The sequence below is a fragment of the Eumetopias jubatus genome, unplaced genomic scaffold (assembly GCF_037043125.1).
Source record: "Eumetopias jubatus isolate StellerSeaLion01/CBP00866 unplaced genomic scaffold, mEumJub1_p1.0 scaffold_1, whole genome shotgun sequence".
NCBI lineage: Eukaryota > Metazoa > Chordata > Mammalia > Carnivora > Otariidae > Eumetopias > Eumetopias jubatus.
The window spans coordinates 160,230,453-160,374,631 of NW_028274807.1; the positions used below are offsets into that span (position 1 = coordinate 160,230,453).

The 144,179-nt window shown below is 49.4% G+C and overlaps 1 protein-coding gene and 1 pseudogene across 1 annotated transcript; one reads left to right on the forward strand and one right to left on the reverse strand.

Annotated features, from left to right (window-relative positions):
- Positions 1-2,935: 2,935 nt before the first annotated feature.
- On the reverse strand, positions 2,936-112,010 carry MGLL (monoglyceride lipase). The gene is made up of 8 exons (XM_028101814.2): positions 111,904-112,010; positions 110,484-110,628; positions 70,047-70,153; positions 32,138-32,274; positions 30,698-30,808; positions 20,411-20,500; positions 6,680-6,895; positions 2,936-3,344 (listed from the first exon to the last, which is right to left on the reverse strand). The coding sequence occupies exons 2-8, from the start codon at positions 110,606-110,608 to the stop codon at positions 3,219-3,221; spliced, it is 912 nt and encodes a 303-aa protein (XP_027957615.1). The 5' UTR covers positions 110,609-110,628; positions 111,904-112,010; the 3' UTR covers positions 2,936-3,218.
- On the forward strand, positions 81,011-81,339 carry LOC114207783 (large ribosomal subunit protein eL43 pseudogene; annotated as a pseudogene).
- Positions 112,011-144,179: the final 32,169 nt, after the last annotated feature.

The window sequence follows — 144,179 nt, forward strand, 5'->3', positions numbered from 1 at the left end:
CCGCAGCAGGACAGCTGAGAAGGGCGGGCAGCCGAGGGGGAGCCGCCTGGGTGGGGCCACAAGGGTGGGGCAGCAACCATGGAGTCTAGAGCTGGGGCAGGCCCCAGCCAAGTCGGGAGGAGAGAGCACGCAGGCAGTCTACTCCGGGCACAAGTCCCCGAGAACGGAGGAGGGAAAATCCAGTCCCTACCCACAGGCTTGGGTCAGATGACTGGCTCAGCCCAGACAGCAATACTGGCCTGCAAGAGGGCCTGCTGTTCTCTGTACAGGGAGCGCTGCGGTCTCGGATCGGACAGACGGACAACACCACCGTGCAGAAAACACCCGGTTTATTAGGATTAACTGTGGCATACATGGTTCCTTTGATAGTTCTGAACTGATCATGAGTCCCCAGTAATGGTACACACAGAGGGATGCGGCTGAGCTGCAGAGACAGTAACTGGCAAACTGCTTAGAAGATCACGGTGACCCCAACGGGTTTATGTTAGTGATTGGTGAAAGAGAGAAAAGTAGCGTGGGACCTTGACACGGGTGCAGAGCAGAGCAGACGGGTTTTCCTGGCATCCTTCAGTGCTCTCAAGGCACGCCCCGGTGCCCCCCAGAAGCTGGGCGGGGTAACCAGTGACCACCCCCATCCCTGCAAAGGAGCAAACCCTCCCATTCCCGCTGCAGGGGGCATCTTTTCCTAGAGAGACTGTCAGGCATGAACCCCATGGTTTCTGTATGGACCAGCATGACTCCAGAGGAAGGTGATGCACCCACGCCAGTGCTTGGGCCTAGGGTCCCGATAGGTGCGCATCTCCTGGGTCCTTCCTCTCACCTTCTCGAGGCCGGGCCAGGTATGACTTCGCTTCCCTTCCAAACTCAGCTCCTCGTCGTGGTGAAAGCCTGACTCTGAAGCTCCCAGTGTCAGCACGGAGCCGTCCACACTGAGAATGAACTCAATTCGAGACTTGCACAGCTCCCCCAGGACAGGTGGGCCCATGGCCCTGGTGTGGCCCCAGGTGGGACTTCACACCAGCTGGTGTGTGCCTCCCACACCTGCTCCCATTCACAGCCAGTGTGGCCACGTCCCCGTCCCCTCCTATATTAGGAGTCAGTCCTGTTTCCAAATAATTCTTTTTTCTTTTTAGTATTGGCAATTTTTTAACCTTTAACCAGATATGTAAAGGTGACTGAATTTGTCTCTGTCAGAGCTTTCATATAAATAAATTCATGAATCCAAATGATTCCCGGTCAAACCATGTGCCTGATATTTAATTTGAGAAATGGCCGAGCCGGCGCATGCTCTGGGAGAGGCGGCGGGGGTGGGACGCGCAGCGACTTTGTGTGACCCGCGCTATCACAGCTCTGAGCGAGAATTCTGGGTTCAGGGGCGTCTCGAGGTTTGGGGGGTTTGTGGGTTTGTGGGTAGCATTTCTGCTTTTCCTCAGCTGAGGAGCAGAAACATTCACACAGTGGCACAGCTTGAATAGGCGGGGGCTGGCCTCCCTCGGTGCATTTTTTACATTTTTCTCATCCAAAGAGAAGCCAGAGAGGTGAGATGGGGCAGTGAAAGTCTCTCTCTGTGGCCATGGGCCCTGCCCGCCCCCGCCCCCACCAGAGGGCCAGGGGAACACAAACCTCAGCCCCCAGGCCTGCAGGACTTTCCGTTGGGGGCCGGGGTCTGCCCGCTGGAGGGTGACTAGCACTTGGCTACACCATGGTGTGGTCAGGGCCCCTGGAAGGCAAGCAGGGGGACCCCTTCTCTGGGGACCCAGAGCAAGCCCCAGAAGAACAGGGCGTGGGTGAAAGGCAGCAGTTCCCACTGCTGAAGGAACACGGGTGGGAGCCCCAACTCCCAGCCTCCAAAGTCAGAGGGCCTGGCAGGAGAGCGGCCGCCTCATCCCGGGCCTTGAGGCCCCTGGACTGCACCCCGCGGCCGAGCAGGTGCCCCCTCGTGGTTCCACCCCCTCCCAGGGTCATACGTGCACTAAGGAGCCTCCTGAGGTAACAACAGTCCTTTTTGAAGGTGCAAGTCCTCCGGCAGTGGGCGGTGATCCCCATTTATTGCTGGCGCTAAGTGAGGGCCCGGGGTGGGCAGGGTGGTGTTGGCCCCTGAGAAAGGCAGGCCAGGCGCTGCGGGGCCCTCTGCTGGGAAAGGCGGGCCCATGCGGCCATGGCCTCCGGGGCCTGCAGCCCTGGGCAGGGCCCCCGCGTCGGGACTCTCTCTTCTGCCACCAGAGGTAGCTGTGCTGCTGGCACGGAGGCTCCCAGGCAGCTACGGGCCCAGGCAGGGATAGGCCCGGCAGCGCCCACTGCCGCCGCTCGGGGCCCCACTTCCCGGGGCTGCACCCCAGCGCCTCAACCTTGGGCCCTGCGGCCAGCCTGTCCCCGTCTGTGCAGGGGCATCAGGCTCCAACGCCTTCAAGCCCCCCGTGGTCCCACCCACCCACCTAAATAGTCTCTGCTTTAGAAGATACATTATATACTAGACACTTCATCTTCAACACAGTTACCCTCTCATGGTGTCAGGTACTGTTAGTCACGCAAGGAAAGGCAGTCTCTGAATATATGTAAAGCACTCGGTGGGCAGCCTCAGGCTCCCTGGCAGCAAGGAGGGGGTTCCCGCCCAGTTCTCTTTCTGGGCCAAGCCTCCTCCTGTCCCAAAGCCCAGCTCCAGGCTGACCAGGAGCTGACATGGGTCACGGGTGGCTCCTCCTGCCAAGGAAGCCCCGGGCATTTTCTGGGCCTCGGAGGGCACGTGCGTCTGCCCTGGGGGAGCTGATACCTGCCACCTCGTCCCGCGGCCAGAGAAAGGCCACAGAGCGGGGCCAGTTGGGGAGGGTCCTGGGGTGGGGGCTGGCGGGGAGGGCAGGAGTGGAGACTCCTCCAATTATTGCAGTCAGATGTCTGAGGAACACCAGGATTTCCTGGGAACCTGCGGGGGGGGGGGGGTGGGAAGGGCAGGGCAGAGGCTTCGCTTGGTTTTAAGGACATTGGAGCACATTCCGTCCCCGGGAAACTACCTGTGGCCCTTCTCTGTTTTTACACACAGTGTCTACCCCTTACAGTAGACCCAGAAGCAGACAGCCTGGTATAGGACAAAATTGTGCTAGGGATTCCTCCAATTTGTGATTTCCTCCCCCCTCCCCCTGGCAAGCCACATGTGAGAAGCCAGGTTCCGCCCGTCCTCTGCCCACTTCCCCGACCGTGGGCCGGCCACAAAGCCGGTGCGCTCAGGGGGGGGACCCTGTTCCCGCCGCCCCTGTCCTTTGGGAGACCCACAGGTTTATTTCATGGAAGACAGAGTTGGTTACTTCAGGAAGCTCTTTGTGGAGAACATGGTAGGCACCTTCGTAAATCTGCAATCGGGAAAGACAGGAAGTCAGGGCCACAGGAGGGGACAGTGCAGGCAGGGGGCCGGGGGCAGCACGGCCAGTGCTCCAGGTGCGCCCCGTGCACTGAGGGCTCCCTTCTTTATGCTGCCATTGCCTTCTGATCAGATGATGGTTCAAATACATTTAAATGTCCCATCATGTTCTAGTGCTCCCTTTCTTAAATCAACTCACACCCTCCCTTGACTCTCTTTCTCTCTCTAGCTACAGACCCGTCTATGCCTCCATCTCTAAAGGGTGATTTCTACTCTCTGTCTACACATCCCCGCCTTCCATCTGGTGCTCAGCTTATTCCAACCTGACTTTCACTCCCACCAGCCTTAGCGAATGTTCTTGGCACGGGCTCCAGTGACCCTCACATCGCAGGAGTGAGGGAACACTGTTTGCTTTCATATGATTTAACTTCTCAGCTTCGTTCAAAAGTTGACCAGAGTTAACCTTCTAGAAACACTCTCCCCTTGTGGTTTGCACTGCGGCTTTCTACCCTCCTGGTTGTCTACCTGCCTCGGTAGCAGCCCCGTCTCAGTCTAGGCTTACCCATGGCCTCGCTGACCTCTGCAGGCTGGCGTGGCCCACAGGCGTGGCCGTGGCCCTCCTTCTCCCTCCCTGGAGTAATCTCATCTGGTCTCGTGGCTTGAAAACCATCCATGTGCTGGTGATTCAGGAGTTTCTATCTCCAGCCAGACCTCCCTCTGAACTCTAGATGTGTGTATCTGACTGACTGCCACTTCCAGTGGGGCTGCTAAGAGGCGCCTCCAAATTTCCTTTTTTTAATACTGTGGTAAGAAACATAGCGTAAAATTTGCCATCTTCATCATTTTTAAGTGTACAGTTCAGTAGTGTTAAGTATATTCATGTGGTTGTGCAATAAATCACTAGAAATTTTTCATCTTGCAAAACTGAAACTCTGGCCCCGTTAAATTCCCTCTCCTCATTCCCCACTGCCCTGGGCAATCACCGTTCTACTTTCTATTTCTACGGTTTTTTGACTACTTTAGATATTTCGCACAAGTGGAATCATACGGTACTTTTTCTTTTGCGATTGGATTATTTTGCGGAGCATAATGTCCCCAAGGTTCATCCATGTTGTGACGTGAGTCAGAATTTCATTCATTTCTAAGGCTGAACACTATTCCATTGTTGGTCTAGACCACATTTGATTTATCCACTCAACCACTGATGGACACCTGGGCTGCTTCCCCCTCTTGGCTGCTATGAATAAGCCTCTATGAACGTGGGTGTGTGAGTATCTGTAAGAGACCCTGCTTTCCTTTCTTTTTCTGAATTCTTTCTTTTCTTTTTTTCTCTTTCTTTTCTTTTATCTCTTTTCTTTCTTTCTTTCTTTCTCTTTCCTCCCTCCTCCTTCCTTCCTTCCTTCCTTCCTTCCTTCCTTCCTTCCTCTGGAGAGAGAGAAAGAGTGGGGGGGGCAGAGGGAGAGGGAGAGAATCTTAAGCAGACTCCACACTCAGCGCGGAGCCTGATGCAGGGCTCGATCTTACAACCCTGAGATCATGACCTGAGCTGAAATCAAGCGTCAGATGCTTAACTGACTGAGCCACCCAGACACCCTGGTCTTTTTTCAAATTTCTAATGGGACTCTCTAATAGGTAGCTCAAAATGGAATTCTCAATATTCCCTAGCTCTCTCTCCCAGTGTTCCCCATTTCAGAACACATGCCGCGAAGTCTACCACCCGGAGCTCGCCCTGGTCCCTCTATCACCGTCCCTCCCGGCTGGCCTCCGCCCTCCACTCCTGTCTCCATATGGCAGCTGTGAGGATGCCTGGAGAACTGAAGTCAGCACAGGCCGCTCTCCAGCTCCAGAGGCTCCTGCGGCCCCCATGGAACGGAGAGAAAACGTCCTGACTCTCCGGTGACACAGGCCACCACTCCCTTGACTGGCTCACAGCGCCCCCTGTTGGCTGCTTACACACACCGCGATCTCGCCAACCTGGGGTCTTTGGGCTCGTTCTCCCTTGGTCAGGAATGCTCTTCTGCCGTTCTCCCTGTGCACCGCATCTGAAGTAAGAGCTTCACCATTCCCTCTGATCACCCAGCCCACCCATGGCACGACCCCCTGCATCATCATCCTGGTCAGGTTTCTGTTTATTGCTCATCCTGCTGGGACACAGGCCGCATGGGAGAGTCGGACTTGGCCTGTCGGTTCCCCCGGCCTGGCACAGAGTAGGTGCCCATGAGTAGCTGAATTAATGATGAACTGAGTGGTCTTCCTGGAGGCAAGGCCAAGGTGGGCAGCGGGAGGCTCCCTCTCCGGCTGCAGTTCTGCCTGCCTTTTCACGCCCTCCGCCACTGACACCAGCCTGCTTTCCTTTCCCTTTTCTCCTTTCTCTTCATCCACGAATTTGCATCCGCTGGTTGGTGTGGGACGGGGTCTGCACTTCCTAATGGTACAAGGGGAGCACTTGATGGTTGGCAGGGATGCGAGCACCTTTGTCAGCAAGGTGCAGGGTGGAGAGGGCCGGGGGCTTGAGCAGAGGACCTGTGTTCGAATCCCAACCCCACCACTGAGTAGGTGTGCGCTCTGTGCAACTTGCCTGCTCTCCTTATAACCGAGCAGGAAATGGCCATGGACGTAGGGCCCCCACGTGTGGTTGCTCAGGCTGTGGCGGCAACGGTCAAAGACATGTCTGCTCAGGAAGGCGCCCCGGGACTGTGTCTGCCCAGCCAGCCACACAGGGCCACCTTCAGCTGTGTCGCTTGACGGGTACACAGCAGGTGCTCCTCCAGTGGGGGCTCTTCCCCATTCCACCAGACAGACAAAATGGGCACATCTTAAGCCCATGACTACATCTGCCATCGCGAAAGGCGCTCCGAGATGGTCCCTTGCAGTTTGTTGTGTCTGACACGGCCACAGGTGCCGTCCCCTCTGCGGGACATGCTCTTGAGTCCCTCGCAGACCAGATCCCACCAGGGCCCCCGCACCTTTTTGCTCAGAGCCCCTGGTGGCAGCAGCTGGGCTGCAGCTGTTGCTGCTGGTGCAGAAGGTCAACGTAGGGCGGCAGGCAGAACACACGCCCTTGACCCTTGGTCATGACAGAGCTGAAGACATGCCCTCGGGAGGCCTCTTTTGCTCAATGCCCGGCTGTGGGTGCTCTTCCTGACCTGACAACTTCTCAGTGTTCTCTCCTTCCTTTCAAGCTCGGTCACGAGAACGGTCAGCTAGTGGCTCACGCACTCCCTTAGAATTAACAAATGCCTGGGATTCCTGGTGCTTATTCCCCAGGGGGGCCCCACGGGGTGCCACCTTCCCCCTGCCTTGGGGGAGTGGGGGGCAGCTGCTCACCTTAAGTGTCTTGTCCTGGCTCTTGGCGGACTCCATGAGCAGGTAGGCTCCTTTGCTGTCACAAAGGCTATCGGCAGAGCCCTGGAGCAGCAGGAAGGGCAAGGTCAACTTGGGGAGGGCCCGCTCCACCCGCGCGATGGCGTTGAGCAGCTGGATGACGAAGCACACCTTCAGACCTGCCCGGCAGTTGAGCGGGTCCGAGTTATAAAGGTCCACCTGCAGGTAGAAGAGAGAGAGAGAGTTCCATCAATCTGTGGCTGGGGGGCAGGGGGCTCCCGTCCAGAGGCACAGACCTATTCCCTGGTAGTCTTCCTTCCGCTCGGGCCTGAGTGGCTGATTCCATTCGAGTGAGCTTGGTCTGGGGTGTGGGTGCCGAGAACGGACAGCATGGCTGGCCCTTCCAGAACCCGGACCTGCACAACTTCCGGTGCCTCCTCTTCCGGGCTCTACTGAGTTCCACATTCACACATGTGCCCACAGACAGCTCCAAAGCAGGCGTTTGTCGTTTAAAAGATGTGAGCAGCATCATATTGTTCGCTTTGATGATTTCACTCAGGAATAGCTTTGAAGATGTTTTGGTGTTAGTTTGTGTGGATTTTGTTTTCTTCCTTGACTTAGTGTCTGCCTGTTTGGAGTGGGTAAGGAGCCCACACGAACTGCTGGAAGGCCCAGGGCTGGCAGGAGGGGTCCTGAAGGCACACAGCAGGGCCTTGCCCCACGAACTTTAGGAGCAGCAAAGCTCACGGCAGGTCTGGGCTGCAGAGGTTGCCTGCCACCCTGACAAGGAGACTGTTGCCACCCTCGGGCATGTCTGCCCCCTCGTGGGATGTGCCTGGAGGCACGTCCTCCCTCCTAACCATCAGCCCACTGGACCTCTCCCTGACACTGTCCCTGTTCATGGCTCATAAGCCCACCCAGGCTGCCCTGGCAGCCTGTCTTGCTCTCTCTAGCCCAGATTAGTTTCTGCCTTGACTCCTCCTGCCTTTGAGGGGACAGTGAGCTGCCCGCTCACTATGGCCTGAGACGGGGCATCTGTCAGAATCTGGATAACAAGTTTCTAGAACTCTCTGAGGCTCATATGGGCAGGTGTGAGACCACAACGCCCCTTCACCCACTTTCCTCCTCCTTGCCAATGGGTTCTTTCTTAGGTAGTTGGAGAAGTGCCCTGTGGTGTCGGGACCAGGTGAGGGAGCAGAGGAGCCATGGGGACAAGGTATATGGGAACAGCTGTCTCATGAGGCCGCCAGAGTATCCACTGTGTTCTGACTCTGATTCTTCGAATGCAGGGCCTCCATCTCCCCTTCTTCACTACCCCCTACAGGGCCTGGGCCAGAATCCTAGATCCGTGCCAAGAGGAGACAGGCCGTCCTGGGTCAGCCCTGCCATCCCCAGATTCCTTCATGCTGGGGGACTGAGCATGGCAAACCAGACCATTCGAGAAAAGCCACACGAGAGGGATTCGCCACTCCCTGCGGCTGAGCTGGCGTGACTCCTGCAGGGCCGGACCATCTGTCTGGGGGCTGAGAGGTTGGGACTGGAGGGGGCAGTACGGGGGCAGCGCGTGGCCACAGCGGGAGATCACTCAGGGTCTGTGAGGAAACCTGCTTGGGGAGAGGACTATAGAGTCTACGAGAGAGCCCTGGGCTGGAAGTCTGTCGTAAACTGACTCTAACAGGAACAATGGCAACTGCAGCACCCATGACCCGACACATACTTTGTGCTCAGCATGGGGCCAGGGTGCCACATGCAGGATCTCATTTGGTAAAAAGAAATAAGGATAGCTAACATTTATTCTGAGTTCTCCTACAAGTTTGGCACTAAGTGCTCAACCTGTTTCACCTTCACGACCTTCATTAACATGCTGTATGAGGAGGAATGGCTCTCGTGATCCCTGTTTTGCAGAGGAAGAACCTGTCATTAGTTTCCCCAGTCTTATTCTCCCCTATAAAGCCCTGGGTGTTTAGTTGGGAATACCACCTCTCAGAATAAAGGACTACACTTCCCAGCCTCCCTTGCAGTGGTGTCATCATGTGACCAAATCCCAGCCAATAGGAAGCGAGCAGCAGTGCCAGGCGCACCCTCTGGTCAAGGTTTGTCATCCTGTTGCCCCTTTCCCTCCTCCCACCGGTGAGGGCAGAACACGGGTGGAGTAGCGAGAGAGGTGAGACCACACAGACGAGGGCTGCACCCTGGAAACATTGAGCAAAAAGATGGGTGCCGGGGCACCTGGGTGGCTCAGCCATTAAGCATCTGCCTTCAGCTTGGATCATGATCCCAAGATCCCGGGATCGAGCCCCGCATCGGGCTCTCTGCTCCGCAGGAAGCCTGCTTCTCCCTCTCCCACTCCCCCTGTTTGTGTTCCCCCTCTTGCTGTCTCTCTCTCTGTCAAATAAATAAATAAAATTTAAAAAAATAAAATTAAAAAAAAAAAGTTGGGTGCCACTGGCCATGAGAAGTCACTGTGCAGAGGAATAAGCCTCTCTCCTGTTAAACCCCCATTGTGTGGTCTGGTCCCAGCAGGATGGTGAGCCTGGGCTAACAGCGCTCCATGTGAAGCTGCAGGGCCCTGCTTGCCAGGAATGTGTGCTAATGAGAGCACAGGGCCAGAGCCCATTAAGTCCTGCCTGAAGCCACCTGACACCTTGCCCTGCTGACCCAGACCTACCCGGGCATGCGAGGGCCCTCCAGGAGTCTGCTCCTGGGTTTAATTGCTCTGACAGTCCAAGTGGCTCCCTGCCATGTCTTCCTGCTTCCTTTTTCCATGTCTTGATCACGTAGGCCCTGTTTACACAATGGTCTATTACGGGCTTGGGGAAGGAACCAGCAGATGTGTTGGGGAAAGGGCAGGCCCTGGTGTGAACCTGGGTGGAAGGCAAGGGGCAGAGGGAAACTGGGACCAGCAGGGAAAGGAGGGCCGTACCATGTGGGAAAACTGAGGCTCAGAGGGCCCAACCCTCCCTCCCCCCCCCCCAAGTAACCCTTCTGGCCTAATCATGGCAGACTTTGTTTTTTGAGAGCTTAAGATCTAAATCTGCCCAAAGTCCTTTTAGGGTAGGGATGTGTCCTGTCACCCCCAGGAAGGAGATGGACAGGGCTCTCCCTCCTAGCCAGGTCCAAGCCCCGATCACTGGTCAGCAGAACTAGCCCATTCAAAACCAGAGACCAAAGAGTCAGTCCCAACAGATGACTTACTGTATGATCCCATTTCCATGACATTCTTTAAATGACAAAATGAGAGAACAGGTTAGTGGTCGTCAGGGCTCGGGAGAGGTGAGATGGGAGGGAAGTGGATGTGGCCATAAAGGGCAACATGACAGATACTGTGGTCATGGGGATGTTCTGGGGCTTGACTGTATCAATGTCAGTATCCTGGTTGTGATACTGTCCTAGGGATTTGCAAGATGTCACCACGGGATCCCTCTGTATTATATTTTTTTATAAGTACATATGAATCATAATTATCTCCAAATAAAAAGTCTAATTAAAAACACATACCAAAGAGCCAGTCTTTGGTACTATCTTTCACACCCAGCTCCCTCCATTTTTTGGACCACAGCTGGTCCCTCCAGCTGAGAACAGTGTCTGCTGGCAACACACCAGCCAGAGGCTGATCTGAGTCCAGGCGACTGAATTCTTGCTCCAGCTGAATGACTTCTGGGGCACCTCCACTGGCTGAGACTTGAAGTCCTTTTTCTTGGGGTAGTCGACTGAACGATATGAGGAAGACCAGAGGAGTGAGGACCACCAGCCCTGACACCTCCTAGCTGTGTGATCTGGGCAAGGCTCTTCTCTTCTAGATTCAATTTGCCAATCTGTGAAATGGGATAATAGTGGAAGTGCCTCGGGAGATTCAGTGAAATGATAAAGCCCCAGTGCCAAGCCCAGGTCTGGTCCACAGTGGTGGTGATGATATGTGGGTGCATCTGAGCCCGATACTGGGAAGCAAGGGGAGGAGAGCCACTCTTTGCTAGAAGTAGAGTGGAGTCTGCTTCAGAGACCCCAACCCACATGGCCTCGGGTAAGGCCCTTCTCCTTCCTGGGCCTCAATTTCCCCGTGGAGGGGACATCAAAGATTCTCCTTGGGCTATAATCTCGTAAACTATGAGTATTTTCCTGGCCTCCTGTGTGTGTTTAGCGATCCTCTAGTACCTCACTGTTTTCTGAGGCTCTGAGGGCTGTCAGCAAAGTTGAACTTGTGCCAAGCGAGGGATGTGCCAACTGGGACTTCTGACTTCTGCCCCTGGTCCCTCTATGGAAAGAAAACTTTGCCCTAAAGCACAGTAAATATAGCTGCAACCCACAGCAGGGAGTTTTCTTAAACTTTTGGTTGAACAAAATATAGGCCCCACCCCTACAGTCAACTCTCTTGATGTATTTTTAGAAAACCAGTCTGTGATGAAAAGCAAAATTAATTTTTGATTTGAATTATATTAAAAATAACTCACATACTGAGCCCTTAACTCTGTCCCAGGTGCTATATTAAGTGCTTTACTTGTATTTGCTCATTGAAACTTCTCTGGAACCCTATGCAGGGACTAGTATTATTACCACTGTTCTATACGTGAGGAGCCCGAAGCTCAGAGGGGCGATGTGACTCACCCAAAGTTACACAGCAAGTAAGGGGCAGAGCCAGCATTAAGAACACAGGTCGTTGGGCTCCATATTAGCCTTCTTAACCACTCACCAGGCTATGCTCCCTGTCCAGAGAAGAGAAAGTAAAGGTGGGTCTTGTGCACTCAGATGGCCAGGAGCTGTGGAGGTGGCCCTCCCCAGAAAAGAAAGGGATGGATCCCTGGTGAGGACCAGAAACATCTGGGCCTGACAGATCGTGAAGTGACCTGGTGGGTCCCAGAGGTTGCTTTCCTTCACAAGCTGCTGAAGAGGATGGGGCACCCTCGGGGCCCAGACCCACAGGACATGGTCTCCCACTTCACAGAGAAATGTAGCCCTGCAGGCCTAATCTCCTGTGATTTCCCCTGAGTACCCATAGATGTGCCTACGGCTGGGGCTTTTTGGCCCTCCTTCCCTCGGAGCTCTCCCCGTCCCTCTGGAAGCCTCCCACGTCCACCTGTGCTTTAGAGCCCGTCCGTCCTGGGGTCCCCACCTCCTTCCTCCATTGTTTAGTCTCTGTTAATCCAGCTGTTCTCTTCACGGGAAAAATCAGATCACCTTCTCTGGCCTGCAGGGGAGGGGGGGGGGTGGCAACTCTATCCAAATGATCTTTGGGAAACCCTGGGGGAGCCTAAAATGGACTGGCAGGTCTTTGCAGAGGCAGTCCATTCATGCTCCATCTTTGTCTTGAACGGTGGGAGAGGCGATCTGTAGTGGTGAAAACGCCGTCATCCGTGCACCGGCTTCCCTCTCCCCCCTCCAGTGCTTCTCTGTCCGGCCTGACGCTCTTCGCCTCACTGATGTCTACTCGGCTTTCGGGCCTCCGGGCCGACTTCACCCCTTCAGGGAGGCCTTCCTCCCCAGGCTCTCAGGCTCGCGGCCCCCCACCAGCCCCACACAGGCCCCCCGACGGCGGTTAGGTGTTTGCGCGCCTTGCACTCAAGCCTCGCCGCCCCCCCCCCCCGCCCCCCGGGGCAGACACTGGGCGGCTGAACGCATGAGCAAGCCGACCTTCCTCCACCCGCCCGAGAAGCACCCTCTGGGCCCTGGGTGGCCCCTGGGAACCTCTGCAGCAGGCTCCCTGGCCCACAGCTGGCGGAGGGGCTGATCACAGCTGGAATGACACCAGGAGGCCTAGAGGAAAAGGTCCCTCTTTACTTCATCTCACGAGGAACGTCTGGGCATGACAGATGAACCCCCACCCTCCACAAAAGGTCAGCTCTCTGGAGCTGCTGGCGGTTGCTTTCCCTGGGGCTCGTGGGGCTGTGTTCTCATGACTGCCAGGCTTGTGGAATATTCTAAACGCAAATAAGAATTTACCATCAAAATTGGCCTGAATACGGAACATACTGAACATGGAAGACAGCCTCGCCTGGGGCCGCCAGTGCAAGCTTGCCTGTCCACGTGTCCTCTCCTGTGCCATCTTCTGTACCTACAGACTGCGGCTGCCCCTGACATTTCCAGTTTCCGGAATGCCCCTTCCCGTGTCCTTCCTCCTGTCTACTGGGGAGGCTCTGCTCCCTCTCGGGGGCCAGTTCAAGTGTTTCCTCCCATTGACCCATGCCCAGACACCACTGGGGAAGCTGGCACTTCTGTCCCCAAGGCTCTGGTATCTGTAAGGACAGATGTGGTAATGACAGCCCCCATCTCTGTGGTGTCTACACCGCACCGGGCTGCAGCCTGGCCCCCAAGGTGCCCGAGGACCAGTGACACTGAGTGTGGTTTCCAAGGTCATGTTGGGGCACAAAGAAAGAGACAGAGTCGGGGAGCTGGGTCTGGACTTAGGCTTTGTTGCTGCAAAGCTTATGCTCGCCCCACCGAGCCCGCAGCCTACCTCTTTGTCCTCTACCAGAACCACTGGTGTCTCTTTCTGTCCCTATGACCCTGGAAGACAGGGTGGCTCATCAGGTATTCCCAGCCTCTGGCTCAGGGCCTGGCCCGAAGCAGGGGTTCCATGAAAGTTTGCTGACCTGATGTGCCACCTGCAGGATGGCAGAGGGGAAATGAGGGTCTTGCCTAACTTGGCCCAAAGTCTCCCCAACTCGGTCAACTGAAGGCAAGCCCTGTTCACCAGGAGCCCCAAGGCTATGACTACCAGAGTAGGTGCCCAACTTTGGTGCTTGAAATTCTTGAGCTAGACAAGAACCATCAGAAATAAGGACACTGCAGTTCCCTTCTGGATATAAAAAGGATTAATCAGGATCAGCCTACGTGTATGAGTTACCACTTAATCAAGAGCATGTGAATTACTGAACATTCTTTCCCAAGAATTACTTTTTCTATTAAAGCTTAAACTCCTGGACATTCTGGTCTCTGCCTTTTGGAGCCATGAGCTGGGCTGGCACGTCATGACCCTGGGCACATGGGCGCAGGCGGTTTGCACAAACCCACAAGTCTCTGGGGCTTCTTTCTGGAGGGCTGAGGGTCTTCACAACCACAAGTGATGCAGACAGGCAACCCTGCTTGCTCCTTTGGAGTGGCATTCCCTGAATTGTGACCCCAGACTCACATACAGCTCCTGAGTGGTCACCAAAAGAAGGGGAAGAGCAGCCACCATATTCTCCACCCAGTCACACCACAGCCACCTCTTCAGAGGCCCGGGAACTGAATAAACAGTAAGGGGAACAGGAAAGCATTACAGGGATCTTACAGGACCACCTCCCTAACTGCTGGTCACAAAACAGCAAGATCACATGATCGCAAGTCTTCAAACCAAAATTTGGTGGCAACTAAGGAAATCAGAATATGGTCTAGATAGAGAATGGGGTAGGAAATTATTGTCACTTGTCCAAAGTGTGATAATGGATGGCATGGGGTTACATGTAATTATCCTCCTCTGGGTTCCTTCCTCTTGGGCAATACACGCTGAAGTATTCAGGAGTTTAGGATCCTGGTGTCTGCAACTTTATTTTGAAAAGGTTCAGCCAAAACAGTGTATCTACTTCATGACATTGGATTGGGCAATGACTTCTTGAATACGATATCAGAAGCATAGGCAACATAAGAAAAAGGTAGGTAAGCTGGACTACATCCAACCTTCTGTGCATCAAAGAACACTATCAACATAGTAGAAAGGCAAGCCACAGAATGGGAGAAAATACTTGCAAACCATATACTGATAAGGGGTTAATATCTAGAATATATAAAGAGCTCCAACAACTCAACAACAACAAAACACAAAAAGCCTAATTAAAAAAACAAAAAGGGCTTGAATAGACACTTCTCCAGGGAAGATACACAAATAGCTGATAAACACATGAAAAGATGCTCAGCATCATTAGTCATTAGAGAAATGCAAATCCCTTTGGGGCATAAACCCAAAAGTATCAAAAGCAGGGTCTCGGAAGAGATATTTGCACACCCATGTTCACAGCATCATTATTCACAGTAGCCAAGAGGTGGAAGCAATCTAGGTGTCCATCGGACATGCTCAGCTCAACGGCCCTTACAAAAGCAGTTCTGACACATGCTACAACATGGATGAGCCTTGAGGACATGGTGCCAAATGAAATGAGCCAGTCACAAACGGACACATACTATATGATCACACTCATATGAGGGCCCTAGAATAGTCCAATTCATAGTGACAGAAAATAGGATGGTGGCTGGCAGGGGCTGGAGAGGACGGGGAGCAGAGAGTTACCATTTACTCAGGACAGAGTTTCCGGTTGGGAAGATGAGAAAGTTCTGGAGACGATGGTGCATATGGCTGAACAACCCTGTGAATGTACTTCATGACCCTGAACTATACATTTAAAAATGGTTAAGACGCTAAATGTTATGTTCTGTGTATATTACCACAATAAAATTTAAAAGAGATAAAATAGATATCCATATTGATATTTTCATATTTAAGCACGGATTAAACAAGCATGGCAGAATATTTCCAATCGGTGCATCTCAGGGAAGAGCATAGGGGAGGGCATTGTACTACCATGATGACTTTTCTGTAGATTTGAAATTTTCCATAATTAAAGCTGGAGGAGGAAACTCCTTTCCCTACACTCCCGGTTTTCAGGTTGGCCAGTGGGAGCCAAACATCTCTTGGGTAGGCTTGGGGCAGAGAGACCCCTGTGGGCAGAGTCCGCTGTTTGGGGCTTGTGTCTGGCTGGGCCATTTATGCCAAGGCTTAGCAAGTCAGCTGCATCCAATCCTCACGAAAATGGGGGTCCAGATCTTAGCTCCCAGGTGGCTTTGAGGTGACGGAGGGTGTCTTGAGAGATCTTGGCCCAGATGGTATTCCCATGTAAACCCAGCCGAGCGCGCAGTTTCTTTCTTCTTGGATCACGTGAGGGTACTTGGGAGAGAAGCTACAGGGCAGGGAGAGCACCTCGTGGTCGTGGGTCTGGCTGGCAGCTGGGACTAGCCCTGACGGTCTCCCTACTGACTCAGTGGCTTGCCTGCTGCCTGCAGGAACCTGCCTCTCTCAGAGCTGGTGGCGGGAGGAGAGCTGTGAGCAGCAAACATGCGGGGGGGGGGGGCGGGGGGGGCGGGTCCACAGACACCTCTCATGCAAGGCACAGGACCAAGTTAGACCCATTCCTGTGCTCCCTGCTGGCCACTCCCATATGGAGACAGACATGCCAAGAGACATTCTAACGGCCCGTTATTTTTTTGTTTTTTAAGGTGTTAGTAAATTATTAGCTGCTTCAAATAGATAAGTCCTCTGCGGGGAATGTAAGCTAGGAATGATGGAGAGTCACTAAATAAAATCAGCAAACCAAACCGGGCATACTGGAAAGTTAATAACCGGTTCTCAGAGGGGATTTCTGTGGGAGGCTGTGTCCTGGGGACAGAGTGGGAGGCTGAGGCCTATCTTTAGCTGTGGTGACAATTAGTCAAAAGCCTCAGCGATGGCCGAGCTTTCCAAGTCCTGGCAGGAGCCTTCTGAGGGCCAGGGGCAGATACAGCCTCCCCGCAGTGGGGCTAGGAGCCATGTGGGCAAGAGGGGCAGGCGAGCCTCATCCTCAGCGCGGGGCACCTCTGAAGCGCTGGGTGGGGGTCTAGGGCGGCGCCCCCCTGGAGGAAGGAAAGGAAGAGAGCTGGCCACTGCTCACAGCAATGCGGGTGCCTGGATCTTGCCATATGGCCTCACCGGCAGGAGTGCCAGCAGCCAGGATGTGCTCAGAGGGCAGCCAGCGTATTTATAGAACACAGAGACGTGGTCCCAAAGACACACTGCCTCAATGTACACACAGCAGATGCCCGTCGTAGAGGATATGATCATAATCACAGCCCTGTCTTCCTCCCAGTCTCTACCCGGTTCACAGGCTGGCAATCAGAGAAAGCAGTGCCTTCTGTGCATGTGGAATTGGGTGGTTATCAGTGGTTTGAGGGTGTGAGGAGATCGTCAGCAACCTCCCCCCTTCGCCTCTTGCCCCAGTGTCCTTGGCCGGAGAACTATTTAGAACATCCAAGGCTTCTCAGAGTGGGAGGGATTCATCATATTGTGAAAACCCCACGGTTGAGGGTGGAATGGTGAATACGTCAGCACTCTAATGTTCTGACCAAGGATGCTAAATGTGTAGACAAACATAAAAAATGCCCGAGTGGCAACTTCTTTGTTCTCAGGATTTTAATGCCAAGGGCACTTGGCTCAGAGTAGAGAGATCTTGGCTCAAATCCTTACTTAGTAGCTGCGTGTCCTTGGGTAAGTGACTTGCCCTCCTCTGGGCCCACGCTCCACAAATGCAAATAGTGGTAGTAAGACTGACTTCCGGGAGCTGTGGCAGGACACAAGGGCTAGGGTGTGTGACTCGGAAGAAGGGTACGGCAGTGGTGCACTGGCTGGTGCTGGGACAATGTAAGGCATCTCGGCCTGTATTCCTGGAGGCTTCGCACGTGCTGGGAGAACGGGCCTCCATGGGCTGGTGGCCATGACGCCTGGGTGGGTTGTGAGAACACTTGCCACAGTAAAGCCCAAATGCAGGTCGGGCTTTTGACATTCGGATGACAGAGCTAGCCTGCTTCCCAGAGACAGACTTCCAGATCTTCCAAGAGCCTGAGGCCCCTTCCACCGGGTCCTGCTTTAGTGAGCTTGTTAGGCGAATGTCTCTTTTCTTTTGGGGGCTTTTATAGCTGCAGGCTTCCATGGGAAATATCTTAGCGAAAGATGGGCCTTAAGACACCCTGATGTTAGATCCGGGGAGGTGCCTTTTCTGAACACATTTTCCCCCTGGGCGTTGCTATTTTTAAGGCTCAGGCAGAATGTTCAAAGGACTCGGAGTCTCAGAGCTGCAACAAGCAAGGGGCTGATTCTCTCCGCGGAGGGATGGGAACTCTTGCTCCTTGTTTATTCCAACTGGAGTCCAGCCTTCCCTCCGAGTCTTCCCAGCAGGGAAATGGATTAGCATTTCTAAAGATTCACCCCTTTCGCCTGACCGCTCAGAAACCTGAGAATGCGGGTGCGCAGCGGAGGGGTGCGGGCTGGATGGAGGGGGGGGAGGGACAGGGAGGGGAAGAGCCTGCTCGCTCTATGTTCACACCAGACTCCTGTTTTCTGAAGGCCTTCAGTGGAATTTTCCATTATCTCAAGAATTAGATACAAGCTCTGAAATTTGCTCCTTTTAAACAAAGAGGGTTTGGAATCACGTCATTATCTTTTCTTCCCCCTTCCTTTTTGCCCAAGTACCTTCAGGTGTAAGATAAACGATTTGAATTTGCACCTGGACGTTTCATCTCAAAGATGTCAAAGGGAGTGCGCGCGCTCTCCCTCATTGTTGTGCTAGCACAGCTGAGGCAAAGGTAATTGGTCTTACTAGAGATTGCACATTCAAGCCAGAGCCATTATTCGGGACACCGGCAGGTGGAGAAGCCTCCGTCACAAAGTGAACCCCGCACACGGGCCACAGCCCACAGCCTCGGGCTGTGTGCACCTGCTCTTGTAAGGCAGGAAAAAAAGCTTAGTGATTGTCCATGGTAGCTAGGAGGAGGCAGCCAGGCCTGGCTTCTCAATCAGATGGATTCAGCTCTGGCCCTGAGGAGTTGTGCCCCTTGGACAACGTAAACCCCTACTTACCACTGAGTCCCAGTCTCCTCATCTGTGTAACGGGGTTAATGCCGACCTCATTCACACACATCAGGATTAGATCGAACAGCACTAGTTTGACTTCAGTGTTTCTGGGTCCTAAAGTGGTGCCTTTTCACTGTATAGATTGGCCTTTTGAAATGAAATTTTTTTTCTTTACTCAAATATTCTTTGATCCTGGGGGGTCAAATTTGGCCCCAAAATGTGGCTTTGGGAGGTATTGTAGATTTTAAAAGTGGATTAAAAGTTTCAATTGAATGTGGATGACTTGGGCAGATGGGACATCCCAGGGGGGCCCCCCACAGGCCCCGCCACCCCCTAGGGTCTCTTGCCAGTGTCATTTACAAACAGGTGGCCCTCAGTGGTCCAGGAGTCAGACCTCTGATCAAGACTTCTTCCCACACATTAAGGCCAATCCCCATTTAGTTGTCTACTCTCTAAGTGACTCGTTTTACAATGAAGTTACAACCTGAGTGCTCAGGTCCTGAGGAAACCCAGGAAAGCCACGGGAATACCAGAGCACCCCACTCCATTTTCCAGGAGCCCTGCGGAGCCAATGATTCTATGGTTTCCAATTCCTAAGGTAAGAGGGGAAACTGAGGCAGAAGAGTAGCAAAATGATTTGCTTAATCCTGAAGATAATTCTGGTATCTTCCAGAAGCCCAGGGTTGCCTCCTGTCCACTCGCCATGAGCCCACCGGGCTCCCTGCCCCCACAGAGAGAGCAGGTGGAGGAGCACACCCACCTAAGCTCTCAGGCTAGCCCCTGCAGCTCACGTGCAACATGGGGCTGCTGTGTGGCTGGATGAGCTCCCGGCACCTGTCCGGCCCCCAATCAAAGGCAGAGTGGAAGGTGCTGGACTTCAACTAGATGGGAATTGGGCCGGCTCACTGAGCAGTCTCTTAACAGACCAATCCAAATCTCTGGGGTTTTGGACTATACTCAGACACCTTATCTCAGGCACACGAGTTGACCTTGACCTCTTGTCCCTGCTGACCTTGGTGCCTGGTCCCAGAGGTGGTGACATTAACCAGATAGCAAAACCTCCTGGCTTCTCTCTCTCAAAGCCACCTTGCCTTTTCTGAGCTCCTTTCAGCTGGTTTAGTTCTTAGAGAAGGTAGCCCAGCTCTAAGGTAGCCCCACATCCAGGGGCTGTGATGGATTCTTGGCAGGGCAGTGGCTCTTAGGAGAAGGGGTTCACAAGGTGCCTTATGATCTGACCTCAGTTTACCCCTTGCCAGTCACCTGCTGCCCTGCTCTGCTGTGGCTGAACCGAACTATTGACTGTTCCACAAATGAGCTATCCTCCCTTCGTGCCAGGTCTTTATCAGCACAGTTACCTTTGCCGGGAACCCGCTTCCTCTGAAGCCCCTCCAGCTCTGGCACCAGCTTCCACCTCCCAAGCCATGGACATACGACTTTTGGCCTGGCCTGCATCCAATCTGCTACCATCATCCCAATTTGCCCCCCAGGAACTGCCCTTCTGTACGCTGAGCCCATGAGGTTGGATGGGGTCAACACCACTCCTTTTCCTGAACAATAAGTCAGGCCCGGACAGTCTGCCAGTAAGAATCAGCCCTGAGACATTTGTTGGCTTTTCAACAAACTGTCTTTCTGCTGGGGTTGCTTAGGTAAAGCTGCTGGTGACCATCCTTGCTTCCACTTTGGGAAAGATTGCCTGGGAATGAAGCCAAACCAGGGGATATGAGAGTTGGGGAGAGACACATGGTGAACAAGACTTTTGAGCCCCTGGATCCAGCCATGCCTGAAGCCTTTAGTTCCATCCACCAATAAATATCTCTTTTTGCTTGAATCACTTTGAGTTGGGTTTCTGTCACTTGCAGCCACAAGAAACCTGGCTGATTCACACAATTTCATCTGATTTGCTCCTTTGCATGTTCAGGGTACACCTGGGGCATCATAACCACCTGTCCCTTCCCACCCAATCCTGAAGCCACATGGCACCTCATGCATCTCCATGTCCCCATCACTTCATGCAGGGCCTCAGCGAAAGGGTGGGAGACAGCCATGGATGGAACTACCACTCAGTTTCCCACCGGCGCTGGTCCCCCCAGGTTTTCAGAAAGACTCACCTCCGTCTTATTCCGAGAGAGCATGCTGGAGTCAATTGGGCCCAGGGACATGTTTGGCAGGACAAGGTTGAGAACTTTCGCAGCAAAGACCTAGTGGGGAGGGGAAAACAGGGGGTGTGAGTTCGGTGGCATCCACGTCCAGCTCTGCCCACGGGACAGTTTACAATAAATTAAGAAAAGTGACGCCCAAGCTGAACATCAGCCAGGTTCGCCTCCCAAGGCTGAACAGCCTGGGACTCCCCCTGCTCTGATTCAGACAGCCTCTACTTAGTCTGGCTCGGATCTGTGCCGTGGGTGAGCCGGGTGGGAGGTGGGCCGCCGTGGCTGACGGCAGGAATGCCATGTCTATTTTTTGCCTGCTCCGGATCCTGTGTGGCCGCCCTCCCTGCAGTCCCTCATCGCTTGTGGTTTGGGATTCTTTGCAGGAGCTGCCCAGCTGAGTTCTTAGGCACAAGTCACTTCTCTGGGGTTCCTAAAAATACACAGCAGGAGCAGAATCACCCAGATCACCTGTGAAGTGGGGGAGCTCGGAAGACCCCAGAGGAGCCTGCTCTGATCGGAAAGAATCTGTGGATTGCCTTGGTTTCTCTTGGAGGGAAACAGAAATAGTCACCAGCCTGATCAGGAGATGTGTGGCAGAGGGAAAGAGACCTGATTTGATCCCTGGCTGTGCAGTCTGGCACACCTGGACACAGGATCTGAACATAGCGGAGCTTCTGTTTCCTTAGCTGCCAGTGGGGACTTTGGCACTCCCCCTGAGGGCCACTGTGTACAAAAGCTGGCACACAGTAGGTGCTTAATCCATGCTCCTTGAACTTGAGCCTGATGCGGGAACAAGCCTCGCCTCCACACCCCATCTCTCCGGCAGGATCTGGTGTTTGCCCAGGAGCCGTGTGAGCCTGGATCTCACACTTCTGCCTGCCGAGGGGGGCTGTTCTCATTTCTGCACTGTGCACAGACACTCAGGGGTGAAAGATGCTATTTTACGAGTGAGCTGTGACATGCTGAAATTAGAATCGCATGGAAGGTGGTGAGTGGTGAATTCTCGGTCTGTGTGGAAGGCGCACATCACAGAGCTGAGAGGTGATGTCCCCTCGGTACCCTCCGCGGGGGCGAGGGCACTAACATCTACTGAGTGACAATCTTTGGTGTGTTGCACACAGCTGTAGGTGCCCGGTCTTTTTATCTTGACACAGATGCCGTGAGGTGGGGGTTCATCCTCACTGAACAGACAAGGAAACAAGGCCCAGCCATGCACCCCGCAGCCAGCTGGGAATGGGGACAAGAGTCTGGGCGAGACTGCGCTTTCCTCTCATGCCACTGGCCTTGGTTACTCTCTCTCCGTATGAGTGTAAGTGGGGGCCTCCACTTTCCTGTGGATGACCACACACGGCGGTCACTGAGGCTCTCTGTGGAGACATTGCTGTACACCGCCCCGCCCCCCCAACCCACTTGACACTCAGAGCTATAAAACATCCTGTGTCCTCAGGCTGTACAAACAGGATGTCACCTCACACCACTGTCTCTCAGACAGGGAGATCAGGCCAGGGATCAGATCCATGCTTCAGGTAAGGATGGGAGCTCCCTGCCTCGAAGACCAGCCTCGCTCCCTGCACCCCATGCCCTGCGGTCCAAGCCAGCAAACCCCATGCACGTCAACTCGCTGCTGTTGACGTGCCAGGCACCACACCAAGCCCTGAGCTGACTTGTGACAGTCTAGCATAGAAATAGAAGGGAATCCAACTTGGAGCACTGGGGAAGGGCCTGGACTCGGCCACACAGTCTGCGGCCTCATGGGATGGACAGGACCTGTGGGGTGGGGTCAAGAGTCAAGGCGGGGTCGTGGGCCAGCCCCACAGACGAGCACAGGACCGGGACAGCTCAGAGTTCGGGGAGCTCTGACAAAGGAAAGGGTTTGGGTGTTTCCAAAGGTCTATGAACTCCAGGAATTGGAGGTTTCTCTGGGAACCTGAGTTGGGATCTGTGCTTTTAAAGGTTAAAGAAAAAGTTTAAATGAAGAGAAAATATAGCAGATGAGGAGCGCATTGCCACACATGGCAGGGAGGCAAAGCGCTGTGCCCCGTGGCCCCCATTGGGCTCTGACGGCATCGGGAGCGTGGCCTCTGTGGGACTTATTTCTTCCAGTGGGACTGGCCCAAGGGCGACATTGTTAGGGAAGAACTTAATGTGTAGCCCAAAGCTTGCACAACGGGCGTCTAGACCTCTCGCCGCCCTCAGCGACTCTTGCCACAGCTCCCTCACTGGGCCTAAGGGTGGACGGTTGACGATGTGTGGCCCTGCCACGCCTCGGAATCGCCAGACATGTTTGGCCTGTGTGGCCATCTGGTCTGGCCCAGTCTGCTTGAGGACACGGCTGTTTTTCTACCCTTCAGTTTCCTACCCATTCCCAGATTAGATGGCCTACAAGCTCCGCAGCCCTGCTGGCCTATAGCGAAGTGAAGGAGGGAGCCCACACAGCATCCATGCCAGCACCCTTAAGCCCACCACCTGATTGCTTGTTTGCCAACAATTTATGTTTGTGGCCATCACCTGATTCTGCGTGGCCCCAGCCCACAGGGGCCAGCCAGTGGTGAGGAGACAGACTTACCTTCATCTTTGAATCTATGCTCCTGCCATTGGTGTTTCTTAAACCAAAACATTTATGCCCCAAAGTGCGAAGACACCCATTTCCAGGAGAAGATGCTGACGGTTTAGGTTTGACAAGGACCAGAAAAGGCAGCGCGGTGGCTCTGGATTCACAGGGCTGAGGGAGGGGACCAGAGGGCCGGGAAGGACCCCACCGGCTGGAGAGGAGCACTGTCCTCTCTCTGAGAGAACACTTCACTTTCTCTTAACAGAGGAACTTTCTGCAGCTAAAGGAAGCTTTTAGGAAAAGAGTCTTGGAGGAAAAATAAAAGAGGAGGGCCATTTCTGGAGAAGTATTTCCTTTGTACAAAATGAACAATGCCCGGGGCGCCTGGGTGGTTCAGTCGGTTAAGCGTCTGCCTTCGGCTCAGGTCATGATCCCGGGGTCCTGGGATTGAGCCCCGGGTCAGGCTCCCTGCTTAGCGGGGGGGGGGGGGGGGTCTGCTTCTCCCTCTCCCTCTGCCCCTCCCTCTCCCCCCTTCATCACACTCGTGTTCTCTCTTGCTCTCTCTCTCAAATAAATAAATAAAGTCTTAAAAAAAACAAAACACAACAAAACAAACAAAAATCCCCAAATGAACAATGGCAGGGTCTGGTCTCTGGACCAGAGGAAGACGACACTCTTGTTGGAAACTTCTGGTCCTTCCATCCAGTTAGCACACTGGCGGTGGGCACGGCACCCCCACCCGGCCCTCCGCCTTCCGGATAGTCCGTGGCCTCCCTGCTCTAAGTGTGGTCCTTGGACCAGGAGCACCAGCAGCACCCGCAGCTCCTGGGGACTCTGGCCTATTGGATCTAGGGCTGCATTGTCACCGGACCCCAGGGCATTCTTGTGGGCTGTGAAGGTTGATGGGCGGCCATCACAAATGCCTCTTCCCAGGACCCACCTTGAAAGATTCTGATGGAATTAGTCTGAGGTGGGGCCCTGGCGTCAATAATTTTATTTTTTTTTAAGCTCCCTGGGTGATTCCAGTGTTCAGTCAGAGTAGAGAAAGTGCCCCTGTCCCATCCTGGTTTGGACAGGGTTGGGGTGGCACACAAATATCTCTGAAGGGCATGCTGTCCTTTTGAAGGAGCCATGATAAAAGCTGTTTGGACGGCCCTGACCCTCAGCCCTTTTTCTAAAGCTGCATGGTAAGTTTCACATCACATTTCTAACAAGACGCAATTGGGTAAAGGCAAATCTTTGGATGACAATAATGTAGCTTAAAAAAAAAAAAAGAATTAGTTGATTAGCCTCTTCCCCACAAAAAAATCCAAGAAGGTTGCAGGGGCAGGATGCTTGGAACAGTTGCAAAAGATACTCCCTTTCCCTGCTGTTCTTTCAGAGGTTGTTTATTCCATTAGCCTAAAGGCTAACGGGGGAGGAAAGGGTGAGGCAGGGCAAAATGAACTGAGCAGGGGCAGCGGGTTGATTGGTGTGATGCCGAGAGCCAGAAGGGCTGAGAAGGGGCATGAAGTAAGGAAGGGCCATGTAGTAAGGAAAGAGCGGGGCTGGAAAGGGCCTGACAGAGCCCACACCCTGAGGATCCGTTTTGTTCAGGCTCCCTGGAGGCTGCCGCTGCATCCCACCATGATCCCCCTGAGCCTCCACCACCAGCCGGCAGAGCCCCCCATCTACTTCCAAGGGGAAGGTGAGAGAAGTCTGCAGAGGTGCCAGGGAGGGGTGCTGCTAACCCATAAAGAAGTTGGAATCGAAGAGAATAACCTCGTTGCCAGTTCCCTCAGGCTCTTCGGATAATCCTGCAGGAGTGTGGAGAGAGCCTCGGGTTCAGCTCCGGGAACAGGCGACCCAGACAGCCCCCCTTGAGGTGCGATCCCCCACAAATCATGACCCCCTTAGGCTAAGTCAGGTTTGTGCCACCCAGTGGTGCTGACTCAGCAGGGACCCCAGGTCTTATCACCAGAGGATAATTTGGGGGCAAAGACCTACAGCTAATGGGCCCAAAGTTGCTAGCCCCCAGCCCCAGAAAGAGAAGACTGAAAGCCAGGCAAATTTGGATTCAAACTCTGGTTCTGAATCACCAAGAAGGTCTATGGTCCTCAGTTTCTTCATCTCTCAAATGGGGATAATGAAACAGACCTCGAAGGGTTGCTGGGGAGGTTACCTGAGACCTGGTTCCCAGAAAGCTCCTCCCTAACTGCCCTTCTGGCTTCTGGCCCCAAGAGAAACTCAAAAATACTCCTTGGCTGACTGAAGAGAGAGCACCTGCTGATGTTTTTCAGAGTGAAGGTTTCAGGAAAAGTGTGACCCGCAGCTTTGCAACAAACGTCACAGTCACAGCCAGAACCCCAAACTATTGCATCTCCCAAAAAGGACAACTCTCCCAGAAGTGAGGCCCACCTCCCGATGAGCAAGGGACTAGAGTGTGTCACCAGCCCTTGACATGCCCTTGGGGCATTCCTGGATGAAGTGCAGCGCCCATCACTTTAAATACTAGTGACTTACACAAATGCCTCTATTGATCCAAAAGGTTTTAATGGCTCCCTAAGATCATTTTTAAGCCTCTGCCACTGAAAGACTTGACATGAAGGAGGGAATTATAACTGCTATCTTCAAAAGTGGCTCCAGCAAGCTGACTTGTGCAAAAGAGGGCCAGAACGCCAGGCCTCCTGTGAGGGTGACATCCGTGCAAGGGTCAGCCCAGAATCTTTTTTTTAAAGATTTTATTTATTTATTTATTTATTTATTTATTTATTTATTTATTTATTTATTTGAGAGAGAGAATGAGAGAGAGAGAGCATGAGAGGAGGGAGGGTCAGAGGGAGAAGCAGACTCCCTGCTGAGCAGGGAGCCCGATGTGGGACTCGATCCCGGGACTCCAGGATCATGACCTGACCTGAAGGCAGTCGCTTAACCAACTGAGACACTCAGGCACCCTCAGCCCAGAATTTGTTGGTGGTGGAGGAACGCACCCTCAGGCCAGCTGAGACTAGAAAGTCCCTTGTGCCTTTCCCGTAAGCTGAGCTGGGGAGGAGGCAGCCGGTGCTCCCCGCTGTCTGCCCCATGCCTGACGCATCGCAGGGGCTCCCCAAAGATGTGTTGGAGAGATGACTCGTTCCTTGAATGCCAAGCGTCTAGAAGTCTGAACCCCCAGCTCCGACGGCGCAGGCACCTGTAGGACAGAGGTAACACTGCCCCCCCCCCCGCCCCCTCGCCCCAGGCTCATCACAGCGGCCAGATTCACAGGCCAGTTCAGGACGGTAGTTTAAGTCCTGGTCCCTGGGTCTAACTTTACAGCAAGTGTGAAAGAGTGGCCATTTCCCCTGCTGCCTCCTGTTTCCCCTCCGCCCCCAGCCCCCAGATTGTCCCCAGGGCCTTCTGGAGCCCAGTGACTACAAACAGATGAGAATGAGCTCAAGTCAAGCAAAGCTGACGGCAGGCATGCTTTGGGGTGAAAGGGAGCATCCTGCCTTGCTCGCCCGCCAGGGCTGGGGCACAAGCTGACCTTGAGCAAGACAATGGGCCTCATGTTCTCGTCTGTGAATTGGGAATGACTTTCTCTCCTTACTGGGTGGTGGCGGAAAGGAACTGAGACAGGGAGGGTCATGCACCGAGGGCCAGGTTGATGGGGAGTGGAAGCATCTGGAAGCTCTGGGCTGGCTCCTGCATCCCTGACCCTGGATCCCAGGGGACAACCTCCCGGCAAGGGGCAGAGAAGATCATTTAGTAGATTACCCTCCTGGCAGGCTGAGCCCCTGCCCTGACCCCAGGCACTGCCCAGGGGGAATTCGGGTGTTCCTCATCACCCCCGCCTGGAAAAGTGAGTGGCTCTGCAACCTGTCCCCAGTCCTGCATGCTAGCCCAGGGCAAGGCCAAGCGAGGACAGCCAAGTCTAACTCACACACCCTACTAGCTGGGCAGCCAAGGGTTTCGCCTCTGTTCCCTGGGAATGACTCTAGCCCTGCTGCCCGCAGGGTTTGGGACATGGAGATAATTCCCAGGAAATGGCCTCATAAGCAGCTGAGGCTCGTTCTGATACTGGATACTGTTTCCAAATCTCTCCTGCTGTCCCTTCCCTTGTGCAACCACATCCTAAACACAGTGTTTTGGGGGCCAGAAGCCTCTGTCCTCCTTGTCTGTTCTCCAGGCTAAATATACCCCAGCTTGTTGAAAAAAGAGTATAGAGGTAAGACCAGATGTGTGCAGGTCTGGCAGGGTGTGTGGGGGGCGGTGCGGTCTGGCCGGGGAATCGGTGTTCCCACATTCCAGGGGGTGGGGGCTGTCCCCTTCCACGTGCCTGTCTATACTCAAAGACTCGGGTGCCTCATTGCTGCCCACTTTGATGATTTGGGGAATCTCTCCAGCAGGAGTTTGTTGCCATGAAACAAACCATTGGCACAGTCCACGGGCTGAGCTCCGGGAGAGGAGGCACGAGGCCAAGACTCGGCTTTGCACTCTGTCGCTTGGCCCCGGGAAGTCCCCTCCTCCACCTCCACTCTCTCAGGTGGGGGTGGTCTCTGGGAAGCTGTCTCTCTCGGAGGTCTGTCACGGAGACCTCACCTAACCCAGGACCTATCCTGAAATATTCCTGTTAATCCTGATAGGATGAACTATTCCTGATAATCCTGAAGGAGCCGCAAGAGTAAAACAACCAAATTAAAGCCAAACCCACAAAAACGAACAAGCCAGTCAAAAGAACAAGGCCAGCGGAAAGCACAGAGAGGGGGTACTCTCATTTGTGTAAAACACAGGAACGAATGGAGCGCGCCCATGCGTCCCAGTGGATGGAGACTCGGGCCCCGCCTCCGCTGGGCAGAGAGACTGCCTGCTGTCTGTCCCCTCTTCATCTTTCAGAGTTTGAACACTGCGAATGTATTATTCTAACGATGTTTAAATTTTATACAAAGATTCTACGAGACACTTTTAGGAAGGCCGTCACGAGAAACTAGATGTGTGCAGGGTAATCAAGTCACCCGGGGGCAGGGAGGCAAATGAATCAGAGACTCTGTCAGTCAAACTCGCCCAAGACCCAGGGGCAGCAACAGATTTCATGGTGGGGAGGATGTGTCCTCAGGTCTGTGGGCAACAGGAAATCCAATCTGTCTTGGTTAAGAGGAGGAGACCAGCACCCCCAGGGACGGCTGGTTCCTGATTTGACAAGGTGATCTATTAGCGCAGGGCTCCGGGAGGTCACGCTGGCAGCCTCCCCTGCAAGTTCCACCTCTGCTAGTGACTCTGAGGGGGAGGCTTGTGGCCCTGCTCCGGGCCCTGCCACCATGACTCCCTTGTGCATTTTATCTGGAAAGTCCCACGGTCGCTGGCTGGTCTCTAATGGAGAACGCCCATGGCAGAAAATACCTATTTTCTTCTGTGGGGAAACATCCTAGATGGAGAGCGGACAGCCCCGGATTCAAATTAATCACCCAAGTTGTGTGATCCTGGCAAGTCATTCGCCCTGCGCAAGCCTCAGTGTTCCCATTCACAAAACAAGGGCACAGCCTCGCCCGAGGGCGGTAACACACAGGAAAGCTGGGCACATGCTTGGCGCTCACTGAACTGAGTAAATCTTCCTGAATCAGAGCACACTGGGTGCTGTGAGAATTCCCCTCTCCGCTGTGACCCTGGTCTTTCTTGTTCTACTTGGAAAAAAACCCTCGATTTGAGCAATTTGGCCTCATGCTATATAATCACAGTCATGATGGGAGCCGTCCAGGAGGTCGCCCATCCTCTTGCACATGTCAATGACCATGAAGTAGCCCGTCTGTGCATTACCTATGGTTCTGGAAATTACCTTCATTTCTTTCCATGGCATAGGCAAGGGTGACTTCTGCCTCCACTGCTGTCCTCCCACACAGCCCTGAAATTTACTAATGATAGTTGATTTCAACAAGTCAGGGGTGATTTGCCTTCAAATGGGGTAAAATTCAAAGAAGCTAGGCATCTCTATGCTTCTGCAAATTAAGTAAATCATTGTTCTCTGGTTAAACTATCAGGTACTTCCAGGTTTCTCTCTTGCTCAGCCTGTCTCCATTTCAAATTGGTGACATCTCTCTATCTAAAGGAAAGCCTCTCCACAGGACCTGCCCACCCATCTCTGGCTGTGGGCTGGAGGAAACACTTCGAAGACATTTTTATAAGGTTTCATTCCCTGTGCTGTGCTCCCCTATTTGGGTCCTTGGGAGAATACTGAAAGCATCAGAGCTAAGGCAATTATTTAAATGTCCTACCGTCATTTGATGGTGAGGCCAGGGAAAGGGGGGTGAGCCATGGGCTGATGGCTACCCAGTTCCCCATGGCCCCATGACCCCCACCTCACCCTTTGAGTCCTTTGAGAGTCCTGACAACTGGCTCAGACAGCAGCCCCACGTGGCATTGGCATAAGATTAACCTTTCCCTGGGGATCCATGCGGTTGGGATTCTCCACTTTCATTTGGTTATGTGCTCTCTTAAACCCCAGGCCCCTAAAGGATGAGTCCATAACATTCACAACCCACGTTCACAACAAGCAGTCCCGTGACGCCATGCTTTCATCTCCTTTCTCAGAGAGAAAGCACCTGTTCTGCTCCTAGGTAGTGCAGCTGACCCTTGAAGAATTCGAGGGCCAGGGGTGCCAGACCCCTGCCCAGCCGAAAACCATATAGAACGTCGACTCCTCCCCAAACCCAACTACTACCTACTGTTGACTGGAAACCTTACTGAGAACATAAACAGTTGGTTAACACATATTTTGTATGTTGTACGTATCACACATTATATTCTTGCGATAAAGTAAACTAAAGAAATACTGTTATTAAGAAAACCATAAGGAGGGGCGCCTGGGTGGCTCAGTCAGTTAAGTGTCTGCCTTCGGCTCAGGTCATTGATCCCAGGGTCCTGGGATCCAGCCCCCCATCGGGCTCCCTGCTCAGCGGGGAACCTGCTTCTCCCTCTCCCTCTGCCCCTCCCCCCTGCTTGTGCACACTCTCTCTGTGAAATAAATCTTAAAAAAAATAAAGAAAATCATAAGGAAGAGAAAATATATTTACAGCACCATGAAATCCATGTATAAGTAGGCTCATTGTAGTTCATACCTGTGTTGTTCCAAGGTCAACTGTATTTGTTAGCTCATTTGCCATGTCCAAGGAGCTCGAAGTTCCAGAGCCAAGGGAATGGACACACATGCCACTGCATACCAGTATAACCGGGACAACAAAATGATGGCTAAAACAAGGGGATGCATCCCTAGAGTCAGAGGGGAAAAGTGCTCTGGGCCAGAGCAGAGCTGCCGTGAGTTCGCCTCCATGTCACCGTTACAAATTGCCTGCAGTTCCACTCATTGGGCACTTTTGGCTCAAGCTGGCAAATATTCAATGAAAATCAGCCCAGGCCCTGAACACAGATTGTTAACAAAGGTTATTTTGCTGGATTCCTAACCCGTGTCACCTTTTCCCTGTTTAACTGTCACCAATAAAACAAGCACAGACAGGAAATGATTCTTTTTTCATCTCTAAGGAACAAAACACACCTGACTTTAGAAATTATGGAACCCCAGTGGCAACAATGTTTGATATTTGTCCAAACCTTCACACAGTAATGCATGAAAGTCCAAAAACAGACTTTGACCCTTTCGCCCAGACTCTAGCTATAAAAGGATGTCCTTGTGGACGCCCCAGGTCCCAGGCACTGCAGGACTCGCCCAGAACTGGAAGTCCGTTTACCTTGAAAGTTGTTGCAGACTCAGGACTGGCAAGAACCAAAGGCGAAATGAGGACCATGCCGGAGAAGTGGCTTGGCCTCTCCACGGCTGTGAGGATGGTGATGGCACCTCCCTGCAAAGCAAAAACAGGCCAGGGTTGCTGGGTGCTGGCTTCCGCCAGCACACATATTTCTAATAAGCACCATCAACGCACTCCTCTGAGCTGCAGGCCTGGCCTGGAGCCCCGGGGAGGTCTACCTTGGAATAGACACCATGAAATGTTGGATAAACTGGATCTGCAATTATTTTATTACACATGTTTTTTTTCTCTGGGTTTTCCAAGAGCAAACATTTCAGAGAGATATAAATAAGGTTCCTGCTTGTGGGCTGCAAGTTAAACAACACATTCCTACTTCATTTCAAGCCAAAAGCTGGCAGACCCCCAATGCATCCATTCCGTCAGCCTTAATATGAGATTTTTGCTTTTGTAATCAGATTATAAGAAGAGATTGCTCTACTTTTCTTTTTTTTTCCCCCTGGTTCGGTCAATGTCCCAGAAATTTCGGTTCCAAGAAAAATACTTAATGAGCATGGATGGTGCTGGAAGCATGAGGCCTTGATTGGGGGCCTGAAGCTGAGGGTAGGTGGAGGCCAGTGTTGAAATCACAAAGGCTTACAGAGGCTGGGCAGGTAAGGGAAAAACACAGGAAGCAAGACAGGCTGCGATAAAGGGGGCGGAAGCCCTGCCCCAGAGTGAAAAGTCCCCCGCTGCACCCCACCTTCACATTTCATCAGTTCAAAATTCTCTGCCAGCCAACCTGTCAGGTTGTCCGGGGGTAGATGTGCCACCAATTTGCGGGTCGTGGATTTAAAGATTATACTTGGTTGATTCTTAGGGGATCGTATACATTTAAAAGGTGGAAAAGATTTTGAATGACTTTTAAGGAATTGTTTCCCTGGGAGAGACTATATCCCCAGTTCCCATTTGTACTGTACAAGCGGGAGCAAGCACCCAGGGTTTGGGCGCTTTCCCTGGGCTTCTGGCTGACTGAAAGCCATCTCTGCTCTGAGAAATGGCTCTGCAGGGAGAAGTGCCCTTGGGAGCCTCACTATGAAATGGCACCGAGGGGCTAATAGAACTGGAAAAAAAAGATTGGTTTCCTAGGACGCCCCCCCACCAGAGGTCCTCAGGAAGGACGGGCAGGCAGCCTCCTGGCGCCTTGGGCCCCGATGGGAAGCCCCCTCTGGGGCTGTCTCCAGGACGCTGAACCCAGCTTGTCCCGAGCACTAAACTGCCCCGGAGCTCCAAGTACAGGGCACGCAGAGGCGGGTGTGCCAGCAAGGCAGAGAGCGGATGGGGTGGAGAGCCCCTCTCCTTCATCACGGGGTTCTCACACCTCCTACCCACAGTGAGGCTGGGGACCGGGCTTGATTTGGGCAGGGTCTTCGGTGGTCTACTTACCATGGAGTGGCCCAGAAGGAAGACAGGAAGCCCTGGGTAGTTTTTCTGCATGGTATCCACGTGCTGTAACACGTCCCTGATGAAAACTTGGAAGTCAGACACTACCATTCTCTCTCCTTCGCTCTGTCCGTGGCCAACTGGAAGGGACGGGAGATGAGAGACCTGCAGTTACCGGGAGGCTATCTGCTGCACAAGCTCAGTGGTTTCCCCGCCACAATTACCCGCCACTCTTGACTGAGGACCCGAATGTATCATCCCATGGAATCCTCTCTTTCCAATCACTCTCCCTCGTGGGAATTCTCTTCCCGTTTTACAGCTTTGGAAGTCGAAGCACAGACTGGTTAAGGACCAGTGCCCAAGACCACACAGCTGGGAAGTGATATGCCAGGATGTAAATGTTGCAAAGCCTGTTCACGCAGCCAGGATGCCTTCCTTGTGGCTGTTTCCAAGGAAGGAAGGACAGGTGCACAGAGTCTCACCAGGCCTGATTTTCTACCAGTGGCTGGGAGTGAAATTGACAGGACTCAGAATTTTCTGGGGGTTTTCCCAGCTCCTTAATCCTCACGGTTATGTTTCTTTTTTGTTGTTGTTGTTTGTTTGTTTGTTTTGGGTTTTGGTTTTTTTTTTTTTGCCTTTCACCAGGTAAAGTGTTGCATCCTGTTACCTCACTTTACAGCTTTCAGTGATGACAATCTGACAAACACACAATGAGATAAAATAATCAAGTGTGTTTGCCAGAAGTCTCAATGAAGCTGCGATAAAACTAGGTCACAGCGTATTCCTCCTGGATTTTATGATCTGTCGCATTTCTGTGCTGTTCATTTCCCCTTGTTCTTTTCTTAGGGTCTCTCCACGTTTTCCCTCTCTGAAGGACATCAGTCGCTATAGAAACAGCATGCTGGCGGCTGCAGCTTCCTTATTCAGGCTGCAAGCAGCTCACGCGACTGTTTGAAAATCACAAAAAAGAAAGAGCTCCCAGAGAAGAGGGGCCACACAGCCAGAGTATCTGCCCAAACCCTTCCTGCCACCTCTGCGGGGGGGTGGGGGGCGGGGAGCAGATGTCACAGAAATAATGATGGCAACACTCATTTCACAGATAGAAAGGGTAAGGATTTACTGCCTAGAACTGACAGGCTGCCTGCACCTCAAATTCAGGTCACTGGGCAGAGGGCAAGCTCCAGTTCCCTACTGTCCTGCTGCCCGCCATGCGCCCCGCCCCCACCCTGCCACCTCTCTGACAGTCACATGGTGCCCAGTGCCCACCAGCTGTCACCTTCTCAATGGCACCCTCTGCTCCCTCGACCCCTGAGGGTTTTTTCCCTCCTTAAATCTATTTTTATTTTTCTATTGTGGTAAAATACACATAATACCAAATTTACCATCTCAACTACTTTTTAGCATACAGTTCAGTGGGCTTGAGTACATTCACAGTGCTGTGCTGCTATCATCACCATCCACGTCCAGAACTTTCCCGAATTGAAACTCCATACTCCTTGTTATGGTCTGAATTGTGTCCCCCACCACCCCCAAATTCTTACGTTGAAGTCCGAGACCCCTGTAGCTCAGAATGGGACTGCATTTGGAGACAGGGCCTTCAAAGAGGTGATTTAATTAAAATGAGGCCATTCTGGTGGGCCTTAACCCTATCCTACTGCTATCCTTATAGGCGGAGGAGATTAGAACACGGGACATCAAGGGCATGCACACAGGGGAAAGACCATGTGAGGACACCGAAGGTAGCCATCTGCAAGCCAAGGAGAGAGGACTCGGAAGAAACCAGCCCTGCCAAAACCTCAATCTTGGGCTTCCAGCCTCCAGATGTTTGAGAAAATAAATGTCTGTTGTTCAAGCTGCCCCATCTATGGTGCTTTGTCATGGCAGCTAGAGCGGACTAATACACCCATTCCACAATAATTCCCCGTTCTCTCTGCCCCCCATCCTTAGAATATAGTTCAGTAATGATATGCCACAGTCCTGTGCTTAAAGTTCAAGTTATTGCAAACATGTCATAATTATTTCCTCTGTATGCTTATGTTACTAATTTGATATATAATTAGATTTGTTAATTTCAAAATAAATTTGTTTCCAGCTATAAGTTTTGCTTTTCAATTTTCTTTTCTGAATAGATACACATTGACCTGGTACAACAGTTAGAAATTTATAAAAAGATTCATCCAATGAAGTCTTACTTCTTTTTTTTTTTTAAGATTTTATTTATTTATTTGACAGAGAGAGACACAGCGAGAGAGGGAACACAAGCAGGGGGCGTGGGAGAGGGAGAAGCAGGCTTCCTGCTGAGCAGAGAGCCCGACGCAGGGCTCCATCCCGGGACCCTAGGATCATGACCTGAGCCGAACGAAGGCAGACGCCTAACGACTGAGCCAGCCAGGCACCCCTGAAGTCTTACTTCTATGCCTATCTACTCTACCTGTCCTCTCTTGCTCCCTATGGTTAACCATTTTAATTATTTTCTGGTTTTCTCTAAAAGCATTTCTTTTTTGCAAAAATACATTGCAATGCATGGTATCCCTTTGCATGAGTGAATGAAAGTTTCTGCAAGCAGTCTCTCGTCGAAAAATTGTGTGCTAGCCAATCTCTTGTTTATTAAACAGCTGGCTGTAATAAATAGCCTGGGGGGTGTTCTAATTCACTTTGGTGAAGGGGTGCCCTCGGGGTATATGTCTAGATGCCGGATTGCTTGGTTGAAAGGTACGTGCCCGTGTCACTTAAGTAGTTTCTGCCAAACTCCCCCCCACATGGGATATCCAGTCTTGACTTGATCACCCAGGTATGGGAGAAGGCCGTCTCTCTCAGCCTTACCAACAAAGCGTGTCGACTGGCGCTTGGGTTTTTACCCATAAGATAGGGGAGAAAGTATAGTTTGAACATCTCATTCTTCAAGAGCCAGTTGTATTTCTTTTGTGGTGAACTGAGAATTCATGTCCTTGCTTATTTTTTTCTGTCTTGCATTTTGTCTTGATATTTAAGAGCTTCTTCTATATTAGCTGGTTTTTTGTCCTTTAACTTCACTTACGTTGTGGTTAGCTGTGCAGGCGATTCTTACTTTTAAATAGCCAAATAATAAATCCTTTCTTTTTATGGCTTCTGAATTTTGATTCTTGGTTATAAAGGCTTTCTCCACTTCAGGGTTCTAAAGGGTGTCGACAGTCATATGTTGTGAGTTCTTGTATGGTTTCATTTCTTTTTTTGTTGCAACAGGTACATAACCCAAAACTACATGCATCGCTTCTAAGCGTCCAGCTCAGTGGCCTGAAGGACACTGACAATATTGTGTAACCATCACTTCTATTGAGTTGCGAAATGCAGATGGGTCTTAATTGTCTTAACAAAAGTCCTGAAGTCATTACTTCACTGAATTGTGAGGTCATCCTTGTCATAGGCGACAGTTCCATTTTCACTTGAATCTAGTCTATTTCTGGATTTCTGCTCAGTCCGCTTATTCGGGAGTTAGCTCCTGTTATTGAGCATTACAGTATCTGCCTATCCTTTCTACGGATTACGTGCAGGAGGCCCCGGGCACTTCCCCAGCTTGCCCTTGTTCCTGTCCGTGGCTCCCATGCTCTGGCTCTCCTCCTAGTGTAGATGTCTCCTAGCTACACAGTCTCTGGCTCCTGGCTCTTTCCAGAGCTGCAGATCTGTTTTGACAGCCCCTGGTCCGAAAGATTCCCGATTGTCCCGTGGCTCCTTAAAACTGCTTCCAGACCGGCTCTCCTCCTGGCTTCCACATGGCGCTTCATGGCCCCATCGTCTTTCCAAATCATTCAGGCCCAAACAGCACTGTTGTCTTTGACTTTAATTCTGTCCCTACAGCTAGCAGCTGATCCCCGATTCCTTCTGGATTTCCAGAGGCACAGCCTCCTGAATCGGTCGCTTGTGGGGGCGGGGAGGGGGAGGCCCCTTTTGGGTTTCACCAGCCACGGCCTCCTGACTAGCCTCCCTGCCTGCCGCAAGCTCTCCCAGCTCTAACCTGCTCTGCACTGCCCTGCTCCGCTTCTGGAAGCTGCTCTGATCCTGCAGTGGCCCACTTTCCAGAACTCGGTCTGCACATTCCAGCCCAGGATTCAGGGCCTCCACTAAAGTCTCCAACACGTCCCTCTGCCTCGGGAGAAACGTTCCTATAGCCCCACTGATACCCTCCTGCTCACTGTTGCTCAGAGCACACCCATACCTCCTGCCTCGCGCCTCTCAGGGAACAGCCAGCCCCTCTGCGGCGGAGCCCTCACTCCTGTGCCAGGCCAGGAGCAAAGCCCTTTAAGACCAGGCACCAATCCTATCACTTCCATGAAGTCAGCTGTGATCCCCTGGAAGCAGGTGTGATTTTTCCCTTCCCCCAGAGCATTTCTTGTCTTTGTCACATGTGAGTTGATGAGACTTTCCCTTCTTTCTCTCCTCCAGCACCATCCCTCCCCCATGCCCTGAGGGTCCCTGGAGCCAGGGTGACAAACAAAAGCTTCGATGAGTGCCCCCCCCCCACTGTACTGTGCAGTGGAGGATTCTAAGGCGAGTCTGGCTGGACTGGGCAGAAGAGAGTGCTGTGCGTGATTAGTGATGTCTGCTATGGACACGAACTAAGGAGGAAGTTCAGCGTGCATGTACCCCATATTCACCAGGCTGTCCTGGCAAGCAAGGATCCCATTTTACTCATCTGCACTTGCCTCAGGGCTCTGTGCATAGACCTGGCAGAGGGTAGGTGCTTGATTAATGCCTGTTGAAATGAATTGTAGGCAGTATTTCCATAATGGACACGCATCAAAGAGATTTAACTCCAGGACTCCGGCTACAGTGGATGTGATACATTTCCTTTCCCACCATGTAGACGGAATCTACTGAGCAACAGTCTGCACATGCAACTCAGATTCTTCTTCCCCTGTATCTTTTTTAAAGAACCATGCGCCACAGACCTTGATCCCACATGCTTTGAGTTTTGTTTACCTCTATGTACTATTATTTTATTTTTTATTATTTTTTATTTTCTCTATTTTGACGCCTTAACATCTGACCCTAGAGACACTGCCCCTCCCAGCGTTCACCAATTTCTAGAGATGGGAAAGAACTTACTGTGAGCTAGGCTTCCATATGCAAACTGACCACCCCAGAGCCCCAGCACCCCTCCTCTATGGCGCTCGCACTCCAGGGCACTAACCCCCTGCCCTAAGCACCCCAGAGCCAGGTACCGGATAACGAGGGACAGCCCTGCGCCCCAGAGCATGCTGAAATTATTCAAACCAGTCAATCTTACACCTGCTTGCCCTGCCTCACCTGGTCCCACGTTTCCCCCTCACTCCCTCTGCCTCCTGATGACCCTGGAGCCACATCTTCTGTTTCTAGGGCTCTGTGAATATAATTAATTATTATTTCATGACAGTCATTTCTGTGTCTGTGTGTCTCACCATACCTGATTAAAACAAGTCTTAGGCAGTCTTAAACATCTAGCACTGTATTTGATAAAAAATAAGCACTTAGTAATTCTCTGTTGAATGGTTAAATAATCCCAGTCTCTCTTTGTCTCATACATAATCTTTCTATTTTCCACGCTACTATCATGTGCAAAAGAGATTGCTGGGAAATATCCAGAAGGCTGATAATCCTGTTAATGTTAGAATGGAAAGAAATGAACACCCCACTTGCCTTTTATTAGGGAACCAGTCCTACTTAGTATTCATTTTCTTATAGAAAAAAACGCTGGTAAAATACAGCCTGAAGTAAGGGAAGAGAGAGTAAGGGTTCACAAAGCAGGAATAACAATGCCTGATACTTGAGAGGCAGTTGATAATTTACAAAGCCCCTTTCCCAGGGTTTAGTCCACCTGATCCTCACGACTCTGTGAGTTAGGGTTCCAGTGCCCCATTTTCTAGCAGAGGAAAGGGACCCTCAGGCAGACTGGATGGAGCTCGGGCCTGCGGTGATTCAGAGTCCAGACTCCACATCCAGGGCTTTTACTGTCAACGGCTCTTTGGGAAACATGGGCAGGAAGCGGGAGGCTCAGAAGCTGGTAGAATGAAAAGAGAAGCCCTTCCTCATAGGGTAAAGAACCTGCCAGGAGCACACACAGCCGGCACCTTCCCTCCGGGCTTGTGCCGGGGAGCTGCTCACACCTGAGGCAAGTCCTGGGAGTGGCCCAACAGCCGCTCTCAGGTGGGGCAGCTAACTCAGGGCCAAGGATTTGGTCTCCCTGGGAAGATCCACTGGTAAGAGGACAGGCACCTCCTCCCACCACAATTAGGGTATCGACCCTGCATTCCTGGCCAACCCACTGGAGGTCAGCAAGCACCAGGCTGGGGGGGGGGGGACCCTTACAGGATGTGTAGTCAGGCCAACCAGAGAGAGGATCATCGTGGAGCCTCTGGCCTTGAGAATCATGTGGCTGGACCAGCAGGAGCCAGAAGTGGGTGTCACAGCTCCTCAAACCCAGAGGGAGAATCCACTGCGGCTAAGCACCAGAGTACCACAGACACTGCTAGGAGCAAAGGTGAAGGCCCTCATGAGGCTCTAAGTCTAACGTAATCACTAACTCATATATGTTATAGGAAGGAGAGAAACCAGTACAGCCACTTCGGAAAACATTTTGGCATCTCATAGGGTTGAAATTCCATACTTTACAACCCAACAATTCTACCCCAGGTATAAATACGCCCAAGAGAAATTCTTGTGCGCGCCCCCGGGGAGACAGGCATATGACTGTAGCAGCCTGTTAGAATAGCCAGAGATGGACATCTTGTAGCAAAAGGGATCATTCTACAGTCAGATGAATAAGCTAAAGCTACATGCAGCAACATGGATGAACCTTAGCAAGACAATATAAAGTGAACAAAAGCAAGTCATCGAAGACAGCTTAAGTGTGCAGTTCAGCCGTTTTCTATAAAAGCTAAAAACAAAAACAAAAACAAAAAACCACCCAAGCAAAAGCAAACAATGTATTTTTTGAGTGCCGTACCTATGTGATAAAAGCATAAAATAACAAAGCGAGGGAATGAAGCACACAGTTTAAGATGGTGGTTACTTTGTTTACTTGCCCACATGCAAAATTGGTAAGCCACGTACCCATCTCCTAAAGTGGCTGGTGGGATAAATGAAATAGTATAACCTACTGGGCATACAGCAGGCCTTCGGCGCATGCTAGCTGTCACCCTCCCGGCCCTACATCCAGTTCCAGATGAGAAAACTCGTGAACTGTCTTGGGGCTCAGCACTCTTCTGCACCACCGTTCTTCCGCACATCTAACCTGCATTTCTCACACTTACAAAGATTTCCTCTTGTCCAGCTGTCCAAAGATATGGAGGACAGCTGGTCTGCCTCCTCAGGACAAGCATGGCTTTCTTAGAGATGAAGCATTAAATAAACTTTCAGCTCAGTTTCCTGCAAACTAAAATTCCCGAGGTTTAACATGTAACAGACCCCTTTTCCCCTTCCAAAACATTAGATCCGTCATGTCCTCCTCCCAATTCCAGAAGTCCCCATGTGATGCTCTTCAGCTGCTTGGAGCTTAGGGTAGGGTAAACATGACAAAAACGTAGAAACGCTGCAACCCAAGTTCAGCTGCTGTGGCAACTCGACCAAGGGCTACTTTGAAAAATCCAAGAGGTATGCACATGGGAAAGTGCATTGCTTTAAAACAAGTGCAGATTCATTTCTCCAAGATGTGAGATGCTATACTTTTAACATATACAAAGCGGAGCTTACTGAAAGCCTTGGAGAGATGCAAGCACCCACGACCAGCTGAGGTCAGGGTCCCAGAGCTTTCAGAGAAGGCAAGAGGCGGGCCAGCATGTTCTCAGCCGCACAAAGTAAATAAGTTGCAAATTCAAGATGCACACCTAAGATGTTATGAAGGTAAAAAGAAAAGAGACTCATTTGTTAAGCTTTTATTTTTTATTTATTTTTTTTCCTAAAGATTTATTTATTTATTTATTTGAGAGAGAGAATGAGATAGAGAGAGCATGAGAGGGGGAGGGTCCGAGGGAGATGTTAAGCATATTTTATTATACGCCTGTGCTTGTGCCAGCGTCCCAGGCCTGTGACCCCTCCGGTACAGTGATGACAACTCTAACTTGGAGGGTCACCATCCAGTGTAAAGATGAGGAGGCAAAAGCCACAGAGTGCCAGGCACTAGCAGACTGGGGTTAAGGGTGGGGGGCTGGAGTCAGCGCTGCCTCCATGTGACCCGGGGCAGGTGACCTCACCTCCAAAGGCTCAGCTTCCTCTCCCGGAGTAAGGGGCACTCACAAAGCCCATTCCATGGGGCGCCGTGAGGATTAAGTGAGAGCTTGAGTGTAAGGTGGTTGGCGCTGTGTGTGGCAAGTAGTAAGTGCTCAATAAATGCCTACTGGTGCTATTAGGTTATTATGAAGATGGGGTCTGGACCCAAAGCCACCCTGCATTCTTTACACTGGGACATCTGCTGTGTCACTTCCGATTCCCACACATCACCACCTCCAGGATACAGGGAGGTCCTCTGCTCCTCAAAACTGGCATTAAGTATGTGCTAACATGGCACAAGGCGTAGGCAAGGGAGAATGATGTCAGAAGTGCCCATGATTCCTGGAAATCTGTGAACGATGATTTAGATCTTTCCTGTTGATTCCTCAAGCAGATGTGGGGGGAAGCCACACCCCAGGAAGCTTTGTTTCCTGAATCAAGTCTCCACTTCCTAAGGAGCAAGTGGGTTAGGAGTCCCACATGATAATGGTGGAGGGGTGGAGGCTGGGGGCTCCGGAATCCGGCCTCAGGCATTCCCCCACCAACTCAGTCTTGTCAGAATAAGGGACGAGGCAAAGGGAGGCCTTGGGCAGAAGCCACCTGCCAGGATCCTAGGGGTCCTGCTCACTTTGAGCCCCTGATCCCTGCTGGCCCTGCCTGTGAAGAGGTTAGAGACTGGCCATCTGGCCCTCTCTGCCCACCCTCACCACTTGGGCACACTGATCTCCCAACACAGAGGGATAGAGCATGGTCCTGCAGCTGCCGGCGCAGCCCCTCTGTGGAGTGAGCATCCCCCAGCCATCCTGGCTGCGGGACACCACGGCCCTTTGTGCCATCAGGCTGTGTGACTGCAGGAAGGTGCTAGAATGCCTGCTCTGTCCCGTATGCTAGCCACCAGCCACATGTATCAGTTAAACTTAGAGTAATACACGTTCAAGGCAGCTGTCTGGGAAAAAACAGACAAGCATTGAGGTAGCCACCGAGTGTGGGTTTAGGGAGGGCAACTCTGGGGTTAGACTTCCTCGGGTCAAATCTGGCTTCATTCTAGTAAGGTTTTCAACTTCTTGGAGCTGCATTGTGCAGATAATAATAGCCCTACCCGACTTGGATCGTTGGTAAGATTAACAGAGATCATCTGTGTAAAGTACTTGGGTCAGTGCTGGGCACAGAGGAAGTGATCAGTAAGTATTGGCTGCAGAAACAAGAAACTACACCAAAAAACAAACAGAAAACGACAAACCACTCCTGCCCCCAGCCAACCAGAAATGTTGTCTCATTTCAATTGCTTGCCAACATGAACCCTGTGAACTGATCTGGGAAGATCTCTATGACACATCGCTGGGAGAAAAACCTCAAATTGTGGCATGCTGCCTAAAGAGCTCACCACTTACGTTTTTAACAACCCACAAAATCATACTATTCCCTGTGGCCCCAGGGAGGCCCCCTGCCTTGCATTTGGCTCTGGACATGACGACCTTGGTGGGGCCAGGGCAGGCTAGCAGGGGCTTCTCAGGCTCTTCCCAGCCTGGGATGCAGGTACTCTGCCCTTTGTCAGGCACAGACCTCCTGCTGGGACACCGCCCCTCCCCCTCCCCATGGATGCGTGCCTTACAAAGCGGCTGAAGGTTTAGGAGGAGGTGGCCTAGCATGTGCCTTCCAGCAAGAACAGCCGGGGAGCATAACTTGACCCCTTGCTCAGTGACTGCCCACTATCCCACGTCCAGTCTCCAGAGGCACGGGCGCTAGGGCGTGGGGTGGGGAGGTCAGTCCTGTGAACCAACATGACCTTCTCTAACAGGGCTGCTGCAGGGAGACGGAAAAGCAGCTCATTTCAACCAAATAAACGTTTCCTAAATACCTGTTGTGTGCCTGGTCTTGGCTAGGGACTGGTGACCTGAAGTTGATTTGTAATTTAATATATAATACGAATACCCCCTCTCCCCCACATTGTTACATAATTTGTACTTGTGATTTCTACTGACTGCCTGCTATCCTAGCAGGGGGATCAAATCAAGACTCACTTAGCTATTTTCAATGGTGAGGCATTGAGAGTGCCTTCAGTCTTTGCTGTTAGAAATAACACTGGGATGAACATCTTGTTACAGATGTTTATAGACTTGTTAGGATTAACTTGCCATGATGGGGTTTCTGGATCAAAAGATATGACTATTTGGGGGAGTCCCCATTAGTAGAACCAAAAGTGCTTTCTAAATGGAAAGTTTTCGTCGTCCCCAGCAAGTATGGAAATGTGAGTTTCATCACATCCTTGTCTGCATAGGGAGCTGTGTCTTTATTATATGGGAAGTGGGGCACTCACTTTGTTTCCAGGCAAGAACCCCAGGGAAAGCTGAAGAACATGGAGCTCAAGTCATGTTTTTTTCTTTTCTCCACTTTTGGTGGGGAGTGAGCTTAGAATATAAATGTGACCCAAACAATGGTTCATAAAATCATCCCGGTCAGGGTTGACTCATTTGGAAGCTCTGGGGCAGGCAGCCATATCTAATGCAACCAAATGTGAGGTGCCAGAAATCCAGCTAGAGGCCGCCTACACCAACAAGCCACAGTCTTCCAGTTCCAGCAGATTTCCCCGGACGGTGCCGTCTGCTTCCAGTGCTTACCTCAGTGCTTTACTGGAACAGCAATACCTGCACCCCTAGCTTTCCTTCCCACTTTAGAGATCATGGTTTCAAAGCCCATTTTCCAGTGCAGGTCTGGCTTGCTTTCTGTGCTCCTGTGACATCCAATAGCAGAAGCCCCATTAGCAATGGCATCTACCAAAGTGTAAGAACGGAAGACCAATGACAAATTAAAAGTAAAGGAACTGCATCCTGAAGCTAAAGGCCATATGTCCATTTGCTGCCACCAAAGGAAAAAAACAAACAAACATGTTCGGTCATCAGCCTACACATGTCGCTCATGCTAAAAACATCCTTGTTAGGTTCCAAGAGCAGAGTGTGGGAACAGAGTGTGGGAAAAAAGTCCTAGGGCCAAGGAACCAGAGAGGCTATGTGATCCCGATGAGAAGGCGTCAGGGCAAAGAAGAACGTGTGACCAGGTTCTGCTTCTGTCTCCTGCTCTTTCTCTTTTTACAAAACATGCATTTGGCAAAAAGTCCAAGATCACAGCTTGTTGGTCTGAAAAACAGTTTGTTTCCCTCAACAAAAGCCATTTCCTCCTCTTGTGTTTGCTGCTGGTCCAGCCTTCCTTGCAGGGACACTGGGAACAGAATGCTTCTGTGCCCTCGGCTACCAGCACGCTGAGTTACCTTCCACCAAAGGAAACCGCCTTCCATTCTAGCTCCCTGCAGCATCCAAGTACACGCTCAACTTTACAAAGGACATAAAGACAGAAATTAATTTCTTTACTAATTGACAACAGCTTGAAAAAGGTATAAAGATGCCAAAATTCAGCATATGGGCTATGGAAACACATTTTGGCTCAGATTTTTTTTTTTTTTTTTTTTTTTTTTTTAGCTGTTACAACATGCTTTATAATGTAACCAGCTAAAAGGCTGTTAACGGTGTGGCATTTTAGAAATAATGCATTTTCAGGATTTCACGTTTAGAGCGTTTATTTGAAAACATCCTACTCTCCACTGTGTAAATAAGAGAAAACAGCATGACAAAAAGTGTCATAACTAAGGTTCTTGGCGTCTAGCAAGAGGATCTCTCTTTTGCATCACGCTGCAGGATGACGACTCGTTTTTGGAGAGCTGAGGGAGGCTGGTTCCCACTCTGGGACTAGCGATCACCTCCTACGTGTCATACCTGTGGGGGTCATTCTCCTGTTCATCTTCTGCCTCACCAACAAATTCTGGGTTAACCAAAATCATCCAGAAATACTAGTAGACCTTTCACCCAGATCTTTCCGATGAAGTTTGAATATACAGAAAGTTTATAAACAGGCAACAGCTGTGGGGTGGGGGGAGGTGTTCACTCTCAGAAACTTCCAGGATGCGAGGAGATCAAGGAATAAAAAGTCTGTGAGAAAATAACAGGACACTGCAAATTCTGAATAATGCTTGAGGCAAATTACAACACACCACGAGATTACTCCATGAGATCAGCAATCCCAAGGGTTTGAAACTTCAGAAAAATGTTAAATATATTTTTAAAAACCTTCATATATTTAGAGGCAGATAAAGGGGAAAAGTTCAAAGGGATAGGGAACAATGTGCCAAATAAGGCAAACTCCTGACCTGACCCAGCTTTCACAGAATACTTCATGTTAAAACTATTTTCTCCATGTCCTTCAGACCATCTGGATTTTTGTTAGGGAACAGATTAAACAGACTATGTTTTGACTAACGTATGTGACTGCATACCGTAGACCCATTGGCTGGCAGAGCTCCTGGAAGACCACAGGAAGGGTCTGGGTTCAAATCCTGCTACTACTTTGTAGCTGTGTGAGCGTGGGCCAGCCACCTCGCTGCTGTGATCCTGGTTTCCCACGGGTGAAAACTGCCCTTGAGGACGGGTGGAGGCGGCTGGCAGGTGGCTGAAGGCTACCCAAGAGGGCAGGTGGAGGCAGCTATTGACAGCATGGTGGATGGGCAGCCTCCCCAGCGCAGCCTTCCTCCCTTGGGCCAAGCAGGGCTGGACAGGGGTGCTGTGCCCAGAACAAGCTCCCCTCTAGAGACGATTGTCACAAGCTCTCTCTGTGATCAGGGCCCGATGAGCCACGGAGGATGAACGGAGAAGGCTAACTGGGGCACTGACTTCTTACAAGACCAGCTGTGAAACTGCCTGTTTTTGCCCACCGTGTTAACAAAAGTGCTTGTGACTGTTCAGAGTTCAAATAGAAGGGGACACCTGGTAGCCAGGAGCTTGGGAGAGAGTGGCCCAGACGGGAACAGGTGGGAAGGGCAGATGTGCTAGCAGGGCGGAGGCCGGCAGAAGACACAGGGCTCCTGGGGTTGCCGACATGAGCCCGTGTCCCGCTAAAGTGGGACAGTCTTTCTCACTCTGCTTCAGAGAAAAAAAACCCGAACAAAAATACAGGCAACCACTTGCACCGAGTTTTCTCATATGGGAGCCGCACACATCACTCTAGCTAGGTTTCTCCAAGTCTCTCCAAGCTGCTCATCACCCCTGTGCAGATGGCAACCACCCTCCTTCTGAGAGCAAAACTCTCCCCTCCCTGGGCTCAGATCCTACGTGTCCTCCCGCCTCACTGGCCCAGAGGGTCCTTTGTCACCCCCTGCCCATCCCCTCACTCAGAGGAACTCGGTTCATCTTGTCTGTCCCCTAGAAGGCCGTCAGCTTCTCCCTGAGCACTCAGGCTCCCCAGCCCCAGCATCCCCACTCCACAGTGTAATTATGCTCCACACTGTGAAATCACACCCCCCAGGGATGGTGTGCTCCTCGTGCTTTATCTCTGTGTCTCTAGCATCTAGAAAAGTGCCAGGTCCACAGCAAATTCTTAGGAGTTAAGAGAACTAACCAGAACCAGAGACTGGCGTATTGGGTCACAAATGAGAGGTTCACTCCAAGTGAACTGGCTGTGGAATCTCAAGTCCAGCCCGGCCCCAAATGGGCAGTCACAGTATCTTCTATCAGGTGGCTGTCCAAAGACTTGTGACGCACGGTCCCAGGCTCCCTGGAGACACCAGCTTCCACGATGACACCCATCCAGCTCCTCAAAGACTATCTCAAAGGAAACACCCAGAACTGCGATGGAGCTGGAGCCCTGTTCCACACACGAGGTCTCTGGGACTGGCTCACAGACTCCTGAGCCTGTGACTCAGTCACAGCCCAGAAAGGGGGGCATTCCCCGCAGAAGCAGGATTTCATGAAGGAAGGGGCCCCAAAGGTAATGAGTAATTCACAAGAAGATTCAGAACTATTCTCCAAAATGCCAAGTGTTAAAAGTAATTGTAAGCAAATATCAAACGACTTATGACCATACTTTGTGATCTCACTGGTGTGGTGTCCAGAGGGCAATTTTAGTTTCTTCCATAAAAGCATGCCTGTCCTCCCTGGCCTCGAAATTTTTGCCCTCTACACCAGGAAGAGGCATTTGGCATTCAAAGGAAAATCCGAGTCCAATCTGAGTTCTTCCGAATTCAGGGTTGTATACCACAATCTGTTGACACTGTTCCTTCCTCCATAACGCCCGGGGGAAAGCCCAAAGTGTGGGCCACAGCCCCCAGAGTTGGCCACACTCACCTGACTCGCTCCCATCATGGTGCTAGGGGCTAAGCTGTGGCCCCCACAAATCCCTATGCTGAAGTCCTAACCCCAGTACCTCAGGATGTGACTGCGTTTGGAGACGGGGCCTTTCAAGAGGTGATTAGTTAAAATGAGGTCACAGGGGTGCGCCCTCTCCAATCTGACTGGTGTCCTTACAAGAAGGGGAGGCTAGGACCCAGACATGCACAGAGGGACAACCACGCGAGGACATGGGGAGAAGGTGGCCCTCTGCACGCCACGGAGAGAGGCCTCGGAGGAAACCAGCCCTGCGGATCTAGGACTTCCGGAACCACGAGGAAGTCTACGTGTGTCGTTTAAGCACCGCCCCTCCGCCACCTGTGGTGCTTCTTAGGGCAGCAGAAGCCACGCCAACTAATGTCCATGGCACCCTCTCCTTTATGCTCCCACAGCCACAGATGGTCTGCCTTCCCTCCACACATCCCAGATACGGACTCCGTTCTTGTGCAGAGGAAACTCTCTTTGCTCAGAATGCCACCCTCCTCTGCCCACCTCACAGGTTTGGCCTCAACCATCGAACCCCCCCTGCAGACTCCTCGCAGTGCCCTGTGCCCCTGCTGCAGGGGGCTGCCCCTCCTCTCCGTGTGGCAGACCCCATCATGCTTACGGCCCGCAGATGGCCCTTGGCTGAGACACCTGGGATCTGGTGCAAAGTCTGATCTCCTGTCGCCGGGATTCCGACCCTTCTCGAACTGAACAGGACCAAACTGAAAGTTCCAGAGGGCTTTCCTGTTATAACGCCTTTAGAATATATAAATTCAGATAATGTCCATTTTAAAAGGATACTCCAGGGGCTCCTGGGTGGCTCAGTCGTTAAGCGTCTGCCTTCGGCTCAGGTCATGATCCCAGGGTCCTGGGATGGAGCCCCGCATCGGGCTCCCTGCTCAGCAGGAAGCCTGCTTCTCCCTCTCCCACTCCCCCTGCTTGTGTTCCGTCTCTCACTGTGTCTCTCTCTGTCAAATAAATAAATAAAATCTTAAAAAAAAAAAGGATACTCCACTCATCTTTTATTCACCCAGATGTTTCCTGAGCACTTGCTATGTGCTAGGGGTGGAGGCGGGCCGTGGAGAAGGTGAGTGAGGAGCCCCCTCCACACCCCAAACAGGCCTCTTGTCATTCTGGTGGAATCAGAGGAGAAACACAGAAAATGTAGAGCAGGTCTGCTGATGGGAGGAAGCCGAGCAAGGGGCAGGTGGGCAGTGCACACGTGCGTGTGTGGATGTGGGGGTGACAATTTCCAAGGCTTGTGAGAAGGTGATGTTTCAGTGAAGATGAGAAGGAGGGGACAAGGAAAGCTACACAGACGTCTAGGGACACATGCTCCCACTTCCCACGGCTCCAGATGGGGGCCTGTGGGCGGGGAGCACAGGGAGGCCAGGGATCTGGAGTGGGGCAGGGAGGGGAGGGCCCCTGGAAGAGATTCCCAGTGGGGCAAGGGTGGGGCGCGGGCAGAGGCTTCCTGTGGAGGAGTCACCTCTGTGTCCAGTTTGCTTCCCAGTGGAATTCAGGGCCCTTTTCCTTCTGGGATTGCTGTGGAGACACAATCAAGGGTCCCCATTCTGCCCGCGGCCTGGTGGGTGGCCCCAAGCAAGACCCTTGCCCTCTCTGGACCTTGGCTTCCTCGTCTGGGCAGGGAAGGAGAGAGTCTCCATATCTGCTCCCATCAAGCTTCAGTCTCTGCACTCCCCTTGTCCAAGGTCAGAAAAAAAGTAGAGGGAAGTACACAACCAAGGGAGCGAGTCCCAGTGCCCCTGGGGAGGGGAACAGAGAGCCCCAGACAGCAGGTGGGAGGCTGGACCTGCAGGGACTCAAGGGAACATCAGCCTGTCCTGCTGGCAAAATCCCTGGCCCTCCATCACCCACACACACGTGCAGAGACGTGCACACATGCACACACATGTACACACACACACACTTCCATAAACATGTGCACACAGCTAAAAGGATATACCACACAACAGGGTACTGGTTGTTTCTGGGTAGTCTGATTAAGGTTAATTTAATTGTTTTTCCTTTTTTTATATTTTCCAAAATTTGTACAATGAACTAGTATTTTGTCATGGGGGGGAATAAACGCTGCTTTTTTTTTTGAAGTTACACTCGTACCCGTGTACAGACACGTAAAGAACAAAATCATCCAGCTCTGCAATCAGCCTACAGTCATACCTGCTCTTGAGAAAGGATGGTAATTGGAGTTAGTGCATCCATGCATTAAACCAACACACAGGGACTTGGCTAGGTGGTAAGGATATGAAAGTTAATGAGTGGGGGCCGGGGGTGGATATAGTGACAATCAATCTGAAGGGTCCTTTAATATAGCAATGATGCTTCTGCTGGCTTGGATCAGAGCCATCAAGACCAGACCTTAACTTCCACCAAGACACCCTGGGATAGAAAAAGGCACTTATCAGAAATAGCTCCGAGAAAAGCTTTCCATTCTATTCTGCCTGTTCTGGCTTCTCAGAAACACACCTGGAAGCTTATCTTGGTCACGTGGTAGGCTGCAAGGTGTCCCCTGCTTTCCCAGGGGCTCCTGCAGGTCTTCCCAGCCAGGCCTGAATCCAGGCTCGGGACTTGCTTCGACCGGCACAATGCAGCGAAGGTGATATATAGCCCCGTCTGAGCCTAGGCTCAAAAAGGTCTTGCAGCTTCTGGAAAACCTGCTCACCTGCTGGCTGACAGAGACCAGCCCAGTCACCTCCACGGCCTTGGCCACCCCAGCCTGCAGCCGATGACCCTCAGGCCACAGGTCTTGCCGAGGACCCGCAACAGAGCCGGGCCTGACACGCTGACTCTCAGGATCATGAGCTAGAAGAATGGCTGTTGTCTTAAGCCACTCAGCTGTGGGGTACTTTATTGAATAGCAATAGCTAATGATGGCTGTCACGAATGTCCCTGGGCAAGAAAACCTTGGCTTTATTTATTTGTTTATTTGAGAGAGATGGGAGGTGGAGACAGGCAGAGGGCGTGGGAGAGAGAGAATCTCAAGCAGCTCCCCGCTGAGCACGGAGCCTGACACGGGGCTCTAGATCCCACGACCCTGAGATCATGACCTGAGCTGAAATCAGGAGTCGGACGCTTAACCGACGGAGCCACCCAGGTCCCCAACCCTGGCTCAATTTAAACTGGCCCTCAGAGAATGTTGTTTTAGACTGTGAGGCTCTGGCTGAGAGAACTATTCTCCTGTGCTGGACGTCTGGGGTCTCCCGGTCCATAGTGGGGCCTTTTGGAGGTCTGGCACTATGGCAGGTGAAAGGTCACAAATAATAACTTGTCAACAAGCATTGCATCTGTTGATTATTGTTAAAATTGTCATTTATTTCTAAATTACAAAAGACCTGAATACAGTCTCAGATTTGCTCACCTGATCACTTTGGTGTGCTTCTACACACTCACATTCTTCGGTCTGTACCTCCGTATAATTTTGTGTTATGATCTTTTTCTTTCCAAAAATAGTTGTCTATTTTTACCCTTAACAATATGCCTCGGAGACCTCTCCAAAGCCAAATTATAGATGTCTCTCCTTCTTTTTAACCAGCAACATACGAATATGCCCTAGTCTATCTAACCATTCCTCTGTTGGTGGGCATGTGAGTTGTTCTGGACTGTTTGCTAGAACAAGGCTTTGTGTCTCTGGGCACACCACGGGTCCCTCTAGGATGGAAGCAGAAACATGTACTCACTGGCCGAGTGAGCATTTTAAAGAGAAGACAGTGGCAGAAGGAGACTTTCCAAATCCAAAGACCAATGACCCACCCTTTTGGCAAAACCCAGCTAAGCGCCCCCTTGTGTTTTCTAGTTTCTGTCACCCCCCTCCTCTCCTGAGCACCTTCCCTTTCCTCTTTTCCCACAGCCTCAAGTGTACTTAGCATGAGACTCGTCAAATCGTGTTAGCTTTCCTGCCTTAATCTGAAAAGCATGTGTGCAGAAGTTGCTATATTTTTCTAGAGGGGGACAAAATCACCCCCCCCATTTACTTGTGCCTGTAATTTTTTTTCTGAGTCAGCAGTCGTGCATTAAAAAAAAAAAAAATTCTACCATTGCATTATAGGATAAACACCAGATTCTTCTGGGAAGACGATAAAAGGAATTGCTGCAGAGATGGGAGACACAGTATGCACAGAATAAGTACAAAAGAAGCCCGGAGAGAAGAAAAGGAGACAAGAGGTAACAGAACAGTTGGAGAAGCACAGAGCACCCTCACCCTGCAACGCCAGGAGCCTGCCTGCCCCACAGCTGCTCCTGCTGTCCGGACAGGCGAGGGCTCTGGACCCATGAGGGCTGCAGGTGTTGGTTGCCAATGATGTGGACAGCAATGTATGCTTTTTTGGCAGTTATGACAACCCAGCGATGTTCTCAGGGGCTCAGGGCTCAGGCGTGAGGCTACTGGCCCCCACCCAAAATGGCCCAAGCGGGCACAGCTCTGCTCCCACAGTCACATCTCACTGACTGCCCCACCGTTGCCGAGAACAGAACAGGTCAGCTGCTGAGCCAACCATGTCTCCAGCATCAGACATTCCTGGGCCTGAGTTTTGGCTCTCCTTGGGGAGGGTGCACAAATGCCCTCTGACCTTCACTGTCCTCATTGCAAATGGTGACCCTAATAAGGACAGCATGTATCCTGGGGTCAGGGGAGGGATGGAACGGTATGGTTCCTTCTGTGAACAACGTGAGGCCCACAAGCCACCTGATGACTTCATCAAGGTCACATGCTCCAAGGTAGCAAAAAACCTGGTCCAGGGGGACATGTGGGGCATGCAGGCATGACCCCCACCCAGCAGGGCCCCAACGCCCCTTGCTTGGTGATGGCTCTCCATCTCCACCCCTGCCCCTGACTTGGCATGCCAATGTGGACCAGCCTGTACTAGCCTAAGCCGCTGGGACAGCACCCATGAGCTTCTCAGTTGTTTTCCCTGTTTCTGGAGGCCCTGCCTCCCGTGTGTGGTGTTCTGTTTTGGTCACTTCTGGTGGTGGTTCAGCACGTGAGGGTGGACTCCATGCCTCAGAGAGGAGGCCACACTCTCCCTCCTCCCCAAGCCCTGGTTTCACTCTGCATCTCTGAGCTTCCTTCCCCTGCTGGTGCTTCCTTCTGTGAACTCAGGCCTGCATGAGGCGCGCACCGCTGACCCCAAACCCTGGGACCTGCCAGGCTCGGCCGCCCACATGCCCACCAAGGTCACGGCAAGCTCCTCCGGTGTCCTTGCAAGGAGACGCCTAGATGAAATGAGAAAGTCTCTCCTTTTTAGGGAATCAGTGCGGCTATTTCCCTCACAACCGTAAAAGGCAAAATCAGGAAGAAAAAATATATAAAAAGCTCCATTCCGATATGTTCCGAGACTGCAAGAAACACTTCATTTCTGTTCCAGGTTCCTCAACTGTAAGATGACAAATCCGAAGCCTCTTGCTGAGGGCTATTGGGAGACGCAGAAACATCGCATTTCCACTCAGGGCCTCCCACGCATTCTATACTCGAACTGGATTAATTCTCATAGAGGCAGCACTACGGGTCTCCATTTTACCAAGCTGGAAACCGAGGCACAGAGGGCTGACGTGACCGGCAGAATCCACAGCTGGTCGGCTCTGCTCTGAGCCCCTGAGGCTGCTCGTCGTCAAGGCCAGGGTCCTGGAGCTAAGGCCTGAGCTCCCCTCCCCAGCAGGCCTCACACCCTCCCCCCAACTCAGCAGCTGACAACCATGGAGACGGAGGGGGGAATGTCAGAATGAAAGGGGTTTTTGGGAGAAGGCATCTTGTAAGGTGTATTTTTAACTGTGTCCTCTGGTTCACATACCCCTTAGACAGTAACATTCTCTTGACTCTGTGCATTCTGTTTAACAAATTCACCTTGAACCCAAGTGAGAAGATTGTCTAGGAGGAATGCAACGTTTGACAAGATGCTGGGGTGTTTTGTGTGTTTTTATAAGTGTTTTCTGGCATCCTCAGGCTTCTGGGCAATGACACCTGGGTTTGGGTGGTCACCAAGCGGTGGCATCCAGGAGGGACCGTGCTAAGATGAGCCCCTTAGACACTGTTCTTTGGGCCTACACAGCCCCATCTGCATGGGGGAGGTCCCATAAGTTGCTCAATGCTAAGAAGAAAAGCAGAAGATAAAACCTTAATTCAAACAATTTCACTTCTCATGAGACACTGTGACCTGGAAACACGGGAAAAACCAAAGTTAAAACTATGTGCCCATTAGCCATACTCCATTCTTTAAAGGAGCTGGTTAAAAAATAAAATAAAAATAGAAAGTTTCAAATATTTGCTCACAGGTTCCTAAAGGATAAGATTGCCCCCCAAACCAGCCTACCTTCCTATGTCTCATCCCTACCCACCAGCCACCATAGTGGTCTCAGCTAGGGTCATGATCTCAGGGTTGTGAGATGGAGCCCCGTGTCCAGCTCCACACTCAGCAGGGAGTCTGAGATTCTCTCCCTCTCTGTCTCCCTCTGCCCCTTCTGCCCCTTCTCTCTTAAATAAATAAATCTTAAAAAATAGATACTTTCTATCACTACCGTTAATGGAAAACTAGAGTCACTTCCCACAGAGAGTAACTGTCAGAGACTGCTATTTGCCTATCCAGTATCTATTCTCTCCTAGTAAATTAAACCCGATTTTATTCATTTTGGCAATGCACCTGACTAAAACACTCTATCTCCCAGTCTCCCTAGCAATTAGATGTGGCCATGTGAACAAGTTTTAGTCATTAAGATAGAAGAGGAAGTTGATAGTTGGAACTTCCAGAAAAGCTTCTTAATAAGAAGGTAGACATTATTTCTGATGTTTGAAATATACATGTGATGTGATGGCTGGAACTCTAGCAGCCATTTTGGACCAAGAGGGAAACTTGAGGCTGGATGCTCTAAGGGGAGCAGAGCAGATAGAAAAAAGCTGGTTTCTTGCTAACACAATGAAGGCATCATCTCAGGGTATGTTAAGCATGTCTTTTATTCTGCTATTTTGACATCTGGGGCTTGACCAACCCTGGGGAAACTGCCCCTCCTAGGGCTAGCCAATTCCTAGAGAATACCAAACACCTTGCTTTTGAGGTCCCCTTTCATATGCAAACTAACCAATCCAGAGCCCACTCCCTGCCACCACCTCCAGTCTCCTCTATCAGGCTCTCCCACTCCAGGCCAATATCCCCCTGCCCTAATCACTCCAGGGTCCCATATCAGACAACTAGGGACCACCCCTATGCCCCAGAGTCAGGAGATTACTCAAACTAGCCAATCCTAAACCTGCTTTACCCTGCCTCACCCATTCCTTCCCATGGAAACCACAATAAAGATTCCCCCGCTCCCTCTGCCTCCTGACCCACGCTGCTGCTTCCCCCACGTGGCCCTGCCTGGTGTGGAGTACCCCCTCCTCTGGGAACGGTGAGTGACAAACTGTCGTTTCAATGGTGGTGACCTCCTGACCTGTTGACCTCACCACACCTGAGTAATAATAAAACCTACACCTAAAACATCGGCTCAGAATATCTCCAGACTTCTTTTCAGTGCCAGGGAAAGTAACTTTTTCTTGCTTAACCCACCATCATGACTAATCTCTGTTCTGGCAGCCAAACTTAATTCCTAACTCATATAGAAATCATAACATAAATATATATGACTTAAATCAAACAGAGATTGCCTGTGTACTATTTAAAACCACCTTGAATTCCACCCCTGATGGTTCAGGCCTAGGTCAATGGCAGGACGGGGTCCTAGGTCTTTTCTAGGGAGATGTCCCTCATCCCTGCTCTTTGCCACAGGTTATGGCGCATCCTCCTACCAGGTGAGAAATATAATGTCCCCAACCTGTGAATGTCGGGCTTGACCATATGACTTGCTCTGGGCAGAACTGATGATGGGACGGTCTGAGGCTAGACTTTAAAAAGCATCACATGATTCTACCATTCTCTTGTGTCCCTGACATCCCGGGCCCGAAGGAAGATGAGAGACAGGTGGAGAGAACTGGAAATCAGCTGACCTATGAGAAAGACAAAGTTGTCTTAAGCTAATCAGCTTTGGGAGATGTTGTTACACAGTATCACTGTGGCGATTGCTGACTGATTCGGTCAGGAAAAGCAGCCCTCTACAAATACTGATTGATCACTTCTCGGCCTTTTGGCTAAGATCATGTGTACAAATACTGATTGATTTCTTATTGTTAGAAACTGCCGTAGGCATATCCCAGTGCCTATATATAATATATATAAAATATATTAACACATAACACACAACACACACACACACACACACACAATCAGTGACATGGTTCCTGGCCTCAAGGATTTTATCTTAGCTTTGGAACTCCCTCTCCACTTTTAAAGACCACTGAGATTAGCCTGATGCCCGGTTGTAAGCTCCAGAAGGATTTTATGATCATTCCCCAGATGAATCGATTCTATCAGAGAAAGAAGTTCTTTATTGAACTTTCTGAAAGATAAAGCCCCCGAGGAGCCTTGCGGATAGCTGAAGAAGCTGCAAGGGTGTTGCAAAGCTGGGAGTGGGGGTCCTGCTAATCAGAGAGTACCCCCTGATGCCCATCAGGGTAGGTCTGAACCCAAGCTCACCCTGATTGGGCTGCATCAGCCACGTGGTGCTGACACCTTGTGAATGGACAGACAGCCGGCTTCCTGCATCTCTGATGTAGGAGAAGAATGTACACTTGCTTGTACTTGGTCAATGCCTCCCATAGGTGCAGGTGCTTGGTATGTATTACCCTGTCAAATCTGTATGACAGACATGTGGGTCTTTCCTTCATGTGCTGTTCCTTGTCTCCTCTGTCGCATCTGCCACTCCCCTTCCTCTCCTTGCGTCCCATCTCCTGACTGCTCCTCTCATGAGCCAGACACTTGCCTACCTCAGGACCTTTGTACCAGCTATTTCTTCTTCCCCTCGAATACCCATTGCTCCTCTTCCCCTCTCTCAGGTCTTTGTTCAATTGCCACTTTCCCAGTGGGACCAGCTTATTTCGAATGGCACCCAGCCCCCACTGCACTGCCCTGCTCTACCCCTCTTTTGATTTTTCTCCCTGACACTTACCTCCAAGTTATAGACTCTCAAGTCATTTGTTTCTGCTTAGGGTCTAACAAGGGCAGGGATTTTTGTCTGTCTCATTCCCAGCTGTATTTCCCATGCTTAAGACCAAGCCTGGCCAGAGCAAGTGCTCCACAAATTACAGAGTGAACAAAGAATCCGCGAGTGAGGCTTGGGGATATGAAAGACATTGCAAATTGTCAATAGCAAGAAGTCTTCCGAGCAAACTGAACCCCCACAGTCTGCCTGGCCGCCTTGCACAATTAAACCTACAGCCACACTTCTCTCCTCTGGAGCATTCCATTGTTAGCTCTGAAAGACAAAGTGTCAGTCTCTTCTCTTAACAATTCTGCTGCATGGAGGGAGGAGAATGGGGGAAGTAGCAATTTTCTTTTCTCTCCTGCTTTTTAAAAAAGGCCTTAAGAATCAGATAAATTTTATGGGAAAACATCATGTCAATGACAAGCTATTACTAGAGGGGAAATGTCATCCTTGAAGATGTGAGTGTAAAAGTCACTCCTTGCAGGTGAGGATGATTTGGGAGGCCCTGGACAGCGATTTCAAACAGCTCTCGTGGTCACAAACCAGCGCCCCTATTCTGTGACCGCGGCAGCTGTAACACACAGGCCAGGGAGTTCTCAACGCTCTTTAGGCCACCATCTCTAGCCTCTCCAGGCCAGTCCTCACCCGTCTCTTGGCCCCTGGACCACACACGCACCTGTGACAAAACCCAGCACTGTGCCTGACACGCAGCAGGGGTTCAGTGAAGCTCTGGGTAACGTGCCTGCTTGGATGTCTGTGTCCACCTGTGGTCACTTGGACATCTTGACCATGGGCGTGTTCCCACAACTCATCTCACCTTTGCTCAGAGAGGCGTTTTTAGTTCAAATAGATGGTGCCACTTTATTGAGATGTTTCGAGCCTAGGGAGCCTGATAACTTCAGGGGCTCCTGGTGGGTGGGTTAGCTGGGAGGAAGGGGGGGCCTGCCCCACCTGTGGCCGAGCAGCCCGGAGCCCCATTCCCTCCCTGCACCTAGCGGCCTTGGAATCTGTCCCTTTGGCCTTCAGATGAAGAGCTGTGGATGATTCCTCTCCTTTTTTGGTAAATGAGAAAGTTTCCACTGAATAAACCCTCTAAGCGATTTTTCCGATCTGGTGACATCTGTACAATAATGGGGAAAAAATAATTATTATTATGGTGCCTAAATGATCCAGCACTTCTCCCCAACTCCCAGGAAAGGAGACAGCTGGCCCCTGCGTCTCACGTTCCCAGTCTTTGCTGGCAGCCCTGCCCTGCAGGCCTGGTTTTCGGCACTGAAGAAAGGAAGCCAGTGACGTGGTAGAGAGTGCCACCTTCCAGATGAGAGCAGAGCGGAGGGAAGGGACAGAACGATGTTGATGACATGCAGAGCTTGTGCGGGGTTCTTTGATTTAAGGTTTCTAGGGGAACTCTCTGGCTCATTACACAGATGGGAAAACTGAGGCCCAGAGAGGTCAACTGACTGCTCTCAGCCACACAACCAGAAACAGTGGGCCAGGCCCTGAGCCCAAGTCCCTCTACCTCCATCCAGGGGAGTCCCATAACAGAACACCTGTGGCTGAGCTCAAGCTGAAACCAGGGAGCCAATCCCTGTGTGAGGCCCACAGGATGCACTCAGCGTGGCTGCCAGTGTAGGAGCTGAGGCACGGGGGCGAAAGCGCTGTGTTTCTACTCCTGGCTTCAGCCCTTGCCGCTGTGTCGGTCCCTTGGCTGGGCTCAGGTGCCACCTCTGGGAGTCTGAGCCCCTCTGAGCAGAACTTTGGCAGAAGGTGCGCACTGGGGAGCTGGCACCACACCCTGAAAGACTGCGTGTCACAAGCTATTCCTAGAGCCGCTCTGTGCTTCTGTCAGATGCTGCAGACACCCCAGGGCCACCTGCAGGGGGCTGCACGACAAGCCAGGCTCCTAGGGGGCACAGCACCAAGAGGGGGCCTGGCCGGTAGGACAGAGCCTGCTGCGTAGGTACCCCGCCCCAAAACGGTCTTCCAAAAGTGAAAATCCCAGCAAGGTGAAAGAGCACAGGGATTTGAATGGGCTTTGGCACTCCATGGATGTGTAGCCTTGGGCAAGTTACTCTGCATTTCTGAGCTTGCTTCCTCAAGGGCTTGCGGTCCGCCTGGCCACATTGTTGCAAGGATTAACCCCGGTGGTGATCCATGGAAAAATGCCTAGCACAGAGATGACAAATTTTCCCAGGTGGTAAAGTGTTATTTGGTTTTCTTTAAATAGGATCCATCCTCTGGTCCAAATTCATACACACACGTATACATTTCTCCATCTGAACTGGGGCAAACCCAGAGAAACCACTGTTTCTATCAAAATGCTTTGAAATGCAGCAGGCACACACAGAGCAGCTATTGTATCCTGGGTCCCCAGAAGGACGCAGAGATCTGCAAGCCTCGGGTGGTGTTCTCCGAGCACTTACTGGGCTGAGGGAGGGACGCTCGGTGAGGGAGGGAGCCATGGGGAGGCCAATGGCCAGACTGCCCTGCTTTCTAGAGCTCCCCAGGTGGACCAGCTTCTTCCCTGGGGCTGTGTCTTCTTAGAGACTCTGCACGGGGTTGCTGGCTTGGTTCAGGGCCGGGGTGAGACGCTATGAGTGCGGGGGTGCCCCTTCTCCAGCAGGCAGTGCCACCTGCTGCCCAACCTCTGCTTCCAGGTTTGGGGTAGAAGCCCATGGAGCCGCAGGGGAAGCAATGGTCTGCACGCATGGCTCTGTGGACTGGCCTGGAGCACCGAGGGCTGTCAGGCTCCATCCCTGGCACTTTCTACTGGGTCCATGGATTGTATCAGTCCCTCAGCTACAACAGCCTGGGACGGAGGTGCAGTTGGCCTCACTGTTTGCAAGTGAGGAAACCGAGGCCCAGAGAGGCCCCACACACAGCCGGTCTGTGGCTGAGCCAGGCTTGGCTCCAGAGCTCAAGGCAGGGCCTCAGGCCACCTTGGGTCTCTCATGTCCTACCTGCTCACTTCACAGGGCTGGCCTTCTGGGGGCCCAGCTCTCCAGGCTCAGAGCTGCCCCATCTTCACACACAGGGCTCCTCATTCTCAAATGTCCAGACAAGCATCGGACGTGCATGGCACCCAAGGCTGCTTGCCAAGGAGATCCCAATGCACCTCAGCATCACAGGCAAGGTTGTGGTCCCTAGGTTGGCTTTCATTTTTTTCTTTTACCACTAATAGGAGAGAACTCAAGGCACTGACAGCGAAGATTCATGGAACTGTGAGCTGGAATCCTGCCCCTGGCCCTCCTGCTCCCGGCTTGGCCCATCGTCCATAAGCAAAGACGCAGACCACTCCACCAGCCTTGGAAGCAACTTGTGGAAATGACATTCAGCAAAAGCTACGAAAACCCTCAAGAAGGGTGTTGGAACAGTGCAGCTAGTTATGTATTTTTTCCAAGTTGGCAACATGCCGACTTAAAAGCTGCCCCCAGAGGCTGATGAAGCCCCTCGCCTGTTGTCATGAGGCCCACTTCCACCCCTCGCTCCCTTGCCTGTGTTCTCCCGGCCTGCCCTGCCAGTTGGCAGCACGGCAGACGGTTATTTTTAGTTCTCGGTGGGCCAGCCGCTTCCTGGTCATGTGCTGTTTGAGCTCCCACTTCAGGAAGGCCCACAAGCCAGAGATGCCCCTCCCCCAGGCAGCCCCTGCGGTCCCCCTGAGACCTCTGGTGTGGGCCCGACAGAGGCACTGGGCCTCTCCCAGGGACGCGTTCAAATGCAGCCAGCCCTGGCCCTACCTGTTTCCAAATTTCTGTGAGTAGTTCCTTTTTCTGGTCCATCTGCAGCCAGAGTTCTTTTGGAATGTTCATTTACAAAAGGGCAGTGGTGGCCATTCCCAAGCCTGGGAGATGCACAAGGACCCGTTCCTGGGAAGGTGGAGTCCAGGCCCAAGCCTGCCATTTGCTGCCAGGACCTTGACCCCACACCTGCCCCCGTCCACGTCCCCCTGGGAGAGAAGAAGGGCCTTCCTTGCAGGTTCGCTGCAGCTTGCTTTGTCAGTGACCAATAAGTGACTGTCATCATGATCATTATTTCAGCCTCGGTTAGGAGCATACTGTAAGAATGGGCCTCGCTTGCGGACCTGCTCCCTGGGTCAGGTCCTGCTCTAAGTGCTTTTCAGATGGTAACTCACAGGGGCTCTGTAGCTAGGACCCGTATCACTAGTTCTACATCGCAGGTAAGGAACTGGAGGTCCCTGGGTGTCCGGTCCTTGGCCATGCCTTTCAACTGGTGAGTGCCAGAGCTGGGATTTGAACCCAGGTGGTCACTTCGGGGTCACCCTGGGCAGCCACGTTAGGCCACTCCCCTCTGCATGGCCTTGGTCTCAACGTGTGCTTCAAGAGGCCGCATGGCCCCCCTACTGATTAGGGACCTGCGTGTGTTTCACCCGACTGGAATGTCTATAGGAAAATACTCAGTATTTGCAGATGGGATTATTTTTATAATCCAAGGTAATTGTTACCTAAGCCGGGGGCAGACTGTTTAAATTTAGAAGGTGTCTGGTGCGTGGCAGGGGGAGCTGGTCTCGTGGAGCCTGCTGCAACACACGTGCTGATGCGCCCTCAGTGCTCTCCTAGGCCTGCCTGCACGCGGACCCAGCCGGGGAACAGGTGTGCCAGGGAAGAACAGGCTCTACAAGGCATGTCATCTCCAAAAAGGCTTTTAAGGCACCAGTGGGGGCATCTGCTGGAGGACTGACTAAGGGTATTATAAAATGACTGCTAAAGGCATCAGCCCTCCTGACAGCCTGAAGCTACACTGGACACTAAAAAAGCCTGGCCAGCATCCAATTGTCATGGGCTCTGCAAGCTCAAGGCCAGCTCTGACTCAACTGCAATGGGAAACTTCAGGATGCGCCCAAGGCCTCCAGGCACACCCAGGAGTGTGAGGGGCCTGCTGTGGCCAAGGCTGCCTGGGGTGTGGAATCTGCCTCGATCCAGGTGGGGACCTCCGCTGTCCAAGCACAGGGCCCTCCTGGACAAGTCCTGCTGCGGACTGGGTGCAGACCCTGGGGGGTGTTGATCTCCTCCTCTGCTCTATGCTCTGCCACCATGACCCTGCCTTCCACCGGGTCTCTTGGAGTTTCATTCCTTCCCGCTTCCACACTTCTATCCCTCCCATTGCTCCCCCATCCTGTAATCTCCCAGAGATGGAACCCTACTCGACGGGGGTAGGATGCCGTCCTCAGGGACCTGCTAAGCTCATTTCTTTCACAAAACCATTACACCTCCCCCCAGTAAGTGACCAGAGTCTCAGCTGTGCTAGGGAAACGGGAAGAAAGAAAAGACAAGGTTCCAATGCTGGGGGAAATGCTGGAGGAACTAAGAGTCTAGCAGGGGAGGCAAATATATGAACAAATACCTAAAAATACCCAGTGGGAGAAGAGCTATCCTCAAGCGAGGGAAAGATGGCACGGGAGCGCCGAGGGCAAAGAAGGAAAGGAAAGCTGCAGGGAGACGTGAGCTGGGGCAGCAAGCTGGGCTCAGTGGGGATGGCCAGGCCAGCAGCGGCCATGGGAGGTGGCCAGGTCCCCAGGGAGGCTGCAGCCCAGGTGCGGGCATGGCTGTTGGCCAGTGTCCACACACAGCTGTATGTTACCCGGGCCTTGAAATACCCTTGGCCACTGTGGGCAACACTGAGCTGCTCGAAGATGGTGATAGAAGTCCAGCAGCTAATCCATTTGAGGGCAGCTAACCCCTGCCTCGGAGCCCTGGTCCCGGCCATTGGTGAGGCTCTCAGCGGCAGCACGTTGCCCTCCTTTTGTGTGGCTGAACCGTCATCCCCCAAATCCTGCCCACACCCTCTCACCTGGTTCCCAGGCTTTGGCCACCGAACTCAATGGTGGCTTCTCAGCCATGAACACCCTGGACGATGGAGAGAGTCAGTGTGCCCTTCCTACCACATGCCTGGTGTTCTGATTCCCCAAAGCTCAGTATTCCCATCTGTAAAGTGGGAGGACACGCCTATGACTTGTGGTGCCAGCCTGTGACAGGGAAGCTCGCTCCCACGTGCTGCCCCTGCCTCTGCACCTTTGCCTGGGTGCCTGTTCTCCCGCTCCACCACTGCCAGGGGTGTCCTGCTGCAGCGCAAGCCTAGGCCCTCGTGGGGCCTCCTCTGCAAGGACTGCCGATGTCCTGCCCCCTCTCCTGCAGTCTCCCTCCCTCCCGGTATCTCGAGTGCCACCTGCCTCTCTCGGAGTTGGCAGGGTCCCGTGGCCCCACCCTGATGACCTGTACCTCGAGCAAGGCCAGGGTCCGTCTGAGTTCTGGGTGTCCCGTCCCCGAACAGGGCCTCCTGGGTAGCGCCCATGGCTTTTTGCTGAGGTGACCCTCACCTGGGCCAGCTGTCCTCCCTTCTCTGTCTTGATGCAGGAGCCCTGCTCTGACGTGATAAGGGAGGAGCTCAGGGAGAACACACTCTCCTTCGAGAACGTCCGCACAGCAGACTCCCTGGGCTCTGTAAAGCCTAAGGAAGAAGAGCAGGTGTGGCGCATTTGCGGGAGAGGGGCCAGGAACAGGGGCTCTGGGACTGTGGGCCTCTGTTACCTGGAGAACGGGCCTCCGGAGGCCTAGGCACTTATTCTGCAGAATAAGTGAGATGAAAGGCCTGGAACAGTCTCAGCCCACAGTTAGCATCCACACGGTAACTAACAACTGGCCCTGTGTTGCAGGGAACAGGGCGGGTGGCGCTTGGGCTGCTCACAAGCTCTCCTCACCTGTGATAACTGTACCTAGCTCCAGGCAGTCAGGAGGGTCACACAGGCAGTGTTCCCAAAGCCTTTTGTGTGCACAGTCAGGGGTACGATAACTATTAATAAATATTAATATCAAATAATTAATAAATATTAAATATTAATATTGAATAATAAATATTGTCTCATCCTGTGATGACTTCTAAATACCCCATGAGATAAGTCATGTAACATGACATCCACTTTTCAAATCTGGAAACGACCCTCGGTAGTGAGAAGCAGCAATCAGTGTCAAACTCAGGCTTTTCTATGACTATTAAATAGTCACCCCACCACAGCCAGTATCTATGGAGTCCTTAAGGTGAGCCAGGCACTCTCCATGGACGATCTCACTTAATCTTCCCACTCCCGATGTTAGGGATAGGTAGAGACTTTGAGTCTTCTCTGCTGTAGATGAGAAAACGGAGATTCAGAGAGGTTAAGTAATTTGCCTAGTGTCACACAGCAAGTAAGTGGTTGAATGGACTCGAACCTGGGTCTTTCAGACACCGGGGTCTACATTTTTTTTCTACTTCCAAATATAACCTATGTATACACTCTAATTATGTACATCTTTTCTCAGTTCCTGAACCACGACAAAGAGTGTCCGTGGTGCTCAGAAGAATTTCCTTCCCTAGAATTATTCAGTCTTTTTTTTAAACACAGCATCACATATAAGTAATTTCACTTTTTTTTCTCCTCCAAGTGACTCATTTGAACACTTCAGAAACTGCCTTCCAGAGACACAGAATGATGTCTGTTTTCTCCTTACCAGAAAACCTTAAATATTTCCATCTCTGGGGCCATGTGAATAATTTTGAAATGAATGAATACTCTCTTGGGGTAAATTCCTTTTGAAAGATAACCAGGTGGCAAATTATCAGGCCAACTCCAGCACTGAGATGAGAAAGGTGGCACTGACTTTCCGGAAGCATCCATTTGGCTTTCAAAGCCCCTAACACAAACTCCTGATTCAGGATTCAGACTACCAACTCTCCTGTAGGCCTCAAAAGGGCAACTGGGTTTTGTTGCCTCCACAAAGCAGAGTAAACAACGTGCCTGATTCACACTGATTCACATGGGAATAAGTCATTGCTCCCTGCAAATCTTCCCCAGCAATCACTTTCTACATTTCTGACAAAACGAAATCAGGGGCCTGGGTGGCTCAGTAGGTTAAGCGTCTGCCTTCAGCTCAGGTTGTGATCTTGGGGTCCTAGGATCGAGGCCCATGTCGGGTTCCTTGCTCAACAGGTAGTCTGCTTCTCCCTTTAGCTCTGCCCCTCAACCCTCTCTCTCTCTCTCATATAAATAAAGTCTTTAAAAAAAATAAAAGAAAATATTACATTTCCAATTTTAACTATATCTGCACTGTAGTTTAAAGGAAATTCTACATAAGAAATATCTGCGATGAACCTGGCCCCCTTTCTCCTAGCAATCTGCTTGCTTGAATCAGAATATTTGGGGGTAGGACCCAGCCATCTGGGTTTCCATAAGCCTTCTGGGGACACCACTGTCCACTGGAGTTTGAGAACCCTGCTTCCTCTCATTCTATCCCACAACCACAATATAACCTTATTATTATTATCACGTCATTTTATAGATGAGCAAACTGAGGCCACGAAAGTTTGTGTTTTATTCTAGAAAGAAGCAAGTGACCAAATAAACTCATGTCAGATATTTCTATCCAAGATGGAAGGTTTGGGTGTGTTTACCTGTGAATGAAGGAGGAAAAGGAGCGGGAGAAGGAGGAAGGGAACTGCAAAGCCCTCTCGGGATACGCAGGGCGCACGGCCCACCCTCCTATACCTGCCACCCCATTGGTGAGTTCACGGTGGTCTGTCCTCGGAGCTGGGCTCCCTGAGCTACTCAAGTATCAAAGCACAACTCACTCCATTATTCTCACTTGCATATTTACTAAAGGCAAGAAAAGTTGACACATTTTTCAAACATTTCAAACAAAAATCTATTACTGTAACTGATGGTGACCAATTTTTAGAATAGGTCCAGCAAGGGACCTTGACTCAAACTGTCTCCTTGTATGGAAAACACACATATCATCTTTTCACTCCGAATTTCCTAAACACCCTTCATGGGACTGGGAAGAGCCCCCTCACGAACAGAATAGGGCCTAACTGCCGCCAACAAACCTTCCCTCAGAACGTCCTCTTCTCACACACCCCAGCTGAGTTAGAAAAAATAAAACAAACCAACCCCCTTTAACACTTTCCCTCAAATATTTGCAGATAATTAATTCACTGTTAATCAGTTGAGAATGGTTCTTTGATACTTTGTAAATAGAAACAGAGCGGCTCTGGCCTCAGCAAATGTATTTTTTCAGCGGCCGTGTCCCAGGTCCAGAGTCAGGAGGCTGCTCCCCGGGGAGGGCCCCCTTGCAGCAGATGCCCGCCAAGATGCCCACATTCCAGGTGGGACCCTGGTCAGTCTCCCAGGCCTTCCACCTGCAGCGGTGCCTGCCAGTGGGACAGAGGAGCCCGCCCCAGCGCCTTGCCCCCTCTCTCCTGGTCACACCAGCCACTCAGCTTGCGTGGAAGGCAGAGGGGTTTCCAGTGAGTCACCGTGAGCAGCTGGTGACCGAGGGACAGCGTAAGCAAGAGCCCCGGTTTTCTCTGCACTATATTTAGAACGGCACAGAAAATCCCATCCTCTGGTGTTTCCACCTGTTCAGACATCCCAGAAGCTCCTTCATTTCGGTCTGCCCACACCTCTCCCTCGCTGGGCCCTGCCCTGGGTCCTGTCTCCAGGCAGCCCTCCCTGCTTCCAATAGCCAGCCTGTCACTCCCTGTGTCAACTCTCTCATGAGCTCCAAGTATCCAAAGGGACTCATCACAGCGCCCCGAGCTTCACAGGCTAGGGGTTGGCTCCCCCATTTCCCCCGCCCCCTGGTACCTGCTGCTAAACTTCAGGGTCCAGTGAGTCCTTGGGCTCAGACGTCTCCCTGAACATGACATAAGCCTGTCAGATTGTGCATCACCTTTTGCCCGTATGGTCTCCTCTGCCTGGAACGGCGGTTCTTAACCTTGGCTGCACATGAGAACCACCTGGGGTGATTTCAAAAGTCTCCATACCCCAGACACATCAAAGACCTAAGAAATCCAAGTCTCTCCGGAGAGAGGGCCCAGGCATCCGTATTTTGCAAGACTCCCCAAGGATTTCAATGGGCAGTCAAGGTCAGAGCCACTGCTCAATGATGGGTGCCTTTCTCCACACTTTTCTTCTCCTGGCAGGCTCCTACTCACCCGACAAGACCCAGCCACCCTGCCAGCGCTCTGGGCATCAGGGAAGCCCGTGTACCTCTGAGGCGCCACCCCCTCCTCGGCACACCTGAATTACAGGCCTCCTCTGTTCCGGCCTCCAGCCACATCACTTTCAAGCTTCACTGGACCGTTGCCCCAATCTTGGCCACCAGACTCCGAGTTCCAATGGCCACCCTGCTGGGTCCCCTCCACAGGGATGAGCCCCAACAGTGCCCTGCGGATATGGATACTCTTATGTGGATGTTCTGCTGTGGATGTTTAAAACATTTCTGGTCTGGTGGGTTTGGGATCACAAACTCCTTCTTCCGTTCAGCCAACACCGATGATGCCTCCCCTCCGCTCAGTCCTGGGCCCCACAGAGCAGACGAAAAAGTTGTGGGGGAGAGCAAGGGGCTGATACGATGACTCAGTAAGACAGTGTCCTCCAAAGGAAGGAGTTACCACCCAGAATACTGATTACTATAATGAAGCTGAGCACGTAATAGGGGCCGCTTAATTTTTCTGGGGAAGACAGGTCGCTCCACCATCAGCACGTCAGTTTCTGTGCCCGTGAATCTGTCCTTGCATGGCACTTAACCCAGGCCTACTGCACAATTGGGAACATTACCCACTACTTGCCGATGCTGCTAATAATGACCTTTGCATCAAAACCTTATGAAAGAACAGAGGATGGATGAGATAGACAGGAGGTGCTGTTATATCCAAAAAACACAGACTGTAGAAATGGTGGGGAAATGCCCCTTTCCGTGACAAATCTGGGGGTGTGGGGTGGCAGAGGGGCAGATGCCTACTGGCAACATCCTTTCTCGGCTTCCTTCTTACTGACAGAAGCCTGTTTTGTTGGTAGCGGCAAATGCGCCAGGAACCAATGAGATTTCCCTGCCCTCCCTTGCAGCTAGGGGTGGGACCATGAGAGGCGGTGCCAGCCAGGGAGATGTAGCTGGAATATGCCGGCGAGCCTTCCCGGTATGAGCCCAGGCCCCTCCTCCGTGCTGCACCCCACATCTCCGTCCTGCTGAGAACTTTGTGAGGCTACTTGGGTCTGGCTTCTGTTGCATATAAATCGCCCCTCGATGGGATGAGTGCTTCCATGCAATGAGAACGGGCTCCCTTGGCAACAGAGCTTCAGAATCCTCACCTCTAAAACGGGGTCATAATATTCATCGTTAAGAGGGGGTAGAATGTACCAGAAGTGCCACTGAACCAATGGCAGGAATCATAGTTCTCATTTCTGTCAAGCTGTTCACGCCCATGAGGTCAACCTGTAAAATCCTAAAAAGGCAGAGTTCAGTGAGCTACTAATTGAGCACGCTCTGTGCTTGCCAGCCTCCTGGGCACACTGGGAAACACAGCCAGACTGCTACAACCACAGCGTCTCAAGATCACTGCCTAAACAATGAAGTATTAACATAGTTGGACAATGAGATTGAAGTTGAAATCAAGTTAGCGGCTGATTTATAGAAACACGCATTTCTATAAATTGTGTTGTAGAAACCAGCAGCGGCAGCTCTGTTCACTTTGTAAAGCATCTGCACATCTCTCTTCGCACCAGCCTTTCTGGGCCTTTCCGGGCCAGAGGACCAGGCTCAGGGCAGCGACAGGGGCCCCGGAATGCAGCACCCCTGGCTCCCGGCCTTGGCTAAGCTGGTCCTGCTCAGAGCCTTAGAGCCCCCCCATGTGGGTACCTGGCACAGCAGGCGGTCTGCATGGTGGCTGGAGGGGGGCTGGGAGAGGGCAGAGTGCGGGGGGAGATGTTACCGTGCTCTGCCGGGCCCTCTCTGTGCATTATGTCACAGCAATCCTGGCTGTGTGACAGCACTGCCTTGCCCATTTGGTGGATGAGAAAACAGAGGCTTGGAATGGTTCAGTACAGTGTCTGGGATTTCAGGTCTGGAGTCGCAGCCCAGCAGGCACTTGGACCTAGGTGTGTTTGCACCTGAGCCCACTTGCTGTCTGGCATGAAGGTTCTAGCAGCACACCTCTGACAGTGCCCAGGAGTGCAGGATGACAATGTGCCTGAATACACGGCAGGGGCAGGGGGGCGTTGTTGAGGCCACGCTGGTCCTGGAGAGGCCACAGGCTATAGAACAGTCTTTCTCAGCTCTACGTTTTTAATAATCCTTTGTGTACCTCCAACTGGCCCAGTAAATACCCAGCATTCTCCCCCTCTCTGCTCTATTTAAATTGAAAATCTATGTAGGAAAGAATGAAGCCTTCATATGTCTCTGTATGTATTCATGCCTGGTATGGATACCGAATCATCCATATCTTGTCATCAAGAACCTGTAGTTCTGGGTTCGAATCCCTCCGTCTCCATGTGTCTCAGCAAGAAGGAATAAAGCACAGATCACTAACCACCAGGATCCCCTTCTCCAGCTGGCACAAGACCCCGCAATGACAGCCCACTCATGCGGCTTTCTCCTACTAAGTAAGCCACCGTCACTTTCATCCGTAGACGACCACCAAAGTCACACACACATTCAACCAGATTCATTTCTTGGGTAAAACACCTCCCTCTGGCACTAGCCAGAGAGATTTCCAATGAGTCGCAGGAAGAAGACAATAAATCAAGGAACTTAGAACAGGTGAACATCAACAACCGCTTCTGAACTATCTTTAGAACGTCACAGAAAGCTATGCCTCCACCCTAGATGTTGTTTTGGAAACATCAAAAGGCGGGCTGTTTCTTTTCTCCTTTTCCTCAAACAAGGAAGTTTTTTATTTATTATTTTTTTAAGATTTTATTTATTTATTTGAGAGAGAAAGAGAATGAGAGAGAGAGCATGAGAGGGTGGAAGGTCAGAGAGAGAAGCAGACTCCCGGCTGAGCAAGGAGCCCGATGTGGGACTCGATCCCGGGACTCCAGGATCATGACCTGAGCCGAAGGCAGTCGCCTAACCACCTGAGCCACCCAGGTGCCCAACAAGGAAGTCTTTTAAACTTGTTTTTCAAAGTCCTGCAGTCAGACAAAATAAATAGGGCACAGCAGGTGTGGCCCACAGGTGTGGCCAAGGGGAGCTCATAAGAAGGTAACAGACTCCAAGATTCATACCTCCTTGAGATTCTGGGTAAAGGTGTTCGGTATTTGCCAAGTATGATTATCCTTTTCTTCCAGCATGTCCCTAGGTTGTTCAGTTTGAAGAGGGAGGGGATGATTGCAACAAACATTAACAGAAACAAAGACAACAGGAAGAGAAGCATTCCCGTCTTGGGCCTTTACATGCTGCACAAAGTGCCAAAGTTCATATTGACATGGTCCCCATAGTGAAAATCAGGATAGTCCTCAAATATTACATCTCAAACAGCCTCACAAATATTACCAGAACCATTTGCAAAGCACTAAAGAACATTACAACCATAATAAGAAAGAATTTAGTCAATATTCCCAGTTATGAAGATGTTTGCACATATCTGGCTTAAAAAGGGCTCTTGGTAAATCCACATTTCCACTTCTTTATATACAAGACGCCCCAGCAAGCTTCTCTTCCCCTGCTCCTCACGTTGCCTACCTTTCAGGGACTCCCAGGCCCTGTCACTGGTCCCCTCTCCCTCTTTTCAGCAATGCCACTTAATTATCTATTTTCAAATCACATAAAATAGCAGCCACATTGCTGGATCTGAGCCAGGAGATAGATTTCTACATGGAAGCTGTGGAGAAATCACCACGTTCAGTCACAGGGAACACTTCATTCTTAAAGACTGTAAGGCAAGGGAAGATCTAAATTGGGATCCTTCCGAACCATGAAGAATGTCACAAAAATAATGAAGGGATGACATACGGGCTTAGACAATAAACACTGCATTTTGACGGTTGTTGTGGATTTCGTTAAAGGACAAAGAATCGGCCTGGGGACGTGTGTGTGTGTGTGTGTGTGTGTGTGTGTGTGTACACGTTGTTTGGGGTTTTCTTGTGACCGATATGGCCTTTGAGATTTTTCCTATTCTCCTGGTTTGAAATGCTTTGCAAGTGTCTTGTGGTGAAAGGGGTTGAACTGTGCTTGCACTGACTACACCACATCCATCTGAAGTCCCTTGGGAGAAAACCGGGGCCCGTTTTGTGCAGAAAGTGATCTATAAATGCAAGAGAGGATTCCTTGGCCTCGGGCAAGTTCTTGTATAAACAGATTCTGGCTTTGGTTTTTTTCTTCAGTAGAGATTTCTAATGAGTCTGCATTCAATCCCAGACTCAACAGAAACTGCTGGTCAGACATTTTTTTGTTTACATAACTACGTATTATTTTTTTTACTCAGAAACATCCCATGGAGAATGTCTTTTCCCAGTGTCACTGCAGGAATCACAGGAGAATAACAGAGGAGGAGGGACGAGGGAGGTGGGGTGATAGAAAGGGGGGTCCCCCAAACTGTTGGGCACCGGCCAGCAGCGTGAGCCCTGTCACCTGGGGGGTACTCACCATGGTCGTGGGCGAACACCAGCAGTCCCAGCCCCACCAGCATCTGAGCCAGCTCGTCATAGCGGCCACAGTGCTCCCCAGCTCCGTGGGACACAAAGATGAGGGCCCTGCAGGGGGGAGAGGGAGCCAGGTTAGGAAGGCGGCAGAGCACCAAGCATGGCCTGAGCAATACAAAGTTTTCAGGACGCCAGCAACGAGTGGAAGACAAAATCGTGGGTGAGGCAGCCCTCAGCCCCCCAGGACACGCCACGGTCGTGGCCATAGTGGTTGCCTCCGGGACAGGGAGGGGACTCAAGCCGATCAGAGTGGACCCTGGAGCTCTGGCCAAGGTAGCCAGGAGAAAGCGGCTTCAGCTTCCCGCCAGGTGTGAGCTGCAGAGGCTGTGGGCCTCGAGGGGCTCCAGCCTTGGGGCTGAAACAGAGGAGTCAACCCAACAGGAGAGACCATATCAGGAAGGGACAGCAAGTCCTAAAGAGGGTGCTGGAGCCCTGAATCCAGCCCGACCTGAAGCCTGTGCTTTCCCCCCGCCCCCGCCCCCGCCCCCGCTTTCGGTTGTGCTGTTTCCTGTCGCGGGTGATGAGAAGACTCCTAACTGACACCCAGCTCTTTCCATTTGTGTGTGGGGCGATGGTTTACTTCTCGGGGTTGCTGGAACTCGCCTCACCTGTGCACCTGGTATTCTCTCTCGTCCCTCTTTCTCCGGCTGGCAAACTCCTCCCCTTCCTTCAAGGCCCAGCCCGGAGGTTCCCTCCTCTGAGGAGGATTTTAGAGCCCCCAGCAGGCTCCGCTAAGTCTCTCCCCTCCTCGGGGCTTCTGTAATCCCTCTGTTGATGCAGGGGCGGCCGCGGTTTTCTGTCTACTGCCACCTCCAGTTACAACCTTCTCGAGGACATGCAAAGACTTCGCCTTTGCCTTTTCTTTAGTAGCTAGCAGGGTTTTGAGCTCATGGTGGAGACTCTGAATGAAGGAAGGTTGTGAGGTTTTACAAGAAACAGCTGTCTTTTGCACCTTAGATCTGTGCAGGAGAAGCCCCAGGATTCTGAAGCAGAGCTTGGCTGAGCACTCAGTCACCCCAGACAACCTCCAATGTGGCAGGGCGACTCTGGGACCCCAACAGTAGCACCACCATGCTATGGCTCGCCCCAGCTTCTACACTAGCCAGAGTCAGCCTGCTCGTGGTGGGGGTTATTGAAAGAGCATTTAGACTCTCAAACAGACAGTTGTCAAGACTCCTAATCTTGGCATACGACCCACGGGATGCTAGATTCCCCTTCGGGCAAAGAGTGAATGCTGTGAGCAACACCCATCCAATTTCTGCCAGTAATGAGAGGAGGGAGGGGGGGTGGAAGAGAGAGGAGGGAAAGGAGAGAGGAGGGGGAGAGGGGAGAAGCACAGCTGCCATTTTCCTGAGTATTCACGACGCATCACTTCCTCTGTTAATTCCATATATGAGATTTCTAACCCTGTCGTCATCTTAGGCTTTGTTTTCTTTACAGCTGAGAATGAAAATTAGAGAAGTTAAGTTTATGGCCCAAGTCGCACAGCAAGTTGGTAACATGTAGATCTGAGCATGTCATTGCCGGCTTTTGGGTCTCCAGCGGGCCACCAGTGGGCTCAAAATATAAGACAACCTGACCCTTGCCTGCCTCGCCACTCCTTCTGGCCAACCCCCCGCTCCCCAGCTTACCTCCCTGTCCTCACGACAGGCTTCCCACCATGCTCGGGCAGCACCTGATTCTCCCTGCCTCAGGGCCTTTGGCCTTGCCAACCCTCTCTCTGAGGGCTCTCCCCTGATCTCCCATGACTGCTGGTCGTGCCCTGGTCTCAGGACAGACATCACCTCAAAGAGGCCTCTCCTCCATCCCACCTAGGGTGGCCTCCCCTACTTGGGCCCTCTGACCCGCACCGGCCCCTCACCACGCAGCACACTTGACCATCACTAGCACTGGTTTGTAACTGCTCACGACAGGATGCCATCGTTTTGCCATTCACTTGTTTGCTTGGTCCCTGGCTCTCTCCTCCTCTCGTCCACCTTGCTCCTGGCAGAAGCCCGGTCCGTATCTCAGCCTGGTGGTACTCAACAGGGACGGGTAAATGTGTATGACGGGAGTGAACACCTCATTCAAAAGCCTATGTTCTTTCTACCACTCCTCTCTGCCAGGCTGTGAAGGGGCAGAACTGTGCCAGCTTGTTTCGCCATGCTTACCCATTTTATTCTTTGAGCAGCACACAAAATACCAGCATTAACCTCATTTGCCTTTGGTATCTGTTCTCTCTACCCTTTCCCTAAAAATATAACAGACACGTTTCACACCCTCTTCGCTGCTTCCTGGAATGCCCAGCCACCTGCTCTAGATCAGACATCAATCCGGGCAGATTCCACTTGCCCACCTGACACTTCTGGGGTCGGCTGATGGGTTTTTCTCTCAGCTACTGAGGATTATGGCAGAACCTCTAAACAGTCAACTCCCATCTGCAAAAGGGGCAGGGTTTCCAGAAAGGATGGCACAAGCACTTTAACATCCTTTGGGAATGCAGCAGCTGCTGCATTAATCAGCCCACAATTAACGTAGATGAACCAGTGCTCTAGCCGGGTCAGGCTATAGTCAGCCTCTGGCTGCGGTCAGGGACTCACCCGGTGGAGGAGCCTGCCGGGTCTCACTTAGCGCCCAAAGGAGTGGCACAAGGCCATTACGCCCGGACTTGCTTGTTAATAGGATCTACCCCCGAGACACGATGTGGAAAAATACTTGGCCTCTGACTCTACAGAAATTTCTTCCAATCCAGCGGTTCTCAACTTTGCCTACAACTTGAAATCTCCTGGAGAGCTTTCAGCAATGCTGAGGCTGGGTCCGACCCACCCCCAGAAGAACCTCTGGGTTTAATTGGTCCAGGGTGGGAAAAGCTCCCCAGGGGTTCTGATGCACAGCGGAGGTGGAGAAGCTCCTGCTCTCGTCACAGCATGGGGCTTGGGTTAAGGTACTGCTCAGATGCCACGTGAAACTCACCAGTGGCAAAAATGTAGCCATTTTGGCCTGGAGACTCACAGCCACTTTGGAGCCACTCATCTCCCCAGGGAACATGCTGGGTAAACCACAGTTTCTATCTGTAGGATGCAGATGCTTCCAGAGCTTGCTGCTGCCTTCCCTTTGGAAACAAAGCCAGCTGGCTTGGCTGCCCCCGGGGCAGGTAGCAGAGGCTTCTGTGGGCCTTCTCTGCATAGGTGAGGCAGCACCTGCAGGCTCGGCCCTCTCCCCTACGCCCCCCTCCCCTGAGCCAGACCAGCCATCCCAGCAAACACATGGTCTTAAGCTGCTCCTGTGGTAAGTGGGGCTCTCCTTAGTTTGTGCCTTTGGCTCGTGCCCAGGCCCCAGTTCTGATAAATCAGTCTCTCCTCCCCCTCCCCACACGTACTTGTTCCCTGGCCCCAAGTCTTTGTTTTGTAGAATCTGTCTGGCAAAGTGAACGTCAAATCACATTACTCCTCTGCCTTAAACCCTTCAGAGACTTCTCCCCGCAAGAGAACAAAGCTATTGCCTCTGTGATAACATCCTCCCCTCCCTCCTCCCCTCTGCCCATGGCCTCCTTTCCAATGTTCAGGTGCAGTGTTAAACGTTTCCCAAGTGGGGTGCGGGGCGGGGGGAGGGTCCTGATTTGCAGCGTTTGCCAATCTCCACAGTGTAAACGCTCTCTCACAGCCGGCTTCAGGCTAACGTGCTGTCACTGAACACGGAGTTGGAGGGCGTGCACACCCCGGCAAGCCCCGCGAACCCATTCCCACCTGGGAGGCGCTGCCTCTGCTGAAGCGTCTACCGGGGACCCCGCCCCCCAATCTGCACGTGGTGGTGGCTCTGTCACGTGGATCTCAGGCCCTTTGCGGGCACTGCAGTGGAAAGAGGCCCCTAAGCACGTGTCAATGTCCCAAACTACTTCACTACCATGTTTCCTTCTGCCTTCCCTAAATAGAATGTGTTCCACGAAGGCAACACTGTCACCTACTGCTATATCCTCAGCTGGCGAAAATGCTGGCGCACAGTAGGAGCTTAGTAAGGATTTGTTGGCTGACTGGATGACCCCCCAGGGCTTGGATCCCTCCGCACCCCCGCACCCCGCAGCCCCCCGAGTTTGGAGTCCACGGCCAGGGGCAGGCACATCGGGAAGTCAGGCTGGCATGGAGTTTTCCATGGCTTGGTCCCACTCACTTGTCAGAACACCCCTGCTCCCACTCCCCGCACACCTGCTGTAGGTGTGACACCCGCTGTTTGCTCCCCAGTCACCGGTGGCCCACCTCTAGGTCCCACCCCTCCCAGCGCCAGGGGCACAACCGGCCACACCCCAAGCTGTGTGCATTTAGGCTCTGGCTCTCCTGGAGAAGGGGAACCCCCTGCCTGGCGCTGTCTGATGGAGCTCCCTCCTTCACCACTGGATGTTGACCTCCACTTGCAACTTCCCCTTTGGGGTTTCACAAGATGTTGTGATTCTTGTTTCGGCTCTGAAAATGTACAGCACCAAGGAACTGAGATGTGGTTAAATAAGCACCCCAGTTGCTAGGAGGCTGGGAATAGAGCAGGCAGAAGCCAGGATGACTGGGTTTGATTGCGGGCGTCACCACACGTGGCCCTGGACAAGTCACCTGGTGGCTTGGAGCCTGCACTCACAGGACGGCAAGCAACTGGGGACCTTGAATGAGGCCGCCCAGAGACATTGACTCAAGGCTTACCACATGTCAAAGAGGGACAAACAGCACTGTCCCTGCCCTCACACAGCTCACAGTCTGGCAGGACAGACAGGTGATCGGTGGAGAAGACATCTGCTGGTGTGTAATTTAACAAGCGCCAGGGACAGAAAAGAGAAGGGACCACAGGGAGCCTTATTTGGACAGGAGGGAGCGGCTGGGAAGGGCTCTGAGAAGTGAAGCAGCCAGAGCCTGGAGGGCCCCGGGGGCAAGGAACGGAGGTGGGGGGAGGGGTCTAATTACGGAGGATGGCTCAGCACAGGGCAGTGAATGGATCTGACCTTCTGAAACTTCCAGGGCTGCTGTGGGAGAACTGGGGGAGAGAGGGAGGATGGTGTTTGTCAAGGAACCTGCAGGCTGGGCTCTCAGCAGGTGCCAGGCACAGTGTGGTTCCCCCACCCGCCCCCACCCTGGCATTCTGCAACCTTGGCAGGGAACAGTAGCAGAACGCTAGCAGGGCCATTTACCGAGACCAGGCAATACCCACAGCGGCAGAAATTAGGTTGCAGAAGAGGCTGGTGAAGATCTTTTTCCTGGAACTTCTTTAATGGCTGCAGCCCATTGGGACACAGTCATTCTGGGAGAAGGCAATGGCTGTCAGAGGGGGAGGCCCAGTCCCAGGAGCAGATGGCCTGCCTGGCATCTGGCCCTGGGAGGCGGGGCAGCTCCCAGCAAAGCATATACAGCCCTTGATATGAACATGCCGCAGAACTTCGCAGAATGCATGCCTGTGGTCTAGAGCCCTGGCTTTACACTCCAGCCCTCCCATAAATTGGTTTCCGGATCTCTGTGGGTCTCAGTTTCTCCACCTGTGAAATGGGGACACGGCCCCTCCTCACTGGGGTTCTGAGATGAAATGAGAGAATGTATGTGAAGTTGTGCGGCTCAAGGCTGAGGCCCTTGACTTTCCTGTCACGTACTCTGCCTGCTCACCCTGCCCCCTTACCCCCACAATGTCAGGCCCATTCACGGACCCACACTGGGAAGGGACCCGGGGATTGGGCGGGAAACAAGCCCGCAGCCACCAACGCCTTGAAAGACAGGGATGGGTGCTGGAATGAAAAGCATTCCCCTCTACCAAGGACGCTGTCATCTGTCACCTGCAGGACTATGGACTTGGCTGCGACCTCTTCCCCTCCACGTGCATGTCTGTGGGGGGATCACAACACCTTCCTCACGAGGCTGTCAGGAGGTTAAAATGAACCACCTCACGCACTTGCCGTGGTCTGGCACCGAGTAGAAAACATCAGCCTTTTTCTTGCGTGCCCTTTCCAAAGCCACGGCAAAGCTCCATCAAAGAAAGAGCTGAATGCCCAGCCGAAGAAATGTTCTGCTCATTTTTTAGGAAAAGTTCAGGAAACCCAGGATTTGTGGGAGGAACCCCATGTGTCAGGTGGACCCTGTGGACATTCCTACCAGCAGGCGGCAGCTCAAGTGGCATCTGACCCAGTGAGGGGAAGAACACTAGCCCCAGAGACCCTTAGAGTGTCCTCAAACGAAGGTGGCGGAGGGCATCCGCCTGCCTGTTCTGGGGGCAGTATGTGCTGTGAGTTCTCGCTTACTCCCAAGGCATCCCACTCAGGCAACTGGGTGGCTCACTTCATCATCCACATCCACCCAACTCCTTCCTGCCAAATTTTATGACTTCAAAAAAAATTCACCCGGCACGTTTGTCATCGGGCCTGTGAGTGGGATTGTCAGGCTCAGTTGGACCCCTTTCCCATAACTAAAGCAGAAGCATGACGGACTCTGCTGGAATCCAGATTTAACCGTTTGCCCTCCTCTTGCAGAGCACCAGGCTGACTTCGTTCCTCTCTGTCTCTGGCAGGACTCCCACAGCACAAATAGTGTGCGGCGGGGACTGAAATAGAACAAAACCCGCGAAGGGGTCTACAGTTTCAGAGGGGGGACTAGAAATAGACTTCTCATTTGTAAAACAGATCAATAATGCCTATCTCCCGGGGTCTTTGTGAGGGTTGATTGAGAGAATTTATGGAAAATAACCCGGCAGGATGCTTGGTGCCGAGTCAGGCATTACATAATAGCCGATGCTGACAGCTGATATTTACTTTGGCTCGATGTTTGTCTAAGTGTGTTATGCACTAACTCATTTCACCCTCACAACAACCCCCGTGAGGTGGGTCCAGCGGTCTTCCCCATTTTTCCAATGAGAAAAGTGAGGCCCAGAGAGGCTAAACAACTTGCCTGAGGTCACACAGCCGGTAGGTTCAGAACTCAGTAGGACCTGATCGCAGCCAGGCCGGCTCTCAGGTGCGCATTCGGGACCATGGCGTGATGGCCTGGCGAGAGGAGGGTGCCAGGCAATCATGTCACGGTGTGTGGTGGGGTGGTCCCCAAAGCCCCTTGCCCTGACCAGCTTCTCCCTCTGGCCTCCTGCCCCAGCCCACCCCTTCTCCCACCCTGTACACCAACCAAAGAGGGACATCTGGTTCTTCAAACCACCACCTCTGCCTCTGCCTATGATTTGGCTCAGGTTCGACTCCTGCCCTCTCCGAACTCTGAAGCCTTTCTGGAGTCCCCCGGGCTGAGCTAGCTGCTCCCTCCTGAAGCCCTAACAACACTCTGTTCCCATCTCTTTTATCCAGGACTCGTCAACAGCCAGTGTGAGTAGACCACGAGTTCTTTGAGGACAAGGGCTATGTTTTGTGGATTCGCCCTGGTGTCCTGTCTCTAGCAGCTAGGACGGCCTCCGTTCTATAACCGCTGAATGATGAGTGGCAGAGTGAATGAACGAGGGAGTGAAGTGGCTCAGGGGAGACAGACAAATGTGGGCTGGAACAGCCAGGGGGGCGTTCCCGGAGGCCCACAGGCCACTCCTGCGGGCCCACCGACTACTTTGAAAGCCCCTGATTCCCCCTAGTAAATTCCCTTTCGCTTTGCCTGGCTACGGAGCTTTCTGTCATCGGCACTGGATCCAAAGACATCAGCTGAGAGCTTGGGACAGCGGTCGGCCCAAAGGGACAGGAGAAGGAAGACAGCGAGGAGGACCCAAGCGGGGCGTTGGAGGTGATGGAGGACCCCTGAGAAGGATGAGGGTGCCAATGCAGACTCATGAGACTCTGAAGAAGGGGGTGGCCCCAAGGAGGACAGGGGGGAGCAAAGCTCAGCCGAGAGGGGAGAGTGGGAACAGGAGCTAGACCGCAGGGGCCCCCAGATGCAGGAACAGGACCTCGTTACACTCTCAGGGGCTTGCACGTGCCGAAGGTTTCTAGCTAGGTTGTGACAAGTCAGAGGGACACACGCCTATGGCTGGAAGGCAAACTCAAGCTTCAGAAGCATAACGGGAATTAGACCACACATCTCTGAAACCCAACCCCATCTTAGTTCTTTTTTTTTTTTTGAAGGCAGACCTGCAATCTCCTTGTTTTCCAAGGAAAAAATAAAATTATCATAATTGTTAAAAGGCCACAGAGGAAGTTTCCTTAAGCCTTTTAACATGCCTTTGGAAATGTGCACAACCTTGAACCCAGAACAGCTTTGCAACCAGCATATTTACCTCAGATGCTGCTGTCAGCACCCACATCTTGTTTATTTACTTATTATCATAAAGAATGCTATAAAACAGAAGAGCTTGTCTAGGCAGATAAGGCATTCAATACAGATCATGGAAAGAGGATAAACCGGCATCCCCTTCTCCCATCGGCAACAGCAGTGCTAACACCTAAGTACGGGGCGGGGGGGCGGGGGGGCAGCACGGAGTGAGCTGGAGTCCTGGAGTCACCCTCTGGACCTGAATCCTGGCTCTGGCCCTCACTAGCCACAGGCCTCGGATGAGGGACTCTGCCTCTCTCTGTCTCGGTTTCCTCATCTGTAAAATGGGCACCAACAATAGCACCTACCTGCCAGGGTCCTGAGGATGAGGTCAGGAATCCCTGCAGTCCCTGCGAGCTAGTGGTATTATATCACTGGGCATGATCGAAAAGTTACTTACTATTACCCGTCGCTTTACACATTAGAGAACAAGCACACAAATGTTCAATCAGATGCCAGTCTTCGAGGGAGGAAAATTCGATCAGAGGACCCTCTTTCATGACCAGTATGTTAAATTCCGATGATCTCACGGGAGAGGGAAATGGGGTGCTCTTTGTGTTTTAGAGAGGTGATGGGCTCTAAGTGGCTTCTGCTCAGAAGGGCCTCCACAAAGGACATTAGTAACCCCAAACTGGCTGGAGATTACCTATTCAAGATCTGCTTCTATTCTACAATCCTGAAATAAATGTACTGAGCCATTCATTCATTTATCAATGATTTGCCAGACCAGCTATGTGTCAAGTCATCTAAGGATCCTATGAATAAGATAATTCTACTGCTCTGGGGGGGCGGGGTCAGAGTGGAGAAAGCTCCTCTCACCTCCCCATGTCCCACAGCACAGCCTCCCCCACTCCACCCCTGACAGAATGCTTGGCTCTCTAGTTCGGGGCCCCTACTCTGCCCCACTCCCATCTGCCTGCCCATTTCCTGTGTGACTCTGCTCTCGAGCCCGTACCCCTTCTCCCATACGTGCTCCCCCACACTCTACTTACCCCTGGGGCCTGCTGTGGCCCCCCTCTCCTCCCTTCCCCACTGGAGAGCCCTTTTGGGGTCCCCAAAGTACATGCTTAGGGTTGGCTGGCCGAGCACCTGGTCCGTCTTCCTCTTCCTTGCGAAGAAGCACATGCTCCCAATACCAAAATGCTCCCAGAGATAGAAAACAAGGCAAGTGGAGGCCACTGAGCTTTATTCCCGCGTTCCCCACGTTCTGAGCTTGCCCCTCCATCAGGAGCTTGCTCTTGGACCATCTAAAAGAGTAGAACCCTCGAAGGGTCTACCAGCCCCTCCTGTGCCCCGCCGGCCCCAGGAGCTAGAGAGCCGCCCCTCCCTGCTCCCTTCTCTCTCTTTCTTTTCTGTCTGTGCAGCCTCCTATTTGAAAGCACTCTGAGAAGACTCTAGAGCCTCCCCTGTAAGCGCAGCCCAGCCACAGTTCAAATTGTACGTCCTGACTCTTCCACAGAATGGCACTGGGTTCTTTTTGTGTTTAAGTGTCTGGGCATCTCTTAGCTGTCCCGCTATGCAAAAGCCGAAAAATTCTTATTTGTTGAGCTAGGCGCTTTATATACGTTTTACCGTTGATTATCCCACCCCCAGCTTCCTCCCGGGACTAGAACCAGGGCATTTCAGTACCAGTGTAGGCCAAACCTTACTTTCGGTTTTTGAGAAAGTCACTCACTACCTCAAGTGCCTTTCTTGTAAAAGAAGAATGAGAATCCCTTCCTTGCACAGGTGTTTTCAAGTTTAAATGACAATGTTCTCAAAATGTCTAGCGCTGCACCTGCCTCAATGCTGGTTCCCTTCTTTGGGCTTCCCCTTCCCCTTACATGCACGTCAGGATGGTATGAGGCAAGTCATTTGAGAACACCCAAAGGAGGCTTGCACTTGGAAAGAATGCTCCAGACAACCATTTAGTTACATGCCAGATCACCTACTGGGTTTCTGGTCTTTGTGTTCGGGTTTTTCTATCTCTAACTCACATCAGGCAGGCACACCTGTGTCGACGATGGACTGGGCCTCATCCAACCGGGAGGGCGGGGGTCATACCTGAAACATTTTTATTTGGCGCCGTGATGATGACTGTCAGCCTACCTAAGTCTGAGGAATTCTCCATTCCTTCAGCTGTGAGCCAGATGGAACTCTTCCCAGCTCCAACATGCTAACTACAAGGGCTCCCCCAGAGAAAGAATCAGAGCAGCCCCCTGCACGTGGCAGGACAGCAGTCACCTCGGGCCCCAGCTGGCTCATCAGCTCCCACTGCGGTGGTCAGGGCTCGGCCCAAAGCCCGCCTGTGTCTACGGAGAAGGTAGGCAGACCCTGGCTTGGCCGATTTGCACAAACTGGATGGTTTCAAGAACCCCACTTGGCATAATTCCTAAGAAGCCAAAGTTACTAAATCATTAGAAAAATAGGTAACATGTATTTCGGTTAGAATATAACTGTAATTGTATTTTAAAAATTATAACAACACGGGTAAGGGATGGGTGAAGTAGGTGATGGAATTCAGGAGGGCACTTGTCTTAATGAGCACCAGGTGACGTATGGAAGTGATAATCACTAAATTGTACCCCTGAAACTAATAGGACACTGTTTCTTAACTACCTGGAATTGCAATAAAAACTTAAAAGAGTTAAAACCACCTATTTTTCGCTCTCCGGGCTCAGACCTAGTTTGCGGCGACATGGCTAAACGCACCAAGAAAGTCGGAATCGTGGGTAGATACAGGACCCGTTATGGTGCCTCCCTCAGGAAAATGGTGAAGAAGATTGAAATAAGCTAGCACGCCAAGTACACTTGCCCCTTCTGTGGCAAAACAAAGATGAAAAGACGAGCTGTGCGGATCTGGCATTGTGGCTCCTGCATGAAAACCGTCGCTGGTGGCGCTTGGACCTACAACACCACTTCTGCTATCACAGTAAAGTCGGCTATCAGAAGACTGAAGGAGTTGAAAGACCAGTAGAAGCTTCACCATTTGAAACATTACTAGCCTATAATAAATGGGTTAATTTATGTAACAACAACAACAACAAAAAAACCACACCTATTTTTCGTGTCTCTGTGCCAGGTGCTGGGTTTTGCACTCTATACACACAATCTCATCCCCCCTGACCAGAAAAAACTCAGAGCTCTAGATTTCATGGAGTCTTTTTAGATGTCAGTTTATTCCTTTTTCGTAAGTGCCCACTCTTAGTTTATGGAAGCCAAGTCTTCCTGGATCATGCCAGAAGTTACTGGCAAGTTTCTACATTTCTCGTAGCAATACCATCTCATAAGATCCTTGCTTCTGTGATTCCTTAGAAGGATGCCCATCTTTGGGACTGCTAAGTTCTTTTGGATCACTGGTCATTTTTCATCTTTTGCTCAGCCTTTCCAAAGAAGGTCAAGATTTGTTCAGTACTAGAAATCGGGAGATGTTTGGGGTGGGGGAGGTCTTGCCCAAAGGTTTCAGTCCAGATAAAGTAAAAGGCTTAGCATTACTCTAAGTAGCTATCTTAGTACACTGAGAAGGAGTAATTAATGTTCTTAGTGCATTCATGAAGAGAAAAAGCATGCCACCAAATCTTTCTCTATATATAATATTTTAAAATGCACATACCCATGCCCACACACATAATTTATGTATGTTTGAAAAGGGAATGTGGGTCATTCTGAAAAATGGAAAAATACAGACAAGCCTAAAGGAAAATAAAATCCATCCATAACCTCAATATCCAGTGATAACCAGCATGAACATTATATTTCCTTCGAGGTTCTTCCTCTCCACATATACTAATATTTGTTTGTTACTGCTGACAGTTTAATTATACATGTATAGTTATGACTTTCAATTGTAATTATAATTTATAACCATAATCATGCTGCATGTTTCATTTCAGATCCTGTTTTTGATTCTTTAGCACCTTTCCATGAACAGTTGCCCACAGGAAGAGCACTGCCACCTCCTTCCAGAGTCACTCTGAGAGTGAATGGGGGGAGTGTCTGAGAAAGCCCCCAGTACAGGGCCCAGCACCTGAGAGGTATCTAAGAAGTGATTTAGGCATGGCATTCAGACCCCTATTCCCCTCCTGAACCCAGAGCAGACATTACTAATCAATCACAGCTCCCTGCTCTGCTGAACACCAGGCAGCTTGTGAGCCTTTTTCAGCACCATATTCTGGAGACCTGCATATTATATTCCCACCCATATTACATTTCCTGGTTGTGAGAAGGTTGGTCCTGCAGAGCTTCAATCCCCAATTTCCCCCTAGGATGATGTCACTGCTACTTGGAGCAGCGAGCCTCTTGTATTCCATGAATCAGTAGTTGACTCTTTTACACTTAGTTCGGGCCTTGCCTACAAAGCACTGTGGAGCTAATGCATTTGGGTTGCCAAAATCAGGGTCTGGCTTCAAAAGCTCTAGTTAGGTGTCCAGTCTGCTACACAACAGTGGGCAGGCCGAATTTAGTTTTAAGACTGGTGCATCTCAATTCCCGGGCCATCAAAAGAACGTTATCCTACAACCCTCAAAACAGCAACAGACTGAAGCCACGGGTGCTCCTTGATAAGGATCACAAGATGCCTGGGGCCATCCAGTCTCCTGAGCACTGAATCTCAGTAAAGCCTTCCCCAAGTAAGGATAATTAAATTCCAAAGTGGGCCCGCCCTGAAACTGTTCAACTAGAAAATTACAAGCCACAGCAACGATGTATTTTCATATAAATGTGCAAAAGCAAATCCAGCATCAACCAGCTTGAAACAGAGGGTGGGGGGGATAAAGAGTTTGATGCATTTTAACACCTAATTGATCATACTGCTAATATCTCTCTTTGGTCAGTTACCGCATTCCCCTCCCTGGGCCACCCAGGTGCCTGCCTTATCAAGCCTGCTAAGCCGAGAGGTTCTGGAAGGCAATGCCTTACTCACGCTGCAGTCTCATGGCAGCCTGCGAGCAACTGTGGTGCCTGCAATCAAGGTTGGCAGAAGAGAAGCAGGTCATGCCACTCTGTCACCAGCGCATCGTGGGCTGTGGGCTGCGTGACCACGTCAACATCACCACCACCCCCCATCCCCACTGTCCTTGTTTCTCTGTGGAGGGCATATCCCAGGACTGCTCTCGACTCAGCCTCCGGGACAGTCCCTCCCTGCTGGCTCCTCTCACTCCTGCACCCCATGTGGCTGTCCCATGCAGGGCTGGGTGCAGCGGAGCAAGGCTGAGGCTCCTCCTGGGCCCACCGTCACTAGCTCGCTTTTTGCAGGCAAAGAAAATTGTCCCCCAGATGCACAAGAGTACCATCTCTCCTAAATAACATTTCCTCTTGACCTTTCAATACTCAGTCTAGCCTTCCTTTGCACACAGCCTATTTTCCGAGCTGGAAGGTCTCTGAAAGCAGAAAGCCAGGGCAAAAGGATTGAGACCTAGAACATTCTTTTATTACGGTTACCTACAACTCCTTATTATATACCTGAGATATTGTCTATTCTGAATATCACTCATCTCCTAAAATATTCCAGATGAGGAAAACAACATAAGATCAAAAACAACATGAAATCAAATTCTTTATATTGCACAGAAGAGCCTTCCCAGTGTGTCTCCAAACCCCATGTCCAGGCGCATCCCAGCCCCTATCCCTATCACACCAAGGTTGGTGTTGCCAGGTCAGCAAGGCTGGTGTGATTTCTCATTGTGAATTTATTTGTGCAGATTAAATAATCATACTGAAATGTACACGCACGTCCAGAACATCACTGGCCTGCAGAAGCACGTGTGCGCCTCCTCCCCCCTCCAGAAGTCACCACTCGTCCTGACTCCTGGGGAAATCACTCTTTGCTTAACTACCTAGGCATGTAGGCAAACAATGATCTGTTTAGTTTTGCCTGTGTTTGAACTTTTATGTGAAGAGACTCACCTGACTTTTTCTTTTCCCGGGTCTTGATTGTTTCTCTTATTCGGTATGCTTGGGGAAGGAGCCATAGAGTCCTTTTTCACTACTGTATAGTATTCCACCATAAGGCTATTTTATGATGTGTTTATCCATCCTCCTACGGATGGGCATTTGGATTGTTTCCAGTGGGTATGTTACAAGTCATGTTGCTATGGTCGCTCACGTGTGGCTCCTGGTGCTCATGGGCAAGAGGGTCTCCAGCATGTATATCTGGTAATAGAGTCACCGGACAGGGCAAGAAGATGTTCAGCTTTTACCAGGTGATGACAAATTGTTTTCCAAAGAGGTGGGACCAATTTACACTCTTCCTTATAGATATAAGCATTCCTTTGCCCACACCCTCACCACCATTTGGTAATGTCAGACTTCAGATTTGCCAGTCAAATGGGTGTGAAATGGTATCTTGTTGTGGTTTTAATTCCTGTTTTCCTGATTATTGATGAGCTTGAGCACCTCTGGCACATTATAAGCCTTTTGGGCTACGCTGCCTCGCACCACTGTGACCACAGACATTCTGGAGTACCCTCTCCCTCCTCTCTGCTGGTAAGCTCCTGCTCATTCTGCAACACCCAATTCAAATGTGACCTTCTGGGTGACAGCATCCTTTTGTTTCCCTGAGCCAGAATTCATCACACTTCCTGCTGGGTTCCCATGACCCTGGGTTCAGCTGTGTCACAGTCCCTGATCACCCTGGGCTGGAATAACCTGTTTCCTTGTTGTTGCTGCCAGTAAATGACCACCTCCCTATTTTCCCTTGTTTCCATCCTGCAGAGCCACACCTGGCACAGGACATCTGCTCATTATGTTCACTGATGGATTTCATCAGGTTTAGAGAAAAACTGATTCTTTCCAGTACAGGGTAGCTTGGACTTGGGGGAAAGGAAATCTGCATTTAGATAAAAACAAAACAAAACAAAACAGGTCTGGACTCCTTACAAGATCTGTGTGTGTCAGACTAGTGCCCAAGGTGAATTCCTGGAACGCCGGGCAGGTACTCATCTGTGAGCTCCCCTCTCTAGCTTTGGGCTCCAAGCCCTGGGTCCCCTCTGGCTCCGAGTGCCCGGTGTGGACTCCTGCCTCATTCTCACTTCTGTGACCATGCCTGTGGCTCCAGCAGCTGGCCCCCAGACAGGGAGTCCCAGGACCGACTCCCCCAGATAGGCCCTCCCCGAGTGCCCACCCCTCTCCTGTTTGTTCTCACCATTCTGTCTGCTGCCACCCCCACCCATGCTACCCCAGACCTGGATGCTTGCAATAGCCTCTAGCTCGACACCCTGCCCCCAGCCTCTCCCACTCAAATCTGTGCTGACACAAACCCCAGCTTTCTATTGTGTTCACAGCCAAAAGTCTACAGCTCTGCTCCCACAACTGACTCATCCATCTTCAGTCCTCACCTTGCCAGCCCCTCTCCTGCCCCTCCCAGCCTCTTTACTCTGCCAAAGTTTCCTGTCCCAGCAGGCTCTTCTCTGGGGTCTTCCCAGAGTGCTCCTACCTCTGGGGCCCTGGTGAGGGTGGGGGTGGTCAGGGTGCCCACAGTGAGCTGAGGCCATGGATGACGTGACCAAGCCGGGGAGCACCTGAGATAAATCTGGGGCAGGCAGGAGGAGATGGGAGCAATTCCAAAGCAGGAGCACAGACAGCCAGGGTCAAGATGAGAGAGCAACCCAACTCCCATGGGGAGGCGAGGACTGGGAGGGACAGGCAGGGCCACCTGCCCAGCTTGCAGAGGGCTGTGGGCTCAATGCCCTCCCAGTGCATTCTCAGGGCCGCATCAAGCATGCAGGACCAAGTGCCCCGAAGAAGCCGGAAGGGAAGGACGTGCCCACCCAGGGAGCATCCATTTAACCAAAGATGAATCCATTCTGCCAGGAGATTCTTACCAGTAGCTCTCTGACATAAGAAAGCATAGCACCAATTTGAAAGATGAGGACACTGAGGCTCAAAGAAGTGGGGCTGTTTGCTAGCGGGGCAGTCAGAACTCGATGTTGGATATACCTGACCTTGAATTTGTGCTATGCCCATTTCACCACACTACCCTAGAGGCCTGGCTCCTAATCCTGGCTCCACTCCCCACCAGCCATGTGATTTCTCTGAAACTGCCCTGCCTCTCCCAGGGTGGGGGAGAAGATGAAGGAGACAGTGGGTATCAACTGCATTTGCCAACTGTCCATTGCTATAGTTACACTACCTTACTCCCTTCTTGGAAAGACACATGTGTGAATAAATGAGAGTGAACGAACGCAATCATGAATCCACTCTCTCTGCTCCCTTGTGGCTGAGGGCTTACCTCCTCCTATGCCACAGTGGCTCTGGTTTCTTCGCGGCCCCCAAACTTCTCACCCCAGAGCTGCCCACCAAAGAAAGCCTTAAGAACACTTCTTAAATGAATAAAGGACCACATGCCTATGTGATAATAATGAACAGAGATAGCACTTTCCTTGCAACAGACCAGCACTAACGCTCACAAAAGAGGAGATGATCTTCACGGCAGATTGCAAATGGGCTGCCCCCAGCTCCGTCCTCCCTTTTGTCCAGAGTGATAGAATTTGACCTGGGCCCATGATTACCCAGGCAGAGACCATCTTCCCAGGCTTGTCTCCAGCTAGGTGTGGCCACATCACTGATTCATGCCAGTGGAACACGAGCGGAGGCAATGTATGCAATTTCCATGACACCCACTTTAAAACAATTTGTTTGTTTGACACTGGCTCTCTTTCTTCTTTCCCCGGTCTGGAAGACAGAAATGGTACTGGCCCAGCTTTGGTCATAATCCCACACCCACAGAGGTGGTGGAGCAACAGGGTGGAAGGAACCTGGGTCCCTGAATGACTGTGTGGAGCCGACTGAGCCGCCAACTTGGCCCGCTCACCTCTGGACTGGTAAGGGAGAGGGAGTCTGTACCTTCATCTTACATAAGCCACTAAGTTTGGAAGTCTCTTTTTCACATGACTCAGTCTGTACCGTAACAAATGCAGACTCGTTACCAACATCCCTCATGTGTGCAGCAGCAAGCTGATCTGGGTTCAGATCCAGACTCTGTTCCTTCCTAAGTCTACAACTTTGGGCAAGTTGCTAACCTCCCTGTTTCCTCCTCTGTGAAATGGGGAAACAACAGGACCTGCAGGGAGAATTAAATGACATCAGATGTGCACAAAAAAGGCAGCTGTTGTCCTTATCATCACATCAGAATGTTTTCCTACCGGTAGAGCCCCAGCCAGGCCACCCTGGGCCTGGCCTCCTGTGCCAGAGGAAGTAGCTTTCATGTTGGTCCCTTTTGTGGTTAGCTAAGATCTTCTTGCCACAACTGCTTTTCCTGTCCTCACATCCATTTTAATGCAAGAACCCTGAAAAGCATGGTAGTAAGAACTGCAGAGTCATGTTCAGATGCATGCAAGGTTCTGGAATATTTCCCAAAGCATCCATCTTACTTCTTTCATCTTTAAAAGATGAAGCACCTAGAAAAGATGAAGGCCCATGAGCCTGGAAGGCTGCTATGATCCCACCCATAATGCAACGCAAAGGCACAGAAGGACTGCCTGTCATCAGCCTGATGCCCACGCAGCTCTCAGCCCTTCATTTCTTCACTAACAGAGTCATTGAGCACGTTGTCTGGGCCATGCATTCACTGAGGATCCAGGGACACATCTGAATTAAATAAAGTCCCTACCCTTATGGAGATTTCATTCTAGTGCCAGAGCCAGAATACTTAGAAAATAAATGTATTCTGAGCTGTGTCAAGCACTTTGGAGAAAAACAGTCAACGTGGAGGGTCAGAAGGATATTCTCCTCCACCCCTAACAACACAGAATTGCTTCCTACAGTACTAGTCATAGTAGATACTAGGCTCAAGACTGCAGAGAGACTTTTTCCCAATGACTACAAATGGCCAACAGTGCATGAAAAGGTGCTCAATCTCACAGTCATCAGGGAAATACAAATCAAAACACAACGAGCTATTACCTCACACCACTCAGAATGGCTAGTCTCAAAAAGACAAATGACAACAGGTGGCAAGGATGTCGAGAATATAGAACCCGCTGCTGGCGGGAATGTAAACTGGGGCCGCCAGTCAGGAAAACAGTATGGCGCTTCCTCAAAACACTAAAAATAGAACTACCCTCCAGCAATTCCACTTCTGGAAATATATCCAAAGCCAGTGAAAACTATGTTGAAGAGACATGTGCACCCCTGTGTTCACTGCAGCATTATTCACAATAGCCAAGCCATGGAAACAACCTAAGTGTCCACCGATGGAAGAATGGATAAAGAAGATGTGCGGTGTATATATCAATATACATAATAGAATATTACTCGGCCATAAAAAGAAGGAAATCCTTCCACTTGTGACAACATGGATAGACTTTGTGGGCACTGTGCTAAATATTGTAGCATCTCACTTATATGCTTATATGTGGAATCCAAAAGGAAAAGAAAAAGAAAAAACCAAACTCATAGAAAAAGAGATCAGTTTGTGGTTGCCAGAGGGGAGGGGGGCTGGAGAAGGGGGCCAAAATGTACACACTTCCAGTTCTAAGATAAATAAGCCTAGGGATATCACATATGGCCTGGCGGCTACAGATAATATTGCCATGGGACATACAGGAAAGGTGTTAAGATCCTAAGGGTGTTCATCACAAGGAAAAAAACTTTTTTATTCCTGTACTTTTTTGTTGTTGCTGTGTGAGGTGGTGGATGCTAGCTGAACTTACTACGGTGATGGTTTTCACCATACAGAGAGGTCTAGCCTCCGACTTCTACAGGGCTGTGTGTCAATGACACGGACTAAATCTGGACAGCAACAGCAAGAGTTGGGTCGGAGAGGACTTCAGAACCTTAAGTGCCTTATTGCTGCCAATAAAAATGCAGAAAAGACCACATACGGGGGCCCACGGAGGCACTTAGCAGCCGGCAGTCCCAGTGTCCAGAATGCAATAGGGAGCAGAAGTGACATCCCAGCTTCCCTAATTAAACCAGATCAGCCCCTCCCACTGCCCCACCTTCCTGTAGTTCCCTGCAGGTGCAGGAAACATGCCAATTCCAGGGAAGTGAGACAGGTAATGGCCTTACGTGAACGAAGTTAGAAGCTTCTATGGAAATGGTCATTCCTCCAACATCAGGTCTGTCCTGCCTGAAAATAAATCCCGACACTTTGAGGGATGCAACCTCCAGGAATGATTTATTTTTAATGGCAAAGCAGTTCCATAAAAGGCCAAGAATTAAGACCCTTCATTAACATGCATAGTCTCTTCAGAGGCCTCTTCTGGCAGCCATGGCCGTGGCCAGCTCTGAATAGGTCCTCATGCCAAAGGGCTCCTCAGAGGCCACCGTCCAGATCAATATTTGGAACAGGCCTTCTGGGAAATCACAAATGGTCTGTGGAAGGCACATGGCGTGATTTTTAGGACAGTCCATTAATGAAGAGCTTCACAACTGTCCCACTATTCCAGAAAAGGCAGACCCAGGGGCCAGATGTTGGTGGACTGACTCGGCTTCTTGTGTGAAGGAGCTCTGAGCTCTGTCTTCCAAGCCTGGTCTCTTTCTTACCGCACAGAAAAGGACATGTGTTTGCCCTTGTTCCCAATGGGACACGGGGTGCCCACCTGCAGACCACCTGAAGGTGCACAGGGGAGGGCCCTGGCCTCCCGCTGCTCCCCTGCATCCTCCCAGGGGCCAGCCAGGCTCGCCCCCATGGCCGATGCCTGCCAGCTCAGGCCATCTGGGAAGGTTTCACTGTACTGGCACGTGCCATTAGAAAAAGGGGGGAAGGCATGCTCATTTATTTATAGCGTGACTCTTGACTGCAAGGGTGTGTATACACGTGGGAGAAAAATGTTGACGAGAGCTCAACTGTCAGTCTCCTGGAGGGATCGTACAAATGGTCAACATTTACTAACAGGTACGATGAATCTTGGAGGTGCCAAACTACCACGTTACCAGCTCTCAACCTGTAAGACCCCCAGGCTGGTGGTGCTCGGGACGAGGGAGGTTCAGTGACAACCTTAAATAACATGAAAGCGCATGAGGAGAATGTTCTTTATTCTGACCTGTGAGCATGGAAGGGAGGGTCTCAGGGAGGTGCGGATCTGTCTTAAATACGTCTTGAACGTGAGCCAATCTCCAGGACAGAGAGAGAGGCCGTGGGCTCGGGGCTCTGGGGCCAGCCCAGTGGGGACCGGAATTTAGCACCATGGCTGGGTTATCTCCTGTGGTCTCTCCTTCTATTGATGGCATCTGATACCGGTTTTCTATTTCCTGAGTTAGAATAACGTTTCCTCTTAAAATAGATTTGAAGTGAAAAAGAAAGTGAGTCAAAGACAGTTCTGAAGAAATCATATTCAACTCAAAGGGCTGCGGTGAAAATCACACAGGTGGTGTGTGAACACCTGAGGTGTGGGGAACACGGGTCTCCTGAGGACAGGCCAGCTTTCTCTGCGGTGGGCCCACAAAACTGACTGGGCCCTGCGGGGTCTCCAGGCCCCCCAGTCCCTGCCCGGCTGCTCCCTGCCACCCTTGGGAAGCACTTGAGGACTCATGTGAGACTAGAGATTCGGGAAGGAGGCATGGGGCAGAAATGACCCTACTGAAAGGTGGTCAGATAGGAGGTGAACCTCCAAAGTGGTCTTGGGAGGAGGAAAAAGCTAAAAGCCCTGTGCTGATGAGGCAAGCCAGGGCGTGAGCTCCAGGCTGGCCCTGTCACTGGCCAGAAGGTTCCAGTCCAGTCCCAGCTCAAATGTCACCCCAGCTCAAAGCCGCCCCAGCCACCGGCAGAGTCAGCCCATCCCTCTGCTCACTTGCACCTGGCCCACATTTCCCCACTGGTCACCGATCCCTCAACTGTTTCCTGGCTGGTCAGCCGACCTCTGGCTTCCTGGGAACAAGGACCTTGGCGCACTCAGCTCAGCCTCCACAACGCCTGTCGCTGCTACCTACATCTCTGAGAGGGATTGTATGACCCTAACTCTTAACTCCCCATGCCTCCGTTTCCCCATCTGTAGAGCCAAAGGTTGGAACAATCCTTAGGGTGCTTTCCAACTTATCAGAGTCCATGACTGTTAACACGATTGTCCTGTGGTGGTCAGGTGTCCTTGCTTTCTGCTTTGCCTTCATTTCTCAATGGCTTCTAGTGAATATATTTGCCAAAAAAAAAAAAAAAAAGGAAATTTTATGTACAACCACAAAATTAAATGACCTAAGATGAACGAGTGAAAGAAGAGCCTGTTCCATGAGGAAGATATGGCAAGAGTCGGGCCAGGCAGGAACCCCAGAGAGGGTCCTGGAGGGCCTTCAGTCCCCCAGGATGCCCCCCATCGCTGCCCAAAGGACAAAGGACAAAGTGGCCAGCACTGACTGCCAGGAGGAAGACCCTAGAGTTCTACAGAAGAAGCCGCTCCTCATAGAACCCAAAGGAAGCCTTGGAGAGAGAGCAATTCTATGTGGGCATGGGGATAACATTTAGATTCTTCTTAAAGGCTTTGCAAGGGAAAATATTTAAAGAGACAGCTGTGATGTGGTTTTGGACCTGGATGAAGCAGGAAACAGTGGAGGTAGCAAAGAGTTTCTTTAGTCAGAGATGAGGCTCCCCGACTTTCCTATACCAGTGTGCTGGGCTCCATCTTATGTAACACTTTTTTTTTTCCTGGAAGGAGAACAGCATGAACTTTCCAAGTATGCAGATGGCTCTAAGTTCTTCTGGGTGGTGAAATGCCAAACGGATGGCAATAAACGATCAGGAATTTATTGAGAATGCAGGAGAGGTGAGATGGGCACACAGTGATGAATTTAAGGGAAATGGTTACAATTTTATGAGTACCATGAGGCTTCTGAGCTCAGTTATGATCCCAATGGACAGCTGCGGCCCGGCTGGCATGATCAGGGCCCACGCGGGAGTTGGACACCCATGGGGGGTGGATGGACCATGGACCACGGGCTCACACCACAGACCTGTCATCCCACCTTGGGACTTCCTCAGAGCCACTGTGCCCTTCTGAGCCCCAATATTCTCATCTGTAAAATGGGGTTACCATCCCTACCTCCGTGGGTCATGGTGAGCATTGAATAGCACCTATGTACTTGGCAGGGTTATATGAATGGCTCTGGAAGGGTTTCAGAAGGCAGAGCTGCATGTTAGGGCAAGAACAGTGCCTTTAAAGCAGACAGGTATGGGTTCAGATCCTGGGTCTGCCCTTTATGGGCATGTGGCTCTCTGAGACTCGTTTCCCCATCAATAACATAGCAGGAATGATTCTAACCCCCTATAGTGATGTGAGATTCAGGGAGATAAAGCAAAGATGTATCTAGCAAGGTGTCAGACTCAGGCTTGGGCCTTTCTGAAGATCTGATTCCTTCCCCTTTTCAAAGATAATACAGGCTCAAAAATGCATATTCAAGGAAGTCTGGCTTCACTGCTTCACTTTGTTGTTCAGCCACGGAGATGAGCCAGGCTCCCTCCCCAGCTCTCGGCTGGTGCCATTCGAGAGACGGAACCTCACAATGCCCATCTTTGATGTGGTGTGTGGGATTCTGAATGCACCCAATGGCTGGGCAGGGTGTGAGGGGAGAACACTCCATGAAGCTCTCAAGCTCCTCCAAGCAAAGCATCTGGTCCAGAACCCAGACCCCACTGGGCCCTACCACATGTACAAGGGGCTTGCTTTTCTGTCTTGCTTTCTGTCCTGTGGGTCCTCCAAAGACAGGGACCATGGCGTCTCAATGATTTCTCTCTCTCTCAAGGCCCGGCAAAAGGCCTGACATAGAGCTGGTGCTCAGTGAATGTTTGTTGAGTGAATCAGATGAATGGATGGATGGATGGATGGATGATGGGTGGATGATGGACAGATGATGGATGCGTACAGATGGATGGGTGAATGAGGGGATGGGTGGGAGGATGGACCAGTGGCTGGCTGGCTGCATGGGTGGATGGTTATAGCTTCATGTTTGTCTCTTCCCTCACAGATGATGCAGGACATACAGGCTCTCTCTCTGAGGCATGAAAGCTAGGGGCCTATTGACATCCAATACCCCTCTCTCTGGGAGTCCCCAAATCATTTTCAGAATAGCTGTAAGGAGTGCCACGGGGCATCTGGGTGGCTCAGTTGGTTAAGCATCAGCCTTTAGCTCATATCATGATCCCGGCATCCTGGGATCAAACCCCGTGATTGGCTCCCTGCTCAGCGGGGAGTCTGCTTCTCCTTCTGCCCCTCCCCCTGTTTGTGCTCTCTCTCTCTTTCCCTCAAATAAATACGTAAAATCTTAAAAAAAAAAAAAAAAAAAAAAGGAGTGCCATGGTGGAGTCATCCTTTCAGCCATTTCCACGCTTTGTGGCTGACACCACTCAATTTGGAGGGAGAAGACTCCCAGGCCAGCTGCTTGTCCACAGGAGCCCAAGCCAGTGGCCCGATGTTCCTCTGTGACACGGCTCTCTGCCAGTTCTCCCTCTGACTACCTACTACTTTTTGGTCTTCTGTTTACATGCTTCCTGCTGCTTGATCTGCTGTGGATCTCTCAGCAGCAGGGTCTCTGCTCTTCTCCCTGTATTAACTCCCACCAAATCCCAACAAGGGAGTTTCAGAGTCTCCCCGCTGCCCGAAAGTTAGAGTCCAAACAAGGCACATGAGCCCTTTTCAGCGGGATAGCCACCTGCCTTCAGAGCTTCGTCCCTGAGGGCTCCACCCATTTCCTCTGTCCCCACCATGCCTTCTGAGGCTACCCAGTCCTGCCAGGAACACACTTCCCTCTTTGCTCAAATCTATCACCCTTTAAGACCTGGCTCAGGTTTGAAATCCTCCAGAGTCTTCCCACAAACTGCTCCTTTTAGAAAATGTGGGAAAACCAGGAAAGTCTGAAGAATAAAATGAAAATTGCCCATCACAATTCCACAACCTAGAAATGACCACTATTCATATTTCTCATCTTTTTTTTCCATAATCATATTTTTAATATGGCTGAGATCACAGTTTTATATTGTTATTCCCATGCATCATTATCTCTTAAACAACTTTCTGTACTACTGGATTTTTTATGGTAAACATCATTTAAAATATTTGCATAATATTCCTTAATTCATTTTGCTAGGTATTTGTACTTGTTGGTAACAGATTTATTGAGATATAATTCACAGACCATACAATTCACTCTTTTAAAGTGTACAATGCAATGGTGTTTAGTATATTCACAGAGTAGTGCAAGTATCACCATAATCAATTTTAGAGCACTTTCATTGCCCCAAAAAGAAACCCTATACTCATTAACGATCACCCCCTACTTCCCCAACCTCCACCCCAGCTCTTGAGAACCACTAATCTACTTTCCGCCTCAGTAGATTTGCCTATGCCGGATACTTTGTATAAATGAAATCATATAATATGTGGTCTTTTGTGACTGGCTTGTGTCACTCAGTGCAAGGGTTTCTGCTTCACTGCTGTTGTACTATGTATCAGTATTTTATTCCTTTCTATGCCCAAATAATAAACCACTGTCTGGAGATGCCACATTTTATTTATCCATTCATCTGGATATTCATTTGGACATTTGGACTGTTCCTACATTTTGACTATTAGGAATAACGCTGCTATGAGTATTCATGTACCAGTGTTCATGTGGACATATGTTTTCAGTTGCCTTTGTATATACCTAGGAATGGAGCAGCTGGGTCGTACGGTAACTGCGTTTAACCTTTGAGTAACTGTCAGACTGCTTGTCCAAAGTGGCAGCACCATTTCAAATTCCCTCCAGCAGTGCGTGAGCATCCTGATTTTTCCACAACCTTGCCAATAATTGTTACTGTCTGTCTTTTTGATTCTAGCCATCCTAGTGGGTGTGAAGTGGTAGCTCATTGTGCTTTTGGGTTGCATTTCCCGGTGGGCTAGTGATGTTCAGCCTCTTTTCATGCGCCCGTTGGCCATTTGTAGATCTTCTTTGGAGAAACGTTTTCAGGTCTTTGCCCATTTTTTAATTGGGTCATTTGCCTTTTTATCATGAGTTGTAAGTGTTTTTTATATTCTAGATATGATTCCCTATGAAGATAAGTGATCTTCTTCTAATTGTCTTTTCACTTTCTTGATAGTGTACTTTGAAGCACAAAGGTTTTTAATGCTGATGAAGTCCAATTTATCAATTTTTTTCTTTTGTTACTTGTGTTTTTGGTGTCTCAAGTAACCACTGTCAAATCCAAGGTCGTGAAAATTATGCCTATGTTTTTTTCTAAGATTTTTATAGTTCAAGCTCTGACATTTAGGTTTTTTAGTTTATTTTTGCATATGGTATAAGGAAGAGGTCCAACTTCATTTTTTTGTACGTTGATATCCAACTGTCCCAGCACCATTTGTTGAGAAACTATATTTCCTATTGAATTATTGTGCCCTTTTTATCAAAAATTAATTGATCATAGATATATGGTTTTTTTCTGGACTCTCGATTCTTTTTCATCCTTATGCCAGCAGCACATGGTCTTGATTATTATTTTGTAGTAAGTGTTGAAATCAGAAAATATGAGTCCTCCAACTTGGTTGTTCTTTTGCAAGACCGATTTGGCTTTTCTGGCACCCCTGAGTTTCCACATGAATTTTAGGAACAGTTTGTCAATTTCTAGAAAGAAGCCTTAAATCTGTAGATCAATTTGAGGAGTACTGCCATCTTAACAATCTTATCTTCTAGTCCATTGATATGGGATGTCTTCTACTCATTTGGATTTTCTTTAATTTCCCTGAGAATGTTTTGCAGTTTCCAGAGTATAAATTTTGCATTTCTTTGGTTCAGCTTAGGCCTAAGTATTTCTACTCTCTTGGATACTCTTGTAAATGGAACTGTTTTCTTAAGTTCATTTTCCAGTTGTTGACAGCAAGTATGTAGAAAGACAGATGATTTGTGTCTGTTCAGTTTGTATCTTGTAATCTTGTTGTGTGCATTTATTAGTTCTAATGGTTTTTAGTGGATTCCTTAGGATTTTCCATATACAAGATCATGTCATCTGCAAATATAGTTTTACATCTTCCTTTCCAGTCTGGATGCCTTTTATTTCCTTTTCTCATCTGACTGCCCTCACTTGATCCTCTAGTACAATGCTGAATGGCAATGGGGAGATGGCTACCCTTGTTCTGTTCCTGACTTTAAGGGAAAAGCATATAGTCTTTCCTCATTAAGTATGATGCTAGCTTGAGTTGTTTGTCACTGCCCTTCACCAGGTTAAGGAAGGTCCCTTCTAGTTGGTTGCATGTTTTTATCATGAATGTGTGCTGGATGTTATCAAATACTTTTCCTACATATTTTTGATGATCTTTTTTTCTTTATTCTACCAATATGGTGTGTTGCAATAATTACTTTTCAGATATTGAACCACTCTTGCATGCCGGGGATAAGCCTCCCTTGGTAATGGTGTATAATTCTGTATAATGGTTCTGGGTTCCGTTTGCTAGTATCTATTGAGGATTTTTGCATCTATATGCATATCAAACATTGGCCTGTAATTTTATTTCCTTGTATGTTCTTTGTTCACTTTTGGTATCCAGGTGATACAAGCCACTTAGAATGAGGTAAGAAATGTTCCCTCTTCTCTTAGAAAGAAATTGATATTCATTCCCTACATGTTTGGTAGATTTCACAGCAAAGCCATCTGGGCCTGGGCTTTTTTTTTTTTTTTTTTTTTTTGTGGGTAGTTTTCTGCTTACTAATTCAGTCTCTTGTAAGTTGATTCAGATTTTCTATTTCTCTCAAGTCAGTTTCAGTAGTTTGCATCTTTCTAGAAATTTTGTCCACTTCACCTAGGTTATCTGATTGATCAGCATACAATTGTTCATAGTATTCTTTTATAATCTTTTGTACTCACGAAAGATTGGTAATAATGTTCCCTCTTTCATTTCTGATCCTAGACACTCGAGTCTTCTTTTTCTTGCTCAAGCTAGCTAAAGCTCTGTCAGTTTTGTTGGTCTTTTCACACACCCAAATTTGGATTTGTTTCTTTTATCTATTGTTTTTTCTATTCTCTATTTCATTCATTTCTGCTGTGACCTTTATTATTTTCTCCCATCTGCTTGCTTTAGGTTTAATTTGCTCTTCTTTTTCTAGTGTCATAAGCTGGAAGACCGGGCCTATAGCCAGCCCTGGCTACAAATGGCCCCGGGTAAGGAGAATGGAATAGTCGCACCTGATAGAAAGCAACTGTGAATTGTACCCCTGGGGACAACAGTCAGTAAGGAAGAAGTGGGAATGGCCACAGAGAGGGTAAATACGGGGTCCGCATCGCGCCCTGCCTCTGTAAAGACAGAGTTTATCCCTGGCCTACTCCCACACCTGTGTTGGAGCCAGCTGGCCGACAGAGGCCTGCTGAGACTAGATGGTCTTAGCTGTAAGACATCAAGGAGGAGGGTAAAACCACAGAAGCTTCGGACAGGCTAAGGCATCCACCATGAAACCACAGAGAAGCAAAAACATGAAAAGCCAGGATCCTCATCCAAGTTCAGCCGTGGAAGATTTTCCAGTTGCTTTGAATGCACTAGCCTGGAAACAATAGCCAGCCGCACCAGCCCCGCCTCTATACTGGCCCCCCCACAGCCTACCCAAGAAGGCCCAAGTCCCTTAGCATGTCAGGTGCAGCCGGTACAAGCGATCGTGTCCCCCCAGCATTCAGATGTCGAAGCCCTAACTTCCAGTATAACTGTATTTAGAGATAAGGCCTTTAAGGATGTAATTCAGGTTCAATGAGATCATAAGGATGGGGCCCCAATCCAGTAGGACTAGTGCCCTTATAAGGAGAGAGACACCAGGAATGTGCACACACAGAGGGAAGACCATGTGAAGAGAGAGCAAAAAGACGGCCGTCTATAAGGCAGGAAGATAGCTCTCACCAGAAACCAACAACGCCAGCACCTTGATCTTGGACTTCCAATTTCCAGGACTGTGAGAAAATTAATTTCTGTTGTCTCAGCCACTGGGTCTGTGGTCTTATGTTATGGCATCCTTAACCAACGAATACAAGAGCCATTCAAAGCCAGGCTCCCAAACAAACCATTCCAAACTCATCTTCTGCCAGGCACTTTAGACTACAGTTTCTGGAGAATGCCTGTCATTTTCAGAACATACTTCCATGCCTGGAGGAAAGGACTCCCTCCTACCTGGAGGAAAGGAATGCCCCTTTCCACCTTCAAGAGCCAGCTTAAACTTCTCTCTGAAACCCCGACATGGAGTGTATGGCGCCCACTGGAACTGCCTCCTCGATACCTGTGCATGGATGTGTTTGAGGGTGGAGACAGAGCTGCTTCATTTCTGCATTGCCAGACTAGAATGGGGTACAGCACAGGCAGGGTGTTCAGAAGGAACTCGTGGCGTTGGGGGTGCACGCTCAAACAGGCCGGAGTCTCCGTGCCACATCGTGGGGCCCTCTGATACTGCCTAGCATGCCCCTGAGCTGGCACCTGGAGCTCAGCTAATCCTACTGAATCATCTCCCCACATCAAACAAGGAGGCAAACCTCACGTCCAGATTCTGGCATCCACTCTGACTTTGAGGCTAAAGTGGAAACCCCTCTCTGCCATCTTGCAGGCCCCACTCACACGTGCGTTTTCACATACAGAATTTTACCTCCAAGTTGAACTGGCTAAAACACAGCCACCTGGTATCTCAGGGGACTACCTACGGGGAATATTCTTATTCTAGGTGTTACCAGCGCCTGCAGGGATACATCTGGATTTTGGCACTCCATTTCCTGAACCAAGAGTCAGCCCCTCTGATCTGCACTCAGTGGAAATATTCTGTTCTTTTCCTTGAAAACCATGCCAGAAGAGACTTTGGAGAATCATCTAACCCAATCATCCATCTGACTCTAAATACGAGAAGTTCATCTATTCATTCAAGAAACATGTTTAAATCCCTTATTTTGTGCCAGACATGAAACTCTATGAGGGGGGAGCACTGGAGAAGAGAGAATAACACTAAACATGACTGGGGCGCCTGGGTGGCGCGGTCGGTTGAACATCCGACTCTTGGTTTGGGCTCAGGTCATGATCTCAGGGTCATGAGATCAAGCCCCATGTCCGGCTCCCTGCTCAGCATGGAGTGAGCTTGAGATTCTCTCTCCTCCTTTCCCCCTGCACCACCCCCCACTCACTCACACACACTCTCTCTCAAATAAATAAATAAAATCTTAAACAAAACAAAACAAAACAATGTAAACATGACTTCTGCCCTGGAGAAGCTCAGGGGCTGTTCTACTATCATAAGATACAAAGTGTTCTAGAGTTATATAAAATGCAATACCCTCTGGGAACTTGCCTGAAGGTCTAAGAAACGGTACCTTGTCTAAAGCTACTCAGAGGCAGAGGCAGAAATAAAACTTCAAGGCTGGTTTTCTGACTTTTAGGACAAAGATCTTTTCCCCGTATGGTAGAATGTCAAAAGTGACCTCATTTATGTCCTTCCCTCATCCTTGCTCCTTGGATGTGCTCTCGCATACCACCTCTGGGCTGACTCACTCTGACGGTGGGACCCTTGCACACTGCACCCCAGCAGAGACTTGAAAAGCACTTGCACACTGGGGTTTGCTCTCTTGTCGCTCTTGAAACATTGCCACCCTAAGAAGAATCTGAGCTAGCCTGATAAAGGGTGCCAGACCGTATGCAGAAGAACTGACAAGCTCCTACCAACAGCATGCTGATACCAGCACTGTGAGTAAAACCATCTGAGACCAGTGACCCCTAGCTGGCCCGCCAGTGCCCACAGAGCCAGCAGCTGACCACAGATGCATGAGGAAGCCCAGCCAAGGTCAGCAGAAGAACTGCCTGGCTGAGCCCAGCACAAATCGCCAATCCGCAGAATCTTGAGCTAACGACACATACATAATGTTTTTACATAGCAGCAGATGACTAATGCACCTGGGACTGCCCCACCCACTCCAGATGTAGTAAATGGCAGGATGGCATTTGTCCCAGTTAACCGAGTCCTTGCAAGAGAAACATTTCCACAGCACCCTAATACATAATCAGGACCAAAGGAGACATACATGCCCAAGGCAGAAACGTCTTAAGACACAGACTACTGGAAATGGAGTAGATGCTTCTACTCAGGTTTGCTTGCACTGACTTCCAGCCTTACTTGCTAAGGCTGGTTTGGTCTCCCTGCCAGGCGAGAGCATACTTCACATACTGTCATGGAGATCTCACTTGAGATAAACGTGTCTCATGGTCCTAACTATGCATTATCTCAAAAAGAATTTCACCACCAACAGCTCAATTGCAGCTTTCTTGGTTCCTTTACCTTGTAAATTAAGCACCCAGCATCTATTTCTATTAAACTTCTGTTATTTAGGGAGTTTGAAATCTCACTGAAATGGAACTGAGGCGTTTTTGTTTTAAGTCATCTTGCACCCAACGTGGGGCTCCAACTCAAGACCCTGAGATCGAGAGTTGCATGCTCCACTGGCTGAGCCAGCCAGATGCCTCAAAACAGAAATGAATGGTTGTTTAACTGTTAAGGAAAAAAAAAAAAAAACAATAAACAGGCTGAAGACTGAGGGAAAGCATGTAGCCTGTGGTCACAGGGGAAGAGCTGTAAAGGTGGAATTTATAAATATCATTCTTGCGGGGCACCTGGGTGCCTCAGTCAGTTAAATGTCTGCCTTCAGCTCAGGTCATGATCTCAGTCAGGGTCCTGGGATCAAACCCGGCATTGGGCTCCCTACTCAGCGAGGAGTCTGCTTCTACCTCTCTCTCTGCCCCCCCCCCACACACATCTCCACCCCGCTCATGCTTTCTCTCCCTCTCTGTGTGTCTCAAAGAAAGAAATAAAAAATCTTTAAAAAAAATCATTATTGCTTTCACTATAGGGCTTATGTGGCTGATGCTTGCTTGTCAGGAGGGTGGTGGGAAGTAAGGGATAATGGTGGGTAACAGACAAGCCCACCACACAGTCCTTCCTCACAGCCTTCCAGACTGATGGTGGAGGCAGCCAAAGAGATCAAACTAAGTAATAAGAGCCCACACTCACACCTCATTTACTATGTGCCCGACATGAACTCTGACACATACCTGACCCGTACAACCACCCTAGGGAAAAGGTGCTGGAGCCCCCATTTTAGAGATGCAGAGATTGGTCAAGGAAGGCCTAGAGCCCCACGCCTCGTCCACGAGGACCTGGTCTGTTCCCTGCGTTCTGGCCCACACTGTTCAGTGGGCTATCTTGCTTTGCGTCCAGAGAGACCGGCTTTCCCTGAAACGTATCTCTTCAAGATCAACTGAACAGGATAAACAGAGCAAAACTTCCCCAACATCTAAAGGCAGCAGTTTCCTTGCCAGGGGTCTTCCACCTCTAACCCAGTAGCGTGCAGGTGGCCTGGGGAAACTGACCTGCCTTGACAAGGCGAGATTAACCAGAGGCTACATGAGACCAAAGATACGGTTTTGTCCTTGCCTTCAAGCTTTTCTCCTTCTGTTGTTCCTCCTCCTGCCCCCTCTGTATTGGGGAGCCCCATACCGCCTCTGCCACATCCTCCTCTTATTCTCCTAGAGGCTTTCTGGGCTTCTCTTCCTCCTAGACTGTATCCCCCTTCTCGTGGGGCCCCTAAGTGAGTCTCCTGCCATCTTTCTGCAGTCCATCGACCCCCATTACTCAGCATCCTGGGGTATCGCCTAGGTGCCCACATGCTTCTATCCACTGAAAACAGAACCACCAAAATGGAGATGTTGTCGAAAGGCTTCCAGCAGTGAGGAAGGAGGTGGCCACTAAGGCCTCCCCAAGCCCTCCCCGAAACTGGACATCTGTTGAAATCCCTACTGTGAAGGCGCTACCTTGTGGCTACCTTGCGGCAAACCCATGAGAAGAAGGCATGGGAGCAACTCCTGGGAGAGCATGGTAGAGAGGAGAGTGTGCAGGCAGGACCCTGCCCCTGGGCCCACGCCAACCCCCCTAGGTGACCTCATGTTTACCCTCTGAGCCTCAGTCTTCCCAACTGCAAAATGATGAGACCTGCAGAGAGCCTTGGGGGTCAGGGACCCCCATTTTGAGAATCTGATGGAGCCTGCAATCCATCTTCCTTTCCAGAAAACTGCATATACTTAACATACCCATGATGTCAAAAGGCCCACAGACTCTAACCCCCTAAAACTCTCTACCACCTACTTGGGGAAGTGCCCAGGGCTAGGGAGAACTGGGGAACTCTAAGGAAACCTTAGCACTCAAGTCTGACTTCCTCCACCAGAAGAGAGATAGCTCTGCTAGTGACATGCTCACATGTCCCTTTCCTCTCTCGGAGTAGATTCATTCACTCATTAACACATGTTCATCAAGCTCCTGCGGAGGGTTGGCCACTGTTCTGGGCACCAGGGACACCACACGCATGCGCAGAGAAACAAAACACTGGCACACCTGCATTTTGGTGGGAGAAGCACACCACCATCTCAGGAATCTAAGCCTTGCTCTGGGCCGTTGCGCCCGACATCTGCTCTCTGGAGGGGACAGAAGCATGAGTGCCCTCAAGGAACACAGGTGTGCCTTCACAAAGTGATCCATTTCCATCCTGACCACTATGAATCCTGCCCCATGGAAATGTAAATATTTCTGGTTTTGGAAACTTGTTCAAGGAAAAGGAAGGTCCAATTCCCCTCAATCCTAACACCAACTGAAAATATATTTTTCCAAACCTTCTTTCTTTTCTTCTGTTCATCCCTCTTCTCCTCTTCCCTCCTCCCTGCTCCCTCCCACCCTCCCTCCCTCCTTCCTTTCTTTCCTTCCAGATAAGAGGATAGAGCTGTGATCCCATGAGAAACAGCTTGTTTACACCTTTTTGAGGAAAGGGAGGCATGGTGTTTCATCACTGCACACAGGAGAATTTGCTGGGCGCCAAGAGAAGAAATGAATGGTCAGCACATCCGGCAGCTGCAAATGGAGTGACAGGGCTCACAGCTCTTGTCGAGGCCCTCCTGGCTCCACACAGCCCCCTGCTGTGTGTGTCTCCAACACAGAGAGAACACTGTCACCCCCAGTCCCTCAGTGACCACCATCAGCATCCCCATCCCCAATGAACAAGGCTGTGTGAAATGAAAAGAACCTCCTACCAACAAGAACCTTGGATGACCTTAAAATATGGGACAAGGGTCGTCTTGGAATCTCAGCTGTAAAAATTCGCACCACTGAAGACCATTTCCTCCATTTATACAATAACCGACAGTTTGGCTGGCATTCACGGACGGAGTGCTTCTGGGATTAAGATCTAAGCCTCGAAGGTGTCGATAAACAGACAGTGGTGGACAACGGGTGCTATTCAGGAAGCAGCTTATTTTGCTATTTTTTTCTAAGATTCCACTGCAAAACAAAGCCAGATTTGTATCTGCAGAACATTCTTACAGCAACTGGAAGAAATTATCCCTTAACGAAGCTGTTGGAAAAACCAACTGTAAGAATAGCAGCCGGCCCTTCCTCTGGCCATCAGAAGATCTTTGCTATTCGAAGAGTCTTAAAAAAAAGAAACCGCCCAGAAGAGATGCCCTATTTAAAAATAAGGCATTTTGCTATGCTATAACAAAGGCAGAAGCATCAGAAAGAGAAACAACAGCTCATATAAGAGAAAGGAACTTCTGGAAAGTCTTAAAATAGGCAAAAGAAAATTAAATCGCTAGGGAAAAGTTGATTGATCTGATTGAAAATAGTGTCATTGCTATAAATTCAGAATGAGGTCCACTTTCTCAGAGCTTAGGTGTAAATTTTGTAAAATAATACAGTAAGTCAAAGGTGCTTCATTTTTGAGTCCTCATTGTGGAGAGCCAATATAAGACAGGATTCCTTTCTCACCTTCATGAAAATGAACTTGTCCCCATCATTAATATTTTATTGGCAATTAGGTTTGCTTGGCCATGCTCCCTCTCCTCCGTTTCTCCTACTGGTTTATTCCAGGGATGCTCCACGGAAAGGTCCCATGGGGCCCCACCTGTCCTCACCATCAGAGAGAACGGGCATCTTCAGAGCGGAGATAATAAAGGGGTGTGTGGGGAAGGAGAACCCTGTATTCCCCATGCACCTGTCACTTGGGGAGGCACCTAGGAGCTATCCTTCCCCGTCTCTACCGCCATCATCACCAGAAGTGGGCAACTTTAGTCCTTCCACTGCTGTCACATGGAACCACTACTATGTGGGGACTCAGCCCTCTTCACCTAGCCCCTGGATTACGGCAAACACCTCCAACCAGCTGGCTGTCCAAGTTACAAGTCTGACTACAGCACTTCTGGCTTAAAACCTACCAACGGGGCCCCCACCCCCTGAAGTTTCAAGGCCAAGCCTGTAGCTCAGCCTGCAGCTTCCCCCGCCCACCCCACCCCCCAGGGCTTTGCCCCCTACCACCTCTCTAGCTTCATTAGGTTCCTGCCTTCTGCCCCAGTAATACCACTGCTGAGACTCCTGAATATCCCATGCAGCCCACGCATTCCTGCCTTGGCTCCCTGGCATGCCCTTCTTGAAGGTCAAGGGCACTGGCTGAAAGGATGAGTAGGAGCTGAAATCCAGCCCACATTCTGTTTCCCAAGCCACACACCCGAGGGGCTGGGTCTACCTGGATGGACCCCCTTTCCTCATTTGCACAAAGGCTCTGCAGGGCTCAGCTGTTTCCTATCTCTAGGGGCTTGCCACATCACATCACAATTATCCATGTGTTCGCCTACCCCCACCCCTTCATCAAACAAAGCAGTCTTTGCCACCCTCTCCCCGCCCTGGTGCCCAACACAATGCCTTGAGCATGTAGACATCCACAACTAAATGTTGACCGAACTGGCTGGCTGAATGGGAGCGGGACTGTGGCTGAGCAAGAAGAGCAGGGAGGTGAGCCCTAACAGCTTGTCTTGCTACAGAGGCTTCCGAAGAGCCCAAGAACTATGCTAGCGCCTTACAACTAGGGAGCAGGTCTCAGGAGCTGGGTGTGGGGGGGCGCTGGACTGTCCTCACACCCATGGAGACCAACAGAATGGAGTTCAAAATGGCTCCTTGTAGGGACAAAGAAGGGATGTGATCTGGTCCACGCTGAGGATGTAGCAACCAAAGGTAAGTGACGCAGTGACACCTAGTCCCGCAGGTGGCAGGAGTTCAGAGTGGGGAGAGGTCATGAGAGCTGCAGGAGGCAGCAGGGGACATACAAGGAGGCAGAAACACTCAAAGCTATAAGCAGAACTCGTGGAATCTTGCCCAGAACACGCGATTAATGCCCTACGCTGGGGGCAGGGACAGGGACTAAATAACTGACTTACAACCTGGTTAGAAAACCGAAGGGGCAGGGGAGCACAGGAAAAGCCAGTCTGGTCTATGAGAAAAAAATTCCAGAAGGCAGTAGGGATCAAAATTATGTCCAGCTAGATGGTGGAGACGCTGCATCCCCAGGGTCCGGATCCAGTTGGCTGGGAGAAGCCCTTATCTTCTGGGGCCACTAGGGCCACGCCCAAGGTGCTGGTGGTTGATGTGAGGAGGACATTGAGGGTGGCAGGAAGGGAGTGTGTTTTGTAACGTTTAAATATATCCCAGCTTTGAGGAATCACTTCTTCTCCAGGTAAATTTGCATAGGTGGGAGGAATTGTCCTAAAGCGGCATTGCCCAAAGTTGCAGCTACAGGTTGTGAAGGCTTCGTGGAGAAAGGGATCAGTGCGACCCAGGGCAGAGGTAGAGGATGTCAGCTGAGCTCCTCTCTGGGGAATAAGGGATAAGGAGAGGAGTATCGGGAGCAGGGACCTGGGTTTATTGATTCTAGATCCACTGACAATGGCCAAGGCCAACCTCCCCAACTTGGGGAGGTTCCAGAAACGATGCCAGGTGACCCTCGTTAGTCCCTTTCCTGCCATGTGCCCCATTTCCAGCCCCCACACCACGTCACCAAGGGGAAAGTCCTGAAAACCACACCAACTGCGCACCGCCTTGGATGCAGCCCAGACTGGTGCAACCGGGAGGGGAGAGGCAGTGGCATCCACGTGCGGGCGTGGCCGCAGGGTGACTGGTGGGGAAAAGCCAGGTTATGGAAACTGAAGTCAGACGCCAGAAAGGGAAAGAGCACAAAGCCAGCAAGGTCTGGAGAAGGAACTCCAGGGGCTTCTGTTCTGGAAGGTCTCTGAAAATGTAGGGGAGTATGGAAGAAAATGCTAAATGAAATTTTCAAAAATGAGTCCCTTGTGAATTCCAGCAAGTCTCCAGGGAGGGTGTGTGCATCGGGACCTCTGCAAGCTGAGGGACAAGGGACAACACTTTGGAACAGCTCCCCTAATAGACCAGTTGTTATCACCATGGAAGCTAGAGACAGGAACACTTGTCAGCTCTTCAGAGCTGAGGGGCTGCCCAGAGACCAAGTGCATGGAGGGAATTATCAGCGTTAAAGAAAGATGAAGGGCACCGACGTATGTAGCCAACACACGCCCACCGCGGATAACCAGGCCAACACGCTCTGGCCCAGGTCTAGAACTAGGCATCTGCTGGGGACCGTAGCTGCACCATCACACAGTTGCAGGGGGCCCCCTGGCCCTCCTCATCACATAGAATCAAAGGAAGCCTTGAAATCCTCAAACTGAGTATGGTTTCCAACCACGTGGGGCAGGCGCACCTTCACTGCTCTGAGCGTGGTGGGGTAAGACCTTCCAGAACAGAAGCTGACATTTAACGTTGTCCTTTAATGGACTAAGGGTCACATGGCAGACTGAATGCAAAGGGGCTAAATGCTACTCCAGCGCACAGGAGCTCACAAGGCAACCCGAGCCTGACCGGGCGGGGGGTGGGGGGCTGTCTCTGTCTTCCTGCTGACATCAGGGCTGGAAATGTGCTGAAGAACCGGTATCGTCAAAGTCCGAGATACCGCATCTGGATAAAGCAACCACTCCCCCCAGGGCCTCCCAAGATTTTTGGTTTCCGAACGATCCGTATCTTTCATCTATTTCCCACTTCCAGTAATTATGAGCAAATGATTAGGGAGAATTCATTATTCTTTTACTCTTTACTGCAGGGTGAAGTGATCTTCAACCTTAATGAGAAATGCAAGAATTGATCAGGAAGACACTACTTTAAAAGACGAAGGTCTGTCTTTCTCAGTGGTGCATTAAGAGCAACCGACTTGGAGCCAGAGGATTCTGAACTGAATTCAGCTACGCTAGCTGGGTCATCTTGGGCCTGTTCTCCCACGTGTAGAATGGAAAGAGTCATGGTAACATTTGCCTCACAGGTTGATGCGAGGTCCAGATGAGATCGTGTGTGTAGACAGTCGAATACAGACCCTGTAACATATTTGATACTCCATTAATATGAGATACTCAACTGATATAATTCTGCTCTACCTTAAGCATAACATTTGTTATCATAGGAAATAACACCAGAGGAGCATGAATTTGCCTTGACACTGTCAAACGTAGGCTTAAAAATCTCTGGCACGTGCGGCGCCTGGGTGGCTCAGTCGTTAAGCGTCTGCCTTCGGCTCAGGTCATGGTCCCAGGGTCCTGGGATCGAGCCCCGCATCGGGTTCCCTGCTCCACGGGAAGCCTGCTTCTCCCTCTCCCACTCCCCCTGCTTGTGTTCCCTCTCTCGCTGTGTCTCTCTCTGTCAAATAAATAAATAAATCTTAAAGAAAAAAAAAAACAAAGCTCTGGCACGAAATGATTCAAGGCTGAGCCTCTGGCCTGCTATCTTAAAAACAGTGTCGTGTTTGGACACACATGTTAGAATGACGATCCCAAGAAATGCTTTCTTCTTTCTCAGGGTCCAGTTTGAGAGGCTGGCATTTATAAAGACATCATCTGTTTCCATAAGCAGGTTAGGCCGGTTTCCCTGCTGTGGCTGACACCTGTGACCCAGAGTTGCTCTGAGCCACCTGCAGGGCTGGTGTTGGAGCCCAGCAAGTCCTGAGAGAGCAGAAGGTTCCAGGTGCTCTGAGGCAGGCCCCAGGAGCTGGAGGCAACTCGCTGACCACAAAACCGACCCAAAGCAGTGCAACCAAGAGGGGTGCACACACACCCTCTGTGTAAAGTGACACCTGAGGTGGCTTCGGAGGTCTCAAGGTCCTCTGGGAGAAATATTTTTTTTTTTTTTAATGGAGCAGAGTGGAAGGACAGAGAGAAGGTGACATTTGTCTGGGTTTTCCCCACAGATGGTAGAACAGAGAAGGCCCTGAGCTTAACTGGGAAAGGGCCTTGAGGACACTCCCCAGAGGGTACAGACTGAGGCCAGTGGTGACCTGCAGTCCCCTCCCCCTTCCTGAAAGCAATAGGCAACAGTGTTGAAACTCCAGAGTGGAGATGTTCCAGATCACACAGGAAGGCAGGCCTGCACGGTAGCTGCTGGCTGCCGGAGCAGCTGCTCTCAGTTATTAAGACATGGACATGCTCTCATACCAGGTGGTATAAACCTCTGCCCTGAGGCCCTCACCACTCCCCATCACTCTGCCATGATCTCTCCTCCAGGAGGCCCTAGCCCTCCTCAAGATCCAGAGATGCCACCACAGGGTTAACACCTGCCACAGGGGGCCTCCCGGAATTTCTGATTGGTCGGGACTGCTGGTGAAATGGTTTGAAGATCACCCCTGACATTGGCCCCAACTCCCTACGATCTGCACCATCTCCACGGGGTAGAGGCAGAGTAGATGGGGATGCCACCGCCCCGGTCACATTTCTCTCCCAACTCCCAGGACCCAACTGCCTCAGCCACCCACCTACTTTCTTACTGCCATCGGCAACCACTACAACGCAAACCCTGACTTCCCAGAGACAGCTCAGTTCAAACTACGGGGGGTGGGGGTGTTGCTGCTTCTAAGTGGAGCAAAAGCTAAGGAGCAGACAGAATTCCCCACAGCACCACGTCAGCGTGGAGATTGTGAAAACCACTCACAGCCAAGGAAGGGCAGCCAATTCGGCCATTCCCGACCCACTCGCCCACCGCCCTTCGCGGCCCCAGCCAGACACCCACGGCCCTCCTTATTTCATTGACCTCAAACTAAGATGGCCTCCCCACTCAACCAAGGAAAGCTCCCAAAGTCTGGGACCTGGACATTAAAAATGTATACTTCCAATTCTTTGTCCTCTTTTTGTAAATTGATCAAATAATGCACCACATACCACAAAGTTCTTAGAAATTGAACCGAGAATATGCAATTCTACAGCCAGTTAAGTCAGAGTGGAGAATAAGTCAGAATGCAGAATTAATGATAATGCTTGACAACCCTTTCTCTCCCTTCCTCCCCCTCTCTCTCCCCACCCCCAACTTCCTCCCTCCTTCCTTCCCTCCCTTCCCCACTCTCTCCATCTGACACATATGCAGACATACACACTCTCTTCCCGAGGAAATCGTCAAGAAAGATATTGCCAGAACTGGTAGGAATTATTACCAGTCCATTATGAGAGCCAGTTTACAGCTGCCCTGAAGCTATGATTTAAACCAGGTCTTTAAAAGTCCCTATGTCTGTGTTTTCAAAGGGTAGCTACCTGGATTACCTTGTTGAAAATATAGGAGAGACTCTCGGGCTGTGCTAGGGTCAGGTGATCACTGAAACACAAAGAGAGACATAATCCACATTAGACCATGTCCCCTAGGAGACCAGAGGCCTTCGAGGCAGGTAAAATGTCCATGGGACAGAAGATGCTCACCTGTCACCAGGCCAATTGGTTACCACAAATAATTTCTTTCCCTGGATAACACAAACAAGCAGGGTTTTCCTTGTTTTGTACAAGAGGAGGGGAGCAGCCGGAGACCAGCTGTCTGATGGTGTATAGTCCCAACGCCTGTTTCTAATAGCAAGACAAATTCTTAATGGAAAACGTACAAAGTAATTGAGCTGGCAAGAAATCAGAAGGAAATACCCAGGCCCCTTTCTTCCTAGTTGTACACGTATGATACCTCTGAAGCTCATAATCAAGCAGGAAAGAGAACGAAGACTACTGTATTGATATATTTTGATTTTCTTATCTGCTTAGGTGGCTTTCTGGAGTTGTTGGGTTTGGTTTTTAAAGGAATGCTTGTACCACAGGAAATCAATTTCAGTACAAAAAATAAAGTCATGTGGAATTTTTGAACACTGCCATACGGTAGAATCCGTATCCTGGTTGTTATAATGAAAATAGAACTCCTGCTTCTTAATTAAAAAAAAAAAAAGATCAAGTATAAAGCTCAGCTTTGTTAGCACTGCTGTGCCTGATGTGAAGTAGGTCATGAAGAAAGTGGCCCCAGATGAGATGCTACATGAAGAAGGAGGAGAGGCAGGTGAGAATGTGCCCATGTGCATCTGGGGCAGCACTCTGGGGCAGACTTACTTGGGTGTGCCTGTCGGTTTCCAGTACCTGCAGAAGAGGTACTGTCCGTCGGCATTGACCAGGTGAGGCAGGTCCTGGTATGGAACGCTCTGCGGGGTCTGCCTGGGAGAACTTTCCTCTGGCATTCTGAAAGGATCTGCAAGTCCTTGAAAGAAAAGAGGACATATTCCAAAGTCAGAAATATGGCAAAACACATAGAGATGGAGAGAAAAGCCTTGTTTGGTGTCAGTAATAATTTTTAAGCAGTTAAAAAAAAACACCCTCCATTTCAAAGATTTTTAAAAACCCATATATTTCTTGCAATCTCTCCGAGACTGAAAAATCCCATTTGTTCTTAAGAAAATGCTCACTTTATTTTTTAAGTGCCTCATTACAGCTTTTTCCCCCTTCCCATCTGTGTTTATTTTAAATCATTTCAGGAAACTTCATCTTAAAGACTATTTTAGCTGTAATCAAGTGGAAATTATAGTCAGCTCTGTGGGTATAAAGACCCAGCTGCAAGAAGACCCATCTATCTTAAAATCCCCAAGGAAGTTTCAAAGGGGCACAATAATGAGGTGGATGATACTCCAATTAATTCCTCCTGTCTGAAATTCCAAAGGTTCCATGACAAACCTGTTTCCATCATGTCCTGGTTTTTGCATTCCACAACCACCACAGCATGAAGGATCAGAGCCAGGCAAATAAGGGCTGTTCCCTCATCTCGGCCGTCACAGGGCAGCATTCAAGCAGCTCCCGAGCCCCTGTCCCCTACCCCACGCCCTGCCCCCAGAGCCTGCCTTTCGGGCTTTAGGGGTGCGGAGCCAGGGAGCCTGTTACCAGCTAGCACTGACAAGCTCTCCGGGGCTCCCCTCCTTCCCCAGGGGCGGGGGAACAGGCGCCTGCGATGCCCCGCTACTAGTTTAGGTCATTACTTTCCTTACACAAACCGATGGAGGGGTTCGGGGACGAGAGGGGCTCGCGAGCCCCGGGAAACTGGGAAACTAGCTCCGCGCACACCGAGGCACCTCGCACACGCACAAATGCGGGTCCCCGAGGCAAAGTCACCCCCGAGGCTCCTGACAAACTTTGCTTGCTGCCTGTCTCCGACAGCGCAGGGAATGGAGCTCTGCAGCTGTCACTGGGAAAGCCACAGGAAAAACCAGGAGACTTCGCCTGGCGTGTGCACGGGGACGGCGGGGACCAGGAAGATGGAGTTGACGGGGACAAGTTGGTTTGGGGGCTGGTGCGAGGGAGCAGGGGAGGGCGCGCGCACACACGCGCACACACAGACACGCGCACCACACAGACACGCGCGCACACACGCGCGCGCACCAGGGGGCGCGGGAGCCCACGCCGAACGCGCGGGGGACCCCCGAGGCTGCTCCCCACCCCTGGGGACGGCACTTGCTGGCTGGGGCGGGGGCCGGGAGGCAGTTACCGGGGCCACGAGCGCCGCTGTCGCGTTCCCCGAGCGCCGCGGGTCCTCGTCTGCGGCGGGCGGGTGCCGGGCCAAGCTGCGCGCCGCCGGCTCCGTGGCGACAGGGCGCGGCGTCTGCGCTGCCACTTTATCCCCGGGCCGGCTCGGCGGCGGGGGCGGCCCGAGGTGGGTGGGGACGCGCGGGACAGGCGGGCGGTGCGGAGAGGCGGCGCCCGGGGCCCACGTGTGCCCGGCCCGCGGGGAGGAGCCGGGGGCACAGCCCGCGGACCCGGCCACGCGCTCCTCCCCGCCCGACCTCGTGGGAGGCCGCGCCCCGGGGTGGCGGCCCGGGGACCGTCACGAGGCCTGGAACCCAGGCGGCTTACCGGAGTGTCAGCGCGGGAGGACTCGCCACACTCACGCGCAACACACCTCGCGCACACAGACCCACGTAAGGACACAAACGCACACCACACATACAGACTGCAAACGCACACGGACCACATGCGTGCCCAGACCCACACCCAGATACTACACGTACAGACACAGAAAACACACATGCAGATGCTACATGTTCACAGGGACACACACCACACATGCAGGCATGCATACACGTCCCCACAGATACACACGCATGGACACATGGGGATGCACAAACAACATACCACACGCACAGACACACAAACGCATACATACTTAATACACAAAGAAGACAGGCGACATCCACAGAGACACAAACCCACATAGACATACATAGAAAGGAACGCAGAGTGACACACTCATGCACACAGACACCCATAGACCTCTCCAAGCATACAAACATGACATGCACATATGGGCAGACACTCATATCGCGTGCACGCACACACGCACACACTCATACACAGACATATTCACCCCCCCCCAGAGAGACACACATGGTCAGACACACACATAAAAAGCTGGGGTGGGGTGCACAGCTCCCCAGGAGGTAGGGTAGAGGCAGACTGATGTAGGCCTTGTCCCTCTACTTCCAACCCAGCAACCGTCCCCAGGTCCCAGGAGGTGGGCCCCCAAACGAAATCTCCGGGGCATCTACACAGGCCAGGGGCAGGTCTGAACAGTGTCCGGTACAACTAGCAATGTAGCCTGTGGGGGTACAGGAGCCAGCCCTGGACTTAGAGTCCAGATCACCTGTTCTAGCTCCTCCTTCCTGTGGGCCTTAATCTCCCCTCCTGTAGTGGAGGGAGTGTAGTCCAGATCACCTGTTCTAGCTTCTCCTTCCTGTGGGCCTTAATCTCCCCACCTGTAGCCTGGTTACTACAATACCTGTGTCCCCAAGGAGTGTGACAAATGTCCCGAGCTCACACTGACCTCAGCTGGCCTTTGTGCCTTTCCTTCTTTCACAAATAACTTTACACCATAGCAATGTTGAAAAGAACTGCTGTCCTCCAGAAACTGGTATCTCAATGTCACATTGTGTGAGTGCAGGGGGCCCAGGCTGCTTAGAGCCTGTGATCTAACTTAAGAAGTAAAACAATAGCCTTTGAGAAGCTATGAGTTTTAAGTGCCTCCCTGTGGCTCAGCCAGCTCTCTGGCCTCAAGCAGTTCACCAGGCCCGGGACAGAGAAGGGGTAGCTACATGACTTCTCCAAGGGGCAGTGTACAACATCCGTGCAGGACGTGTCTAGACGCGTCTAGAGGCAGCAGCCCTGGGGCAGGGAGCTGGGGGCGGGCCTTCAAGCTGGCCCTGCTAAGTACATTGTATTTACTTGGATGGCAATTTCTTCAAGGCGGGGCAATTGGGGATCTGATGATACGGGTCAAGAGGGCCCAGAGCCCACCAGTCTACCTTGGATGCTGCTGTTTTTTCGGTTTTTTCCAGCTCCAACATTCCAAAACTTTAAATAGACAGTGTGAGAGTTTGGAGGACAGATTTTGCTGAAGTTGTCACAGAGCCTCCCTAGAAATGGTGGTAACAGAGTTTGAAGATTTGCTTGCTCGGTTACCAGCATAAATGAGAGCGTGGTGTACAGTCAGCAGGTTGGGAAACCGGGAGTTAAGAGATTGAGACTGTGCTATTGTGTATCTGGCTTTTTTTTTTTTTCCTAAGTAAACTTATTTTGAGATACTGGTAGATTCACATGCAGTTGGTAACAAATAATACAGAGAAATGCTGTGTGTCCTTTACCCACTTTCCCCCAATGGTAACATCTTGGGAAACTGTAGGACAGTATCACAACCAGGATATTGACATTGATACAGTCAAGATGCAGAACGTTCCAGAACATTGTGTTGCGCTTTTGTAGCCCACCCCCATTTCCTTCATAACCCTTGCCAGGTGCTAATTTGTTCTCTGTTTCCAGAATTTTCTCATTTCGAGAACTTTTTATGACTTGAATCAACAGTATATGACCTTTTAGGATTCACTGTTTTTATTTAACATTTCCGGGTGGTTGTGTGTAGCATTCTAGGATGTGGATAAACCACACGGTTCGTTGAGAGACTTTTGGGTCATTACCCCTTTGGGCTCTCACAAATAAAGCTGCTTTCGGCACTCATGTAGAGGTTTTTATGTGAACGTGAGTCTTCATTTCCCGGGACGGTAATTTCTGGGCCATATGGAAATTGCATGTTGTTTAAGATGCAATGTGTTCCAGAGTGGCCATGCCATTTCACATGCCCATCCAGAATGTGTGAGAGATCCAGTTTCTCAGCATCCTTGTTAGCATTCAGTGTTGTCTCTCTTTCTTTCCTTTAGCCTTGTCCACCCCACTGTCTTTTCTCCTCGTCTCCCTCTGGGACTCCATGATCCGATGTTAGATCTCTTGTTATGGTCCCATAAGTCTCTGAGCCTCTCTTCATTTGTTTTCCTGTCTATTTTCTCTCCGTTGTCCAGATGGGGTAATTTCTAGTGCCCTGTCTTCCGGTTCACTGCAGTGTTGGATGTGTCGAGCACGAGGTGCTTGTAGGGGAGGCTGGATTTGTGGGTCTCGAACTGAAGAGAACAGTCAGGCCAGAGATGTGGGAGTTGGCCAGAAATGATCCTTGTATCCGTGGGATAGAGCACACTCACCTCAGGAGAGTGGGCAGGCAGAGGTATAACTTGGCAGCCTGTGGACTGCATCTGGTCAGAGGAGGTTGAGATTGGCCATTGCTGTGCTTTCAAAATATTTGAAATCCTGGCCAACATTCCATGTGATAGTGCTGGTCTCTGGATTTCCTCTAAAAGGCCAAAAGCCTGGCAATATGGGGCCACATTTGTGCCTGACAGTGGTCAGCATTGTGGCTGGATGGAAGCTGCCTTCTTCGGGTGGTACACGCATCTGCCTGTTTGCCAGCCCCTCTGCTACACCCCCCTAAAGAAAAACTAACTCTCCAAATTGATTCTATGAGGCCAGCATTACCCTGATACTAAAACCAGATAAAGACAATACAAAAAAGAGAACTATAGGCCAATATCTCTGATAAATATAAGTGCAAAGCTCCTCAATAAAATATTAGCAAACCGAATCCAACAATACATTAAAAAGAATCATTCACCACGCTCAAGTGGGCTTTATTCCCAGGTTGCAAGGTGGTCCACTATTTGCAAATCAGTCAATGTGACACATCACATCAATAAGACAAAGGATAAAAACCATATGATCACTTCAATAGATACAGAAAAAACATTTGACAAAGCCTGACATCCATTCATGATAAAAACCCTCAACAAGGGCGCCTGGGTGGCTCAGTTGGTTAAGCGACTGCCTTGGGCTCAGGTCATGATCCTGGAGTCCCGGGATCGAGTCCCACATCGGGAGGGGGGGGGGTCCCTGCTCAGCAGGGGGTCTGCTTCTCCCTCTGACCCTCTTCCCTCTCATGCTCTCTATCTCTCATTCTCTCCCTCTCAGATAAATAAATAAAATCTTAAAAAAAAAAAAAACCAAACCTCAACAAAGTAGGTTTAGAGGGAACATACCTCAATATAATAAAGGCCATACATATATGAAAAACCCACAGCTAACATCATATACAATGGGGAAAAACAGAAAGCTTTTCCCCTAAGGTCAGGAACAAGACCAGGATGTCCACTCTTACCACTTTTATTCAACACAGTACTGGAAGTCCTAGCCACAGCAATCAGACAAGAAAAAGGAATAATCCAAATTGGTAAGGAAGAAGTAAAACTTTCACTATTTGCAGATGACATGATACTATATATAGAAAACCCTAAGTACTCCACCAAAAAACTACTAGAATTTAGTAAGGTCACAGGATACAAAATCAATGCACAGAAATCCATTGTATTTCTATACACTGATAATGAAGCAACAAAAAGAGAACTCAAGAAAGCAACCCCATTTACAGTTGCACCAATAAAATAAAGTAAAATAAAATAAAATACCTAGGAATAAACTTAACCAAGGAGGTAAAAGAATGGTACTCTGAACACTATAAAACATTAATGAAGAAATTGAAGACAACACAAACAAATGGAAAGATATCCCATGCTCATGGATTAGAAGAACAAATATTGTTAAAATGTTTATACTACCCAAAACAATCTACAGATTTAATGCAATTCCTGTCAAAATAGCAACAGCATTTTTCACAGAACTAGAACAAACAATCCTAAAATGTGTATGGAATCACGAAAGACCCCGAATAACCAAAACAATCTTGAAAAAGAGAAACAAGGCTGGAGGCATCACAATTCCAGACTTCAAGTTATACTACAAAGCTGTAGTGATCAAGACAGTATGTTACTGGCACAAAAACAGACACATAGATCAATAGAACAGGATAGAAAGCTCAGAAACAAACCCATGATTATATGGCCAATTAATCTCCAACACATGAGGCAAAAATATGCAGTGGGAAAAAGACAGTCTCTTCAACAAACGGTGTTGGGAAAACTGGACAGCCATGCAAAAGAATGAAACTGGACCACCTTCTTACACCATACATAAAAATAAAGTCAAAATGGATTAAAGCCCTAAATGGAGATCCAAAACCATAAAAATCCTTGAAGAGAGCACAAGCAGGAACTTCTCTGACGTCAGCCATACCAACATTTTTCTAGATAGGTCTCCTGACGCAAAGGAAATGAAAGCAAAAATAAACTATTGGGACTATATCAAAATTAAGACTTCTGCGCAGTGAAGGCAACAATTAACAAAACTAAAAGACAACCTACAGAATGGGAGAAAATATTTGCAAATGACATATCTGATAAAGGCTTAGTATCCAAAACATATAAAGAACTTATACAACTCAACACCCCCAAATCAAGTAATCTGATTAAAATGCGCAGAAGACATGAACAGACATTTCTGCAAAGAAGATATCCAGATGGCCAACAGACACATGAGAAGATGCTCAACGTCACTCATCATCAAGGAAATGTAAGTGAAAACTACAACGAAGTATCACCTCATACCTGTCAGAGTGGCTAAAATCAAAAACACAAAGAAACAACAAGTGTTGGCTAGGATGTGGGGAAAAAGGAACATTTGTGCACTGTTGGTGGGGCAACAGCCAACAAAATTGGGGCAGCCACTGTGGAAAAGAGTATAGAAGCTTCTCAAAAAGTTACCCTATGATCCAGTAATCACACTACTACATATTTACCCAAAGAATTAAAAAACACTAATTCAGAGGGATACATGCATCCCTATGTTTATAGCAGCATTATTGATGATAGCCAAGATATGGAAGCAGCCCAAGTGTCCAACAATTGGGGGTGAAGGGATAAAGAAGATGTGATATATATGTGTGTGTGTGCGTGTGCGCGCGCATGTGTGTGCGTGTGTGTGTGTGTACACATACACAATGGAATATTATTCAACCATAAGAAGAGTGAAATCTTGCCATTTGCAATGACATGGAGGGAGCTAGAGAGTATAATACTACATGAAATCAGGGGTCAGAGAAAGACAAATACCATATGATCTCACTCATGTGGAATTTAAGAAATAAAACAAACAAGCAAAGGGGAAACAGAGAGAGAGAGAGGCAAACCAAAAAACAGGCTCCATAACTATAGAGAACACACTGATGGTTACCAGAGGGGAGGTGGGTGGGGAGATGGCTGAAATAGGTGACGGGGATTAAGGAGGGCATTTGTTGTGATGAGCAGGGGGTGATGTATGGAAGTGTTGAATCACCATATTGTACACCTTAAACAAATATAACACTGTGTGCTAACAATACTGGAAGCAAAATTTAAAAGAACAATTAAAAAGCTAACCCTTGAGTGTCTGATTTGTTTCACTGGGTCAGAACATGAGGAAGGGGGTAGGTTTTGGTGGTGGCTGATGAGGTGCTATGTGTATTTCTGGACTTTTGGCCTCTTTGGGACATCCAAGCCAAAGCCTGATGGGTAATAGTCGACACAGTAGGAGAATCGGGCCAGAGATGAGGGCCTGGAAGTAAGTGGTACTTGATGTCATGGGAATGGATTCAATTGCCCAGGAACCATGAACTGGGCGGGGGGCGGGGTAGAAGTGAACCCAGGAGAGATCCTTGTGAGGAGAAGGAGGAGAATGGGGACCGGGAGAGTTTGCCAAGGCGACAGACACAGAAGAAGATTACTTGGAAGGTGTATTTCACAGAATCTAAAGGTACAGCCTGTTGTAAGAAGAACCAACAGGGCCAAGTGCTATTCAGACGTCAAACAAGAGGACTAGAATGGGTTCAAGAGACTCAATGACAAGGAGGTCATCGTAACCTTGGAGAGAACCCAGTTCATGGATTAACTAGGACAGAAGACAGTCTACACTGAGCTAGGACGTGGGTCAAAAGTAAGTGGAGACAGCTCTTTGAAGAAGTTTTGTGTGAACAAGAAGTAGTGGTACGTGGTGGCGAAGTCCGTGCATTTTGGAGCCAATCTGGATTCATTTCCGGCTCTGGTGACTTGAACTACACAATCTTGGGCGACTGGTTTACCTTCTTTATGCCTCTGCCAAAGGAGGCTAATTAAGAATCCTGTCTAGCTCATGAGACTTACTGGGATAGAGCAGGTTAGTTGCTTAGCACGCCTGGCATAGGGTAGGCAGGGTGCGAGACCATGTCACCATTATTAAATGAAGGGAATTTATGCATGTGTGAGAAGTTCCCATGAGAACCAGAGTTAACAGTGAATGGTGAGTCTCCTGCCGCCTCCTGTACCCTGGTTCCTGTCCCCAGAGGCAACCACCTGGCAGGTTCTTGTTTGGTTTTCTGTAGGTGCCCTGAGGTCTGAGGAGAGTGGAACATGCCAGAAATACCTTGAGGAGGAAGGGAGAAAGTAAGAAGCAAGAGCATCAGAGGGAAGTAACGGCATCTCTGCTGGCTCCATGCTGCTGGGCTTCTCGAAGAGGGGGGACCAAACTGTTGAGTTTGGGTGTTAAGGACAGGGCTTGAGAAACATCTCCTCAGGGGAGTGAGAAGGTCTGTTGTCCCAGGGGCCCCAGTGAATGGCCATTTGCATTGTGACTTTGCAGGTTTCCACTATCTCTAGGTAGACAGAGTCAGAACTGAGTTAGATCATAGGACACCCAACTGATGTCACAGACTTGTCTGGCATGGGGAAAACCCCACATCTTTGGTGACCAGGAGCACCAGAAGGGAAGTGTTCTGTGTAAAAGTAAAGGAGACACTATCGGAGAGAATTGGGTTTTCCCCTACTCAGGATGACTACTGGGTTTTTCCAAAATAAAGAGAAAGGAAAAAAGAAACACTTTGTAGTCTACACAATACCTACAAAAAAGAATTTACTGGTGGACAGAACCAACAAAGTCATGTACCCAGTGCTGTTACAGAGAGGTCATAAATATCCTTAATGTTGCTGTGACAAGGTGTGTTGATTCTGTTGTTCTGTCTTATTGAAATGGTTGTAAAAATTTTCCCCAAATCATTTCTGCCTTGGCCCCTTTCCCTATTTTTTCCATAAAAAAGTTCCTTCTTCGTAAATTCTTCCTGTAGTGGCACCTGGGTAGCTCAGTTGGCTAAGTGTCTACCTTCAGCTCAGGTCATTATCTCAGGGTCCTGGGATCGAGTCCCACTTTGGGCTCCCTGCTCAGTGGGGAGTCTGCTTCTCCCTCTCCCTGTGCCCCTCCCTGCCCCTTGTGATTTCTCTCTCTCTCTCAAATAAATACACAATCGTAAAAAAATAAAAATAAATTCTCCCTGTAGAGATTTGGGGCCCTTGATCTCCATGGTTAAGAGAGGGCTGCTGGGTATTAAATGTGAAATAAGTTCTAACACAAGTGTGGGTGCAGGAAAGTTCTGGAAAGTTGCCTCCACCCTCTGTCTACCCTTGCACATCAATGGAAGGGTAATGTCATTAGAAGAGATCATTCCAGAATGACAGGTGTGGCAGTCAAGGCACTTTCCTGCCTTTCCTTGACCACTAGGAATCATGCAGGAAAAACAAAACAGGGAATTTTTGATCCTTTTAGTGTGGTTCCCACAGAAGTTGCATCTGTTGGAATCAAAATAGGAACGTAAATGAATATAGGTGCCCCCATTGCCTCCCTGTGGGAGGGCCCTCACATGGGATTTTGCAGTTGAGGAAACCACATCAGTCCCTTTCCTTGCCCAAGGCTGTATGTGAGGAAGTGGCCGAGCAGGCCTCCAGACCCAATCCATCCACCTCCCGTGTTCTGTCCTTTGCCGCAGGCTGCTGTGTAAACCCAGGCTGCTAGGGAAAATGGATACAGGTGTTCAACATTCAAGGATGAAATAACATTCAGCTTCACAGTGAGAAAGGCCCTCTTCTCTTTCATCTTTCTGATGAGTAAAAAACAAAGTCTTTGTTAGGTTTTTATGTGTCGGTAACATTCCAATATTTGTGCATCTCCCTTTTTAGCCACTTCATTTTGTTATTATTATTATTCATTTTATTTGTAGGGCTACCTTAAATGTGTGGCAACTGTTCTTTTCTATTTCAAGAAACCTGTTAAAAAGACACGGAGTTTAAAACATGGGTTGATTTAAAGAAAGATATTTGGTAAATTACAGAGCATGTAACATAGATGATGCAAAGCCATAGTGTCAGTGGTGGAATCCTGGCAGGAGAGCTGGGTGTGGGCCTGGCCTCCCCCGCGGCTGTGCTCTGCCTCTAGCCTGCATTTCCTGGGGAGGGCTCCTTCCATACCAGCCTACTACTGCACTTCCCGGATTCAGCTTCCGGTGGGTCAGCATAGGATTGGCCCAGATGGTCTCCTAGGCTCTTTCCAGCTCTCAGAAACATTCTGTGGATGGCTATTTTTGCCATGTATTTAAGCACCAGGGCCAGCCCTATTAGGAAAGGCCATTAAGCACAATCAAATCTACTAAGATGAAAATACTAGTCCCCACCCACACACCACCTTCTTTAAATGCATTTGGCAAGTCCAGAAAGCCAGCAATTAGTAAGTGAGCCCAATCACTATAACGAGATCTGCTCTCAGCGGTAAAGGAGAAATTCCTGCACTGACTAATCTGGTTAATGGAGCGGTTAAAAGTTCTACATGCTGAAAAATATTCCTTTGGGGTCATTATAAGCACAAATAAAATGGACCCCTACAGCAAGTAACAGTGGCAGGTCACACATGTGTATCTTTCTACTTCGTTTTTTGCAAAAAAAAATTTTTTTTTGGCTTCTTTTGAAATAGATGCGATTGACCTAATGCTAAGTTTTGGTCTTTGAAGGCAAATGAGGTAGTGGTTATGATTAGGTAGGGAAAGTCCAATGATGGGTTGAGTAACTACAGAAACTGCTACATATGTATAGAAATTTCCAGATAATCTAGACAAGGTTGGGGAGGGGGAGGAGCACACTGCACAGTTTTTCTAAACAGTAGCTCTTTTTTTTTCTGGTCTGTTTTTAATTGGCTGGTTTTGGTTAAAGAGGCCACATGCTATGCTTGTTAGAGGCACAGACCCCGGGGTCTGACTCAGCTCTTGGACTTAGAATCTGTGTGACCTTGGGCAAGTTACTTAGCCTCTCTGCGCTTCCATTTCCTTATCAGTAAAATGGAGGTAATAATAGAACCTGCTTCACAGAACTGTTGTGAAGATTAAACGAATTAACACATTAACGTGCTTAGAACAATGCCTGGCATATAGCAAATCCTTTATGTATGAGGTACAGTATTATTATTGTTATTACTGTTTGTAACACAGCATCAAGTCTCCCCTCTAAGTTGCCTTTGTAAATACCACACACCTGAGAACTGTGTCTTCTGAAATCGTGTTACCTTATACAATATGAAATGTACATTTCAGTGGACATCAAGCAAAATTGGCAAGCTTTGGGGAGGATTTTGTAGCTGGAAGAAGTCCTAGATGTCATGGAATCTAAAGCCATCATTTTATAGGTAAAGCAACTGAGACCAGAGAGGTGAGGTGACTTGCCCAAGGTTGCACAGCAAGTTAGTGGCCAAATCTGAATTAGAAAAAGAGTCCAGTCTCCCACCTTTTGTATCTCGGGGGAACTACATTCTTAATGGGTTCTTAGTGTTTCCAATATGAAAAGCAATTGGAAACCAGGAATCAAGATACTTGGGGGTCTCTCACCCACATCCTGCCACAGACCTATGTCAGATTTCCTCTCATTCCTTCAAAGCTGGAAGAGATCTATACATACATTGGTTTTCTTTGATTTGTTTGCTGACCACCAGGCAATACTTGCTCCTTTCCAAACACAGCTGTATTTCCTTTTAATGAACCCTCCACTGCTGTGTGAATTCTTGGGGGCAACTGTCAAAGTGCCTGCATCACTCTGGCCAACCAGGGCCCACGGAAGCCACTGCACTGTCTCTGACTAATTCTTGAGCAGAGTGACATGGGCTGTGAGGCCCAGGCAGAGCTCACTCATTCTCAGGCTTTCTGGGTGAGGTAGTTGAGTGACCTGCTGCGTGTCCTGGTCCTCATTCCAAGCCAGGTCTTCTAGTCTTTAGTGGGTTCTATGAGCAACCCAACAGACACCTCAAAAAGGCCCCTTGGACTTACGTCAGCCATATTTGATTTCTGTTGCTTGCCATCAAAGAACCTTCACAGATACAGCTCAACTGGTTGCCTTTGGCTTTCAGAGCCATTGGGAACTGGCAGGTAGAAGGAAGGTCAGGGATGTGGGGAGCAGGAACTGCAGGGCATGCTGTCGAGATGTCTGGGGAGAAGGGAAAGAGCCGAATAGACCGAAGTCTAAGGAGTCTCTCCAGATCAGCCTGGAGAAGGCTCAGCAGCTGGAGCACTGGGAAATGGGAATTCTGTCAAGCGGAGAAGTTGGCCTATTTAAGTCCCCACGAGTGGGGTAGGGCGGGTGGTATGATGCAGCTGACAACTCGGGAACAGGAAAACAGGAAACAGAGAGAGGGAAACTTCCCAGGACTTGTTCCTCCCTCAGGAAAGTCTGCCAATGGCCACAGCAAAACAACCCTGCCCAGGGAGCCCTTGAAAATGAGTAAAAACGTGGTTTCAAGGACCATCTTGACAATAGAAGTAAATATTCATTTCTTCTTTCTTTCCTTCATGTAACTTGCATTTACTAAGCAGCTGCTACAAGCCAGATATGGTGCTGGATGCTGGGGCATGGAGCTAAACCCACCATCTTTCCTCTCATGTGATTTGCAGTCTAAGGAGCAAGAGGGCCAAGAAAGCTACCATCACAGCCAGGGAGGGGAACACCCTGAGGAAGGTGTGTGTGTGGACAGGCTGTGAAGGATAACACAATGATTCATACAAGAAGTCATGTGATGGCAACATTCATCTTCAACAGCCAGAGGAGGGTGTGTGAAGATTCTGGCAGAATCCCAAGCCTGTGACCTGCAGCTTATCTTCTCTCTAATGCGGGCTCTTGTCCCCTTCTGGGCATTGGCATGGAAGAAAGGAACGTGAGTAGGCCACGTTAGGCTTTGCTCTGGTTCCCAAAGTCCTGATGGTTTAACACCCAGGCCCCCTAGGGATGAGCACAGGCACCCAGTGGGTCCTTACTACCAGAGTATGGTCCATGGACCAGCAGCATCAACCTGTGCTAGGAGCTTGTTAGAAATAGGGAATGCCACGCCCCACCCCAGACCCACCGAACCAGTCTGCCGTTATAACAAGGCTCCCAGGTCATTCGTAAGCATGTTAACATTTGAGAAGAGTTAGTTAAACCCTTAGGTGAAATAGAGATATTCATTTAAGGATGGGTTATTTGGAAGGACTCAGGACAGGAGCCCAGCCATGCCAGCCAGGAGTGGTGTGTAACCAATTTCCTTGTGACTAGCAGGGACAAGGGCCGAGGGCTGAAGGAGGGCAGAAGACTCAGTCAAGACACATCCTGTGGGTTGAATGTCATAGACTTGTCTGAAAAGATGCAAGAAGCCAGTTCCATCTATTTATTTGGGTCCTTTCTCTTTTCTTTTTAATAAGCCTGGCTTGGGGTTTATTAATTTTATTAATTCTTTCGAAGATCCAGTTCTTTAGTTTCGTCGATCTGTTCTACCGTTTGTTTGTATATCACTTATTTCTGCTCTAACCTTTATTGTTTCCCTCCTTCTGCTGGCTTTAGGCTTTATTTGCTATTTCTTTTCTAATTAGTTCCACCTAAATTTCAGATAAACAGGGACTTAATTTTCAGTTTATTAGTACATCCCATGCAATATTTGGGACATAGTTATACTAAAAAGTTATTCATTGTTTATTCAAAATTCAAATGTAACCAAGCATTCTGTACTTTTAGTTGCGAAATCTAGCAACCCCGGTCTACCAGGACCCAGGTGTTACCTCTCAACACCTAAAAGAGCTTCAAACTATTAAAACAAAAGGATTAAGAAGATCCAAAATGACAGAATGAGTCACTTAAATTTAGGATGTGTGTATAGTTAATTATAACATTTTCAACCCAGATATGAATGCAGTTGAATCACCAGCTTCTCCCCACAAGCACATAAGAGCCAGAGGTGGCAAAGAGCTTGGTAAGTGGTATTGGAAAAATAACACTGAATTTCTACCTACTGTCACATGGACTGGACACCTACAGATGAAAGGTAGACTTAAAAAATTAATAGAAGAAAAGGCAGGAGAATATCTTTATTACCCAGATGGAGGAAAAATATCTTCAATTAAATTTTAAAAACACAGACTGTGAAAGAAAGAAAGAAAGAAAGAAAGAAAGAAAGAAAGAAAGAAAGAAAGAAAGAAAGAAAGAAAGAAAGAAAGAAGTGAAAGAAATTTTAAAGAAAGAGAGGGAGGAAGGAAGGAGGGAAGAGAGGAAGGAAGAAAAGAAGAAAGGAAGGAAGAAAAAAGAAAAGAAAGAAAGAAAAAGAAAAAAAAGAGAAAGGATTTGATTACATTAAAATGAAGGATTTTCGTCCAATAAGGGACACCAAGGACAATAGGGGAAGGCAAAGAAAAGGTGAGAATATTTGCCAAAGACAAATTAAGGATGAATTTATAAACTTTATGTGGAACTCTTACAAATCAACGAGAAAAAAGACAACTGTCCTCATTTTTTTAAAATGGGCAAAGAATATGAACAGGGAATTTCTAGAAACAGAATCTCAAAAAGCTAACAAACATACTGAAGAGAGGCTCCAATTCAGCAGCCAGTCATTAGAGAAATGCACAGCTAGATAACATTAGCACATCATTAGCTTGGCACCAAGTGAAATCCAAGCCATGGGAATTGACAGCAGGGATAGGACAGGGGGTGAGGTGGGGAAGGTTCTGCCGGGCTGGCGGGAGTAGATAGCTACGCTCGGGGAAGTGCATGCACCCATGGCCAGCCTCTCACGTTCCAGTTCTCACACAGGCCCAGAGGGAACAGAACAGTCCTTTGTGGAGGGCTGTCTTCACCTCCAGAGTGGCCATCAATGGGGCAATGGACACACCACAGAAAGTCACATGAAATTCCAAGCAGTGGTCAGACACGCCCAAAGTAAAAGGATGGATCTTATAGAGCACTCGGTGAACAAAGTGAAAAACAATGAAATCGAGAACACACTTCCATTATATGTGTTTTAAAACATAAACACTCCGTAGAAAACATATTTTTAAAACATGAACTATAAACAGGATAGGAGGGTTGTATTTGCTTGGAAGGAGGACTGGGAGAGGGATGGGAGATACAGAAAATGATAAATGAAAAATAATACTAAAAAGTAGTAAGGAAACAGCAAACAATAAAATAATAAGTAAAGAAGGAAGAAGAAAAATGTAAATAAAAGAAGACAGAACCAGCCATGATAAAGTAGCACGAAGTGAGGGGATGATTGGCTCAGTCCTGTGCACCTGAAGTTCAAGAATAAACACATAAATCTATAAACAAGTAATGACAGGTGTCTACAGTCACTGTCCTGGTCCCCTTTGGGGCTGACTCTGAGGTCCTCCCTTCTCCCCAGGACTTGGAGGGCCGGCCCCCTGGACCTGGTGCTCAGTTCTGTTCAGTGTCCAGGTTTTCTGCCCAAGGCTGCTGTACCTTTTACAGATGTGTGTCTCTGCAGTTTGAATGTTCATGCTTGGCCCGGCCCCACTATGACTCATGATCTGAGCTGCTTACATTCTGGGTCTTAATCAGTGGGTTTTGACCAGAGAAGAAGAGAACCACTAAAACTCTCCTCCTTCCCTGACACCTTCCTGCAACCTTGGATCGGGGAGGGCGTCTCAGCATCTCTACTGGAAAGTATACCTTGGGTGGCTCTCAGGAGCTTTGCAGGTTGAAAACTACTGATGTTGAAAAAAAAAATTCCATAAGAGAGCAGGATATAAAATTAGCACATAGAAATCAACAGCCTTTAAATACACACATATGTATGTATTTATATTTATATACATAAAATATTCAGAGGATATTAAGAAAGAGAAAATCCCCTTTACAATGACAACAAAGAAGGCAAGGTATTTAGGAATAAACTTAAGAAGAAATATACAAAACCCCAAAACATCATAAAGATGCCAGTTTCCCTTAAATTAATTTATAAAGTTTAAGCAATCCCAATAAAAATAGCAACAGGCTTCTTTGTGGAGGTAGACAATTGATACTAAAGCTCTTAATTTAAAAAATGCAAGAATAGCATCGAATGTCTGAGAGGCAAGAATGTCTGACCAGATGTTAAAGCATACCTTTTTAGACAGTGTGGTACTGGCACATAAAAAGACCAGCAGACCAGTGGAAAAGAACAGAAAGGCCCAAAATAGACCCAGCCACATAAGGAATTTGGTATTTGATAAAGACGGCATCTCAAATCACTGAGGCTTTTCAGCAAACAGTCCTGGGCAACTGCTAAGTTGTTTGGGAACAGGTAATACAGCTCACACCTTACCCAAGAACAAATTCTAAAGGGATCCGGGACCCAGACGTGAAAACAGGAAACCACACGGCTATTTGAAAACCACTGCTATAAAACGGTTCTCAGGTCCCTCCTGATTGTCTGCTGCTGGGATTTCAACTCTCCGGCAAATTGACTTAAGGCAGAGTGTTCCCCAAAAAACCAATATATTCTGTATGGTTTTCAAGCCCCCTCTGGCTCATCTACCTGCGCAGCATGGGACAACTCTGTGAGGTACATGATGTATTTAAGCCATATTTGTGGTGAAGATCACTAGCATTCATGGGCACACGCTTAGACTGCACTTCCCAGACACCCTTGCAGCTTCGGGAGCTCCTGGCCAATGAACTGTGACCTGCATCTCTGCCTATAAAACTCTCTTTCCCCTGTCTGCCAGCCAGGTGAAGAGTGAAGGATATCTAAAAGGTGGCGTGGAGCCACAAATGCAAAGAGCTTAGGCTCCTGAATGACCCCGTGGAGCAGAGAGACCCCCACCACCAGCAACTTGCTTTGAGCCATGAAGCAAAGGAGAAATAGTAACCTCCTGCCATGTGAGGCCACTGAGATTCGGGTTTTGTCTGTTACAGCAGCTGGTGTTCCTTGCTCTGACAAATATGGTGTCTAAACTGTTGCTATCCCAGCAGGAAACCCTTCCGGCCCTTGAAAACCTTTCCCATCTTTCCCGCCTCGGTATATACGTGTAACATGTCAACACAAGAACACCCAGGTTTGAAGCTGAAGAGATAGGTGTGAACCAACTGCCCTTCTGTGCTCAGGAATCACGAGAAGAGAGGGAGGACCTGGGCATGTGACAAAGGGGAACGAAATGCTTGGAAGAGAAAAAATCCTTTAAATTCTGGCACCCGGGGCACCTGGGTGGCTCAGTTGGTTAAGCAACTGCCTTCGGCTCAGGTCATGATCCCGGAGTCCCAGGATCGAGTCCCACATCGGGCTCCCTGCTCAGCAGGGAGTCTGCTTCTCCCTCTGACCCTCTTACCTCTCATGCTCTCTATCTCTCATTCTCTCTCTCTCAAATAAATAAATAAAATCTTTAAAAAAAAATAATAAATAAATAAATTCTGGCACCCGAAGCACAGCACAAAGACCAGGTTCAAAAATGTTGGAAAGAATGTGTGGTTCTAGCCCAAAGTTAAAACTCTCCTATGTTTGTTTAGAAATTAAGCCGGAACAGGAGGGATCATGGCTACGGTCCCCCAAACGGGTGTCAGGTCAGGAAGAGAGAGATGGTGGCCTGGCGCCAGTCATGCAAAGCTGTCACTACGGGCCTAGTAGCACTTCCCACTTCTCTGTGAGGGGTTAGAAAAAACACTGTTTTCATGTAGCCAGCAGCCCCACATCTGCTATAATAGGAGCCCTCGTTCTCCCCATCGATGGGGGGTGGGGTGCGACATGGCCCCTAACATCGCAAATCACTTTGTGAGAGTGATGAGCATAACTTGGCCGACTCCCTGAGGACGGATCAGAACTTGCCCGAAAGCAGGAAGTGGAGGTGCCACACTGACCTCCCAGAGAGCTAGCTGGAGCTTATGGGGCCACTGGGAAAAGGCACTGCAGGTGAAGGGGGTGGGAAAGGGGGGAAGGAAAAGAGAAGGGGTGACTGAAATGCATCGGCAACATACTGAGGAAGTCTACAGAAAGAAGCAGAAGGGGCTGCTCAGACCACATTAGGGATGCCTGCTCCTACCCCCAAGTGCCCACTGACCTCACTTGATGCGCAGTCTTGGGGGCAGCGTCTAGTGGTCCCTGTGTTACAGATGTCAGCGGTGCTCAGAGTGTGGGGACTTGAGTTGATCAGCGGCACGAAGACGAGCTGGTTAAGTCAGGCTCCCTGGGGTAAGGGAAAGGACAAACCCTTCCCCTTCTCTGACCCTAGAAAAAAGCTGATAATGCATTTATAACTCTCTTTCTAAACACGACTGTGATACGTGCAAATAAAGCAATTCAAAGGGCATGCTAGTGACTTGCGACACCTTGCAGGGAGAAAATGCCTTTAAACAGTTGTGTGTCGGCATGTGCTGCCCTCCAAATCCCAGATGTGCTGTGCATGGTGCAGGGCACATGACTATAGCAGTAATACAGAAACTGTTAGAGACACTGAAAGAGAAGACCTGCCAACCACTACATTTAAAGTGTTAAGGTCCTAAGACAGCACCAGAGAGAGGCTTTTAGACTTTTACCATTTAACATGAGGGAAGGAAACGGAACATCTAAGAAACATGAGCGTGGATTCATGTCCCCCAAACAAGACAGGGGCATGGTAGGCCAAACTCCTTGCCTGGCCCGTGGGGTTCCTGCAGTCAGACCCTAGCCCTGACGGCTCCACACTGGTTTCCCCAACTACCACCCTTCCTTTGCTCCAGCCGCACATGCCATCCTGCCACTCCACATGGGGTCCTGACTCAGGGTCTTCGCTCTTGCTGAGCCCTCCACCTAGGAAGTTCTTTCTCCAGCCCTATCGTGAGTCCCTGCCCCTCACTCCCTCTGATCTCTGCATAAGCATCAGCTCCTCAGAGAGCAGCCTGGCCAGATGGCCCCTCATCCTCTTGGTTTTCTCCCTAATACCTTTACTGTTAAGAATACTTCATAATATATCACAACATTTGACACTAAAATGACATGATTTATAAATATGCTTATTATATGTTACATCTTTGTTATCTAGAATGGCACCATTCAATATGGTAGCCACTGGCCACACATGGCTATGGAGCACTTGAAACATGGCTCGTCTGAAATGAAGAGGGTTGTAAGTGTGACATCCAGACTGGATTTCAAAGACTTAGCCTAAAAAAAGAATACGAAGTATGCATCACTAATAATTTTATATGGATGATATGATTGAATACATGAACCCAATATATTGGGTTAACCACAATTTATTCTTGAAATTAATTTCATTTACTTCTTTTTACTTTGTCTCTGTATCTACTAGAAAATTTACAGTTCCACATGGGGCTTGCATCTGTGACTTTCACTCTGTTTCCATTGGACAGTGGGGATCTGGGATGAGCTTTCCATGAGAATAGGGACGTTGTCTGTCTTGTCCTGGCGTTCAGAAGAGCACCTGCGCATAGGACAGGCTTAGGCCACACTTGCTGAATGGAACTTTGTGTTTGTGGAAAACTTCTCCATATGCAGTCTCTCTCTCTGCCCTCAATCTCTGTCTTTCCCTTCCCCCACCGCCATTCCTTCCCCTCTGACATCATCATTACATAAGAAACTGACAGCTTTCCTTGTGTGCTTACTGAAGCCCCTGTCCTGATTTAGCCCCTTCTTGGTTAGGTTCCGAAACATGTTTTAAAAACCCTGTCTTCTGAAAATAAGCTCAGGTCTTTTCCAAAATAGTTATTGCATTTTGCATGGCTCATCTTATGGACAAATTAGTTAATCTAATTAAACTGAGAGAACACCTGAAAGAAAGCAAAAACAACAACAACAACAAAAAACACCACACACACAAACAAGCGCTCATCCCACGGGAGACAGCGGGGCAAAGCAGCAGGCCTGGGGGTCAGAAAGGTGCTGAGTGCCGCTGAATCAGGGAGGGGTAAGGAGTGAAGGGCGAGTGAAGGGAGGGGTAAGGAGTGAAGGGCAAACCCAGAGAACAAGCTTCTTCCCAGATTTGGAGAGGCAGACCCTGCTCAGAGCAGCTGGCTAATGCAGCAAATATGTCTACAAAAGAAGAGACACAATCCATTCAGCCATTGCACAGATGTACTGAGCACCTCCCATGTATGTGCCAGGTGCTGAGGAGACAGCCAGGATGCCTCTCTTATTGGAGCTTATGTACTCTGTCTGGAGGAGACAGAAAATGAGCAAATAAGCCCACGATTTAATATATGCTTTCTATCTACCTTACTATTGCCTGCTCAGAGAAGAGAATCCATGCTGTCAATTAATTTTTTAAAATCCACAGCTTGGGGGATAAGATTGGGCAGCGGAATTTTTTCAGAGACTAATTGTAGGAATTTTACAAATTAAGGACATTTAAGATAAATCTTGGCAAAAATAAAGCCCGGGCTAGATATGAGAATACACAGGCCACCACCTAAAGAGGCACTCAGGATGGGTGGGGAGATTCAGTCCCAGGAGAGTGCCATCAACATGGGATAGCTTCAAGACTCATCACACACATTGCATGTTGAAACCTGGAAAATGCTAACCTCGTGTTTCTAGAGAGGAGAAAATTAATTTTAATACCAGTATTAGCATTCGGACAAAAGTAGTGCCAGATGCACCTGTGTGGTTACTAGAGTTGGTAGGATATTTGGCACAGAATAAAAGAAAGGCAAACCATGACACCCACTGAAAAGCCTGAAAAGTCCTTGAACTCCACAGTGTTCCAGGGCAGGAAAACACGCCACTCTCTTTGTTAGCTCTGAGCATGCCTGAGCATTTTCTGGAAACTGCTAGTACTGCAACCCAGATCGCCTGCTCAGAACTGAAAGGAGACAAAAACCAACAGAGCGGCAGCATTGATTTAACTAGTATTCTATGGTCACTGCAATGCTGGGGCGGGGGAGCCCATCCCCCGGACTGCAGCTAAGGACACCTGACAAATCTATTGTGCAAGCTCTTAGGCAATGTATAATCGGTTCCCTGGTTTACAAATTACAAAATAGTAAATTTCTGCTCGTTGAATTTCTGTGGGAGGAATGGGTATGCTATTCACAAGAGGTATCACGTGAAGAAGGAAACACTTGTGTAAAGAATGAGGGTTTGGATGGATATATGTGTAATTGTATTGTCTGTGTTCATTCATCCATTCACCAAAGATCTATTAGCACCTTTCACAAATCTGGTGTTGGGGATACAAAAGGGAATAAAGTATGGCTCCTGACTTTAAGAAGACGACAGTCTAGTTGGAGAGATCAACATGTGAGCAAATCACCATGGTACACATAGTGTAAGTGCCACAAACAATTTGGACAATTTCTTATGGGTTCAAAGAAGAGAAAAAATGAATCCTGCCCGGTGGGGGATGGGAGTCAAGAAAGGCTCCCAGGGGGAGAAGATACTCCACTCAGAGTGGGGTATCAGAGGGTGAGGAGGAGTTTACCAGGCAGAAGAGGGGAGGGGAGGGAAAAACTCACAAGCAAGACCATGCGCATGTGTAAGTGCGAGGTGTCCTCAGAGAGCTCCCATGTAAAAGGAGGGAGGAAAGCCAGGTAGCATGAAGTTGAGTGTGTCCTCAGCTGCTACATTGGAAATAGGTTCAGCTGTCCTAAAAAATAAGTCACCAAATAAAAGTGGCTTTAAAAATGAATTTGTTTTGGGGCGCCTGGGTGGCTCAGTGGTTAAGTGTCTGCCTTCGGCTCAGGTCATGATCCCAGGGTCCTGGGATTGAGCCCTACATCGGGCTCCCTGCTCCGCGGGAAGCCTGCTTCTCCCTCTCCCCCTCCCCCTGCTTGTGTTCCCTCTCTCGCTCTGTCTCTCTCTCCAAATAAATAAATAAAATCTTTAAATTAAAAAAAAATGAAGTTGTTTCTTTTTTTTTTTCCTTACACAATCATATGACCATGGGCACAGTAGGGCTGGCAGGAAGGCTTCTCTGTGTGAGAGACCCCAGCTCCTTCTATCGTGGTGCTGCCATGCCAGGGGCTGGGCCCTTGTCCACAGGTGCAACACGCTCAGCCCTGAGCCTCACTGCTCTACTCTGGCTACCTCTGCACTCAACCCTTGCCATGGCTATAATCCCTGGGCACCCTCCATTCACCCCTATGGGGTGCCAGTGTTCTCTCCATTCACCCCTACATGGTCCCAGCATGTTCTCCATTCACCCCTGCTACATCCATAGTCTACCCCTACCACATCTATATCAGAATTCATTGTATCTTCACTCCTACCACTTTTGTGCATTCACATTCCATATTCCATCTGGAAGGGGCATGCAGAGCACAAGCCTCTTCCCTCTAAGGATACAACTTAGAAATTGCACCCATGGCTCATTCATGTGGCATACCAACATGGTAAGAACCTACCTGCAAGGAAGCCTGGGAAATGTAGTTCTTGTTCTGGGCGGCCTTATGGCAGCCATCTGCCAAGCTAAAAGTGGGAGGTCCTATTTCCATGAAGGGGAGAGTGGAGACTATAGGGGCTGTTAGCAGCCTCTGCCTTTGCATGCTGTACTGGTGATCTCTGGACTATTTTGGGGAAAGACTGGTGTAACAGGCTTGTATCTTCTGCTTGATTTATTCTGACATGCTGTCTTGAGAGTGATTTTCTGATTTCTCATAAGTAGAATTGTCAGGATGTGAGAGGTTACTCAATGCCAGCAAGCAATAAATGAGTGCTGCCCCAATCACATGTGCTTCGTAAGCACTAATTCTGGCATTGTTTTAAAGGACATTTTCTAACATCTCTGGCCTGCAGACATTTTAAGAACTTCCCTGCATCTACTACCCATGTGTCAAGAAGCATTTCCACCCCCCAGAGTAAGGAGACAGGAACAGACTTCTAGGCAGGGTAGGGCAGGGAAATAAGGCAGATGTCAGCTTTACACCATCTTGGGTCTGAATCCCAGTGTATCACCTAGGTGCGACTTGGAACAAATCACTTACCTTTGTAGGTCTCAACAGCCTCGTCTATAAATGGGAATAATGGTGACACTCCATGACAAAGTTAAATGAGATACTACATGTGACCCATAGAGGGAGCTCAACAAATGTTTGCTTTTCACTCCGGACATCAACTGCCAGGTACTATGTGCACAGCACTTGGGTAGAAACCACACCCCAAGAAAGAATCGAAAAACCCAGTTTCCCACGTAACACCGTATGTTAATTATATTTGAATAAAATAAATAAATTTAAAATAAATTTACAAAATAAACCCAGTTTCTTAAAAAGAGATCAGGGCCCCTTCACAATGATACCTTAGCCAAATGATCACAAGTAATAAAGGTACAAAGTGACATCATGTGCCACTATTGCGTTGCACTGAAGATAGAGCATCACTTCTATGGTATTGCTTCCAAAAATATACGACCCGAATGTAAGCATAAAGAAACATAAAACAAACTCAAATCAAGGGACATTCTGGAAAAAAACTGGACTGGACTCAATCATACTGATGTCATTAAATGCACACGCACACATACACAGAAGCACACACGTGAGCACGCAAAGGAAAGGGAACTCTTCCAGCTTAAAGGAGATGAAGGAATAGAACAAATTCATGCAAATATTTGATTAAATCTTTGATCAAAAAAACCGGTAAAGGACATTGTTGGGACAATTGGAGAAATTTGAATACAAGCTATATGTTAAACAGCAGTGTAGATCAATGTTAAATTCATTGGCTGAGATAATCGTGTGGTGATTATGTAGAATGCCCTCTCTCCTAGTAAATACATGCTGATGTATTTAGAGGTGAAATATTACGATGACAAAATTTACTTTCCAATGATTTTTTTAAAATATGTATTTGTGTATGTAAGTATATGAGGAAAGAGAGAGAAAGAGAAAGAGGGAGGGAGGGAGGGAAGCAAAATGTTGCAATATGTTAACAAAATAAACAAAAAACAAAACGTTGCAAAATGTTAACAATTGGTAAATTGATATAGATCATATACCTTTCCACTGTATTATTCTTTTAACTTTTGGGGTGGATTTGAAATTTGTCAAAATGGAAGCTGGAGAAGAAAAATAAGATGTTATTAGGGAAAGAATTTGAGTTACATATAAAGGAGTCAACTTGAGACAATGTATTCAGGAGAGCTTCTGGATCCTACTGACCTATTGTTTCTTCCAATGCCAATGTAGAAAATAAAGAAAAGTACTTACATTAAAAAAAGAAAAAAGCAAGATGTCTTAGTTCTTTTTGGCTGCTATAGCAAAGTATCATAGATGCGGTGACTTATAAATAACAGAAATTTGTTTCTCACAGTTCTGGAGGCTCGAAGTCTGAGTTCAGAGACCCAGCCTGGTCAGGTTCTGGTGAGAATCTTCTTCCCGGTTGCAAGTGGCTGACTTCTTATTGTGTCCTCACATGGCAAAAAGGGGGCTAGAAAGTTCTCTGTGGTTTCTTTCATAAGGGCACTAATTCCATTTATGAGCCCTCCCCATCACCTGGTCACCTCCAGAAGGCCCTGCCTTCTAATACCATCACATGGGGGTAAGGTTTCAACATAAGACTTTTGGGGACATGAACATTCAGTCTATAGCGCAAGGGTCCCTTGCTCACAATGGGTTTGGCACTGTCAGTGGGCAGTGGATGACACAGAACAAAAGACATCGTCTGGGACATCATCAAGTTTGTCACTGATAACGCACAGTGAGGTTCACAAGCTGAGGCAGCAAAGTAAGGGGACAACTGTCTGTAAAATATACTTACACAAACATGAGCTTCCACAAGTGATATCAAAAGCCATCAAGTGGCCTATGACAAGGCTGAGCCAGTGACAGACTCCTTATGAATGAGCCAGGAATTCTGGCTACAGGATGGGAGGGGAACCAAGGAAGCAAAACTTCTCAAGGGGATTGGAAATCCCTCCCTCGATTTCTCCGCACGTTTGTAGAAATCATTTACTCATGCAGCTGGATGGCGGGGTAATCTGCAACCCAACTTCATTAGAGGAGGATTTTCCATCTCAGTGTTGAACTGCAGGCTCAGCTGACATGGAACTGCCTGACCTAGTAGGCAGTGAACTTTGCCGAAATCATCGGAAGAAGACTCAATTAAATATATCCATATAAGGAGAACACAGGTGAAAGCTATCAGTATGTGGAGTACAGTAGGTGGTCCACAAATCTTACGTTAAAAATAATTTAAGAAACTTCTAGAACATGAAGTATATCCTAAGGGCAGTGGGAGCAGGCCACCCAGATCATTCAGGGAACTCGCAGGTCCCAAGGACAGGCAGGTCCAGCCCCCCGCATTCACGGGAAGTCTGGAATCTTTACTCTCCTTTCGGGCTCCTATCTCCAGTGTATCCTCAGTATGGACAGTCCATGTTCTGCTTTTAAACGGTAGATTCAAAACAAACAGAGATGGCACAGTGATTTTACAGAGGAGAAAAGGGAACTTGAGTTACTTCAGTTCTGCTATTCTTTTACATGATGACTTGGAGTTTTTATGTCTTTTTTTTTTTAAGATTTGTTTTTATTTATTTGAGAGAGAGTGGGGAACGAGGTGCAGAGAGTCCTAAGCGGACTCCGAGCTGAGCACGGAGCCCCACGCAGGGCTAGATCTCACGACTCTGAGATCACCACCTGAGCCGAAACCAAGAGTCAGCGCTGGTGCTCAACCTACTGTGCCACCAGGAGGGACCCCTTGCGATTTTTATTTCTGCTTAAAATTTAAAACACTGAAAGAGAGTATGAATGCAGTGTAAATTCATCCTCTAAAAGTAATGTAATTAGGGTCCCTGGTGGCTCAGTTGGTTAAGCATCTGCCTTCGGCTCAGGTCATGATCCCAGGGTCCTGGGATGGAGCCCCGCATCGGGCTCCCTGCTCCGCGGGGAGTCTGCTTCTCCCTCTCCCTCTGCTGCTCCCCCTGCTTGTGCACTCTCTCTCTCTCTGTCAAATAAATAAATAAATAAAATCTTTAAAAATTTTTTTAAAGTAAAATTAATGCAATTAAAATAATAATCCAATGTTTTTTCTTTGTTCGTGTATATGTGCACTGACATGATTTAACTATGAAGTTCAAAAAAAATTTTCACTGCAGCATTTCTCTTCTAGATATTCTTCATTATTATTATTACTATTATTATTATTATTTCACGATTGTTATTGAAAATAATTTGGTGAAAGAGAGTTGTTAAAAGAAATATTTTCCTGGGGTGCCCAATAAGTCACACGAGGTAGAGAGAGCAGATTGAACATAGGCTTCTCTTTTGCTCCCTTCCAAAACCCCTTTTAGATGCCAAAAAGAAGGTTGTTTTAAAGCCAGAACCTGCAGGGAAAGGAGAAAGGAAAGAGAAAATTGGGACCCAGCTTTGGCAGCTGGAATGCAGAGGGAAGAGAGGTGAATGACACACTAAGCAGCCCCAAGAAGACCAAGTGCTAAGCTGGCAGAACCAGGATTTACCCTGCAGAATCCCCAGATGCCCAGGAACGAGAGGCGCTGGACACCTCTGGTGGAAGGGTGACATCAATGGGTGACATCAATGGTGATAAGTGGGGTTCCAGCTGCAGCCAGCCACTGAGACCCCCCCCTCCCCACTCCACATCATCTGTTACTGCCTTTCTCCCAACCTAGCAGAGGATGAGAAATGTTCTGGGAGGAGAGGATAATAAAAATTAGTCTTCTGGACTGGGAAACACAAGGCACAGTTGAGGCCAGTGTTGTCATTCCAAAAAGACAAAAATGTTATGTGTATAGTGGATGCTGAAATCCCCAGCCCTGCTCCTGACTCATTTTCCAGAAATCTTCACCTTGAGGCAGGAGACCTGAGGATCTTTCTGGATGGATCTGTGGAATGACGTTGGGACATCCTCAACTAAGTGACCTAGCCACATCACCCTGCAGTGAAGCTGAAAGTTAACAGGCCCCACTTACACCCCCGGTTTCCAATAATCATTTTAGTGCCCCATTCCTGAATATGAAAGGCATCAGGGCACATCAGAGGGAAAGCTCTAACATAAAAATGGACATCAAGGTGCAGGCAGAGATGGACCAAGATGGAGACAGAGAATAGGAATTTGGAGGAAACAGAGATTTTTGCAAGGAGAAGAATGTTTAAAACAAAAAGATTATTAATAGCCTCAGAAAGATAAAAGAAGATATTGCAACCATGAAACAGACAAGATGTCATAAAAATTAGTATTCAGAGAACAAAAAGGAAATCCTAGAAATTAAAGTCATGATAGCTGAAATGAAAAGCACAATAGAAAGCTTAGAAGATAAAAGGACACAACGTAGATAAAAAGACAAAACGCGGGAAGTTAAGGAGAAAAGTTAAAAAAAAAAATTAAAGGGGGATGCCTGGGTGGCTCAGTCGGTTAAGCATCTGCCTTCGGCTCAGCGATCCCAGGGTCCTGGGATCAAGCCCCACATGGGGCTCCCTGCTGGGCAGGAACCCTGCTTTTCCTTCTCCCAATCCCCCTGCTTGTGTTCCCTCTCTCGCTGTCTCTGTCAAATAAATAAATAAAATCTTAAAAAAAAAAAAATTAAAGGACTAGTCCATGAGGTCCAGTATTCAAATAACATGCGTGCTGGAAAAAAGATAATCAAATAGAGGGTGGGTGGGAACAGATAGGGGAGGAGTCTAAAACCCCCCAGAAGATGAGTTGCCCCATTATAAAGACCCACAGAGTACCCACTGAGGCACACCATCCCAAAAGCTCAGGATGCAGGAGGCAGAAAAGATCCTATATGTTTCCAGAGACAGAGAAAGGCTGAGGAGAAAAGATCGAGAATCAGATTGTTATCCACCTATAGTCAGCTATCTATCAGACTATCATTGAAGGGCATTTGTATTTGTTTCCCACTGCTGCTACAAAAAAATAACCACACATTTAGTGCCTTATGACTATGTAAATTTAGTATTTTACAGTTGTGGAGGTCAGGAATCCTAAACAGGTCTCACTGGGCTGAACTCAACCAGCAGGCTGAGCTGCATTCCTTCTGGAAACTCTGGGGGAAAATCTGTTTCTTTGCCTTTTCTAGCTTTTGGAGGTCACCTGTGTTCTTTGGCTCATGGCCCCTCTGTCTTCAAAGCCAGCCAAGAAGCATCTTCAAGTCTCTCCCTCTCTGTCCCCCGCCCCACCTCTGCCTCTACTCTCTCATCTTTTTCTCTGATTCCAACTCTCCTGCGCTCTCCTATGAGGACCCTTGTGGCTATATTTGACCCACTATAATCTCCCTGTTTCAAAATCCTTAATTTAATCACACCTGCAAAGTCCCTTTTGTCATGTAAAATAAGAGGTTCACAGGTTCCAGGGATTATGGCCAGGACATCTTTGGGATAAGGCCATTATTCTACCACCACAGCACTGGACTTTTTTAAAGAGCAACACTAGAACCTGGCTGGCAGTGAAGCAACCCTCTTTTCCTGCCTGGAAGACCTCTCTCTCCTCAGCCAAACTATCAGTCAAGTGTGAGAGTAAAATAAAGACATTTTCATATGTAAGATTCTCAAGAAATTTGCCTCCCACACATCCTATCTGAAAAGGCTCTTGGAGGATGTTCTCAAACAAATGACTCGACCAAGAAAGAGAAGGCACTAGGGATCCAGGAAATAGTAGATCCCACATAGGGACAAAGAAAAGGGTACAGGCAAGATGATGTTAAACAGGCATTCTAGAAGGACAGCTGTGCAGCAGGGCGGGTTGGAGTGGTTCAGAAGATTCCAGAAGAGACTTCCTCAGGAAGATGAACTGATAGTGTATCTGATGCATGTGACCTGATTGTGAGAAAATATAGACAATGGGTATGGAGTTTGGGTTTGAATTAATAGTAAGTTCATGAAAACAAAGACAATTATTAACTCCAGGGAAAACAAAAGTTGTGCAGGGGAAAAGAAAAGGTAATCACAGTTTGCTACATTTGGCAGTTCCTTAGCTGCAAATAGCATTTCCATAGCTATGATGGTGTGAACACTGACCACCCACTTAATCAAGCTAAAACCATGGGAGGGTGAGGGATAGGCCAGAGTGGGAAGCAGAGCCCACCTTGAGTTTCAGAGTGAGGATCAATAGTCAGGGAGAACAACTGAAAAAGGAGTGATACAAGAATGTTTTTTTAGGGACCTGGAGGCACATTCCAGAATAATCATCCAGAAGAGGTGAAGGCTAAGGAAATTTTTATGGAGAAAGAGAAATGGGGGCTGTCTAGTACAAGGTCAGCAAACTTTTACTGCAAATAGCCCAATAGTAAATATCTACAATACAACAAAAATCTATTCCTTTTCTAGGCTGCATAACAAATGATCTCAAACACAGTGACTTAAAACAACACCTGTTTATTAGCTCTCAGCTCTGTAGGTCAGAAGTCTGACACAGCATGTCTAGATTCTCTGTTCAGGGCTCACAAGCCAGAAATCAAGGTGTTGGCTGCTAGCCTCTTAACTAGAGTCTCTGAAGAACCTGCTTCCAGAATCCTGCTCCTTTCAGTTATAGGACTGAGAGGTCTGTTTCTGGCCACATGGCCTCTTCTGTCTTCAAGCCCTTTGTGCTTGGAATTTCTCTACTTTCCTTTTCCACTCCCCCCCCCCCATTGAGGTATAATTGACATGCAATATTATGTTAGTTTTGGGTGTACAACATAATGATTCATATTTGTATACTTTGTGAAATTGTCACCACAGTAAGTCTAGTTAACATCCATCACCATACGTAGTTACAAAAAATAGTTTTTTGTGTGATGAGAACTTTGAAGTTCTGCTTTTAAGGGCTCATGTGCTTCCATTGGACCCACCCAGATAATCCATGATAGTTGATAGGTCACCTTAATTACAATAGCAAAACGCCTTTGCCAAACAAAGTAACATATTTATGGGAGTAATGCCAGGTGGTAAAGATCACGTTCTCAATGTTTGTCTCACGTACTCAATTCCACTGCTCTAGCACAAAAACAGCCCTCAGCAAAATATAAATGAAGATGTTCATGGGTACACAAATGTTTAGGGAAAGAACCAGAAAGACACATTCCAAATGCTTAACTGTTACCACTCCTAGGGAAGGAAGTGAGGGCAGAGGGTGGACATGCTCATGCATATTTTATTCTGCATGCTCACTGGTCTGATTACTTCACAATGTACTGACTAATAAATTTTTTAAATTGTACATTTACATAAATACATGAATGTTAATATATGTATATTAAAGCTCAGCCCATGATGGTGATTATATCTGAGGAGAGGAAGTATAAGGAACTTTGTCTTTCCAAATTACATTTTCCTGTCATCTTTGATGTTTTTTGTTACAAGGAGCTTCTATTGCTGTGGTGAGCAGAAAAAGATATACTTTTTTCCTTTTTTTTTTTTTTTTTTTAGAGAGAGAGAGAGAGAGAGAGAATGAATGGGGGAGGGGCAAAGGGAGAGAGAATCCCAAGCAGACTCTGTGCTGAGCACTGAGCCTGACCCAGGGATCAATCCCATGACCCTGAGATCATGACTTAAGCTGAAATCAAGAGTAGGACGCTTAACTGACTGAGCCACCCAGGCGCCCCAAAAGATATATATACTTTTAGTTTTACTGATGTTTCTGAAGAGTTTAAGCAAAAAGCTAAAAAAATAAGTAAGAAGCTAGATAGTAAATATCTACAATAGTCATCCATCATGGACAAATGTTCGTGTTATAACTTCAAGTTAAAAGTGCAAGATAAAGACTGTCCCAGAAAATAAATCCAACTATATAAATATTCATAGAAAATGACTGGAAGGAAATCCACTAAAATGTTAACAGTGGGTGTTCCAGGCAGTGAAATCATGAATAATTATTTCTTCCTTTCTAGTTTTTAATACTTCCCAATTTTCTATTATAAGCCTGTATTATTTTTATAATTGAAAAAATAAGCACTATTTTTTTTTTTTTTAAAACTAAATGTAATTGCCAAGTATACTGCAATATTCAGGTCGGCGGGCTGCCAGGTTTTCCTCCCAGTGCAGAAGCTTGCTTGAAAAATAGTCAAATCAGAGTGGATCTTGGCCAGTATGGGTTCTAAGGAAAAGGAACCCAAGGCTTCAGGGGTGAGAAATCATGTCATTTTACAATCAGGTGGGGCGACTCCTGCCCAGTGACCCAAACACTCAGGGACATTGAGAAAGCCACCCCTGGCCCTGGTCCACACTTGATGCATGCTAATGAGCTGCTGTTTTCCATATAGATCAGATTTCTGATTCTCATATTCTTAACAACACCTACTTTTGCAACACCCCCATTTGGTGTGATATTCTCAGCAGGTGGCTTTCTGGGTGTTCCTGAGGTGGCTTCCCCTGCAGGTTGATGATAGGCTTTGTTTGTGGCTATTTTTACAGTTCAGGGGAGCAGGCACGCACCTGAAATGCAGCTCTCACCAGCTCCTACTGAACAGGCCCATTCCCAGACACACAGATCCGTGACCGTTCAGCCCCCACCGCACAGATTTTCAGTCCTTGCCGGGGCCACTTGGAGCCCTCGCTTCCTGCAAGGTGCCCTGGGAGAGCCGAGAACACAAAGGGTAGGGCGCCTGCCTTCACAGGAGCTCATAGACAGTGAGACATAAAACGTGTCCAGAAAAGTGGAGAATGGTAAGTGCCCTGAGTCATGTCAAGGGAAGTGCCTCATGGAGGAGGGAGAGATTCAATCAGTTTTAATGGAGGGGATGCCCGTTGAACGGTGCCTTAAAATATGTGGAGGATTTGTTCATAGTGAGATGGAAAGAAAAGGCAGAAGTATTCCAGCCCACTCCCAAAAAAGGCAACATGAACAAAACTGGGATTTCCTGACTCTTCAGGATCCGAAATGTTAAAATATTTCTCACCGCACGGTGGGCGGCTGCAGCCCCACCTACATGCCGTTGCCTTGGGCAGAGACGCCCCCAGGTTGGAGTAAATTAAACTGTCCGTCTGCCTCTAAAGTACTCTAAAAAGTCACCAATAAACTGGTTCTGAAAAGTCCACTTTGCCCTAATATGACAGGTGCCAAAAAAAACCACACTGGGAAATCAATGTGCTCTTTCAGTGTGTATGTGTTAAATTTAAAAACAGATGGGAACCTTGGAAATCATAGGTTTCAATCTCCTCTCATGTCAAAAGGGACACCTGGGATTCAATGTCAGGAAAGTCTCAAGGTCACACCCCAAGCTGGTGGCAGAGCAAGGGTAAAATCTGTGGTTCCTCAACTCCAGATGGAGCTGATCTTTAGCTGGGACTCGGGACCCACTTCTGCCTTAGTTAGTAAATAGCTATTTCCCTAAGCCCTCCGAGGGCCCGTGGCCCATCCCAGCTGCCCTGTCTCCTCCCCTAGAAACTTTCAGACATGTTCACAGTCCAAAACCTACAGGCCTAGCCTATAGACTGATGGTACCTAATGCTAGTCAGGGTAGAGGATGACTGGAACTCTCACACGTTGGTCAGAATGTCTGACGCTTTCTTATAAAACAAAACATGCACTTCACCCGTGCCCGGGCAAAATCACGCCTGGGTGTTTGCCAAAAGAAATGAAAACATGTGTCCATACAAAGATTAGTTTAAGAATATTCACAGCAGCCCTATTCATAATAGCCCCAAACTGGAAGCAACCCACATGTAGTCAACTGATGACTGGGTACATAGCTTGTGGGGCATCCGGGAGTGTGCAAACAGCCTTAGACAAAACAGTACATGTGCAATGATTCCATTTGTTCTAGAACAGGCAAAACTCATCTATGGTGAAGTCAGACAGTGCTTGCCTCTGGAGGGTGGGGATGGGGCAGGCTTGACTTGGAACCAGCAAGAAGGAATTCCTGGGGTGATGGTATCTCTCTTTTTTTAAATCGAAGTATAATTGACATCTAACACTATACTAGTTTCAGATGTACAACATAATGATTCAATATTTATATGTATTGCAAAACGATCACAATGGGTTGAGTTACCATCCATCACCACACATAGTTACAGAATATTTTCCTTGTGATGAGAAGTTTTAAGAACTACTCCCCTAGCAACTTTCACATATGTAATGCTGTATTATTAACTATAGTCACTATGTTGTACATTACATTCCAATGACCTATTTATTTTCTAACTGGAAGTTTGTACCTTTTGACCCCCTGGGTGATGGTATCTCGATGAGGGTCTGGGTTACATAGGTATGTACATTTGTCAGAACTCATGCTTGAAATTGGGGCATTTCACTGGATGTAAATTTTACCTCCAAGGAAAAAAAGGAAACAAACATGGAACCCTGCTTAATGATATTCATGCTGAAGTGTTCCTGGATAAAGTCCTGATGCCTGCAACCCACTTTGAAATGCATCATTATAAGCTGGACATGTTTAGAGGTACAGATAGATGGATAGATTGGTGATGAAGCAAGTGTATAGTAAGTATGTAAAAATCTAGGTGATAGATACACAGGAGTTCACTGTACAAGTCTTTTAACTTTTCTGTATGTTGAAACATT

Bases quoted from the DNA above. Each gene is read 5' to 3' on its own strand.
- MGLL (XM_028101814.2), bottom strand. From the start codon at position 110,608: ATGCCAGAGGAAAGTTCTCCCAGGCAGACCCCGCAGAGCGTTCCATAC. The intron at 32,275-70,046 runs GTGAGTACCCCC...CGTCCCTTCCAG, and splicing joins GGTGTTCGCCCACGACCATG to TTGGCCACGGACAGAGCGAA. The intron at 3,345-6,679 runs GTGAGCAGCTGC...TCCCGATTGCAG, and splicing joins GCCAGGACAAGACACTTAAG to ATTTACGAAGGTGCCTACCA.